Source organism: Onychostruthus taczanowskii, unplaced genomic scaffold, assembly GCF_017590055.1.
Source record: "Onychostruthus taczanowskii isolate IOZ18803 unplaced genomic scaffold, ASM1759005v1 scaffold33, whole genome shotgun sequence".
Lineage (NCBI taxonomy): Eukaryota > Metazoa > Chordata > Aves > Passeriformes > Passeridae > Onychostruthus > Onychostruthus taczanowskii.
Window position 1 is genome coordinate 1,028,277 of NW_024500683.1, and position 138,038 is coordinate 1,166,314.

Here is a 138,038-nt window from a genome sequence, read left to right on the forward strand (position 1 = left end):
ATTTTTCCTCAAGTGAAGTGCATACCTTTCAAATTATAAACTTCCTACTTGTCCTAGGAAAATTCTCACTGTATAAATAATTGAACTCATCTGCAGTGAACACAAGTATTCTTTCTCTAGCAGTCTAAAAAATATGCCTAAATACACATCTTGTACTTAGTGCTTTAAATAGTAATTACTCCTGTGAAGTCACTGGAAGCCCTTAAAAGGATTTGACAGTTTCCCCACAATCTTTCAGTGAATGTAGTAGCTGGGCTGTGCAGTGCAACATCCACTGATAATTCAGCAGCTGAGGAACTCAGCAAAGCCTGCTCCAAACTTCTCAGCTGTTGACAGGCTTGACTTGCTGAGAACACTGGTTAAATATAGCACAAGCAAGCTGAGCTCAACAAAGTCATTGCTGTAACACTGTGTGAAGAGACCAGAAGAGGGGAAATACAATCTGAGAACTAAACTGCCAAAGCCTAACACCACCTAGCAACAGTTGAAAAAACTTTTAAACAAAAGTCTGGGTGAGACACAGACAGAGTATACCTCCTACTTCTCCTGCCTGGGATTTCTGCGAGAAGCAGCTCCGGTCTTCTGCTCTCTACCTTGTTTCCTTCATTACTTCAACTGCTGGTAGACCCAGAAAAGTGGGGAAAGTTTCTGTCTTTGTGTTCTCCTGAGCTGGATCGTTTTACTCCTGTGGTAGTGCTGTGGGACAGGCTACTGTGATCTTGCAGTGTAAAGGATATATTCCTAGGTCCGTGTTGCTGACAGGTAAGACTGATTTAACCACTCCATCTTTTCTTTTTTTTTTTTTTTACAATAACCTTTATTTTCTAGTGTCTTTTTTTACAAAAATTTTCTTTTCTAATGTCTATTGTCTCTTTCCTTCTTTGAACAATCTTTTGAATGGTTTGCAAATGTCAATAGATGAAAGCTGGGATAAAACTTTTAGAGGTTTTTTTAATGTTTTCATGATAGAAAATCATTGCTTAGATAATTTTTGCAATTCTGAGAACAAGCATAATGAACTAGCCAGTAGTAATATGAAAAAATGTGCATAGATTTTGACGTGTATCTTGTTTATATCTGCTTACACGCAGACAGAAGACAAATCAACATTTAATAAAAGAATACATATCATCTCTGAGCAGTGATAGTCCAGCAGCTATTAAAAACAGTGACAACCTGTGTGATAAATAAAAGGATACAGCCATTCAGGAACAGAATTAACCAAACAGTTCGTGGTCCAGTGCATTTGTACTTTTTGTTTCCCTGCTAACTTTTAGGACACACCTGGTGCCTTTCACACTACCTTTGTGACAGCTGCTCTTGTGCTTATTTACATTGAATGAATATTAATTTCTGCTGCTTTGATTAGCAGCATAATGCAACTGTCCTAAGGACTGACCTTATGTGCATTGTACCTAAGTGTGCTTGAGCTGGGTCATTGTTGTTAAAGTGCTTGTTTCTATCAGCAAAATAAATGAGAAGCCAGTTCTCAGATGTTTTACCCTGGCAGCAGGATGGAAGCCTGTTTGTTGTTGGAAATGCATATCCCATGGCCCCACAGTGGCCGTGTAATTTAGGGAAGGAATTGCTTAGTGTCATTTACTTTGTCTTAACTGACAAAAGCTGTTTGATCTATTGGAGAATGAATTCCACTCCTCCCTGCCACCTCTTTTAAAGCTGTTTTCTGCAAGCAAAAAAAATCCAGTGCGCATGAATTCTTAAGAGACATACTGATTGTAAGTTCATATGCAATATTAATTCAGTTATGAAGGCAGAGATTTAAAGAATGCACTTACCCTGTGGTAAAACCCTGTTCACAGATTTATGTAGAATTGTCTCAGACAAAAAATATTTGTCCTAAAGAAGGAATGAACTAACTGAGTCTGTGCTGACTGTCTGTGGTGTTTGACACTTAGTCTGTGGACTCTGGGACTGCCTCAGGGAGAGGAGAATGTCTTTCTTGCTTTAGCTAAATAATTCTAGTTGCATCCCTGCATACTACATAAATGACATCAATACCACATCTTAGCAGTGGATGGATTGGATGGAATTAAAATACTCTGAAGCAACTTGTACTTGGTGACTGAGAATGCAACTGCCTGTGAAATGATAAAACAAGTTAAGTATTAGGATGGAAGGAAATGCTTAAAAGTAAAATGTTACACAGCGTCCATTTTATTTCATAGCAAGGGGCACACTAAAGCACTAAACAGAAACACTTTTTGGCAACTATCATTTAATGTGATAATCATTATTGTGGAATTACTAAAGCACTATGGTATCCCAAATCTAAGTCTCAAAAGGAAAATTTGGAATTACTTTTTAATAAGGACGTATCCTGAGAATGTTATTTTTTCATAAGAAGGCTACACAGTGAGAAATAAATCTGAGACAATGTGATTTGTACAGTCTTTGTCATCTTGACATTAGAGTGAAAATTACTGCCTCTTCTCTTTAATGAAATATCTGGCAAATTAAACTGTGGAGAAATGACAAATTTGACCTTCTGAAAATGTAGGGATGACAAAATCTGGGAAAATGCTATGGCAATATTGACTCCTTTTTTGGTTTAGTTGTTGCTCAGTGTAATGTGTGGTTATACAACTTCCTTTTTTTTGCACTATTTACTTTTAGCCATGTTTTTTAAATCAAAAGGCAAATTATTAGCCTGATAACTGTCAAATGAAGTGACACTTGAACAGTCTAATAGCAACTTCAAACTCTAACACATGGAGTTGTGGTTTTACATACATCTATTTCCACTTCAAAATGGAGGAGGAGGCTAAAATTACTCTTTTCAACAGGTGTCCACAAAGAGGCTCTGGGATTTTCCAATCAAATCTGTGGAATATGTAATGTGGCTATTCAACAGATGGTTTCATATTTGAAAGATAGCCAATTCTTCTAATGACTACAGTGAAACCAAGGTCGATTTTATATCACATCAAAGAGTAATTTACGTTTTGGTGATACATATAGTGATTTTTGTGGGAGACAAGTAGACATAGGATACACATTTATTTTGTCCCTCATGCACAATTTTGATTTTGTTTATATTTACATAAGTGTGGAATGGATGGTGCCTTTCTTGGTGCTAAACACTCCTTCCAGTGTGAACCCACTTCCAGACCATGTTCATGGCTTTTTTGGTGTTGTGATAATATTTTCATAGTAATAGTTATTATGTATTATTGTTTCATTATTATTTCATTATTATATTAATTTTGTTATAATTTTAGCTGATCTAGCCCCAGCTAAAGTCACCATCTTAACTGAGTGTTTTCATCACCTCAGTCTTTCAGTCTCTCTGTAGAGGATCTGATTGTTTATAACATCAAATTCAAAGACTTGAAATTCATCTTCAAAGCTCAGCACTGTTCTGTCCCTGCTTACATATGCCTTATTTTCCTGAGCTCCTCCTGCTCATATGTGATGATGATTGACCTTTGGCTCTGGTGTTTACTGGTACATCCTTTATGCTGCTGATTTCAGTGAGCTTGATGACACCTCATGACATCTGAGTTTTCTGCAGTGCCACTCACTGTCACACCTGACACAAATGGAAAGACTAAACATTCATATTAATAGAACTGTGTCGGCCAAAGTAGGATTCCTGAAAAAATGGATGTGCTTCCTGGAAGCAGCAGCCTGAGGACTAAGCATTAGAATATTAGGAAATCTCTGTTTTGCTGGCATGCCCTGTTTTGCTCCTCTGGGTTTCAATTTCACCACTGTAGCCATTTCCATAATAAAATCTTCCTACTGATAGAGGTGTATCAGTGAAACTCCTCCTGATACAGGATCTTTCTGCTGGCAGACATTCCACACATACTTAATTCAAGGCTTTTGGTAATCTTATCTAACTCAGTTCAGGTATCCGCAGGCAAAAATTAAGAATGTGCCTCAGAGCTGTGCCAGTCAAAGGTCAGGTTTATGCCACTGAATTCAGAGTGAAATTTCCTTTGAATTTAATAAGATCAGGTTTTAGTATTGAGGAATTTTAGCAGATAAATTTCCAGTCCCCTCAAGAGCATTTAACAAAACAGATCATCTCTATTTCTGTCCAGATATTTTTTTTTCTAAGAGACATTTTACTTTTCTTCCAGTTTCCTCTTTCTTTCCTCAAGGTCTGTCATTCCAGGTTGCCCTGTTATTTAAATGTATAAACTGAACTTTGGGCAGGGCTTTTGTCCTTCTACATATCTAAAATGACAATTGGAGAAATAAAGTGAATTTTTGTGAAGAAGCACGATTACAAAGTAGAAGCCAACGTTACAAATGAGAAGGAACTCCATCTATTCATACTTCCTATTTCACCAAAATGTTTAGTATATAAAACCTAGGATAAGAATTGAAGGCTAAAAAGATAAAATAAGAATATTCTATTGTATAGAAATGTTTGCATACTTCTTTACAAGAAGCCTAAATGTCTAAACTTTGCAGCTTGTGGTAGTTTTCATTTTTAGTATTTTCTGTTTTCTTTTCTCTTATTGTTTTCTACTGAAAGTCACTTCCTAATTTTATACAGAATATTGGTAATTATTTGGAGACGACAGGCTTGGCTTGATTTTGGAGCATAATGGATAACTGAGAAAAAAATAAATTCATAAAATATCAAGACTTTTTTTTTAACCTCTCTTTTCTACTTAGTAGCCAGTATTTGTACCAAGCTGTGACACTAGAACTTGTAACATGGCCCTGCAGTTATGCTTTGAGGTGAAGGCAGAAACAATTGTGCTGGCGTTCTGTTCACAAGAGACAGTGGGAAGCTGTGATCATGTTGAAAATGTGTGATGCCTCATAAAATTGTGAAAATCCTGCATTTTAGGACACTTGATTAGATTTTCCCTTTTATTTTGGGTCTTTGCACCTACTCCTCCTGCTTCTGCAGATAATCTGTACTTTTTATATTACTTTTTATTCTCAGCATCATAGTAAAATAAGACTAATATAAGTGCACACAGAAAATCTTCCTAGGTTGGGACAGCTGTGCTTTTTTTTTTTTTATTCAAGATGGCTTGGCCCTGTGATTCTCATTCTGCTTTGTCTGGACTGTCTCTCTAAACCTTTTCTACAAGTAAAGCACGCAAACTGTAGCTGTAAAGGCGATCTGTAAGATTACACAGATTGTGGCATCCTTCACAATGTTTCACACACTCAGAAATACAGAGAAAATACAATTAAAAGCTTAATTAAACCTTCATCAGAAATGAGAGTATATGTGGTCATGTGAGCATGACTTTTGCAAGGAAGGAAGTGCTTTTTGGCACAACAGAGTGCTTTGCTGAAGGAGTGGGACAAACACATCCAGAGCACAGGGAAATAGGCTGGAGCTTGTACTTTTTCCCTTAAATGGACAACCCGTCTGGTTGCTGTGTGCTGACAGAGGCAAAGGGGGGTGTGAATCCAAAAGATTGCTGCACTTTGTCCAAGTGAGTTTCATTTCAAAGCTGATAAAATGACAATTAAAATCCTAATTATCTAAGACGTGGCCAAAGTCGTTCAGGTATAAAGTGGTGGGGTTTCAAAACAAGAGCAGAAACCTCGATGAATTTGCACTAAACTTGTCCAGTTTGATTTACACACTCTTAGAGCTTTGTAATACAGTAATGGTTACTTTCTTCACTTTTCTTTTTTGGGGAATGGTGACAAAGAGTGTAATGTTTTGTGATTTATGCTGTTCAAAAATCTGTTCCAGCGCATATGTAAAAGTGATATTTTGGAATCTAAATCCATTTTCTATCAGAAGTCCACAGTATTTAGAGGCTTGTGTGTTTCTGGGAGGGAGGTATCTAACTGACTAGTGTGTTATGGTTGTCAACAGCAAGAGCTACAGCTTCGCTAACAAACTTTAAAAAAACCCAACTGATAAAAAATGGCTTTTGTTGCAGTAACAGAATAGAAACTGGGTTTAAGGCTGTTCCTATTATTAAAAAAAGTAATTGAAAATGAAAGCCCATGTGTCCTTGGTAGAAGAATTCTCGCTAGAGCTTATCAGCCTGCTTGTGTTTTTCAGAAAATATAAAGCAAATGAATGCAACAGAAAGCAGAGACTGCTTGCATCAGTGTAATCGAATTGCTGCCAACTTGCCTTGTTTATCTAAGAGATCTCTGTGAAAATAAGGTCTTTCCCACACAGGCATGAGTCATAGGATGTAATGCAGCTAAGCAGACTTGCTTCAGCTTTCTAATGCACACAAATCTAAACTAACCTGTTTTAGTGCCTGCTCCTGCAACTAAATGAGATCTAACTTGACAACAGGAAGGGAGAAGTAATGGTGAGTTCATGGTGCTATTTCAGTGCAATAACCTGAATGCTAAGGAAACGATGCAATTTCCATTTATTGGGAAAACTGCAGTTACTGTGACAACAAATATACACTGAAAAAAAACATACACAATTTATCCTCAAGTTCAAACTGGTGAACACAGTAGCAAGGGCATACATAAAATCTCACACTATCTAGTTATGTGTCCCAAAGAACATTCTCACTTTTAAAATATATAATCCAGATTGTTCAAAAAATAACCCTTTAAAAGTCATAAGCCAGGACATAAACAAAAGGGTAGGAAAGAGTATGTGGTTAATGATGACTGGTTTAGTGTTGGGCTGGCTAAAAATTAATGAAGCATATATTTCTCGTGCTGAAGTTACTTTATTCCTGTGTCTGCCATTCATACTTATCCTGAAAATCTCACTTGTCTCACCATCTCTAATTGCAAAGCCTCTTGGATCTAACTTCTAAGGTAAAGGCTACAGTAGTTCTTCTATAGTATGTTATTTCTCCTTTTATTTTTCAACAAGGACTTCTGTAATGAAAAGAAACATACATTTTTTTTCCAATAGATAAGGATTTCTGTTCCTCAGTCTGATAAAATTCTTTAGAGAAAACGATACATCCCAGTCCTGACTCTGGGCAGGAGATGGCAGGAGGGGAGTGATGCCATGCTGGATGTCCTCAGGCATGTCAAACACAGCACAGAACAAGATGTCCCTGTGAGCAGAGGGACACACATGGCAGCTGGGCTCCTGAGTGCCTGGGGAGCCTCGTGTTCTGAGGCAGCTCCTGTGGGAACCACTGCTGCTTCAGTGGCACGAGACAGAGGCTGGAATCCCAGGCACAAAAGGCATCAGAGTGCAAAGAGTAAAAGGCAGGCTCACAGTAGCATATCCTCTGCCACTTATTTCCAGAACCATAATTTGGGTGGGAGGAACTGGCAGAAGTCATCCAGTCTCCCTCAAAATGGAACCATCTCCAGACTCTGAGCAGATTGCTCAGGGCTTTGATTATTTTCATATATCTTGAGTATTTTTAATTTAAAAACACTCTAAGGTCTCTCATCTTTGTGATCTTTGGATCAGAAAGTTTTGGACATGTCTGGCTATAGAATATTTTTCAATAAAAAATAATTAGTATATCAAAATACATAATACACTGAATAAAAGATGGCTTGATAGTAACAAATCACAGGTTTTGGCACTTTCAAAATTGCAAAAAAACCCACATGTAGTGAGGTTTTTTTTATTTGTTTGTTTGGGTTTTTTTGTTTGATTTTGTTGTGTTTGATGTGTTATGTTCTAAAATAGGAATAATAAGGACAAAAAATCTTGTATGTAATATTTTATCTTAGCTTCCTCCAGCTTTCAGAGGGCACACCCTCTTCCTCCTGCCTGGTACATTCTGTTTGAATGCCAAATATTTAGATTTAGGCACAGCTGAGGTGCCATCTTTCTGCAAAAACAATTCTTAAAAATGTTAAGTGTATTCTATCCAGGTAGTCCAATAAACTGCAAGGCTAGCATTGAGAATGTAAGCAATAAGAAAGTAATTATATAAGAAAGGATAACAGAGATGCTGCTTTTGAGGAAGGAAAGCCTGGACACTGTTTCCACTGCTGAGTTTCCTTTTCTCACTGAACATCTCTTTCCAATTGTATCCTAATCAGGAGCAGAGCATGATGCACATATGGCAAACAGGATTCCTAGATGGAGTTCTGGTTAACTGAGACTAGCTTAGGCTACTTTAAAAAAGCCCAACTTGTGGAAGTATCTAAAATTACCTGTTAGTGACTATTATAGCATGAAACAAGGACAAAGCACGCTTGTGATGCTCAAAGGGATGTGGCAGTCAGTCTTTCCAAATAGGATTTCTTATACCTAATAAGAATAACCACTGAAGACATGTAGTCTTCTCTGTAGATAAATAATATTTCTAAAACTGGAACTTTAACTAGAATATTGTCATCATCTGTACATATGGAGGGAAAAAGGAGAGGGAATTCTCGTAGCTGGTGGCGTACAGAGGTCTCAGATCCCATTGCTTTTCTGGAGCAAACTCAGAGGAACTGGAGGAGCTGGTACACACACACTCATTATACACATTTAATAAAAAAAGCTGCCATAAGCTTCAGTGGGGTTACGTTGATGAGAAAGGTAGTGAGATTTAGGAAGAAGAGTTCATGCTTTGAAAGACACCAGAACAGGCTAGGACAGACAAGAAGTGCTTTAGCAGGAGGCCAGGAAGTTGAGTGTTTTAAAGCTAAACTCTAAACCTCTTAACCATGAATTACCAGGTTAACATCTTCTACTACCCTGCCTTGTATCCATATGGGCAGAGGTTTCAAAAGTAGCTAGTGGGTTGGAGAAAAAATACCTAAACTGACTTTCCTTTGCTTTCAGAGAACATGTTCTAAAACCCCAAATTATTTTGGAACAGCTTTTTATTAGAACCATCGAGGGAGTGCAGTGTAAGTATCTTTGGTACAGAATTCCAACCATTTGCAAATGAAAATTTACAGAACTTCCACAACAGGATTGTACTGCTCTGGCACTTGGGGGCCCAGGAGGAGCTGTTCAGAGGCCTCTCTGTGATAGTGGCACAGCTGCCTCATTCCAAGAAAACAAACTCCCTGCAGTGATACAAGTTTCTAGCCCCTGTTCTGTATCACTCTCAGCCACACAACCTTTATCACTACAGGACCATGAGAACTAATGGAGTGCTAGGGAAGCATGTGAGAGCTGTAGACAGTGTAATGAGTTTCTCATCTTAGCACAGAAGAAGCATAGGAAAATAAACAGAAATAAACTGAATAATCTACAGAAGTGTTCAGTGAATATGCTCATCGTAACACAACAGTTTGGAGCAGTTTGTTAAGGAATTGGTAGAATGGCAACAATTCTACAGGCTCTTGGCGTCAGCTCCAAAAATCCCTCCAGGACAGCAGTGAGTGTCTAGAAATAAGGCAAGCATAATTGCACACAAGGAGGGTTAGTTTACTAACCACCAGCACTAGTTGTGTAAACAAAGCCTAAATCACACTGCAAGAGTGTGACTGAACTGCAAGGCTGTAAGAGTGGCAGCACATCTCATAGATTCCTTATTCACCAGAAATACTTTGCTAAATTCAGGTTCTCTCTCCAAACTATTCACGTCATGTTTGAATTTTGTTGTTTAAAACAATGTTACCTTAAAATGTGAAGTGACAGTTGTCATACCAGGGAGGAAAATTGCTGGTTAAATTGCTGGCTTTCACATCAGTGACTCCCTGCGTGACTCTCAGCAAGTTATTTTTCCACTTTTAATAACCTGGAATGTTACAAGAATAAACACAGTAGTGACTTTGACACTCTGAGATGTTGCAGTGTTGAACATCATGTCAACAGCTTTGAATAAGAAGACTTAAATAGCCCTCCTTAGAAACCAGATTCTGCAGGAGGAATAGAAGTTGAATTAGTCTGCGTGACAAGAATATGTATTTTTAGAGGAGCTCCCCGGAGGGAAGCTTAGCTGTGCCCTTAGTTGTAGGTCACAATAAACCAGCCATACTGGTAAAGCACAGCAAAGAAGGGAAGGAGGAGGACCAGGGATGTGACCAGAACAGGAACAAAACCATACCAGAATAGAAACCAAACTAATGTCAATACTAAGGTGTTTCAGGAAAATGAAAACCATTCCCTCAGGTTGTACCAGAAGTAACTCACAGGGCAGAGAGGGTGCTGTCAGCTTGTGAGCTTGTTATTTTGGGAATGCTCAGGACAAGCTCTCTAGTACAAGGAGGAGACCACTGGGAAAAAAATAATCCTGAAGGAAAAAGAACCTTTGAGAGAAGGTGTGAGCTGAATGTGACTGCCCAAATTAGCTGGCGTTTGGCAGCTCTGGAGCCACTATGGGGCTGTGGGGAGGGAGGAAGAGGGAGCACCTGGAAAACAGAAATGTCCTGTGGGGCTGCCTGCAACCAGGTAACCAGTGTCTCCAGCTGTGCCTGCTTTGTTAAAGCAATGGTGGCAGCTCAAGTGACTCTTGCTGACTGGGATTTTTGATAAGGATTTACCAAGGAATTAAGCTGCCATAATATGGTACACAGCTTTAATTAAAACCAGAGAAAATTAGAAGAAAATACAGTTCTGATGTCTTCAAGGAAGCTGAAGTCTCTGATCTCTAGATGATCTGGTGCCATGATGCTTTAAAATGTCCCAAGAAACAACTATGGAAGATTTTCTCGAGATTTTGAATCCGTGTGCCACTGGACAGAGGGGACAGTGAGCCTGGGAGCAGGGCAGAGTCCCACCCTTACGGATGTGCCGCTGCTCAGGAGAGGCCACGGCTGCTGGGACACGGCTGCGGGCAGCATGGGCCTGCGACACTGTGCCCTGCCATGGTGGAACAGCAATGACAACTGCACAGCTGGCCTCAAAACTAGCCCAGACCAAAGCAGCAGGTCTGGAAATAATTTCTTAGTTTAGTTGTGAGCCTCTCAGATTGAGGAGAGAATGGGGTAATAAATGACCCTTCCTTGGATTTCATGGAAGGGAGCTCAGGTCTTTATTGTGAGGGTTCCCCTGATAAAAAAGGTTGAAATGTGCAAGTCCAAGCAACCACCACACCCCGGGTTTACCAGCACAGAAAAATAGTCTGCATGTCCTGCTCTGCTGGGAGAGGAGTGAAAGCTGACATTCCCTTTTGGAAATGACACAGGGAGGGGTTGCAGGAAGATAAGGAGAAGTCACCTACCAAAAGAATGAAAAAATCAGTCTTCTGGGACAGTTATATTCAAGAAAGAGGTGTGGAAAGGAAAAAAAGTTTATTTTAAATGATCCTAGTTAATTTCACTTAAAAAATAGTGACCCACAGTGAGGACTTTTAGAATGCTCAGAAAAGGAAAGGGAGTTGCATTTGTACCATGCACTGAAATGTAGCAGCATTTCAGCAAATGCTTTATCATTGTGGAAAGTGGAGCTTCTCCCCATGTGTTCAGTGGTAACACCCATTCTCTTACAAAAAACTCACACCATACTATGGCAGAATATGAGTTCAAAAGGTTTGTTTAAAGTCTCACAACAGATTGTAGCACATGAGAGGGCTTTTTTTGGTTCGTTGGTTGGTGTTTTCTTGCTGTTTCTGTTGTTGGGTTCTTTGGTTTTTTGTTTTTTAATTTAGGAGTATGGGGTTGGTGGGGGTTTTTGTGGGTTTGTTTTTTCTTGTGTTCATGGTGAAAGAACAAAGCTAAGCCCTCAGGGTTTTGAGCCTACTGTCTCATGGCTGAACCGAATATCTGATCTCTAAGCTCCCCTGGACAGCCTACTTCTTTGTTGTTTTCCTGATATAAAAACCAGGGTCCCTGAGAAATGGAGAGGTAATAACCTCTTTTCTGGGTGGTCATTTGGTTGCTTCTTGCATCAGGCAGCTTGAGATGCTTAAAACAACCTAGTGTATATCCTCCAAAGGATGCATATACATCTCATCTCTGTGTGTCTAAGTCCCCCTGGCCTCTGTCCAGGAACATCCACATTTCCTGACTCATAACAACTGTACCCTGTCTGGTTGTACTTCATTAGCAGCAGCTCAAAAATCAGAGCAATATTCTGCTGTTGCGTAAGTTTTTCCAAGCAGTAAACAATAACACACTGCCATAAACTTTATTGCATTTATCTTGGAATTCAAGATCCTGAGGAGACCACTGCTTATTATTTTCTTTAATGACTATCCAAAAAAATGGTAAGATGTTATTCTTTAATAAATACCTTCAGGATAACTTAGTATCTTATTAAATATATTATCTGAAAAGGAAGGATAAATGCTACAGAAGCTATATTAAGCAAATATTTTTTCTTCCAGCTGAGAAACTGGATTATGATTTTTTTAATTGTCATATCAGTTTTATTGCTGTATCAGAACTTACAGAATAAAATGGTAAGGGGCAAATTTAAAGCTACAGAAGCAGAAAACAATTAGTAGGAAAAAATACAAATTAAAGGTTTAGTAACATAACTTTCAATACATCCTATTCTAAATAGCTCTTCTTTACTTGCATCTCAAACATTTAAAACATTTTAAAAGCAGTAGCATTATCAACTGGCTCAAAGCAGCTTAGAAAATAAATGGTCCTTGACTGTTACTGGAGTTCACGAAAAGAAAACCCTTGTCTGATTCTAAAATCTATTTTGGAGCTACGGCTGCTCCACTCCCCTGCTTGTGGCATGATGCAGCTGCTCTTCCTTTAATATTTTTGCTGACAGCTACAGCTGACAGATAACATTTCAGTTCACCCCAACATCAGCTGTGTCTCAAGGCTCCCTGAGGCTGAAAACGCTGCCTGCCTTGTGGCTTTACCTGCATCACAGTGCAACTCTGCAAGTGTGCAGTCATCCAGTGGTCACTTGCAATGGAGCAGCAGCCTCAGGGCTGCAGGCAGCTCATGTGCTGGGGGAGCACATCACCCATCTCTCATCTGGCAATGGTGTAGCAGCAGCTCCTCTTCTTTCCCTTCATTCCTTCTCCCACGTCCTAAGAAAATAGGCACCTGAGCCTGGGAATAAAAATAATTTTGCATATGTAGCGCTGCAGTATGTCAACTGATATTTTACATTTTACATTTGTTGTCACCTTATATTTTTGTTTTAATTATATTTGTTACCATAGCCAACATAAAATTTATTTTATCCATCTTAATGTATAATTCCCTAGCAAACTGGCCTTGATTTTTGGTCCATAGGAGTTTTCATATCATAATCAAGCACTCAGTAATGCTATGGTGATCCACCCACAAAAGGAACCATTCACAAATGCTGGACTGTTTTCCTCCCTGAGAGAAAACAAGAACATTTACAGTGCTCCCAGTTCTGTCCTTGAACATCCATATCTGTTAGAAAGAAGAAGCTGGAGGACAGGTAAGCAGTCAAAATGTAAGAAAGAGAGACAAAGAAAAGTGAGAAAGAGGCATTGCTCAGTTAGTCCTCCAGATAAATTCTCAGGAAAATTAATTATGATATATCTGCACCTTTTTGATTGATGTCAGGGTTAAAAAAAGAAATACAAATGAATGCTTTGCTATGTTTTCTGTTCATTTTTTTAATTTTTATTTTTTTAGGATTTGCAGTGAGATCCATTAGCTTTTGTTTGGATTTAATATTTTACTAGACTTAAAAATACTGCTTTTATTGTGGGGCTCATCTATCAAAATTTAAAGAACAGGAAGACAAGTGGGAGTTTGGAACCATGAAAAAAACCCACCAAAACAACCTAGAAAGGAAAAGGTTACAGTACCTTTTTACTGTAGTATAGACATTAAAACATCTCCCAGGAAAATACTTTGACTGTTTCACTTCACAGAAAAAAAGTCAACTTTGTGTGAAATCTTTATATATTCATGGAGCAAGAGTTAGCCCTTGGGAAGACCCAAAGCTACATGCAAAGTGATAGAGTTGGTTGGCTCCCTGTGACGCAAAATTCACACATTTTTGTTCAAATACCCATTTTTGAATCCTACAGACAATTTGAAAAACAGTTCCTGTATTGTATGAATTTAAGACACTACTGGGCTTTGACAGAAAATTGGGACTTTTGGTAAAAGAAGGCAGAGAAATAAGTTTCTTAAAATTGTTCTACTTCCCTCCCATAGGACCTCTGACTTCTTGTGATCTTAGTGTGGGGAAAAAAATATCAGGAATGGGAAAAGGAACTGTTTCTGCAGTTCATATATTCCATTTTAATTTCTTGTTCCTTTTCAACTTTATGCTGAATTTGACCCAAATCTGCCTCAGAGTAGTCAAACCCATTCTTTTAGGCAGAATGGATTGTTTACTAGGAGAAACTGCCCAGCATAATTTCAGCTGCAGGCTCCAATCAGACTGCTGTGCTTCCAGTTCCCCTGTGGTGGGAATCCACAAGAGGCGAGCAGCAGGATGGTTGCACTGCTGTAACACTAGGGGCTGAGAAAAGCACACCCTTGAGCCTTTACAGGTGGTGTGAAGGTGTCCCAGCCCTTCTCTAGGGCCCACGGGACCTGGTTTATGGCTGGAGAATATTGGTATTAATGTCATATTCCCATTTCTCTGCAGAGAGAGAACCTAAGCAAGCACAAAGCCACCACTGAAAACCATACCTGCCAATACAAATAGATAATACAGTGTCACTATACTATGAAGGTAGCGAACCTCAGTTTTCTGTGTCAGGTGATGTTAGATTATGCAGTCTTTGACAGTTCAAGAAATACCTAATATAGGCACTGTTGTGTTATGCTGGATCCATTTTATCTTTGCTACAACTGCCTTTACACGGGTTTCTCAAGGAAGGCAAAACTTCTCAATTCGGTCCTGCAGTTCAGTGGAATAATCTGGTTTCTAACTCTGACAAGTGGCATTTCATCTGTGTGACCCCTCAAATCAAAACACTTTCTTTATGGAAACAAGCCTGCCTGAAGCAGCTTGCATTAAAAATCTGCTGTAGTTAATAGGTCAAAATTCCCAAGGACATTGCACAAAAGTCTGGCTAGGTCATCTTAAAAAAGCTGTCACAGAGCATTGCAGGCAGGAAAACACAAACTGCAGACGTTATATTATTTTTTCATATTTTTTGAGTGCTGCCAAAATAGGCATCATTTGCAGATCAAGTACAGAAAAAAACTTAGCAAGTTTGGCTGAAACAGTAAAAAGGAATATTTAGAAATTTCTTAGAGCATGTCTGAGAATGTGCTGTGTATATCAGCTCACAGATTGTGATCTTGTCCTTTTTTCACATATTCTCTAAGAAACCACAAAATCAACCAAGAATAAGATAGTGAAAGTCAGAACAGACACCCCTTCTGATGTTTTGACTACAAACAAAAATATATTAATTTTTTAATAAAACCTCTGGTTTTATTTTTAGCATCTTTAAAAATACTTCTTTTCAAACACAGAAGGGAAGGAATGGATCTGTTGATAAACAGTCTTATCAACATTAGGTACATTTTGAGTCTCTTCAGTGGCTTTCTCTTAAATTTTCTTTTCAAGTCCTTCCTTAAAATCAAGAAAAAGCTGGTAAAAATCAAGGTGTTCCATGTGATTATACTTTTATGCATCTGACAGATTTCTCTTATCTAGACAATAACCTGAAACTGTCTTAATGATGGCATTTGATGGATTTCTTTTAGTTTGAAGGTTTGCTTTGCTATTGGTAAAATAGATATAATCAACTAGTAATTCACAATATATGAAAATTTTAAGTATAAATGTGAACAGATATGAAATGCTATATCAAAACACTATAATATAACAGACATGATAATGGATTTACAAATGAAATGTTAGGCTGGGATATAAGAAGAAAACACATACTGCAGAGCAAGCTGATAACAAAGCCCTATCTAAGTTTGCTTGACACTTTTCATTAAAAATCTAATCTTATGTGAAGCCCAGTTGTTTACAGCTTTGTCAAACTTCAGTTGTACAGGCTGGATGTCTGGCTGAGTCTGAATTGTTTTTGGAAGTTTCAGCTAGAATGCTTTGAGCATTTCCAAGAATTAGTTGAGAGAAAATTCTTGTTTGTCCATGTGAAAACAATCCCATAATGATTTTGCTGAAGAGGTTTTAATGTCTCTGTGTTCCAGAGTGATCTACTGAAATTCAGCCAGAAATCTGCTCTGTGGCAGCAAATTGACTTTTGCCATTCTTGTGAAAGTTATGCCAGGCAAAGAGCCACTGAACAAAGCATTTCACCAAGGATACCTTGTGAAAAGATACCTGGTAGAGATTGGTAACTAACTTCTCAGAACAGCCTACACTTGCTGAAAGCTGTCCCAGCTCCTGCCATCTCACCGATTGCAGGTGACTTCGGCATGTGCCATTTCCAGAGAGCACCTCTGCACCACTGGGTTGAGTAATCCTCTTCCCCTGGTGCTTCAGCTTACAACTCAGAACAAAATGAGATGAAAGTCCTTGCTTTTTCTGTTTCAACAATACATCCTCAGCAGAGCCTATGCCATGGTGGCAAAAGATGTGTGGTTAGTGTGATTGCTCTAGCTCCTAGGGAGGGTCACTGGTGAGGAACAGCACAGTGATAAGTCCTTTTGTGATACTATTGTACCTTGTCCATCAGGATTTCTTTGTCAGCAATAAATATTGGTCATCACCTTTGCTGTGGGATGGAATTCTTGCCATTGGGAAGGCAGAGAATAATCAACAATCATACTGACACTTTGCCAGTGTAAATATACTTTTATTAAGAATTATCTCAATCTTCAGCTGATTCACATTTGGAATCAGGATTATCTCAGTTTGTGTCTTTCTGTGGTGTAAGATTTGTGCCATTGCACTGTCTGGCATTTATCATTGCCTGACAAGCAAGCTGGACTTCTCTCTGGGTCCCAGCATCCACTTCAGCTCATCTTCCAGCTGTGAGCTTTGGAAGTGTTCAGTCTCCAATCCCTCTCTAATAGCTGCAACTCTCCAACTTCACCCATCTGCAAGGTACCCCACTTCCCTGCAAAGCTGTCTTCTTAGTTCTTCCCTTTGGATTTGGGCACACGACAGGCTCCTAAGGCAATTTGCTCTACCTGCTTTACTCTTGTAGAAACAGCTATGCCAGCTGCTGTTCCCATATTTTTATCATGCTCACTGTTCCTCTTCTCTCTGCTGCCCTCCCCCCAAGGAATTCATTCCATCTGACTGTGCCATCTGTCTCAGTGTTCCTCACTCGCTTGGCCTCCTCTCCAAAGCCGGGGCTTTGCAGTTTTGCTGCAGTTCTGTAAAGCAAAAATCTGTGTTTCCACTTCTCACAGTTTGAAAGCCACACAGAAACAGTTCAAAATATGTGGGTGACACAAAACAATGCCAGTGCTGGTTCTCTGACCCTCAGCCATTGGCTGGTCATACCTACACTACTAAACGAGGACTTCAGAACAGGTTCACTATGTTCAGGCTGCCAAACTCTGGCTAGGCTAATCCCCAGGCAGAGCTAAATCCTGAACCATTCTAGGAAGACCCCTGGTTAGTCCATGCCAAAATTTTGACCAAGCCCTGGCACTGCTTAATCTCCTAGTTTAGATGTAATCCTCATGTCACACTCAGCTGAGCACACCAAGTGCCCGGGATCATCTGAACCATCACATAAAACATTTCTGCATTATAAAGCTATACTTTATTATTATTGAATCAGACTTTTCTAAGATTACAGCTAGAGAGACTGTTTTCCAAGCATATTTTGAACTTCTAACACTGGAAAATTCTAGCATTGGAAAAAATTGTGTGACACATGTTTAAACTGATTTTTTTGAGTTAGTTCCTTAGGTATTATTTTAGTATATATCCTCTGTATGCATCTTTTTTAGCTATCTACTTTCCTTTTTCTCTTTTCATTAGATGAGTAAAAACAACACAGACAATTTTAATAAAGCTCAGGGATCAGTGTTTCCACCTGAACTACCTTCATTAATGAGCACAGCAGATGATACTCCAGTCAGATGAGTCAAAGCTAATAACACCTCATTGGGTCTTCTTAGTTCCTTATGGACAAACAGTGCTTAGAGCTACAAGCACAACTGGGCACATGATGTCACAGGACTATCTCCTTTTCAAAAGGCAACGTGTAAGAAAGAAAAAAAAAAAGCCAACAAATGAAGTTAATTTTAACCATATGTGGTTTTGGAGGACTGTTTTTTATTGAACAGCAGTTCAATGAGTAACACAAAAAACTCGAAAAAAAACTCATACAGGCAATTCTAAGCTCCATCAGAAAAAAAAAACCCATCAAAACTTCTTGATACATCAATAATTAAACTGTAAACAGCAATAAACCAACCAGATACTCAAAGAACCACTTTGAGCCCTCATCTTCAGCAGAATAGAGCACACAACTCATATTTGTGGGGTTATCAGGCCTTGCATGACCTTCTACACTGTTCCATGCAGAAGTAGAGCATTGGAATTTGCAGCTTGTGAGGACTGACTAGATGAATTCCTTGACCTTCCTCTCCTGTGAAAGGACTGTGGTGGTGCCTTAGAGCCCGAGGAGTTGCTCACTCCTGTAAGTGAAGCAGAACCTCAGAGACAACTCAATCCTGAAATGATAGCATGAAGTAAAAATGACCACCCATTTTCTTCCATAAGTTTTCAATGCCCTCTATTCAATGCATGTTTTGTTAAAGTTTGAAAATCATAGTTTTAGAGGAACCAAGAGACTTTAATCTGCCAACATGCCTTTCAAATCCTTCTCCAAGAGCTGATGAAATGATCTGACATAAAGCAGAGCAGAGGCTGCATTCTTTACAGAACTTTGAGTGATGCATATTTTACCAACCCATCCATGAGAAAGGGATTCTTGAACAAAATGGCTAAGTGAAAGAAGAGATAATTTAAAAAATATGCTTAAATGGAATTTTAGTTGTGACATGCACCGTGAACATTGCTAATGATTTCAGATATAAGATTGTTCTGCAATTAAGAAGCAGCTCAATACACTTTTAAATTGTAGCTCTGGAAACATAATTTATATTTCCAGTACTTTTATCTTAAATAGTCTTTTTGGCTTTACAAAAATTTGAATACACATTGTTTAAAAACTTGCAGCTCCAGCACTAATTCAACAGAACAGTTGTTTTCTGAGAAACAACTGTTACATCAATAAATATAAATATCTAAATATACGTAAGATTAAGATCCTTCCTATCCAAGATATTTCACCTTTCATATTAGGTGCTTGAGGCATTAGCGAAAGCTTAAAAGTGTTATTGAAAAAGTGCTGTGACATCTGAGCTATGGTATGCAATTTGTTCACATGCTCAGCAACGAGCAACGTGCTCTGCCCTTCTTTTCTGTCCATGGGAAGAGTTGCTTTTGGATTTCATTTAAGGGTGAGGCAAGTACTTTTGAGATAACGTTTTGCAGTTCCCTGCTGCTCTGTTCTTATTTGCAGGCTCATTAGTAACTGTTTTACAAGAATAGCTTTCACATTTGAACCGCTTAGTAATGGCAATAAATTTTTGTGGTATAAGACTAACATAAGTCAGCTCCAGGTACCTGCCGGGAGGTATTATAATTTTTTGTGTACCTCAGCTCAAGATACAGTTGGGGTTTGTTGTTGTAGGGTATGAATTACAGTTTTGCTTCTAAAAATAGAAGTCCTTTGTATTTGAACAAAACAGTTCAATAAACCATCCTTGTCGAGATAACAGTATGTTTTTCATGTCAGAACTACAGTGGGACAAAGAAGCCTGCTTTCAAGGGTACCAGCCAAGCCACAGTAATTTAAAATAGCTGAGCATCAAGTCCTTCAGTTTTACTTCATGTCTTCTCATGAGCTGTCAGATGAAGAGAGGGAAGTCTACTGAATTAGTAGTAAGCCACCACTGGTTTTCCCAAAGTGTGGTTCAAGGCTTCTCTGTGTGAGCCCCTGAAATTCAATCAGCTGCAAGGAACTCTGCAGCATAATTAGTGGCAGCTGGGGACTGCATTTGTGCTCCATTCTGGGCAAGCAAACAAACCAACCAACACACAAACCAGCAGCTGAAAACTGCCAGCAGGGGAAAGCAAGTGCATGGCAAGGATTTGAAACTTCCCCAAAGCGCTCTTTCTGTCTCCAGCTATTTTCAGTTTAAGAGACTGCCCTAACCTGATGTGGTTTATCTGGGTAGCAACCACAAGTGAATATTTCTGCCAAGGATGTCTCCTCCCAAGTCACGTTAACTTCTGCATTCATGGAGAAGGCATTCTGTAGTTCTGCTCTTCAGTGTGTGAAGAACCATCCCGTTCTGTTTTTTGGTGGAGACTGCTTCAAAGCCCATGTAAAGCAACAATAATCAGCAAAAGAGAGCAGGTGCCAGAATATGATAGACTAGTTTTCTACTAGAACTCTGTGGGTTTGAAAGATGTCAGCATCACTCACCTTTCTGGCTCTCTTCCTAGACACAGCCAGGATGGAAGACAGTCAATGCCAGAGCCCTGCATAGCTCAGATCCTGAGCTGTGGATGACCAAGGAAAGCCAAAGCAAATGCCCTCTGGCTGCTGCCATGCACAGAAATCATCTGATAACTGAGAGAACCTTGAGAACACATTTGTCTTCCACAGGAAATGAAAACAAACAAACAGAAAAGGAAGAACATAAGCACATGAAATTGTTGTCCAGGGCTCTAAACCTAGAGTTAGTATCATGCACCTTCTGACCATCTTTACACTGTTTCTCAGTAATATTTCAGAGGAGTACAGGAACTAGCAGCCCTTACAGAGGCTCTACTGTACTTTGACCAGTCAAATTAGGGACTTAAAACCTACAGTGCTGGAGATTCCTTGGTGAAGCTATGTCTTGTTTCTGACATACAAACATGAGCAAAATAATGTGGCCTATGAGGATTGTATCAGAATTTCTCAGACTAATGTGTAAATCCGGACTCTAGTGTCAGACTGTATATGACTTTTTCTTTTGAATATGGATCAAGTTTTTTTCTTAAAATTAGCATGGGCATTTTTCTCCTGTAAGAGAAAATATTTCAGAATATCAGTCTTCTGAAAATTGATCAATCTTCATTTACTCATGACCAATTTGCTTCTGAAAGAGTTCAAAGTATATGGACAGTTTCTGTTCAAATCAAGAACTAATTTTCCTTGAAACAAAAGTAGCAGTTTAAGGAGGAAGCATGGCTGTTTTGATGTATATGTGTCATGTGGACTGCTGAGGCAAATCAGGAACTTGAAAAATGCCTATCTCTTCTGATTTAATCGTTAATCATATATAACAGTGTCATGGTATAATCCCAACTGGCAACTCGGCCCCACACAGCCACTCAATTCCTCCCCACAGTGGAATGGGGAGACAATCAGAAGACTGAAAGTGACAAAATTTGTGGATTGAAATAGAGACAATTTAAGAGGCAAAGCGAGAGCCACACATGCAAGCAAAGCAAAACCAGGAATTCATCCACCACTTCCCAAGGGCAGGCAGGTGTTCAGCCACCCTCAGGAGAGCAGGGCCCCATCGTGGGTATCAGTCACTTGAGAAGACGAACGCCATCACTCCAAATGTCCCCCCTTTCCCTTCTTCCTCCCCCAGATTTATATACTGGAGGTGATTCCATATGGTATGGGATGCCCCTTTAGTCAGTTGGGGTCACCTGTCCTGGCTGTGTCCCCTCCCAAGTCCTTGTGCACCCCCAGCCTCCTCACTGGTGGGGTGGGGTGAGGAGCAGAAAAGGCCTGGATTCTGTGAAAATTCTGCTCAGCAGTCAGAAAAACCTCCCTGAGTTATCAGCCCTGTTTCAGCACAAATCTAAAATACAGCCCCATAGCAGCTACTGTGATTACCTCTATCCCAGCCAAAACCAGCACAAATGGGAATAGGAACAGAGGTTATGATGAAAATCACCAGCAATGTCAGAGTCAAAAGTGAAACTTTTGATTTATCTACTTGAGAGAAAAAGGTGTGAAGAGGCATGGAAGAAGGATGTTGAATAACAAGAGGCTAGAGAAGTTGGAAGGGTGGATGTTCCTTCACAATATAAGTGAATATGCATATGATTAAAAAAAATTAAAATTAAGAAATGCGTGCAAAGTTATGTAGACATATGTAAATTGATTTTCATTGTCTTCAATTAAAGTCAGAAACTTAGAGTGCTTTCAGAAAAAATTTTATATAAGTTAGGAAAGATGTTAAAAGTCAATAATTCAGTTCCTAAGCCATCCATTAACTGATGACAATGGAGACATATTTTCCATTCTTCTGGATCCTTTCTTCCTGAGTATCTAATGCTGAATCTCAAGAGCTGAATTCAGCATTGCTCTCAAGAGAATGGTGGGAGATTTTTAACTAATTTTTAATGCTGGCTAACAAAGTGAAATGCTAATAAAACCAGGAAATGTCAAGCTAGGTTTAAGAAACCATCTTAGTTGAGAGTAGAGTGAATCAGAATTTGTTATTATTAATTACTATAAGATACGGTATTACAAGAATTTTGGGGCATCTTCGGAGTAAAGTTTGCCTTCACTGAGCTAGTACACTTTATATGAAGATAGCATGCTGGTATTTTCATCAAAGTTTCAAGAAGGAGCTACAGGGAAGTGGAAATATGTGTAGTACTGTCATGGCTATAGTTTGGTCCCATTCACAGAGACTCTGTGTGTGTGTGTGTGTATTTGCATTTAGAAAGAAGAACTTTTCGTAAATGACTAATTTTTATGTAACCATTTTATTTCTTTTGGTGGAAGTAGATTTTTACAAACTTCATTTTTACCCAAGAAATTTTCTGCTTCATAGAGTTCATGGGTTTTTACTTCAAGCTGAGCATAAGAAACCTTTTAAGCATGAAAAAAATGAGGTATCTCCAAAACCAGACGACTCTGTTTTTAAAAAATCTTCCCTCTCATGTGTTCAACCCATGCTATGACCAACATAAATTAGAAACAATCATAATTCTGTTCATTTGGCTATATCTTTTGGATACCCTCCAACACAAAATGCATTAGCACAAAAATGTTCTTGTCCTTAATTAATTTATAGCTTAGAGCAGAATACCATAAATAACAGTTGAACTTCAGCTGCAAAGGCTTTAAATCCATGGATAAAATATTTTATAAAAATTGTAATAAAGCTTAAACAGTTCTAGATGACAAGTATAACTAATTATCAATAATCTTAGGAATTTTGGTGCTGGACAACTGAATGTAAAATATTTTATTTTGTAACATATTTGGGTTCTATTGAATTTATTGTCCTTGTGGGAGAGAAAATGATTTTAAGTTTTATCCCTACCCTGAACAAATACACTTACTAAACTGAACTATTTGATTTGGTTTGGTTTGGTTTTAAATAACTTGAAACATATAAAGTATGCTGGCATATCTTGTTTTGAAGCATACATGACTGAAGTGTACAGAATCTGCATGAGATGTTATAGCTTTGTATGGCAACACAAGTCTGGAATGGATCTAATGGGTCATCAAATATATTGTTATAATATTGCAGGAATCATGTTTTATAATCCCCTTCATGCACTTACCAAGTTCCACTGTGAGTGCATTTAGGAGTTTTGCTGCTGTTTCTCCAGCTGGAATATTGTTCCCAAATCTCATTGGGACACGTGAGAGCCAGTTTTTGGTTTCTCACATAGGTTGAACTCTGGCCAATCTATGCCATTGGGTTCCTCTGCCAACACTGTCATTTAGTTGAAATGGCTCTCCCATCTATCTCCCTGATGTTTGCCTCTGTGATATATTTATACACAGCAACTGGATCCCTTAACAGCCTTCATTTTGCCAAGTTAAACAAGCCAAGCTCTTCATTCTGACTTCTCATATGATAGGCTCTCCATTACCCTGATCATCGCAGAAGTCCATCTTTGTACCTGGACAAGTCTGAGGTAATGTGCTACAAATGACAAAGTACAACAGTCTTGCATAATAGCACAATAAAAGAAACCATAGCAAACAGAGTAATAATTTCAGGCTTGCAAGGATGTGCTGTGCCAAATATTTAGGAGGTTAAGTAAAGGTTTTGGATCTTCTGAGGGGATCTTCATTAGAAATAATGTGGGTCCCCCCCCAAGTTGTTGATTGAAATTGCAGTATGAAAGGTTGTAGGGTTCCAATCAAAAGCTGGGAAATCAATGAAAATTTTTATTTGGTTGAGACCTTCGGCCACCTTTGTATGCAGTTCATTACACATTACATATTATGCATTCATTTCTGACAGTGATAATTGAAGAAATGGGTCTGGCATCTTGAAAGTTTGTTTGGCAAAGTTTTACAGTTATTGGCTGGGAAAATTCCTATGAACACTATATAATATGTGATGAACCTTTCCTGGAGAAGGCACAATTGCATTCACATGTTTCCCTTTAGAAATCTCAGCTACAGAGTTCAGAGGGTTGGAATTACCCTGGAATTACCTCTGCAGAGTGCTCCTGTTGGTGTGAGCCAATGGAAAGCAGAAGAGAATGTGGGTACAACTGATCCCACCACTTCCCGGGACCACAGAGAAAAGGATGTTTGGTCAAATCCAGTATCCCCTAGGCTCTTGTGTCACAGCTTCTTGCAGAACTCCATGAGACTCCTGTCTGCCAGCTATTAAGACTGTGACAGCAATCTTTTTTTGGCTGTTTTACTTGTAATCCTTACTGTTTAATCAAGTTTCAAGGGGAGCTTCAGAGAGAAACTTTTCCCAGTCATTCTGACCCTGACATCCCAGTGCTTGGCATCAGAATCGCTGCAGAACAGGTTGTCTCTGTAAGTGTAAAGGAGAGATACTGGGGGAGCATTTGTTTCTACAGTCCTTCTTTACTCAGGAATAAACAGGCTGATTTCCATTTTTCTGTCCTGTTGCAGAAGGCAAAAAGAGCTTTTGTAATATTCTGTAGGAAAAGGGAAGCACAAATTTAACTACTACATGCACATATGACAATCAATGAAAATGAAAAACTTTGAAAATACTTGAACAAGAGCAAAGGAGAATCCCAACTGTGAATACAAGCAGTTAAGTAGACAATTAAAGAAATACATGTCAGGGCACTGCTTTCTGAGGACTGGGGATGGCAATCCCCTGGGGAACAGAGACCTGAGGGAGAGAGCTGAGGACAATCCCAGGCCTTGGCATCAGGCACATTCCTGGAGACAGGAGGAGCCCAGGATGGGCTGTGGGCCCAGCATTGTGGTCTCCATGGATGGGCAGGGTGGGGTTGGGCTGTGTGGGGCTGTGTTACAATCCTGGGAGTGGGGCTGGTGGCCCCAGGGGGATTGATATGGGGTCCTGGGAACTTGGGGAACTGATAAGAAATTAAATGGAACTGTAATTCTAACAAACACTTTTGATGGTAACAGTGATAGTCAAAGGGTTGATTTGATAGTGGAAGCCATCACACACCTCCTGCCCCTGTGGTGGCCTGTGGGTTGTGGGAAGGAGGTGCCCCTTCCTGTGTTCCAAAGCCTTGTCCAGTGGTGCTGGTGGGGTGTAGGGTGCTTGACAAAATCAGCTTAATTTTGTGTCCTTTCTGCCTAAGTGTGCGCAGCCAGACCTTCTCAGTAGCCCCCCAGACTGTCTGCCCAGGACTTGCCCTTTGTTGTACGATCCCCAGTGTAGCTGCTGGGGCTTGGAGCTTGGAGTGAAAAGCAGCTTTGAGAGCTCTTTGCTTTCTCTGGCTTTTCCTTTGAAAGTCCTGGGAATGGTGGCTTGTAGGGCAATGGGAATATGGGGACTTTCACTGACCCCTTTCATTAGGGCTTCTTGGCAAACTTGCCAAAGAAAACTTCAGCTTTCTGCTGCATTTGGTTTCCTGATCCATGCTTAACTGGGGGAAAGGGAGCATGAGTATGTGAATGAGGAAAGATAAGAGGCTTTCTGCAAAACTAATCTACAGAGAATCAATAGCTTCTTACTACTCTGCTGAGAGTAACAAACAAAAATTATTCTATTTAGTGCACATGATAAAACTCAACAGCTGGGATGGAAAAGGCAGCCCAAAAAGCTGTGATGTTATCGTAGCCCTGCTAGGTTTAAGTTGCTTGTGAGGGAAAGTCTGCAACCAAAGCTTTGTCTTTCATTAGCCTAACAGGGGTTTAGGAGCATTTTGATGCACCTGTGTGATGTCTGTGAGTGAAGTATCAGCTGTATTCAGCTCAGCAGCAAAATCTCATGGGCTTTTTAATACAGCACAATGTTGTATAATGGGGAATATTTTAACTAGTACAGTGATATTCACCTTGACTCTTTCTTTTGCTCACTATATTTACTGTGTTATCACTTAATTAAAATGAAGAAGACATGTATAGGCATAAATATGATCTTGAGATATTTTAATGATTAATGATGAAAAAGCTTTTCCAAAGAGTATACCATGTCTACCTTATCCTGCTGCTAGGTCAAGTATTAGAGGATGGAAATTAAGTTCTGTGTTCCAGGATGTCTCTTCTTGGGAAGATATAGGTGTCATTACTACACTTGTAAAATGACTTTAAAACAATAAATAAAGGAAAGAAAGTACCCTTAAAGGCCTATTTTTAAACAATGTCTTCTGTGAACGAGGTTTCTGCAAATCATGAATAATGCCACTTTTGTTGGCTTACAGAACATCAGACTTCAATCTCATTTAGGCTGATGAAAATCCAGAGTAACATCTTTAAACTCAGAAGAGTAAAGGCAAATGAGGTCAGAATTTGACCCTCTAAGCCTTGGTCCACCTTTTTTGTATCTTAATAACTAATGTGTTCTTGTTTACAGCAAAGTCTTCTTTGTTTCTTACATTGCGTGAATTGCATTGCAAATTCAGCTCTTCATTACAAAAACATGACTCATTTTCTTTTTTAGGTCTAGATACTTTTAAAGACAGTAGTCTTGATCCTTCCTCCAAATTAATGAAAAAAACTCTCACTGAATTTTTTTTGAAGGACATACTTCTCACAGGCCAAAGAATTAATTGCTGTAAATCCCATGTGCCTCATACAAGTTATCTCTATTCTGCTTCTTGTGGATTGTCATGAGAGATGTGATTCAGGGCTTGTGGGTATAGCAGTGTGATAATCTGAATTCTTGCATGTGTAGGAAATGTTTTCTGCTATTCATAAATAAATAAATAGATAGGTAATTGCTCAATCTTTTCCAAGAAGTAGCTGCTGCTCAAGACTGAAGTTCTCTAAGCAAATATTCTAGAAAATGAAAATACTTATCAGTAAAATAACCTTCCTGTAAAGCTAAGTTTTCCTTAATATGTGTGCACCAATTACAACTGGTTAAGATTTCATTACTGTACCTCTCTCTATATTGCCCATAATCCAATAGATCTTGTTCTTTCCACTCAGAGCAAGGAAAAAAGATACAAATTCCAAGTTGATACTTACTATTTTGCAAGAATTCACATACAGTTTGTTAAAAAATAATAATCAAATGGGTCATACGCTGCTCTGACTGCTACTGACTTAATGCAGTAGTTCTGCTTTGTTCCTTGAATGGTAATGTTCCTTGTATGACTATACTGTTATTAGAATGATATAAATTTTTTTAAATAACAGTCATTTTGTAGAGTTGAACAAAATTGCTACTGTTTTATTTAAAAAGATTGCAGCTTCCCAGAACCCCATGATTTCCTTGCCCAGGAAAGACCTCCATGGTCTCACAGCCCTCAGAATCTCTGTGAGCCCTCCACTGAGCCTGCCTGGACGCAGCATTGCTCACACCCACTGGCTCTGGTGTTGCCGTGCCACCTGTGTCTGGAGTGTATTTGACCTGCAGAACTTTATGTTTATGCCATGACCACGCTGCTCAGTCAGGAGGGTCAGGGCAGAATTCAGGGAGTCCATGATTCTGTTTGTTTAAGCAACCCAATCAAATGCATGAGTGAACTTTTGTCAGCATGAGTCCCTGCCCTTTGTCCAGTGTGATGGCTCTGATCCCCATATGTCCAGCAACATCCCCAGCTCTCCTGGAGCACAGCTCCTGGTTCCCTGCACATCTTCTGTACCTCCACAGCATTTGGAGTTGTCACCACGTCCCCAACTTTCGTTTGTTTTGTGGGCTGTGAGAGAAACTGGTCTGCATGTCTTGCTGTGCTGCAGGTTGGCAGCTGAGCCAGCACGGGAGCAGGCAGGACTCTGCAGCCTGCCTGCAGTGTCACCGATACTCCTGTCACCACGTTGTGGCATTGCCCTGCACATACTCTGCAGAACTGCTCTACTCAGTGAGGAATCCAGCACACCACCTACCAGCTTTTTCCTTCCCTCGTTACGGATGCTTTTTTTGGGATGGAGGGCTTTCTTGGTGTGGATTGCCAAATTACAGCAGAAAGCTGTGACTTGTGGTACAGCTCTTTGCAGGCAAAGGGAGTGTGAGGTTTCACCGCCTGGTTGCTGTACTGTATCGTACCTGCAAATCCTCCTGGATCCTTCAGACCACTGTGCACTGTCATGGCTTTGGAAACAGAAGGAAAAAGCCAACAGGAGTCTCTAAATAAAAAATATAAGTATTTCCAAGCCACTTTAATTCTGGAAGCCTGTGTTTTCTAGCTGGCCTGCTGGCTGGCTGGCAGACAAGCAGAACGTGCTGCTTCTCTCTTGGTGCTGGCGTGCGGCCCCTGAGCCTTATCTCTTCTCTAGGGAGCAGCAGGGACCCCAGTCAGCCTCAGGTGGGAGCAGCAGAGCGATGGCACAGGGACACCTCTACCCTCGACTCCCTCCTCCCTGCTCCAGACCTAGATTCTAGTGAAGCCCCTGCCCTGGGACATCCCTCGACACAGGTATTCCTGCACACCGCCACGGGCTGCTCTGCTGACACAGCTCCCAGGTGGAGCCACGCTCCTAAATAAATAACATTCAGGACGTGCTGTTGCAATAGCATGGCTGGAAAGCAATACCTGAGCTTTCTGCAGATGTCAGCTCCAGGAGGTAACCAAAATGACTTATTTCAAACCAAGAACATGTTTGTTCAAACCATGAATGCAAAAACCAAGAGTTTTTCAAAGGCTCATCTGAACTGCAGAGCTGTTAAAGCCCTTGGGGACTGTTGACAATTCCCAAGGACATCCTCAATGCACATTATCTTCTCTGACATTTTTTAGCATAATGAGTTAAAAACATGCATCCTGAGTTAAGGACTTAGTGTAACAAGGAACTCTGCAGCAGGCACCATGGAATCCTGTGACCATATTGCATGTCTTACAATATTCATCTTGGATTTTTTCTGTCTTTTAAAAGCCCCATTGCTAGTATCACATTGGTTATACAGCATTCTTTATTTCCAGTTTTAAAGTTCCTCAAGGTGCTAGAACATTGGAACTGTGAACCCAGCTCAGAAACTGTAAGGCAAACACTAAATTATTTTATAAAAATTTCACTGCTTTAAGCCCGATATCATATTTTTAAATGTCTGAGTCATTTGGAAAGCTTGGGACTGTCTGTATTAATTATGGCCCCAGAAGATCTATCCCAACATTCAGAAAGCAACTCCATTTGTAGTCAAGGATTGCAAACACAATCTTCCTGGAACTGAAAGTTGCACATTGTGCAACTTTTATGGCTTGTATAGCTTTTCTATTTTTAGTTGTTTCAAACCTGCAATACATCATATAATCCTCCTTAAACTGTCATCCATACTGCTAATTGACACTAACTTGGCATAAGTGATGTGCTTTCTTAAATTTAAATAGTTACTGTTTTATCTAACAATGTTACACAAACAAAACTTTATTTTTCTCTGATATAAAATTGATGTGAGTATAAACTGGTAACAATGTGTTTCTAGTTATGGACTTCAAAACAATTAACAAAAAATAATTACTCCCTCTCCCAGTATTTTCTTTCTTTCTTTTAAAAATATGCATATGTTATAAAGTCCAACAACTGTTCCATTATTTCAACAAGACATTTATTTAATATTTGCCTCTATAGACATTTGGAAAAGTTTCTCTGAGGTTTGAGAAAGACTAATATAATGGCACTTCTCTGCTTTTTTGAATACACAGTGAGGAAAACAATTTTCAGGGGTTTTTTTTCCTTTCTAGAAATGCATCTTCAAGGTATAAGAGATCAGTCAGTGGCAAGAATTTACACAGAGCTCCCCAGCCTTGTTCTTGCTTACTTAAATTGTTGTTTGGCTACCTGCAGAAATCCTTGCATGAGCTTTTGTCACACCCTGGCTGAGTAGAGGACAGGGGACTTGCCACACCAGTTCATGACTTTTGTACCATAGTCCTAAGTGTTGGGTTCTACCAATATTTTTATTTTCTAGCCTTTCCATCCCTTTGATTGTAATCCTTTGTCTTTGACATGTATGCTTATTCAACAAGTCCAAGGTTAGTCGAATCCTTGGTGTTTGCTGCTTCCACAGGGTGAATTCTAATGCCTGGAAATCTAATGCCAAGTCATCCCACAACACTGGGATGTGCTGCTGAGCACTTTTCCTTGCAGGTTTTTAGTTTTTCTTGATGGCAAAAAGAAATAACAGTACCAGTAAGTACAGTCAGAATAAAGATAATTTTTTGCAAGCATGACGGCCACCTCAGGTTGAGCTCATGGCCATCTGCCAGCTGCACAGAGTATTTCTAAATTCTCTGGACATTTCATAGCAGAGTGGTTTTGCAAGCCTAGAATTCACTGACAAACTGCTGATTGATTTTTTAATTTTTTGTTTTTAAATTTATGTTGAGGATTTTTTTGCAATCAATGGTGTTGTGCAGGATGAATTGAAAAGATGGATAACATGTTTCTGAATTTACCATGTTTCTGAATTTACTTTGATTAAATGAGCTGTACAGTTTAATATAGGAGCAGAAGGTGTATGTATTCCTCAAATTCCATTTCATTTAGCAGAATCTTTCAGGTTTAAAGGTATAAAATATTCCTAATTAGTAAAAGTAAGGAAATATTTATTCAACCTGGGGACTTCATTCTAACTTTTCTGAAAGCCTTGGGAAATATTTTCAGTATATATACAGTGGAGGCTCAGCTGTTTAGTTTGAGCTTGCTTTTTTGGCACAGCTGTGCTTAGCAGTTGGCTATTGGATGCTCTGGAGAGCTGCCTTTTAACTTTCATCCAGGCAGGTCTGAAAAAACCCTCTTACCTCTGAAATTCATGCAGTCTGCATGTGGACAAAGGCAGATAAGGAAAAGCTCTTATCTGTGGTCTCTGTAGTGAATAGTACCACAGCAAGCAGTGGTACTGAGAGCTCACTTAGACACTTTCACTAGGCATATAAACCTGGGAGAAAAACAGCAAATGAAATATGAAATGTAAAACAGTAAATGAAATCTTGTTTCTCAAGATAAGTAAGTATAGCACCATGAATGTGACAAGAGGTGGATTTGCTTCCTCAGAGGAGGAAAACTGGCTAATCTTCCCTTTTCCAGTCACAGCTTGGTCACAGCAGAGCCAAGACATGACAGAGCTGCCAGCACCAACAGCTCCTGGTCCTTGCCAAGGGCCTGGCTCCACCACACAGGAGAAGCAGCTCAAAGTAATTCCTCAGCCACCTAAACTTCCTTGAAGGCAGATGAAAAATATTTAAAGAAACAAATAAGGAATGCTGAGACACTACATAACTGCAGGGTCAGGCAGCTTTTCACTAAATAAAGAAAATCAGTAATGTACTTATACGCTGCTTTCTTACCTGATCTACCAATGATATGCCATCTGTATTTGCACTTCTCGCTCTCTTTTTTTTTGGATGGTGACCAAAATTTTCTGAAATTTCAAATCACTCTTGAAAATTTGTATTCCAAGATCCAGTGATGCCTTAATATTTAGAGACATCCCACCAACTCCCTTCAGCAACTGCTTTTCTGTCATTCAGCTCCTCATATGAAATAGGAACTTGAAAATTTAATGATCTTTTTTTTTTTCAGATTTTTCATTAATAAAAATTAGTTTTTGGTTTCACCTTCCCTAACTGAAAAAAAGGTAATGTGCCATTCACATTCTCTGGAAAAATCCCTTTGCCCAGGATTTTTCTCCTGTGAAGCTGAGAAGCCTCAGAGAAAAGGAACAATTATTATATCATTTGCTTCTCCTGTGTTTTGCTCCTTTGGAATGTGTTTGGAGATTCTTTACCCACAGGTGATTGTTTCATTGGGTTCTGGTGTGAGTTGTTTTGTCTCATTGGCCAATCAGTGCCAAGCTGTGTCGAGACTCTGGAGAGAGTCACGAGTTTTCATTATTATCTTTTTAGCATTCGATAAGTATCCTTTCTGTATTCTTTAGTATAGTTTAGTATAGTATTCTATAATACAATATAGTATTATAAAGAAATAAATTAGCCTTCTGAGAACACGGAGTCAGATTCATCATTCCTCCCTGCCACAGGGGTACCTGCAAATACAATAAGCTAACCTAGATCCATTTTCATTGCTCTTTCTTAAATTAGTTGTTTTGTACAATTACAGCCAAATTCTCCCCACTCTTCCTCCTAAGAAAAGAGTTTAGCATGAGAGGTTGTAGCTGGAGTACCAAATGAGCTAATTTCCAAGTTAGGGATCTCAGTAGGGGTCACCTATTGACCCTTTTCAGTGCTTGTTAGAAATACTGTGTCCTCTGCCCCTCTCAGGCAGAAGCGTGCCTGCAGCAGAGGTCTGATGCCTTGTAGAAAACCCATCCCAACAGCACAAGCCACTTCACTTTGTGACTTCATTAATACAAAGCTGGCAGGTTGGTTATAGCAGGGACTGTGAGGGGCACACACAGTCCCACAGCCTCTGCCATGTCCTAACACTTGCCAGCAAGTGTGGCACTGTGTCAGATGCTGATAACGAGGTGCCAAATACCTGCTGTTGCCTCCCCACCCATCAGCAAAATCGGGCTTTGTGATGATGCATTTCTGGATCCAGCCCCAGTTTATCAGTCAGTTCACTGATGTGCCCAAATTCAGGGTGCAGCCTCTTTAGAGAGATTAGGGTTGACTCAGAGGGGTAAAACTGAGACCTCGAGCCATGTCCTCTCTCAGGGAACAACACCACCCTCTACCCAGCACCTTTTACCATGGGGAGATAGTCAGGGGATGCTTTCCCTGATAAATAGGAGCCATGGTGGTCTTTAGCAGTGGTCACTGGAGCTGCCTGAGTGAGGAGGACAGACCTGCAGTCCTAGCATAGCCTCAGAGAGCTCAGACTCCTTTTCAAAGACACTGCAGATTATGGATGAAACCTAAACTCCTACCTAAGTCACACAAGTGAAATGCTTAAAGCTGAGCATTATGAATTTATACCAGTGCAGACAACTTTAACATCACATAGGCTTGTAAAACACCCAGTCCATTTCTTGGATATCTTTTTAATATCTTTCCATGGCTCTGAACTGAAATTACTTTCTAAGAAAAGCAGCTGAGAAAGTTTTTCTCTATCCTTCCTAGTGGAAAAAAAAGAAAAATTAAACCCTCTTAATGAAGTTAAGAAAGGTTAAGAAACGTTTGGCTAGTTGCAACAAGACAAACACAATTAACTTGTATTTTATCCCTGATGAAACTGGATTTTAAAGATGTCACAGACATTAAAGAATCTCGCAACAGGTAATCCTAGTAATGCTAATGCAAGATCAAGCCCATGCAGAAATATTTATTTGATTCTTCCTTTTCCTTTCCTTCCTTACTCAAAGTATTTTCAGCTTAGCCTGAATTTTTGCTCTGAATTAAAAGGCCAGGTGAAGATTTAAGCAGATTAACATTAAAAGGTTGTTAAAAAAACCCGTCAAAACCAGCTCAACCTGTATATGCAGGATAACTCTTTACCTTCGTTCTTTTCAAATGAAGAAATTGTTGCCTAGGGATTTTGAAATCATAGAATTAGAAGAGGCATACAAATATGGTTTCTAAAAATGAAAACCATTAAAGTGGTTGAGGTCATTCTCAATGCCCAGGTGAGGCATCTGCAGATTTTTGTGCTGCTCCCTGTCAGCATGAGACATTGGTATTATTTAAATCATTTAGGCTGACATTTACTTCTTTACTTTCTTTGCCACAAGCTCTGAAGTCAGTGGAAAGCCTGCAGGATTGCAGGGAAATGATGACAGTCACTGGGCTGGCAGTGCCAGCAATGAAGTAAGACTCTCCCTTCCTTTTACCTCTTTGCAAACAGTAATGACAAGTGAAGGCCAGGGTTTTGCATAATGCAAGGGCCACTCTGGAGCCTCATAGTGCTAGTCCCTTATCAGTGACACAAGCAGAAGAACTCAACATTTGTGCCACCAAACCCAGCAAAAGCCGGGATAAGCCTGGTGTGAAGTGGGGATCTTGTACAACCTCTCTCTGTGTTTCTGCTTCCCTGTCTCTTCCTGCTCCTGCTGAACCTCTCTATCACCAAAATATCCCTCAGTAGCAACTTAAAAATATGCCTCTAGAATAAGTACTAGATCATATGCTACTACTGCATGCTTTGACCTAACTTGAAAAATTTGGATTTTTTTTTTCTCTGTTTTCCCACAACCCACTGCTTATTTTCTCTCTCCAGACTGTGTATTTATGGTGAGTTGCACTTTCCCTTAGCACGGCTGATTAGTTTTCCATTTCCTTTGTTTGTAAAGGCTGTGGAAAGGAAAGGTTGTAAATTAAACAGTGAAGGGGCACGAGCACAGATACTGGAAGGTGAATGTGTGTACTCTTGCTAAACTCTTGCGGTGGTCCTTCGCACACTTCTGGCCAGGCCATTTAACACCCTCCCAACCCATCTGAGAGCACGTTTCAGGAGTCAGCACGGGCTAGGAGCAATTCCCAGTGGGCAGTGTGGATGCAGCCAACATGTTATGGATGCTAAGAGCGTTTAAGAGCCTGAAGTATTTTCCAGGACAGCTGGCCTCACAGAGAGAAGTCCTGGGCATGGTTAATCTCCAGTACACATGTAGCCAGAGAATTTTATTTTTTTTTTCCCAATGGGAAAAATATTATTGTGAAACCACCAAAATTGATAGCGAAACCCAAGGGGAGGTTTAGTATCAGAGACTATTTTTAACTCCTTGTTTTGAAACCAATTAAACTTCACAGAGGAGGAACCTTTTGGGAGGTGGAAGGCAGCCCAGTCTAATGGAGAGGGTTAAATTCATGTCTCACCAGATGACAAGGCATTCATGTGCAAGCTGGTACTCTGCGTCTATCAACAACTGAAACTTCCTACAAAGGAGTCACTGACAGAGATTTGGAACTTGCTCCCTGCTTGGGTTGACAGTTGAAATTTGAGATGCTGCAGATGGCTTTTTTTTGCACTGTTGTCTCTTGGAGACTATATTTGTAGAAGATACAGGTCCTCTATCTAATTTTTTTTCCTTTTGCCGTAAAATCTGTAAGGGTATTTGCATTGTGATTATTTTTTGTATTTTTTTTTTTTAAAAAGAAAGATAAATTAGTCTCATGTAAAATGTAGCTATAGTTTACTGTTTCAGTAAAATCAGAGCCGTGCAAATTATGGCTACTGAAAAGAAGACAGATTCAAGATCCACATCAGGTCAGAAAGAGACAGCAAAATGTTTACCTCTACCCAAAGCTTAGAGTTTGCTTTTGGGACATTAATCTTTTTGTATCATCTCATACTTGTTAAAAATAAAATAAAAAGTCAATTTTGAAATAAAAAGTAATTTCAAAGTGAAAAGTTGAAACTTATTTTGTAGAAAGCTAAGGGCTTCATAATTTCCTAACTGTATTTGCTATTTGCCCCATGGTTCATTCCTAGGTTAAAGCAGGCTTGCAAGGCTCAGGGAATAACTTTACTTTCTGTGCTGTATTCCCTCAGTGATACATCATTTTTAGGTATTTTGGTTGGTCACAGTGAGGATACAAACAAGGCAAGACCTGTGATGATTTTCAGCCTGCTCCAGTGTATTGCTGCTTTCAGCAGTTTTCTGCCACGCTGGCAGGAGACTGTGCATTGTTACAGGAGCAGTGGTCTTTAGAAACTACTTACTAGAGATGCTAGAGTGTTGTTCCTATGCCCACAGTGTATTTCACCTTGTGGCTTATCAGCCTGGTTCTATGCTGCCAACAAAAAGAAATGACCAGTGCTTACCTAACACCAGAGATTTCCCAACTGCAGGAGTGAAAAATCTTTGGTAGGCCAGCTAATCTGCATCACCTCTCTTACCATTCTCCAGGCACGTTCTGGCTGTCAGGTGATAAAACAAATGTTTAGGAGGTTTGGACTGGAACTAATGGTGACACTGCTAGTGTTGTCTTCATGTGAAGTTCACAGTTTGATTTGAAATGGGTTGACTCAAAAGAGCAGAAAGCTGTAAAACAATATGTGAGGAATCACGACAGGGCACAGTGCTCAATCCAGAGCTCTGAGAGTGGCTGTGTCTCCACAGGCTCCATCAGCTGGCTGCAAGGCCCCAGAAAGCAGCAGCATTACTTTCCTCCAAAGATTCATTTTCCTTCAAATCAGAGGTATTCCTGGGCATGGGACACCCCAGAGGGCTGGGAAGAGGGATGACTTGTCCACCTCTCCCAGCTCAGCTGAAATGGGCTAGAAAGGCTGCACTGCAGACACTTGGCCCTGCTGCCCCCCTCCTTGCTCCTGGCTAGTCCCTTTCAGCCACATGGCCACTGCAGAGAATAAATGTCTCAGCCCTCATCAGCCCTTGTGGCATGTTTGTCTAGTGGTGTCAGCTACTCGAACTGTCTCCTCTCTGACTCCTGTTTGTGCTTTCTGGCAGCTGGGAAGAACAGTAATCAAAACATGGGCAGGGTGATACATAAAAGTTTATTTTTTTGACTCAGTTATGATCTAATAGCTTATCATTCCTCATGCCTCATGCATCCAAGATGTTTTTCCAGATGAAGCCTGGGAAACATGAATCTTTGTGAAACAAGTCTATGTTACTCCTTAGTTGGTCAGCATGCATTACTCATGTAAAAGTATTCCAGATGAGACCACAAGGTTTCCTGAAAATGACAAAATTAATGGAATTATACCAGCATAAACTCTGTTCTTTGTAAATCTGTGCCATAATTTAGCTAGAGAAGAGTTTACCTTGGAATTAGGAAAATGGAGTTAAAGTGGTATAAATCTGCCTTGGTGATGACTGTGTTTCCTCTTTTAATTTTGTGAAATCCTTTTCTGCTTTCATGCTGATTATACTTATTTAGATAGACACCTGGATATGGAATTTTCAGAAATCCATTTTCTTCCTGAGAGTACATTTATGCTTATTCCTCTTTTTTCTTTTCTTTTTTTTTTTTTTTTCAAACAAAGGAACTATTGTTGATATAGTCCTTGTTGAACACAGTCCATGTGTTACTATGAGCCACTGTCACAAGAATCAATTTTAAAATAAAAAAATAAGTCTTTGATAAAGCAAAAAGGCTTTGCTGATTCTCATGCTGCACCTCAGCAAGTGTGTCTGCTTTAACTTTGCTACTTTTCTACACTACTTGCAAACAGCAAACCCCACTATGGCAGCAGCGTCAACAGGATGAAACAAATATTTATTCTTCGGTGCATGAGGCCCAGCACTGGGGTGCTGTTCCTCCTGACACCTGTATGATAAATACTTTTCCAGGGAGGCAAGCAGACCAGGTAAAAGGATGAGAGCAGCAATGGTTTACATAGCTAGGCTATCCACAGGTCCACTCCTAGCCTGTACAGGAATTACAGCCCTGTGGTTCGGTTATTCAAGCTGTCCACTAAATAGAGAATTGTCCTGATTCAAAGAGTATCCGTAGCTCCGTGCCAAGAGTCCAACAAGAAGGGCAAGCAGCAAACATGTGCTCTCACATTGGCAAAGTATAACACTGTCAAAAGGAACAAAGACCTTTTCTTGTTTGCTCAAATCATGATGCATATGAGGACAAGAGACTGGGGTTAGACAGCACAAGAGATTAGTACTTTAGGATTGAAAATTTAGAAATTCAGGAAACCCCAGGATTGCTAAGGTCAGATATTTTTTCTGTTCTTCATTGTATTAGTCATTAGATTTATTGCCCTCCTCTGACCGTCATGACTGAAAAAAACACAGGAGTCATCTGCAAAAGCAAAAGCAAGAATGAGGTCTGCATTGCCTTGTCCTAGTTCATTCACATCCAGAGTCTGTCACATGCAGAGTCTGCTTCACACAGTGTTAGAGTCCAGCTGCACAGCATTGCTCATTCAGTGCAGCCACAGCTCCCACTGTTCCTATCACAACCTCTTGGGAATGTGATTCCTTTTAATCTCTTCAAGCCAGACAAAATAATGAACATCTTCAGAGCCCAGGAAAATGACCTGGAATAACCAATATGAAAACTAATAATTTTAATCAGTCTCTGAGGTGGTATGAGGAGTTGTATCTCTACATGATTGTCCTGTGAAAGTCACATTACTGAAGCTGGGTAAACTTAGTTGTGGCTATCCAGATCCCTTGGGCTAAAGCCATCCATTCCTGTCTGGGGTGGTCCTTGCTGAGGACTTCTAAGCCAACAAGGTCAGTTTGATGCCCCCATCCTCCTCTCCTCCTGACATTTGAGAAAATGTCTCCTTCCCTTCCCTTCCCAGTTTTTTTCAATTGGTACCTACTACTTTCAGATACAGACTGACACTATTTAAAAATTTTTCTAGCTCTCATCATTATTTGTGAAGTGTTTCAGATCTGATGGAGATTATATATCATTTGGCCTCCCATTTGAGTATATTTAAATATTTTTTCATTCCTAGTCCTATATATTGATCCATAATCACTGGGCAGAAACTTGTCTTGCTCAGTGCTTGAGTTCTCCTCAATCAACCCTGTGTACCCAGGCCCTTCTGCACATCACTGTGCTCCACTCCAAATTCCTGCACAGCAGAGCCCCTGAAAGATACAGTTCCCAAAGCCACAGCAGAGAAACAAATCCCAGTTTTGGTTCACTAACCCAGCTGCACTGTCCTTGCAATACTTTGTTAGCCTGTCAGAAACCCAGCACTTTCATGTCATACTCTAATCAGTTAGATCTGCAACTGAGATCCAGACTACAAACTTATTGCCAACGGCAACAACCATATCATAGCTTTAAATCAACTTTTGTGTGTGTGTGTGTATTATAACATTATTATTATTATTGTAAGGGAAAGTACTGTGGAGCCAAAATCATCATGTCCAATTAGCAAGAGGGGCTACACATTAAGTTCAAAGAACCCCTTTGCGTTATCTGATTCCAACAGAACTAGTAACAGAGCCTAATCTAACTTTCCATTTCAAGAGCTTTAGGGAGAACAAATTGCCATCAGCGGGGGAAAGACTTGGAATAGCATGCAGCCTGTCCTCTCCTGACATCCTACTCAGCAAATTCCTCACAGATTTCCTCCTGATGTCAGTAAAACTAACATAAAGGTTATTTCATAAAATCTTGTGTGGATTCTAACTTGTGAAAACTGAAGGATCCATGCCCAGAACAACAATACAGGCTCATGTAAATAACCATAGCATTTGTCCTTTGTGCATAAAGCTTAACAAATGACTGAATCAGAGGAGGGGCTGAAGAGTTCCCATGCCGAGTACCAAAGCTGTGAGCACATATTGAAATGAATAGCCAATAAATGTCAAAATCAAGGTGACTGATCACATAAAGTCTTCTTGTTTGACTGGAAATTGTTAGGAAAGGTTTCCAGCTTAATATGCAATATGATAAGGAATGGAAAAAAGAGAAGTCGAGTTAAATGCTAAAGTTGCTATAAATCATATGAGTTATTTCTTCAGGGAACACAATCCCTTCAGCAGATCAGGAATGCCTTAAGATATGGAGATGTGGTCAGGAATGACAGCAGGAGGTCATTTGTTACCAGTGTTGGACTGGCAGTGTCCCCAGAATCAGTTTTGGAACCCTGGTGAAAAAACAGATAAGCAAAGTTTTGGGATTTGGATATTTGCATACTGAAATAATGTCATGCAAATAGTCAGAAACTTTTCTTTATCGTGATGCCATCAGAAATGCGGACGGATATCCAAAATGATAATGCTGAGCACTCCTTTCCAGCACACAGTATTTCAGCCAACATCACTGGTATGTTCTGGCTGCTTCACGCTGCTCTAATTAAAACTCAGTCATCCTTACAGCTGGTTTGTGTTCCTAGAGCACTGCACAACAGCTGGATCATGCCGTTGATTTTGGCCCTTAAACTCCTTGGAAATTACTGTGTGAATATCGAAAACCTTGGCCTTTTCTGTCACCATTTAAGCTTCTGTCACCTGCACCTCTGGCTTCAGCACATGACACCTTTGCATTTGGGTAATGTGTTGAAAAAGTATCAACATCATAAGGGAAGAGAGAGTAAGTGTTAGCATTGCTCTGATTTTGGCAGGCTTTCACACTAAGAAAGGCTGTTAGGGGCAGTGTCCCTGAGCGTGGCAGACTGACTGCCACGCTTACTCTCAGGTAAGCCTTGCTGCAAAATAAATCTACAAGTTTAAAAGAAATTCTGACAGAGGCCAAGTTCGATCTCCTCTAACAGCAATCATATGCTAATTAGCCAGATGATATGAAACACCAGGTCAATTGGTTAAGCCTCTCCGTTGCCATTTTAATGAACATAACTTTGCATTTGTCCTTGGTGGGCCTCTACTGATTTACACTGAGCATAAGCACACTTGAAATATGCATTCCTAATTTCTCTGTTAACAGGTTGATAAGCCTATAGTCAACTGCTCAGTCTTTACTTGGCCTCATGAATTATTATCTCAGCTCCCACAAGGACAGATGAATCAAAGTGTCTATCTTGAGTTATGATGTGACTGGGTGACACACCACCTTTCATGAAGTCTAACATACTCAGCTAAGTGCATCTGTTATGCAATTATGCAATATTTCAGGTTGATGATATGTTTCAACTAGACATAAGTTAAATTTAACATTAATTGTGCACTTTCAGGTCAATAAGTTGAGTCACCTTACTACAGAGAAATCCCTAAAATGGCATATTACTAAGCAGAATATACTGTAATACAATAATCTGTTTTCTACTGCAAAACATATACAAGACAGTCTTCAAATATTTGCTCTTAAAACATGTGGGATGTCCTGGATCCATGAAGCTATTCACTGTAAGCCATAAAAAATAGGTTTGGTTTAGAGATGAAAGTAGCTGGAGGCTGTGACCCACAGGGACTCAGAAGGAAACACTTAGAAAATAGAGACAGATTGAATCCCAACTGCTCTCTCCTGAGAGGAAGCATGGTTGGAAAGTTTCAAACCCATTAAAGTTAAACAAATTGAAAAGCCCTATCTGAGAGGAAACATAGTACTATGTTTATTTTTCCATTATAAATCTGAAACCTAAAAGATTTCCTGAGGTTCTCAGGTATTGTTCATGCTTATAATGGAGATCTGTTTTTAGAAAGTGTAATTCATGTATTTAATCCAAACTGTTTGATGAAAAACACCCTGCATAAGCATTCAGGAAGCTAAAGGCCATTGTATACCTGTATCACATATTGTTTGGATAAGAGCAGGCCTACAATGCGAGGAATCTCTTTGTGCAACTCTCTCACTCCAAAATATAGGGTCTAATTCTCTCCCTATTTATGCTGCTGGATGAATTCCACTGAATTAGTGAGGACATGAGTAACCAGTTGTAATAAAAAGACAATCTTCATGCTGAGTGTGAAACTACAAAAGTGCAAGGATAGTTGCAGCAAGAGATTTATAATGCTGGCCTGAGTCAAGTACGTGGGCAAGCCACTGCAGACCCAGTGTAATTTAGCAAAGCTAAATTTGTCAATGTATTTTAGGTTTTGCTCCCTCACTAGTGAACTGCTGCTCTGAACTCTTTATCAGCAGGGTGTGTGATGTTATTGATGTTGAAAAGCATCCCTTTGACTAATGAACAAACTGCAAACTAATACCAGAGATTAATTTAAATGAGAGGAAATACTTGGAAGCAGTGGAATATTTTTCATTAGATTTATTGCTATAAAAGTTTAGCAGTACATTTGGTCAAGTGACAGAGCTGAGGAATGTTTGCTGTCGTAGTCTAAGGCTCAATGTAGGTGCTTAAGAAGACAGAAATGTGAGCATTGAATAACCATGAGACCTTTGGAGAAACCCTGAATCTTTTGGAGAGAGTGTGTTGATATTGTCCATTTACCTGTTAGTGATTTCATACCATTTTTGCTCATTTTTCAAACTTCTTTTCAACTTTCCTTTATGGAACTTATTGTCTAATAACCCTGCGCAGTATTTGCCACCTGATTTACTCTGCATTCTCCATTTTTCTCTGTTACCTGCAATAAAATCATTGTTTATTTCAGAGAAACAGCAGACTGACATTGGTCATGCTTTGGCACTCCACTCTCATACAGAATTTCTACTCCAGCAATATGCTTTTCAAAAATTTAATTGCATTTCTGTTTCTCAAGTAAGCCACTTGTTAAATAAGATCTATTTGACAACCTGCTTTGTTTTGTAGTGTTGAATTGTGAATTATCAACATGGCAGCTGAAGAAAAGGAAACATTGGAACGTGTTGTCCCACATCAATTTTAGGTTCCATACATTTAAACTCATATCAGCATTTGGCTTGCTGGAAAAGATGGCTAACCTTACCTCAGGACTTTTTTTCTGCCACACACAGAGTTGTTAAAATGGTTGAGCTTTCTACCACAGTCTCTTGAGCGTGACAGTATTCTTCAGTTTTTAGAAGACTGTTGTTCTTACCACAGGCAGTATTTCCACTGTGGCTTTCTTATTTGTAAGTAATTTTGTTTACAAATGCATCTTTTATGTTTGTTTCTTTCTAGGCAGGGATGAGGTCCCGAAACCAAGGTGGAGAAAGCTCGTCTAACGGGCACTTCTCCAGTTCCAAGCCTGTCATCAGCCATGCAGAGAATGAAAAACTTCAGGAGGATGCCAAGAAAAAGAACAAACCTCATCGGAAGGAAGATGAGGTCATGGTTTCAGCAACTGTCAAACGGCACTCAAAATCACCCGGTCCTAGTGAGCGAAAGAACAAGAAGTCCATAGAGCTTTCTAAAGAAGACTTGATAAAACTACTCAGTATAATGGAAGGAGAATTGCAGGTAAATTAAACATCTTCTAAACCATATTTTCTATCTACCTATCTATTTTTAGGCTGTCCAAAGCACAGGACTCAACTAACAGGAACATCCATATTAAAGGCAAAGACCACAAGGAGAGAGCAGTGGTAGTTGGTATTTAACAGTCATAGTTTTAAGTGATGCTTTATTTACCACTGCAGCTACCCAAGCAAGATAAATTATAAACACCTGTCAAAGAAACACCTGACAAACAAATATGGATCTGCAGGTGAGGCTGAAAACAACCACAGGGGAATCAGTGGTGGGTGGGAAGAAGGGAGCGGGGGAAGGGAAGTAAATATAGGGAATGTAAATACAATCATTATTGAAAATATTCAAGAGGCAAATATACAAGTCAGCAATACTGAAAATGAACTTAGGATGTCTCCTGGAATTTCTGCATATTTAGATGTTACTGAGGCATCAGCCAAAGCTCTGCCTGTCCTGTCTGCTTTCAGGAGTCCGGTGCTTTGCACATTCCTTGCCTTTCAAAGATCCATTAGTTTTATTTCTTGGAGGAGTGCTTGCTTGAAAGCTTTCTCAGTTGTCCTAGTTTGCAGGTTAATTCAGCTCAGTAGTAAGTCCTTGATGGCAGTCAGCCTAATTTTACACTTGCCTTGTCCCCAAATGTCTGTCCAGTTTTGAGATTCTCTTTAATGCTAATACATCATTGAACTCTGTAGTGTGAGCCTCCAGAGAATTTCAAAATAAGAAGCTGAAAAGTGGTATTTCAAAAAGTCAATATGAAGACTTGTGGCTTTTCCAAACTTATCCCCTTTTGTAGTAGGACTGCTTTTCAAATCATACATTCTTTTGGTTGTACTTTAGTGACCTTTTTCACTGAACCAATGGACGAGCAGAAAAAAGCCACCTGACCTGTGTGAAATATTTTGTCTTAATCCCTTTATTCCAATTAACCATTACTATTTAGCTTTTCATAGAAGGCTTTACTTTTCCCCTGAAACCCATATTCATAACATTATTACTTTAATGCTAAACTTGTTACCATCTTATCTGATTACAAGAAGCAATTGTTCTGTTAATTTCTTTGGTACGAGTTACCATTAGCACAACTCTGAGATTCCATCTCACTAAGTATCATTAACTATCACTTTTTCTGCACATAATTCACCTCTAGTTTGTCAGAAACTACTGTCAAGTTACAAGAAGTATGCATTCAAAATAAATAATTTTGCCAGAGATGGAGAATGGTCATTTTACAATGAAAACCTGCAGGGGAAAAAGAGGAAGAAAATATGTTGAATGCAATTTTGCAGAGGAAAAGAGAAATTACCATTACAGAAAAGTAACCATTTTTATTGTGCTCCATTTGACTTTATTAAAAATCTTGTGTATGTAATTTCCTTAGAGATGGAGCTAGCGTGCAGCTTCTGTGGTGAACAGAGCCAAACCTCAACAGAAATGTATCATGCTCATGTTGTTCACAAAGATTTACCCTGAAGTCACCTTTGTGGTCTGGAAAGGAGAGGTGAAGAAAGTCACTAATGTTTCCTGTGTGGCAATAAATGTGGTCTTTATTGCTTGAGTAATTCTCCTGTTCTTCACCATAGTCTTTTACTTTGTGGGGTAGTTACACAACCTTTGAAGGACTGCCCATGTTCTCATTTTCCCTATGGGGATGATGGGAAGAGATCCTGGGGTTTTAATGCATACAGACCCCAAAGAGATGTCAGGCACTTCTGAAGCTTCCTGGCATGACAGGAGGGTATGGGGACACCCACACTGGTAGCTGTGGAGTGTGTCTGTTCTTCTGTTCCTTGCAGCCAGGCAGAGAAGAGAGTAATTATTTTTAATCCACACAAGTTTTTAATTTCATGTCCAATCCCCCATTTTAGTTTTTTTCCCTGGTACCTGTGTTGACCCATTTCTGAAGTGGGCAAGCTACAGCACTTTGGCTTGAGATGAGAGCCTGGCTTTAACACTACAAAGGAAGATGAGCCAAGGAAAGCTCCAGCCAAAGTAAATACTCTGGTATTACCTCCTGGCTGTCACAGTGACCTAATGCACTGAGTCATTTCATGGCTTTTTATTTTCAGATCTTTTCAGACATCTCTGGTGGCTGGCTGGCATTTTGTTGGACTGACAAATCATATTACGGTTTACTTTGAAGCCATTTCAATACTGACAAAGCAAACATTATCTCGGCATATGTAAGAAGAATTTGTTTTGAGAATAACATCAGGCTGTACCTGTAGGGAGATGCATTATTTTCTAAATTTAAAAAAATGGGATAAAATACCATAATTGTTTACTCAGCCATGAGCAGGGGGCATTTTGTGCCCATGCCACCAGGGTGACACTGGCTTGGAACCCTCAAACAGTGAGCTAACATCTGACAACAGAGACCCATCCCACACTGATCTTGGTATCAATATTGAGCACATACTTCACAACTTGATGACCCAGCTCTTCATTTTGAAGTCAAACGTGCCAGAAAACCATGGACAGATGCCCTGGAAATTATGTTTATGTCCTCATTTTTACCTTGATTGGTTTTTAAAATTATAATACCCTTAGGTAGCTTGCTTGTGCTTTAGCTTCTAGAACCAAGTTGGACTCAGCTGTGCCTGTCTTTGTGTTTCCAGGCTGGACCCTGTACACTTACTGAATATAGAGAAGGAAAGCTTTTCACGAACATCTGAGGTCACCATAGTCTATGCCTTATTTTGTAAGAAAACAAAAGGGAAGAAAAAGTTTACAGAAGCTGTGGTGATGAGAATGTGTCCCAATATACATGGCAGGAGAGCTCTTAAGTACAGCCTCTCTGAAGGAGAGTAGGAAGCAAATGAACTGATGACAGGGATTTATTTTAATGTCCCTACAGCTCAGTGGAGTGTATTTTCTCTTGTGAGATCTAACTGCTCATATAAAAAAAGTAGTGATTACATGGTCTTTAAACCCATATTGAACATATAGTGGCAAAAAACCCATGAAGGATTGCTTCTTATACCTGGGAAAAAAAAATCTAATTTTTAAATACTGCAAAGCTGATTTGAAAAGAAAACTTCAAATGCTGTTAGATTAAATTGGACCATGAAGTCCTGGTATTAATTTGCCTGGTTGTTACAGTGATTTCAGTCAAACCCACATGTGAATATTATTAATTACAGAGCAAGACAGGCAGTGTGGATCTTTACAATGATGATATAATACTATCTGTGGTTCACAGATTTTTGTCCAGTGGCCTATGTATTTGTCCTGGCAGGAATATATTCCCTTTCTGTATGGTTTCTGAGCAGCAGCCATTAATCTTCAGCAATACCAACACTGATTTTCAACATTTCCTGATTGGGGGCCCAAAAGGAAATGAGGAGCAGTATTCCTACATGTTTACGACTCACTCCTTTATTGCGTGTTTGGGGAAAAAAGCCACAATAATAAAAGAATATTTATGAAGACAGAATCCCACTACAAATCATTTGGGTTTTCAAGAAAAATAATTTCTTATCCAGATTCTGTGCCAATTGCTGGAGAACAATTTAAGCTTGGGAGACAGTTTCCAGTATTTCACACCAATTCAAAAAGGAGCAACTTTTCCACTCAAGGTCTTTCTTATAGCCCATGTTTTACTGCCTTTCTCCAGTGCCAACGTGGCATTGATCCCCGGCAGCTCAGCCCCTCATTGCTGTCGAGTCCCTTGCATGCTTTAGGGCTGAGGGAAAGGTTTCCTGCGAGCCTGACACTGTTGGGGAGCAGAGCTCCTCGAAGCCATGCAGCCATGGGGTGTAAAGGAAATGCAAGTTAAGTTGTCAGCTGCACATCTCCTCTGTTGCAGACCTGAGGGTGCAGATGGGCAATATGTGAAATGTGATGTCCCGAGGAACAGTGTGTGTAATATACAAGGGATGTATAAATTAATCACAAGACAGTTTCTGACAAGTCCTCAGACTTCCAACTGTCTAATGTAACACTGGGTTGGGTTTTGTTTGATATTTGAAGGGAAACATTGTGTAGCGGATATTCAGAGGTAAACCTATTTATATAGCATCCCTGGTTCAAAGGGAGAGACCAAATCACACTGTTATTTAAGAAATCCCTTCCTTACAAGTATTTAATCAAGACTGCATTTAATGGTTCATTTGAGTGCTTACAGGAGGTGCCAGAGCAATAGCTTGTTGAAGGGCAGGTGTGGGAGGCTGGTTGCTGGTGGCTGAAACAAGACAGGGAAGGAGATCTCTCCTCCAACAGAGACAGAGGAGCTCACCTTCAGGTGGACTGCAAGACTTTCAATCTGGGAGGATCAGGGACAGGGTAGCAGAGGACTTTGTGTTTTGTTCTCTCTGGTAAGGTCCTTATGAAACACTTTGGTGTCAGTGGCTGCACATCCTGCCACCAGGAAAATCCTCTCTCTCAACAAAGTCAATTAACTCAATGTGTATAGGTGATAAACTACTCATTGCATTTTAACGTTTTAAAAATATTTTAGTATTTTTTGTCTGTCTTTCTAGCAGAAAACTATGCTTTGTAAATGAAAAGGAAAGGAAAATCCTTTACTGTTGCCATCTTTCTGCTTTCTACTTTCTTTCCCTTTTGCAGAGTTACATATTATATAATACTTTTTATTCTATAATTGCTCTGTTCAGCTCTTTTTCCTAAGATCTAAATTTCCCTATTCATTTTACTTCCCTTCTTTATTTTTCTGGTTGTGACCTTTTATCTTACTCTACTTTTTTGTCACTTCCCAGCTCAGGCTTCCCTCATCCTAATACTGCAGATGTATTGACTGACCTGAGAATTCTGGAGATAAAATTGTAGAAGATCTATTGTATATCAAATCCCATAATGTAATTTTTTAGGCAAATGCTTCCTTTAACCTTAGTTTTTAACTTAGTTAGCCGTGTTTTAAGATGAAGTAGGTTGTTTACTTTGCCTACTCCTATTGGAAAATAGTCCCAGAACAGAAAATCTTTAATGTTTATCTGATTTCTCCCAATTTTAATTATGTCTAGTGAAGCCTTTATGAAACTCTGCTGTACAGTGATCCTGCTTTGAAACACACCTCTGTCCCTCCTGCCTTTAATGCCTGATGTGTTTGTAGGCAGCATCCTTGCATCCTCTGAGCCTTTGCTTTTGCTGTGCTGCCATGCCACATCCTTTCCATTTCCTCTGGCAAAACAGGCTTTCCATGTCCTCACCATCCCTGGACCAGCAGCACTTCCACCCCGGGTTCACCTTCCCGGGGTCTGGAGCTGGAGCTGCACATGGTGTTTGCTGTAGGAGAGAGCTCCCAGTGCCTCGTGCCTTTGGTTTCATACTTGCCTTTCTCTTAAGGCATGGCATTACTTGGCCTTCCCATCACCTGTCAGTCTGACTAGTATAAGCAAGAAAATTTTACTCTGTAGCTGTGGTTGTGGTGTTTTTCTCTCCTTTTCCTCTTGCTGCAATGTGTAAACTTGTGTGTAATGCCTCAAACTGCTTTTGTATTGACTTTTCCAAGATATTGTAACCACACTGGGAGAGCCACCTAGTTGTTCAGTTAAAAACACTGTACAAACGTCTATATTTTATTTTGGTCCCTTTTTTTAATACTCTTGATGGATCTGCCTGAAAGCTGAAGTGAGGAATGTGGGATAGATAGGTGGGTAGAAAACAGATGTGTTTATTGTGCAGGAACAGAAATCAGAAGAGAAATCTGGGGCAAGTTGCCTTGGCACCAGAGAAAGCAGTGAAGAGAAGGAGTTTTCAAAGGGTCATTAGCAAAATAACACAGATTAACAAGCAGCAGATGAGCCAAGGCAGAAAGAATAGGTAAAGCTAGAGAAAAGTGCATGCAAGGGATCTGTGAAGTCTTGTTGGTTGAATTGAAATAATTTAGGATTTATGAGCATTGATTATCATTGATGAAATACAAATTCCCCATGGGAAAAACCTTGGCAAGTACAGAGCTACAGGGAAAAAGAGAAGATAGGGTTAATGTGAGGAGGCAGAGGTGACTTAAGCAGAATGGAATGAGGGGAAAGAGGCTGGGCAATAGAAGAAAAAGAGTGTAAGCAAAAGGGGAATACAACAGAGATAAATGGAGCCAAGCTAGACACACAGGGCAAGTGGGCACACAAAAGACAAGAAAATGAAGGGATAGATGGTATCCACAGCGTGGCAAAATAAGAGCCTAAAAACCAACCCTAAAAATGTCTGGCATATCAGTACAATGAGTAAAAAACTTCTCTCCCTTCTTACTGACCCCTGATTTGTTTGTGTTTTCCTGGTAAAGAATGTGTTTGGAGCACAAAGAAAAAAAAAAATCAGACCACAGATGCTCTCTTCTATTTTTATTGAATAATTTATAACCAGAGATTAATTTTGCCCAGAATAGTATGGTTTCTTTTCTGTAGCTTGCATTTGCTGCTGTGCAAAGTGCAGAACATACCATAGGAGGTAAGAAGAACTTGTCTAGCAAGTCCCAAAATCATCAATTTTAAAATAGAACCTGTCTGTTTTGTGAAAAAAAAAAACAAAACCAAACCCAAAAAACCAACAAACAAACAAACAAAAACCCAAAAAAAAAAAAACCAAAAAAAGCCCCCAAAAAAACCCAAAGGTAAGACAGTATACTGAAATATAGTTAAATTGTGCTATTTAGGTAATTTCCTGCTCCATCTGAAATAAAGGGCAGAGGTACTATCAACTCTAGGGATGATAGCCATCCATCTCTTCGGTACTAAAATTGCTTTAGAATTACACATATGCTTTTCAAAGTAATGATCCTCAGTAAAATGTCACTGTCATTGGACAGCTGTAGGCTGAAGACCTCTTTCACAAAGATATTTTAACATCCTTCTCTAGTAATGCCTGAGCTGTACTTAACAGAGCTGTACCTGTTGTGTTAGTTAGGCTTGAAGGATCAGAAGAGAGAGGAATAATTGGCAAGTGTCTCTGATCCATTGAACATCTCATATAGAGTGGAAGGAAGAGTATGAACAGCTTGGGGTTTTTTCCCCAAAATTCTTGGTCTTCTGTACAAAACAAAACAGAATTGCCCACAACCAGCTTTTTAAGTTTTGATCTTTTTCCAAACTGATCCTCTCTTGCAAACTTCTAAAAATTAGTTTTAAATAATGATATAATTTGACTATATATTTTTCTTTTTCTTTTTCTTTATATTTACTTACTAGAAATTGTATATTCAGTGGAACAGTAATGAAGAAGTTTGTATCTTTTCTCATTTTTCTTGAAAGTTCACTCTGTGGGAGAGCACATGGCTGGTCATTTTGCAATCAATGTTAAATGCATGAGCTTTCTGGCTTTAAAATATCTGGGATTCTTTGGAGAGCTTGCAATGAGCATATGTCTTATGTGTCATAATGCTGTCCAGTACTCTGAGTCACCACTTGTTAATTTAACATTGCAGTGGTAGATGAACCTGTTTTTATTAACTTTGCTGCCCCGGTTCTGTGTTTATTAAGTTTTTGTCCGATATCCTCTAGCTGAGGATCAGATAAGCTCTTGAGAGCAAAACAGATTATTTCTCATCCAAAACAAGCTTTAATAAATGCAAATATAAATCTTTACATAATAATTGTGATAACAGGGCTGAGAAAATGTCTTGTTTCTAGGGTTAAAGGCTCCACCTATTGGCTGGCTAAAGTGAGAGAAATGTAACATTTTCACATGGAAAACTGCAGGTCCTACTGAACATCCTGTGTCTTGCCACATCTTACAAAACTGCTGCCTTGAGTGTTTGTGTCATGTCCAAAATGAAGTAAACTCTGACTTATTTCAGAGGGCTGGGCAGATGTGGCACCCAAAATGATGCACTGCCGAGGGAGGCACTATGAAGGGAAATCCTTTCCTGAGGCAGGAAGGGTTTGGATTTTGCAAGTGATGTCTTTCTTATCCTGGAAATTATTGGTTTTCTTTGCAAAAAATTAGCGTCAACTCTTCCATGCCAGGAAAATGAGTGGAACTGAACTAACTGAAATACAGTTGCATGGTAACTTCCAGACATTTGTCACCTTCAAGATTAAACAAATCAAAACCAGAAATATTGATGTGACTATGAAACCCCAATTCCCTATTTTTGTCTCAGGCAATCTTAGCAGTTCATGTAAAACAGCATTTTGAAGGGCTTCAGAGTCATTCTTGGAAATGTAGTGGGAGAATAGAGAGGGGAAAGGATGTCCCCAAGTGGGGCTTGGGGAAGGCAAAGAGAAGGATAGACATTGTGGGGGAATCAGGGGATTTTGGAGACAACTGAGGGCATCATGGTCATGGCTGGGAGCTCTCACCCTGCGCCTTTCACTGCCCACCCACCCTAGTTGGTTCACACTCAGAGTTTGGCCACTTCCCTCATTTCCTCTGACAGCTCCTCCGTTCAAATAATTGGTTGTGCTGGAGAGTGCTTGCTGTAATGCATCCTACTGCTCTTGCCCATTCATCAGCCACCAGTAACTTGGATGCACATTTAGCAGCACAGAGTACTCAAAACCATCTTGTTGAAGCCAACAAAATGCTTGGACAAGAGAAAGTTGTGTATACAGTTTATCAGACATGTACACAGACTTAGGTCTGTTAGTGTCCCACATGCTCCTGTCTCCACAGAGGAGGCAGAAGGAATGCCTCTGACTTCATCATCCTGGTGGTTACAGCCCTGCTGGCTCCGACTTGTCTTGCTCCATCCTGCTCCTTGTGTGCTTGTTCCTGCCAGAAGGCAGTAAGATCACTGTGGGAAAAAAAAAAAAAAAGCCTGGGCTGATTTGTTCCTCTTGGAGACAGGGTACTCCCAGCAGCAGCTTGAAGTGCATCCCTGAAATTCAAGTCAGAGCACCTAATTTCAGATGCTTCTGTTCTTATACTGCCAATGTAGCACTTGCAAAGAGCAATTTAGACAAGATGAGTTACACATCTAATGAAGGTACTTTTTAGTTTCTAATGGATTTCAACAAATTGGATGACAGTACAGAAGAACCTGTACCTGGAGAAAATAAAATTTAACAAATGGGGAGAAGTTAATAGGAGAACACTGATATTGATGCCAGAGTGCCACATTTTTTGTAGCATTCACAGCATATCTAGATCTGCTATATACTTTGAAATTAAATCTCATTCATTAGAAATATTATTTCTTTTATGGAATGAAAATTGGAGCATGGTGAGGTTAATTTTATGTGTGAAGCATAAGAAAGAGGTTCACGATCCATGGGTCTCTTGTATCTTAGTCCAGACTTACTAATAGGGCCAGATGATAAGAGAAGAAAGAGGAAAATAAATGCTTTTCCTTTTATTGCCCTTTCATTAGTCACTTTTCTTTTCCTCTCCTAAAGTGCTTTTAATGGATCACAAAATAAGTTCTGGTTACAAAAGGAACACGGCAACTTGATGGCTACTTGGATCAGTCTGTGGCTCCTGCTTGCTGCTGGGCTTCAGGCCATGTGAAAAATACTATACAGTTAATGTTGGCTGAGACAAAAACTCTATGACTGGATACAGCAAACCCAAAACAGTGGGTTTAGCCATTGTGAGGCATTGCTGGAGCATGTAGAACACATCCCAACATGCAGAGTCACGCACATAACTTGACAGTGACCCCTTGCCTTGGTGTCTCTGTGCTGACTGGATCATGACACTGTAATTCTATATGCTGCAGTAACTGCCCCACGGCTTGATAACATAAAGCAAAGCACTCTTTCAGTGTGAAAAGACAAGACAGGGTATCCCAGACCATAATAATTCTGAAAACATCAAGCAGTGTGGAGTTAATACTTCTCAGGGTCTTGCCATGGGAATTTTGCTGGCTGTGGCCCAGACTACAGATAATTAATTATGTCAGTGAAAGGCTCTGGTGGCCTGTTTTCTTCAGAAAAAAGTGACATCATCCATGGAGCGCTCTGGCAATAAAGCAGAACAAAGCTGTGTGGGCAGGAAATAACAGACAGATGTCTTCTAGTGCTCATTTGATCTGTTTCATAGCTTGCTGGAAGAAGCAATACATTGCTCAGTGCTGCTTCTCCTCAGCTCTGCAATCTTTAGCAGGGACTTTTTCAAACATAAGAGGCCAAATTAATTTCTGATGTAATTCTTCTGGAGCCACTTCAGAAGATTTATGCAGTGGCTGAGCTAGTCTATCATGTGCCTCTTCTCCAGTATTGATTTTAGAAGAGCTTTCTGAGCTATCACAAGATAAAACACAATAAAATTAAATACAGTGTAGAGCTCAAAAGGCATCATACAAGGCCAGAAAGTTCTGCATCGTGTGGAGAAGACAGGGCAGTTCTGTTCAACATCCTCAGGGTCATGAGGGATTATTTGTATTTCTGGATATATATTTCACTTACCCTTTGTACAAAATCAACGATGGTCACTTTTCATCACTGAAGTAATATCTACCTCCAGAGTAAATCATGTACCTAGACTTGAATACAGAAAAGTTAAAAGAAATTCATGCAAGTGAAATCCACAGTTTCAAGTATTAGGAAATTAAGCTAAGATGAAAGGTGTAAAAAAACTTTGCTGTACATAAAGTCTTCCTTACAAAAAACCCCGATAGCCTTACTTTGACTCGAGTGTGTAGTTTTGGTGCCACAATATAAGAAAGATATAAAGCTATTAGAGCATGTCCAAAAGACAGCTGTGAAGATGGTGAAGGGTTTAGAGGGGAAACCATAGAGCAGCAGCTGGAGTCCCTTGGTTTGTTCCATCCGGAGGAGACTGAGGGGAGACCTCGCTGCAGTTACAGCTTCCTCGTGAGGGGAAGAGGAGGGGCAGGCTCTGATCTCTGCTCTGTGGTGACCAGAGACAGGACCTGAGGTAATGGCCTGAAGTTGTGTCAGGGGAGGTTTAGGTTGGATATCAGGAAAAGGTTTTTTCACTCAAAGGGTGTTTGGGGACTGGAACAGGCCCCCCAGGGGAGTGGTCACAGCACCAGCCTAACAGCGTTCAAGTGTTTGGACAATACTCTCAAGACACACGTGATTCTCAGGGCTGCCCTGTGCAGGGCCAGGATTTGGATTTAATTTTCTGTGTCAGTGCCTTGCAACTCAGGACTTCTATGATTCTATGATTTTATGTAAATTAGTTGGCATTTTGCATGGCTAGCATCACTGAGTGAGTGATACAAACAAGGCTACTTCAGATATCTGGTATATAAGAAAAAAAAATTTACTGAGTTTTTGGCAAAAAGATCTTTGTGTGATGCAGTAAAAAAAAAAAATTACTGAGTTTTTGGCAAAAAGATCTTTGTGTGATGCAGTATGCTACAGAGCATCTAACTTCCCTGATTTGAAACATGCTTTGTACAATAAGTACAACTGTTCTGGAAGGCAAATTGCTACCGAGTCATTGTAGCAGGATGAAGGGTAGAGTGAGCAATCAGGACTTTAACAAAGGTGTCATTCCAGCTGTCAGGAGTAGTTTTTATGTTGATCTGAATACATATTTATAGTATTATGAGACAAAATTAAGAAAGTACACTTCCCTTTTAATGATTTTTGTTTCCTCCTAAGATAAGAACAAAGGGAAGTTACTGGTCTTAAACAGGGACTAGTGGATTAGAGTTAGGAAAGATTTTCAGATACAGGTGTTTGAGTACCCCTGCTTGAAGGTGCTTTCTTTCATTAAAATCAGCTAGCTAAGCTAGTGATATCCAGTTTCTGAGGTCTGTAATGGAACTTTTCAGAAATAAGGCTATTCCTGCCTTGATGGCAACACATCATGTTCTGGATAGTGTGGAAAGCAGTGTGAGAACATTCTCCTGATCTCCCTCTGGATGCCTTGAGTGTGATGTTTATTAACTCTAGGTGAAATATTTGTAAAGCCCACTGGCATTTAGAAAATCAGTCACTGGTAAGACCCCAACATTACATGGATAACCTGTGACCTTATCTAGTTTCGGATGCTGAACAGAGCAGCTGTTGTGCTATAAATAACCTGAACTGTGTGCAATGCAAGGAACAACAACACAAGTAGAAGTAAAAGTTCCTGTCTGTGGTTTCATAGCTATTTTTTGTCATTAATCACTGGCAAGAAAAATACAGCTTCATAAGTATTAAACATCTGCTACTTAGTGCACTTCCTTGTGTAGGTATAATAAAGTGTCTTCATAACCGGAAAAGAAATATTCAAAAACTGGAAATACCAGGTAGCTAAAATATTACATAATTGCATTTCTTGTAAACGCTACTCCTGATCCTGAATTTTCACAACTTCTTTCATCTAATTAAGAGGATTGTCATCATGTTACTGAAATATTGAGATTTCTCTAAAGTAGTTAGGTGTAAAATAGTTAGATGCCTCCAAACGTGGAGCTATGAAATTACCAGTAACTGATTTTGAGAGAGACAAACTATGAATTTACAGGAAGGCTACTTAGGAAAAAAAATCAGGACAAGAGTTTAGGACGTACTGGCAAATGATCCTGAGTTGGGTTTTACTCCTAACTGGCAGTGATCACTTCGGCTCCATTCAACCCATCTTGAATACAACTGATTTTTTCCCCCCGATTTACTAGATGCCTTATATGAAACGAGTTTGATCAGTTCAGTCCCATTTCCCAGGTGACAAACGGCCTGTGGCAAAAATTCCCTGTTTAGTGGGTGCTGAGTTTTGTCAGCAGGCTCATGGGAGAGGCCAAAGACTGTGGGAATGGGGAGAGAGGGCTGTAGTAAATTGGCAGGGCAGGGCATGAGGAAGAAGCGCGTCTGAACGCCCAGCTCGTGTAACAGTCTTTCCATTGACCGAGAATCTGGTTGCTAGGCTGCCGGACCCCTTTTACAAGCAGCAGAGTCATGCTATTGTTTCCTAGATGGTTTCAATTTTATGCAGGAACCTCTTTACATCCTTTCTATATCTTTTAAATATTTTACTAGGCGTGTAGTAAAGCGAGGTTTGGAGCATGGCCCCCTGCTCCACTCAAGTCGGTGAGCAAAACAAAGTCCTTCTACTTTATTCTGCCAAAAATTGAGTGTTTCAGGGTAGCCCTGTGAGGAGTGGGCTCACGTCAGCCTTCCATCTGGGCAAGCAATGTGCACTATGAGAGAAGGGGAGCATTGTCTTGGATTTCCCAGGTAGTAATGCAGACCCCACCTCGTTGGTAAATGCACTCATGAGTGAGGAATAGAGGGGAGGGAAAAGAGAGCAGGCAAATTTTTGTGGGACAGCAGTCCTCCACAGCACCTCAGGCCCTCCATGGGCGTACTCAAGAACTGAGGTCATCAGCCTTTATATTTTGACACCTCCAGTAAGCATAAAACAAGCTTAGACATAGCTCAACTTTGCAGTTCTTCTATAAGCAGGAGCAACCGAAGGAGTTAAATGAGCACATCTTTAATCTATCTTTATTGCTCCTACTGCTTAGAGAATCTGGTACTTGGGACACTTTATTAATGGAAAGGTATCTTTATTTTCAAGAACTCACAATCTTAACAGTATAGACAGAAGGTAGCTCAGTGTTTTCTGTAGGAAAATTGAAGTAACGAAAAACTAATAAAAGTCAATTTTTAAAATTCTGTATTTTGACTTTAAAGAGCTTCTCTGACTAATTGCAGTCTTCTGGACTTTTGCAAATAAGTTTCATTGTGTTATAAGCTGTTGCAATACGCAGTCTTCTCAAGCCTGGATGCTCTTTCTCCTCACAGCACCAACAAAACAAACAAAAAAAAAAAGCAGGACTTGAGAGATTATTTGCCTGTGCCAAACATCTACCAAATCAGCTAAAAACTGTTCTCTGGGATTTATACGCAAGTTTACTTGCAGTTTGAAATAGCTTCCTTGTGTTTGTCTCCTAGCTTACCATTTATGCAAAACAGCTTTGTGCTTTGGGGCAAGAGAGGCACCAGCAGTATATGTCCATCAGTAGAAACAGCTTGCCAGCAAAGTCCCCTCTTCTTAGCTAGGGACCCCCACTTTGAGCCTCTCATGCCTCTTCACAGGTATTAATATTGAAGGAGCCTCAGTGCTCCTCTGCAGGATTATTCTGACTTGTTTTCTGAAAATGGTCTGTTTCCTGCAGATCACTATACATTGGAAGAAAACATCTCTCTCTGACCTCTCTTCTAGTTGTTTCAGGGGAAAATTGGTCATCTGGAGAAATATGAAATCACAAGATACACCGGCATGCTCTTTCAGCTCCTTCCCTCTATATTACCCTGAGGAGTTTCAGAGAGACTAACTGGAATTCACAAATCCTGAGGCTGATGGATGTTGCCTGGATTTCTCTCTGACCTAGGTTAGCTGCCCTTCAGAATCTCCCTGTGATGGAGCTTGTTTCTGACCAAATAAAAGCAAATTTGTCTCCAGTTTATTATTAGCATTAGGTTCCCTTTTTGGTCCAGTGCTTCCTAGCAACCTGTGTGTCTGTTTGTCATCTGTTTTTCACAAGCTGTTATCACAACTGAAACAAAGTACTTGGTGAATTAACCAATACCCTGGAAAAGATAAGGACAGGAAAAATGGCTGAACCCAGAAAAGGCAAAAGGCAGCCTGCCACATTAATGCCATCCAAATCCCAAGGGCCAGCAGTGTGGGGTACCCAAGAAGGGTACAGGACAGGGCAGCTGACTGTGCTACTGGGCATGGTGCCACCCAGCCTGATTCTGGGCTAGGTACCCTCCCCATGGGCTGCAGCAAGGGGTGTTCAGTGCTGACTGTCCTACCCTGTTCCCTTGGGTATGTCACTGCTTCCCCTCATAGAGGAAGCAATGAATGGGTTTTTTTCTTCAAAGTTCTGAACTGAGCTTGGGCATCTATTTTCCTTCTTGGAGTGTCAGTTTCTCCACTCAGCATCATCCATTCCCCTGGCTTGGCTCCCGCTGGCTTGATTCCCTCTGGCTTTTGGGGGTCCCAAACCTGCAGCATCCGGAAGCCTTTCTCAGTTAGCAGGGACATTATTAGCTGTTTCAGGGGCTCTTATTCCTACCCCCTTGTGCTAAAGTTGCTCAATTTTAACAGTGAGTGATGACAGACTAATGAGGCCTGAAGGAAAGTCAGGCAGTGCACAACTGAACAGGGGCTGGGGCACTTGCTGGGCAGAGCAGCTGCCTCCACAGCTATTTCTGTATCAAATAACCATTGCAGGGACTGGAGTCCAGCCTTTTGCTCTGCCTATTCACAGTGTTAAATCCTGAGCTGTCTCTGCTCTGCCCAGCCCTGCCAGTGTTTAATTATGCTGTCTGGGGCCCAACAGATCCAACGTGAGAGAATGAACTCATCCTCCTCCCAAACAGGGACTGAGGTGTGCCTGTCCCTGAGGAAAGGGCTGTGTGGGGCATGAAGTTTTGTGTGCACAGAATCAAAACAATAAGATGTTTCAACATGGTTGGTTGTGTCCCTTGGTGCAGAGGGTAGAAGGGAGCTGGTCCCTCATCGCCATCCCTCTGTGTTGGTGCTCCCTTTGCACAGTGCTCTCCCTGAGCATGCCTATGGCACAGGGCTCCTGCTGGGAAGCACACAGCAGGATACCAAATTAGTTCATTGGGACAGGATGAACCTCATGGCCTCAGAACTGCCTCTTCCTAAAAGGGCTTAAGACAACACATCATAAAATCTGGATATTTGGGAATCCCTCCATACTCCCATGCTATCCTAGTAGTCCTTTTACAGGTTTTTTCTTCAATATAGAAGTATTGGCCTCATGGTGATGAAGACACTAGGACATCTGTTATTTCTACAGGGATAGAGAAAAGTAATACATTCACAAACCTGTCAAGAACCTGCCTAAAATAACATTTTTCCTGTATTGAGAATGGCACAGTCTTAGGATGTGATGTAGTGAGGTGTACATGCTCTTCTGCCTCTCTTTGGGACTAGCTCACATAATTCACTTAGTTGTAACATCCATGAGTGATGAACCTTTCCCACTCTCATTTTGATATAAGATTAATACCATTCCAATTTGCATTTTGTATCTTGCAGACAAGTGCAAAGATTTTATTTCAGGTGACAAAACGTTATGCATAATGTTATGTATATTGGGCTAGTTCTTAATTAGATGGCATGATCTTTGCCTGAAGTTCATGATTTATTTTCATGTTAAACTGTTTTAAATAAAAAAATTAAAATAAACTAAAGGGTCTTTGCCATTTCCCAAAATTATTTTCTTGCTTATTTTAAAATCAAGTAGTTTTGTTGAGCTATGGTGCCTCTGTGGTTCTGGGTAAAGATTTAAGAATTGCTACAGGGATGAACTGAATGCTGTTATGAACGGCATGGAAAAGCATGAAGAGTTGATCAGTTCAGAAATCTCAAACCAGTCATTGCTTACATAGGGGCAGAATTTATAAAGGATTTTTTCTTACATGTCTGAACCTTTCCTTAACACTTAATTTACTTCCCAAGCTCACATGGGTTGTCAGGAAGGCAGGCAAGAGAAAACTGCCCATACTCTTCTGCTCCCCCATCCATTTGCACTTGTCGGAAAGATGTTCTCTAGGGAAATCCAGGAGCTCCCCTTTGTCCACCAAAAACCTGTAGGTTTTACAGTCCCTCCCTGGACTATGGCCTCATAAACATGCCTTGAAAGACAAGCAGGTGCCCTGCCCCCATTTTACAGATGGCTTAACAGGTGTTGGCAAGTGCCATTAGAAACAGAGCCCTGGCTTAAGTGTTTGTTCACAGCATAGCCCTAAAATGCTCCTTATTCATAGCCAGGTGGCCCCACAGATCTGTCTAGTCATGCCCAGATGTTTGCTCATGCTGGGGGCTTCCACGCTGGGCAGGGAGCTCCAGGCTGCCCTTGGCCACAGGTGCACCCCTGCTCCCAGCCCTGGCTCCAGCAGCACAGCCATCCTCCATGGCTGGGAGGATCTGCTCACACTTTCCATGTCTCATTAGCTGGGATCTGCAACACGTCTAGGGTTTTGTTTAAAGAAAAAAACTAAGAAAAAATTATTTTAAAAGTTACTTGAAAAGAGTATTTAGTTGCAAATTCAGTTAGGGAGTGACTAGGGAGTAGCTGTCTGAGAAATATTAGTTCAGCTCATTTGTGCTGCTTGTTCTCCTCATTTCCTTATCCCTTCAGGGAACGGCATGGGCAACAACCAAGATCCAGTATATGAAGAGTAACGATGTTCCCTGGCTATAGTTGCAACTCAGATAAAAATTCATAACATTCAAATGTAATGCCATGCAGGAACAGAATAATTCATGCCTTAAAGTGCAATATTTGTATTGGACAGATCATGTTTAATATGAGATCTCCCAAAACGTTTATATTTGCATTGACAGCCTGTCATTTTTCTAACGTATTTTATTTTTGTATGCAGTCTGTACATATGAAATGCCCCTCTTTTCCCCATGTTCCCTTTTGGTTAACAGGCTGACTCACGATAGTGATTTGCAATATTACAGGCAAGAGAGGATGTGATCCACATGCTGAAGACAGAGAAAACCAAACCTGAAGTTTTAGAAGCTCATTATGGTTCTGCAACTCCAGAGAATGTGCTTCGAGTGCTACACAGGGATGCCATCCTTGCCCAAGAGAAGTCTGTAGGGGAAGACGTCTACGAGAAACCGATTTCAGAGGTAACAACTTCTTCATTGACAACATTATGTCTGTGCAGGGGGAAGCCTAACCAGAAGTGAGACTCCATATATTTTGGATGTATGCAAAGCATGCAAGAGGATAGCACAGAATTTGTCCACTGAAAATAACATCTTGTTCACTCATATTCAGAATAATTTGTAAGCGAAGTCACTGGATTTGAACACAAACCATAAAGATGTTGTATGCTTCTTAGGGTTGTTACTGTTAAGCAAGACCAAAATCTTTGAGTGTTAAATTTCTAGTTTTTAAATTCCTTTCAATTACAGACTTCAACCCCTACTGCTCACAGCACTGGTAACTACTCCTTGATTTTCTTGGCATACTGGAACACTGTCATGAGGGTAGTTAAGAAAATAAGACCTTTGGAGATTGACTTTGACCATATTTATGGGATATATTTATGGGATAATAAATCTGTATTCATTTTACATCACTTAAACTCTAGGATTGCTAAGTCAGTTCAGCCCCTAAAGGAGACTTACAGGACTCCTTACTTTAAAATTTAAGCAATAAATGAATGTCAAGAAGACCTGAGAATTAGAGTAGACCTGAGAATGTCTGAGGCCAGAGTGAATGCCAAAATAAACAGCCATTGCTCCTGTTCATTGTTTCATAACACTCCAGGTCATGGGGAAGGAGCATGCAACAACAGAGTTCATCCAATTAGAATATTTAATTTGTTCACCAGCAGTTCTGTCTGCCATGGGATATCTTTGTACTGTGTATTCTCATTGAAGCACCTCCTGGAATTTTTGGGATGTTAGTAAATAAGGAAACCAAAACGTAGTATGTGGGAGCATACATAAAATACTCTCAAACAAGATTAAAAGAGCTTAGCAAGGCTTTTTTCACAAGAAGCTGGTAATTTGACAGGATTTCAATGTAAAACTTTTGTCATGTGCAGATTCACAAGGCTTACATTGAAATAAAATAGAAAAAATAATTGCAAAAATGTGCTCTGCAAAAAGCTGAACCCAACCTGGCTCTTCTATAAAATGCAATGACTTTTTCACTTTGACTACTATGGTCAGCTTCTGGAGAGCAAACTGCTATGGTGCTCCTGCTCCCTTATTTCTCTCAGTTTACTGAGACATGCTGTGAAACAACAGCAGCCCAGGGCAGCTGGGGCTGAGGAAGATGAGATTCTCACAGGGTAAGGGCTGGGAGTGGGCAGAGCAACCAGACAAGTACCTAGGCTGAGGGCTGCTTTGGCAGGGAGGAGGCTGGAGTTGGTCATCTGCACCCAAGGAACAGCAAAAGGAGCAACATGAATAGCCATGGTGAATTTAGAGTGCCCTGGCAATTTTTTAGACACACCTTGCTGGTTTTAATGTTTGTTTGAATAAAAGTTGGCATATTAAATTAAGAAAAAAGTGCAGAAGACAAAATGGGTAAAAGATTGTAAATAAATAAAGAGAATTTTTGTCAAAAAACAGGCTGACAGAAAACTCCAGAGGCTTATATTTAACTGCATTTGGTTATGTAAAACTGAATCTGGACAGAATCTAAATAATTTGGATCTTTTATCTCAGCAGACTTAAAGGTGTGTTAAAGATGTGTAACTCAAGTTTCAGCCTTCAGATTACACTTTATGCTCCACATGCAAGTGTCCAGTCCCCATAGAGGTGTGTGAATTCAGGCTCCCAGGCTCTGAGTTCTGAGCTACAGCTTTTTCCCGGTGAAATGAAGAAAGCGTGCACAGCACCTTACCACAGGGGAAATACAGCACTGCAACAATATTATTTGTTACCCTAAAACTAAGTGAAATTCTGTCCTTTGTGTATCTGAAAACTGTGCAAATGTTTATTGCTAATATGTCATCCAAATAAATCGTTACTTTCACGGGGCAGTTATTCTTACTTCTAGTCACTGCTTTATGTAAAACCCAAGACCTAAAATTATGGGACTTGCATTTACCAAACACAACATTGTTGGTCAATAAATCAGATGAAGTAAGCAAGGAGACCTTTAAAACAGTCTGTTCTCCTTTCCTACAATCCAGCTGGACAGACTTGAAGAAAAGCAGAAGGAGACGTACCGGCGCATGCTGGAACAGCTCCTGTTGGCAGAGAAGTGCCATCGCCGCACCGTTTACGAGCTAGAGAATGAGAAACATAAACATACTGATTACATGAACAAGAGCGATGACTTTACCAACCTCTTGGAACAGGAGCGGGAGAGGTGAGTAAAAGACCAATCCCAGTGTCCCAGTGCTCATCCCTTCACCAGTGACACAGCCAGGTATTTTCTGTGTTTAAATGACACTAAACTTACGTGTAAAACAACTGTAAATGTCGGTCCACTTATGTCATTTGTAAGTACGTTATTGTGCAAGTCTGGAGCTGGATGAATACCACTGAATGTTCCTGTAGTGTGAGCTTGACTTAAGAAACAAATTTGTTTTGAATTAGTCATGCCCATTTTGGGTTCACCTCCAGGTAGCTTTTGATCAGATGTTACTTATGTTGGCTAAGTTTGGGACTGGCTTGCTTGTGAAGGACAGAGTACTGTTGTCACAGCAGGAGGGCAAGGCAGGGAAAACCACAACACGCATCAGGATACTGGCACACAAGTGGTGGGACTTGGCCATGCCCTTTGCGTTTAGGCTTGCAAAGTCACAAACCATTTGCATTCTTTTTCATATTTTGAAGACGCATGCCTCAGGCAAGTTATCTGGAAGAAAATATTATCATGCATTACAAAATGTGCCCAGCCTGTGATGGACTATCTACGGTGTTTATCTCACAGTTTCATACACCCCACATTTATTTTTTTTTTTTTTTGAGTGTTTATCCTGTTTGTTGGACAACTAATCTGTTCTGTTTCTAAGAAAAGAAAGATCACCTCCCTTAGCTGAAGACTGAGCACTCAGTAACACCCTCAGTTTTTCAATAAGAAATGCTTTTTCTTATAACAAACTGCTTGAAATTAATCCATGTTGTGTTTCTTTTTTTTTTTTTTAAAAAAAAAAAAAAAAAAAAAGGCTCTAAGAAAAATACTTAAGGCAAGTTCAAAGAAGAAATGCTTTTGAGGAAACCACAGGCTTGTGGCAGACATTTGCAAAAAGCCAGGAGCAAAACTGTTTAGTGTATTTCCTGAACTCAGTTCAGCGCCAACTTTGAGTAGGTGGCACGTGAGCTACAGTGACCGTATTTCCTGGTTTAATAGGTTTTGGTTTTGTTCTGTCTTTACTTTCCTGGGTTGATTGGCAAACTTTAAAGAAAAAAAATGCTTCTGCATCTTAGCAAATTGATTCTCACAGTAGAAAAGAAAAAAATGTAAAACCACATTTAAAAAAAATATGTTTTAAGAAATAAAAGATGTTGTATTTTCAAGTAAGGAGCAACTTCACATCTGATTCTCATAGAAGACATTTTGTCTCTATGTTGAATATCCATGTATATGTGGACATGCAGCCACTAAAATGCTACAAAAATGGTATTAAAATACCATTTACATTTGTTCTTACATTTTAATATTCACATTAATTTGACAATTGTTGCCTTCTTATTATTCCCTCTAAATGTGTGAAAGTCACTAAATAGTCTACTATTATGACCTGGGTTGAATTGACTTCCTTTAATGAGGTGATTAAAGAGCTTTCTGTCTTACCACTAAGATATCATGTCCTGTATCTGTGGGCATTTCCTCTTACCCTTCCTGCTCTCTCAAACTTCAAGTTAACACCAGAAATCTGATGTCTGCTATTTAATCCACTTTGTCTATGACACTAATTTGTTTCAAGATAGTAGTGACCAAGCAGAGAGAACATGATGTGCAGCTAAACATAGAAAACCAAGATGCATGTACCTCCCTCTTCAGGTTCCTCCTCTCAGATCACTTGCACAGCAGATTGGCAAAACCAGGATGGGCTAGAAACCACATGCTAAGCATCAAGCCTTAAACTATCTCAATTTCTTACCTTTGTTTTCAGAGTGCACATGAAACTGAGGCTGCACCCATGTCTTTGTAGATATTAAAAACTAAAAGTAGTATTGTTTGACAGCTATATTCACAAAGAAAGAGAGGGTGACAGGATGACTTCTTAGGAAAGCCCCAAAGTGGCAATAGATTTTTTCAAAAAGAAAGAGTTTGAAGTGGAAAAATTAAGTTGCAACAGATTAAAGCATACAAGAAACTCATACTCAGTCTACATATTGGGACAGAGAACTGACCTGCCCAAAGGCATTTTTCAAGGTCCTGCACAGGCATTCTTGTTTTATAAGTATCACTATACATATAATTCATTTTACTGTGGTACTTTGAGGGTTATTTTATTAAGAGCTGAACAGACTTGTAGTCTCCATGAAAACGAAAAGGGACACAGAGTTGAACTTTGCCCGTCAGCCACTCTGCTTCACTCGCAGTTATAATGTTAATGAGACAGGGTGAGCCAGAGGAAGAACAGTGCTGCAGGATGGCCATCTCACAGCAGTCTGCTACAATGAGAGAAGTAATAATTTCTATACTGGCTCTAAATAATTTCAGCAGTTTCTTTCCTCACAGTATTTTATCAATCTTCCCTAACCATTTTTGTCTACATCAACTTTTGCAGGCCACGTCTGCTTTTATTCACGTCTTGTGAAAGTTTGAACAAAGCAAAAAGGGGACTCTTTAAGAAAGAAATATGCCTCAGTTCTAACATATGTCTAACGCTCTCTTAATGTATTTACTTTGGAATATTTTTTACATGCGCTTTCATACATTATCTCTAATCCATCTGCAATAACATGATATGAAAGCAAACAGTTCCAATGAGTGGCTAATTATTAGGCCAGCCTCATACAGGAAGGAAGTAACAGGAAAACATGATTTCTCAAAAATAATGACACATGAAAAGTATGAAAAAGAGAAAATTGTGCACTGGGATATTCAAAATGCAGACAGCTGGGAACGTGGGGGTAAATGGAGAAGGCTGAAGGGCCTCACTGTTGCTGTTGGCTCTGCCAGACCAAGCACAACTGTCCTGAAGCAAGATTGTGAAAAAGGTTTGCGTGTTACAGGAAAAGAATAGTGATGACCATTTTCAAGGTGGAGATGAAAGAAATCTGGTACTTTTAGTGGACAGTGCTTCTACGGCATGGTGGCTGAAGCATTTTGCAAATTTCCCTATAGTATGCTATAATAGTATCTAATGAGGTTTGAAAGTTATGGACTTACATACATACATACATACAATAGTATTTTCTATTTTTCTATGCAATCAAATTTCCCTTTTCAATGCTTGCCCACTTCTGCTGCAGTTCCTCTAACATCAAGTTGTGCTTGGGTATCTCTGACTCTGGGGAATGCAGAAGCAGATATCTTCTTGGAGCCTCCTGAGGAGGCTGAGGAATATGGAGAGGAGCTGAAGGCCCCCAGGCCACCTCAAAGACTTGGATGATAGATAGTTGTGTGAGGAGTCTCTGGTCTGAGAGGTGGAGAATGAAGGGTCTGATCAGAACTGCATTGATGCCGTGGCTCTTGGAGAGCAGCAGAGCAGGCGTCAGCAACCTCAGGGATAAAATTAGTCTTCCCAGCACAGGCACCCTCGTGAACTTCAGCTGTGCTTTGGGGAGGGAGCTGGTGGCGTGACTTTGGGCTGAGCTGGGCACAGTTAAACCAGCTATTAGTACTTCATGACCCCAAAAATTCTTGTATAAAGCAGGCTTAACATGAAATGGTACTTGGCTGTTCTCTGTGCTGCCTAGTCCCAGCCCTGCTGCCTTCCCTTTTAGGGAACTGGGGGCAGGGTTGGGGGGAAATCTTTAGTTTATCAAATATAAACTTTTTCATTTGATCAGCAGGGCTTTTTTCCTGGTGGAAAAGGGTGGAGATCTTTGTAATCTCAGCATTTCTTTGACGTTTTGATTTACCTAGGAGATGAGGTTTAAAATGCTGACATTTTTAGAGGTGCTAATCTCTGAAAATTTTTTCTTGTACCCTTCTTTTAATCCTGTTGGTTGACAGCACATTTTGTTCCTATTAAAAGCACTGGAATGCTCCCATTGATTTTAAAAGTTCAGAAAGAAGCTTGAGGTGAAGACCACTGAGCCAGTCCTGCCATCCAGAATGGATAGAAGAAATAGCCTGAAAGCCTGCAAAAATGGGAGGAGGAGGGAATTTCTTTTATATGGATGAGATGAGGGTTGCCAAACAGAGGGTGTGATGTGGCAGAAAGGCTCTGTTGGAGCTGTTATGGGGGATCCATCTGTGTACTGCTTTGTGAGCCATTTGATCATTTCCAGCATGATCCCTGAGACTGCTGACACTCTGTCACGCCCCCCCCCACAGTGATCAGGAAATATACACCCAGTATCTCAGCGTCGTCTGTGCTAAAGGAGAGATATGTTTTATTTTAAGACTTCACTGAAGTGATGAGGATTTAATATTGGTTCTTGCTTTCCTCAGTGCTTCAAATTATTCTTTTTAACTACTGCAAGTGTTCTCATTGCACTGAAGCATTTCACGTTTTCCTCAAAGGCAAGGCTGAGGATTCAGTCTGTACTTCCTAAGCATTGCCCTGCTAAATCTGGTTTTAGTTAAACCCTCTTTTTGAAGTACATGGCCATAATTAGATCTGCCTAGAGGAGACAGCAAGACTGTGACCCCAGCTCTTTCCTCCACAAAGTTCCCTTTCAGTCTTCACGTAAAATTGTCTCCTCTTTGCCTTCCCCATTGCAGCACCCCCAGCAAGGAATGCACTGGCAAGGCCCTCGGAGGTCTGTGATAATACATTCCTCTGGACTTCAGTCATGCTGGCACCGAGATGCTCTTGGCTGCTCTGCTGGTGATGTAATTCTGGGCCCACATCACCTGCAAAGGAAACTGATCTGTGAGCAATAAAGCACACAGCCCTCTTGAAACAAAAATGGGAGTGTTGATGTTAACAAGTTTTCAAACTCCCTTTTCTCCACTTCTTGCATTTCTGCTTTTATTACCAAAGCTTCCCTTCTCCCTTTTCCCACGAGACGGCAGCACCAAGCCTTCCACTTGGGAAGTGCTTGCCTTTTTGTTTCCCTGTATTTCATGGATCCAAGCAAGTGTAAAGGCTGGAGTGTGATATAAATTGGAGATTTTGTGTGTGTTGCCTTTCCAGTTTGTGTTTTCCCTCGATTTTTATGAAGACTGTAAAAGAAAGGAGCTGGCAGGAAGACAGCAGGGCAGAGTATCCATCAGTCAATTACTTGTTTAGAGAACAATCCAGCCAAAAATATTAAGTGTTCAGGACTAATAAATTTCTGTGATTTACCACCATAAAGGCAAATTCTGCGGAAAGAATAGGCCCATACAGAAGTATTGGGGTGAGGTATAAGTTCCAAACATATAACACAGATTTTGGCCTGTAACTGCAATCTGTTGGTGATTCCTCTAAAGTCTGGAAATTAAGTTACTTTACAGAAACATTTTTGTTGTCTTCTTTTTTTTCCCCCCCAAGAAAATTAGCCACATTTGTACTCTGGCTTTTTTTTCTCATATGGAGATTGTTTCTGTGCCCTGGTTTCCAAATTGTGACCAAAAAAAGGGAAAAGCCATCCCAAACCAATTTCACCATTGCCTACAGCAGTTACTCATTTTACCACACATTACTGGCCTTACTAGAGCACTGAGTCACTCTGTCTACTTTTCAGTAAGTGCATCTCTAAGCTTTTAATATTATAATGTAGAAGACAAGGGCAGCAGTGCATTTTTGTTCTTTTCAGGCTGACATGCCATCAGTATGGTTTGGAAAAGCTGGTTATTTTCTGTCAATATAATATATTCACAGGGTCACAGATCAGAAATTCTGGGGTATTCTATTAAAAGAAATGAATTAACAAACCTGGCAATGACAAATACAATTTCTGCACAGTTAAGTAAATCTGAAGACCATCCATTTTGCAGGTCCTGTTTTACAGCTCTAGCTGACTGCAAGGTAGAGACAACTCAAAAGTTTATATTTTAACTCATGAATCTGGTCCCAGCTTCCAACAAAATGGTTCCAAAGGTAATTTGAAAAGGAGAGAACAAACAGTTACATCTGACTGTGGAGAAACAATATGAAAGTATTGCAAGTCTTACACAATGTGAGCTGGGACTAATCCAAATCCATCTCTTTACACTTGGATAGCCCTCAAAACTGTCCAGTCTTTCAGTCACTTCTGGGATTATATAAAATGGCATCATGTGTTGTTTCAGCTACTTTTCCAAATTTTTTTCTAAGTAGGCATCAGCTTCACAGCCCTTGAGAGAGAATTATTATACAAAACTATATGTACTTCATTATTCCTAGCAAGTTTGCTTGCTAAAATCATCAATTCAAATGCTCCCAGGGTCAGAGAGGGGGAAAAAATTACTTCATTCAAAATCAACTCACGAACTCAATCTCTGTCCAGGGTGCAATAGGTAACAATTTGAACATTTAGGAGGTCTTTGGCATGTTTCAGAGTTATTATACTACTGAAATAAATATCAGTTCGCAGCTCTACTGAGGCCATCTTTTTAACTTGTCGTTTTTTAGGCAAAGAAAACAAGAATTGAATCAGGGTCATGTAGGGAAAATTGCTTCCTCATTCAGTAAGATTAGAAACAGGTTTCAGTTGAAATGCCAGGTTTCAGTGGATTTCTAAAAAAATTAAATAGATACCACTTATTTACAAGTATAAATATACAATAGGCTCTCGAGCTTGAACATGTTGGATATTTGCTTTACATTTAAATGAAAGTTTACCTGTGCAGAGATGCACAGTCTAATTAGTCAAGTATATGACCTACTGCCCTAACGCCCTACTAATATCCAAGACCTGTTCTGTATGGTCTGATAACTTCCATAAGTTGTATCAAGAACCTCAAGACATCATCTGACTAGGGGGGTTTGAATCAGTGAACTCTGAATCAGTGAGCCTATATGGAAGCTTTCCTAACCCTAAACAGATGTAATGCTTTTTCCATCTTCTTTCCCCAAAAGGGTGCTAAGTCGTACATTGCTTCCCCTTCCTGCAGCAATTCCAGCAGCAGTGGAGATTAGAAATACTGAGTTTTATATTTGCATCATTTCAGTTTTCATTTCTTTTTAAGGATTGTATGTGAAGAAATCTTAAGGCAGAAACAAAAAATCCAGGGGGTGCAAATATCCAGACGACTGTTCCTGTGAAATTTGCCAAGGCCTGTGGAAATGTGAGGGCAGAGAAATGCAAAATGTATAATTCACCAGCTATTTGTAAGGTACTTGAGTAGGTGCCTGACTATTGTATTGCCACAGGGAGTATTTCAACTTTTAAAAAACTCCTTAAGACATACCATTTTGTAAGTAAGACTATTATTAATGTCAGCAAAGAAAATCTGGTGACCTAATTCACAAGACCAGTTACTCAAAAAAGCATATAAAATAACCCTGTGATTATGCCACTCACCTGGACCACGACAGACTTTTAATCCTTCTGTCAACTTGTTGGGACCTGAATCTGCCTTTCAGAGGAGGCCTTCCTGGTCACATCACTTGGTTCCTTGGGTTGTCTGTTCCCATTCTTCCTGGGAAAAATTGTTCTATTTTACAAGTCACTTGTGTAATTTTGGGTTCTTTTCACCAAAGAGATGAAAATATTCTTGAAGGTCAGGGCCTGAGTATTCAAATTTCTCAGACAGAGGAATTCACTGGTCCCAGAAGATCACCTGATCTTCTGAAAAAGGATTTTTCGCTTGTTGGTTTGGTGAATTGGGCCAAGCTACAGTCCATTCTATCCCCTGCTTTTCTTAAGATGACAAAAATGGAAATGAAATTACTGATCTGAAACAAACAAGTGTTTCACTGAAATCCACATGAAACACTTTTTTCACTTGAATGAGAGAAAAAGAAAAAGCTTTTTAAAATATATTTTTTAATTTTTCGTTTAGCTCTGCAACTGAAAAATCAATTACTCACACAGCTTTGTTATGAAGTTGCTTATGTTAGGGAATAATTAATAGTAACGTAGCTGAACATGTAATGCCTTAATGAGGAAAGATAAAGAAATGAGCAGTAAATGAGGCTAAATTATAGCAGAATGACAGCAATGTTTTTCTGATGATAGCAATTATGTCACAGCTGAAAAAGTATCTCTTGGTGACAAGTACATATATCATGGAATGAAAGTTCCTGTACAATTCCATTTAAAAAGTTCATTTTCAGAGAAAGCAGAAAGGGATAGATGTATTCTCTTTCATCATTTAAATGTCAGGCTTTTCCTAGATGACTTAACTTGTTTTAAAATGATGCATAGCTTTCAACATTTTTTCATTTTGAAAATTATTGCCTGGGATACAGCCCTGGTTTCCAAAACCAGCGGGGGCAGAGCACTGTCTGTCGCAGCCAAAGGCAGTGTGGAGAACAGCTCATGTGACATGGGCACAACTCATCCTGCAGCAGAGGAGAGTGAGGAGAGTCTGTCCTGCTTCCTCTGCCTCGTGTCCTCACCTGACAGAACAAGTGCTGTTGCTCCAACTCGCTTTCAGTGACAAGCACCATTGCCTTGTGCCCACCATTAGCACACCCAAGCTTTCTACATCCATCTTCTTCGGGTCTTAGGAAATAATCCTGATGCTGGATTTTATGAGCACAAAGTTGGCATTGTTGCAATTCCTTTGAAGTCGGTAGAGCTCTTCTTAATTAATGGGATTAATAGAATCAGAGTAGGAATTCTGAAATGCGTGTATGCTTGTACCTGTAGAAGTCTATACATGCATATATAAATGTACTATGTACAGCAGTTTCTTGGGTGGAATTATAGCTTCTGCAAGGGAGTCTGCTATCCAGAAAATTAACTTGTCAGCAGTACATATTTCCTGTAAAATAATATTTTATATAACTTATATGCATTTTGGTTCATCATAGCAGTTGTAATAACAATAGTTACAACAACAACAACAACAACAATAATAATGAACCATAATAGTAATAATAACAACAATAACAATAATAAATATAAAAACAGCAATAATAATAGCAATCATTTTAATGACTATAATTTTTTGCATTTTTCCACAGTCAAATTATCCCTTTGTGTTTTGCATTCTTTTTGGTCAGTATTGCCTGTTGATTCCACCAAGGAGGCTGTAAGCTTTCCCTCCTTGGACATGAGGCATCATTTGCACTTATGTCACTAGAAGATTTTAAAAACCAATAGTGATTTGTAAGTGAGGATGCTCAGTGGAAGTCAACAGCTAACAACTGAATAACTGATTAGAGAGAAATAGAGCCAGACTGCATAAGCCCTGCAGTTATTTAGAGGGCAATACAGATATGTATTGAAAGAAATTTGAAGACAAATTTGAAGACAAAAGCAAGCACAGCACCTTCTAATTCCCACTTACTGTATGAAACTGGCCCAGTTTCTCCTTGCTTGCTCTCCATCTTGGAACCTGAGTTTTCCCTGTCCTTTTTATTTTTGCTGTTCATATACTCAGCAAGCTACATTCAGGACATGATCTCAGAAAGGTGTAGTGCAAGGTGGAAGTATTTCAGACTGAGGAGAGAACTAAAACCACACATGCTGTTTTTGTGGCAAGGCATGCACAGGGGCTGGTGCAATAAGTGTTTCTTTGAATGGAAGCACTGACAGCTCCTGTTCTTGTGCAAGGTCTGTGTCTCTCTTGTCCTCAAAATAAAGCCCTGGCTTTTAAAGACATGTACTTCATAAGGCCCAAATAACTTCAGGTGAAGAATGATGCTCAGTTCAGGCAAGATGATGGGACTACCAAGGATGCGCAACAGCAAATCTGGGCAACAAAAATACAGATCTACTCAAAAATCAGATGCCTGTGACCATTCACATTTATATGTGTACTGGCTGTGTATTTTTGGTTTGGGTTTGGGTGGGTTTTTTTGAGGATTTTACCTTTGTTTTCTGTATCTTTTCCTTTTAAAATACTTCATTGATTGCATTCCAGATATTTATGGGAGTATTTTTCGGATACTGCTCTAAGCAACTAGAAGTAAAAGGTTAAAATTGCAGGCTCAAACCTTGGGTCAGTCTAGGCTGTGTGTGTTGGCTGGGGAGGGGAGCTGTGGGCACAGACTCTTCTCTAATTGCCTCTCAACAGATACAAATCTAATGCAATCAGCAAACCTTAGAATTGCATGAGCTGTAGTAAATAGCTATGTGGTAATCAAAAAACTTTGTTTAGGTGCAGGGGGCTTATTTGGTGGTTTTTCACAGTTGTGACGGGTTTGGGGTTTTTTTTTCCTTCTTTTTTTTTTTTTTTTTTTTTTTTTCAGGGAGAGGTGCCCATTTATGCTGCACCTCCAGGACACAGGCAAAAAGCAGTAGCAAAGGTGGGGCTGTGGGATGGATGTGATGGGCAAGCATATGCTCTTTTGTGTTTGGGACAAGAGCTGAGGGTCCTGGCACCAAAAATAATGGAAATACCTTCACAGCCTTTCAGACTGAGAGTTGGGACATGGCATATTAGGATGTGATGTGACAGCCAGGATTACTCAATGCTGATGTAGTTAAAATCTATCAGTCCCTCTCTAGATCATAAAAGCAGCTGCTGGCTGCTCTTTTATAGCATTTGAAAATTTTTCTGAGGATTCATTATTTGCTAAATCATTGATAATATGATTATTATTCACAAGGAAGTAATTTAAAAATCAAGAAGGAATCTTCATTAGATTATTTTTCTCTGCTTTTATAGGTGTGTATTATTCTTATGTCACTGTGACCAAGGTGGCTGAATATGATATGAACAAGTACACACAAAGGCTGTATTTCTAAAAAAGTCTGAGATGCATTGACAGAGATGAGTTTCTACATTGACTCCACTTGAACAGTTACTTGCTCTCAAGCTGCATTGCTGCATTGCTCACACATCAGCTGTGTGAGATCCTCCATGCTTGACTAGCCCAGTGCATGCAATTGCATGCAAAAGCTATGACAGTATTAATGATGCTATTTCCTAAATCCAGACTTTACATTTTGTCACTCTTTTATTTTCTTTTTTGTACACTTTCCAGTGTTTACAACCCTCTCATGGTGACTCCAGACACACCATCACTTGTATGGTTTGATGTTAAAATGAAGCAGGAATTCTTTGAATCCTGTTTTCTTTCATTTTTCCTGCCCACTAGTTTTACTCACTCTATCAAATACTATATTCCAGTGGTGTATCAAATGCGGAGCAGTGAGGTATAGGACCCAGGTGCCTTTCAATCTCAGTGAGTTACTGGGTTACCTTGCTTGAAGGAAGAGTCAGTGGGAAGAAGCACCAAAGAAAATAATGTCCAGGAAAGGTTAGCAGGAGTGACAGCAATGGGGCAAGAACTGAACTGATGGACCTGGATTGTAAAAAATGAGGAATAGAAAAGAGACAGGTTTAGGCCAACAGAACAAAAGCAACAGAAAGGAGAAAATAATTCAGGATTAATTTCACATCCTAAATCAAGTTGGAGCAAAAGAGGCCAAGACACTCCCAAAAGACTAATTCTCTCTGGGTAAACTGAGAATAGGCATGCTTCTCCCTGCTTTTAAAGCTTGAGCTCACTCTTCCATCTAATTTTTCCCCATGAACACTTAGCACCTCAAATGCAAGTAACTTAGAAGAACAAGGGTGGAGCGCAGGGCAGGCAGGCAGTGTTGGTGAGGTGCTCTGACAGAGCACAGCCAGGTGAAGCAGCCAGCACTAACAGTGGGGGTGCACAGAGAGCAGCAAGTGGCATCCTGCCAAGCGTCCTTGTCTGAGCTCTAGGACACCTTTTCCCTTGGCTCCCAAGACGCTCTTGTTGAAGGGCCACAACAGGCTTCTATGAGACTCCTGGTGCTTATTCCCAAAATATGACCAAATCATACTATGAAGCAATAATCATGACACGAGCAGGTCCTGCTTCAGCTGTAATCACTTTTACTTAAAATAATCCCAGCAGTATTGGAGATGCTGAGCTTTCCAGCTATCAAAAGGATACACACAAGTGCTAAGAAAGCAGAAAACCAAAAGGAAGGGGGTAGAGTGCAACAGGGAAAAAAAAAAGAGCCAGAAATGCTTTTGTTAAACTTTTGAATCATGCTTTGACAAAAAGCAGCAGATCCCAATGTAGGGTGATTTTCATGCTGTAATAAACAGAAAAATAATTTAAAACCTAGGCAGCAGGACTTATTCTGAAAGATCTGAGGGGTAATAAAAAAGCCTGTGTGCAAACGTGTGTGTGTGCACACATTTTCTTTAACAGCTGCATGGAACAACCTGTTTTAAATAAGAACAAAGGTGAGCAAAGCCAGTTGTCAGGGCAGCTCACCAAATGAAGTTTTTTAATGTGCATGACGTATGCCATATAAAGTGCATTGCCTGAGATACAACAGCTCAGAGTCCAACTTGAAGTATTTTTCTCAGGCTTTTCCGACAAAGTCATGTTTCAAGAATTTACTGCATTTATCTTCATTATTTATTTCTCTTCTCCAAAAGGCCCAATGGATCACTTTGCTCACTATATCTTCAGCAGCAAATTAAAATCAGCCTCCTCCCTCCCTAAATATTCAAAATTTTCACATTCTATCAAGATGTCACTCAATCAATTTGTATCTGTTGCACTCAGAGCAGACAACTGTAAGCAGAAAGTGGAGGTCAGGTCTGACTTACCAAAGAAGTTTGACTTAAACAAGAGAAGGGAAAAAAAGAAAAACAAAATCGTGATGGAAGATTTTCACTGCTTTGAAGTTTTTGTGAACAAAAAGCAAAAAAGTCTGGCAAGCACACAGTGTACCTTTTCATGTATGTAAGTAAACACAAATTTAGGAAAAGCTTTGCTTTGCACAAACAGAAATTTTTGGGCTTTTTGTAACATGTTTGAGAACTTGGAGAGAGTTGCAAGCTCTCTGCCTTCACTATAAATGTTACATGTGTTTCTGCACTGAAGGTAAAGAGGCAACCGAGAGCAGGGGCAGTCTGCTGGGAAGGTTACAAAACTCTGTTTACAGAGAATTTTATAATCAGGCAATAATTTGTTACAAGTCTCTAAGATCTACAAGAGGAATCTATTGCTGTGCATATTTAGGAAATTTTTAAAAAGAGCAGCTTATCAAAGAAATGTGTAGTCTATTAGCACATCACTAAATTTTTATTTATTTCCAATTCCATCTTTTGCTTCCCAGTTACTCTCCTCTGTAGTAGGCAATCATGCCAGATGCAAAGTATCATTTCTGACTTTCAGAGATGAGTTGAAATTTGGGATTCCTATCTATTCCCTCTGCTGCTTTTATTTCTTGTTCCTTTTCTTATCTGCTCTCACAATGTTGCAAGTGCTCATTTACTCAGGAATGCATTACTTGAACTACTTCATCCCAATGAAAATATGAACAAAAAAATTCATGAGCAAGTTAAATTTTCCCAGACTTTGAAGTGACTTAAAGTTGAGGTACTCTTGAGAAATAACAACATATGAAGTACATTTCTATTTTTATATAGATACATAATGTGATTTCTAAGCAGTAAAAGAAAAGCTGTAAATACTAAAGGCCTGCTTGACCTTTGCTGTGACATCCTACCTGACATCCCCTGTAGGTCTGGTATCAGCATAGTGCTGGGCACCCAGAGTAGTTGAAATAGTGACGGGACAATATTTTAATTATGAAATCTCATGGTGGTACAGACTTAACCAGTGCAGGTGTGTAGGCTCACCACTACTACACTGCACTTTCTCTAACATCTTCTTGCCATCCCTGACCTTTCTGCTCAGAGCTGAGACCATGAAAACACAGAGGAGGGAAGATGTGTCGCTTGCAGCGCCAAGCCCAAGCGTGGCAACACAGACAAAGGGACAGGCAGAGCAGACACGAGAGGACATCTAGAAGGGTTGTTGACCTGGGAGAGGTGGGAGTTAGAAATGGAGTGCAGAGGTGAGGAAAACCTGGGACTCAGCAGCGGGTGCAGTGGGACTGGGACGAGCTGTGCAATGGGCTCAAGGCTCAGAGCCAGCTGGGATGGGCTGTGTGACCAGAGATCCTCCTGCCGAGCCAGCAGCGTCGGTGGAACAGAGCCTTGCTCCTGGCTGCTGATCACAGCCAAACCCATCTGTCAGCAGATAGTTTTGAAACTTGCTTGCAAAGTGCTCTGTGCCTTTCTAGTATCAAACTGCCTCGAGGCTGACACCCTGCTATTGCTATAAATTATTTTGTTAACTTAGAGTGCAGACTTCTATGCAGGCCATACAAAGGATCTAAGCTCTTCTGACAATCTGTTAAAGTGCCTGTAAAATACCACATCATTACATTTCAATAATCAATATCTTAGTGTTTGCCATTGTGTATGCAATTTCCTCTTTTTAAAGAATATTTAGGTCTACCAAACAATTGTTGGGATTGCAAAGGACACAGTAAGTAGAGTAAGCAGAACACTGGTCTGCTCAACGCATGTGATTATTTGTAATTGCACAGTCAAACACATTTCATACAGAAACCTTTCCTCTGACACTGGAAAAATAGAAACATACCAAGATGCATCAGCTTTGCACACAAGAAGCAACAATCTCTCTGTAGGACCCCAGCTTCATCTTTTGGAAAGTATTTAGTAAATGAGGTAAAGGAATATGAAATGGGAGAGAATGATTAAGACTTGTTTAGATTTCCCTGGAAAATGTGACTTTACTGTAGCGTTGGTGCGACGGATTTCCTACACAATGCTAGTTAAGTCATGTGAAGCTAATTGACAGGGATTGTGAATGTTTTTCACTCTAAGAATGGTTCTCATTTTGGGGAGCATATTGGATCCGGGCTCAGATGTGCAGGAGTCTGGAGCGTCCATTCCTGGGCACAGGCAGAATCACAGGGATTGTGATCTGCATGCACTACCACTCTGCTGTGCTCTGAAACCCACACCCGATGTACCCCAGAGCAGGTGTCCCAAGCAAAACCTTGGTCCCTTTGTACTTATACCTCCCACCCAGAAATTAATAATTCTGTTCTCAGCAGAGTCTGAAAAGAGTGAGGTAAATAACATATTGAATAAAAAGCTTAAATTCAGTCTCTAAACAGCTGCTTTTCAAATGAGCTCTGTCCAGGCTATGTGCTGAATGAGGGTCCTAAGGAAAAAGAATTAGACCATTAAATTAGACAGTTTCTCAAAAATGTAAACTCACATACATTTTTAGTGGATAATAATATTTGAAATTCTATGCTTTCAGTGCTTTTGGCTATTGAAAGCTTTCTAAGAAAAGTGGAAAGTGAATGGGAAGGGAAAGAGGAAAGCAAAGGCAAAAGGGAAAGGGAAGGGAAGCCTTCTTCCTAGGTCCCCTCACAAAGTCCGAAAAAGTGACTGTGAGCAATACGGGGAATCATTAGGGAAATAGAAGGAATCCTCAAATTCTTTTATGCTGTTTTGGGAACAAAAGGGCTGGTTTAGGACTTCTTTAAAGCAGGGAGCTAGCAGAATGGTGCTTTTCAGACCTCACCAGACTTGGTTAGGCTTGCTACTATGCATGGATTTTCAAAAACAAACACGCCCGTATACTAAATCCCCAGGGGATTTTCTTCATGTATTCATGCCTTTATCAGCCGATCTTAAGATCAGCCAGCGCGTACCAGCAGTACTACTGCCACTTCAAACACCGGGAAGACAAGAGGAAAGCAACAGGAGCTTTTGTTGAGCCAGCGGAATGAATCGGCAGCTGGGACTGGGAAGCAGCAGCGCTTCGTGCATCCCAGTCCAGTCAGGCAAAAGCAACTCCCAGCGGTTCTCTGCGATCAAATTATTATTTCTTAATCGTTCACCTATGAACCGTGCCTATAAAGAGCCCGGAGGGGCTGTCAGTAACAAAGCCCGGGAGAGCGGCCCCGGCCCCGCCCGCCCGGGCGAGCGCAGAGCGCGGGGCGCAGCCTCACCTGGCAGCGGCGCCGCGGAGCCGGGCCCGCCACCGCCCCCCTTGGATGCCGTTCTGGTTGCTTAAAAAAAAGAAAAGAAAGAAAAAAATAGGTCTAGTTATAAGGTATGATAATTATTTTTTTCCTTATTTTTAATTTTTTTAAATTGTGTTTTAATTTGAGCGCCGCTAATTGCTGTGTGCATGCGCAATTCGCTGGTTCACTGAGCGCACCGGGCAGTGGCGTAGGCGCGGGCGGGACGGAGCGGGGCTGGAGCGGAGCGGGCGCTCCGGGATGCTCGACAGCCCCGGCTTCAGGCGGGCAGGACAGCGCTGAGGGGCCGGACCGGCTCCGGGCTGGTGTAGCGGTGGGCTGGAGCCTTGGAAGGTGCACCTGGTGGGGCTGTGCTGTGCGGCTTCCCCTCCCGAAGCGCGCACCGAGGGGTCAGGGAAGGATAACCGCAGCCCGGAGACAGGTTTGGCAATTCTCATCTCTCGGCTGAACGCTGCTTCGCCTTCGCTCTCAGATACTGTGTGCCTGCTTTCTGTGCATCCCCCTTCCCCTCCTCTAACCTCTGGAATTAATGTGGATGATACTCTTGTGCAGTCTGAAAGGATGTCTGTCGGGTTTTGTTCTTGAAGATCTTTAGTGTTTTTCTTACGTGACCAGTGTGCTGGAAAGGTGGGGGGACGCTGAATTTAATAAGTGTTTGTATTCCAAAATAGCACTTCAGTCACTGCTCAGTTGGAATAAGACACTTTCAATACAAATGAACTATTTCAGCAAACTGGATTTTAATTTTTACAAAATCAGCGTAAGAAACAGAAGACAAACTGTTGTGGATTACAAGCAGTGTGGTCTCCTAAGGAAGAAAACATTTCCTTTACTTTCAGTATGTTTTGGAAACTATCGTGCAGTTTAGAAGCAGCAAGAATATGAATTTGCTTGTTATATAGTTTGATACAATCACTTTCCAAAAGTTAATTCAGCAATGAAGGACATGCACTTTTTTACACTTTGTATATTAGGTAGCCACAAAAAATTGTCTTTAAGTTTACTAGAACTTTTTTAAACAAGCTTTTGTTTGTTTTCAGAGTTGACCCTGTGATAAACTGAACAAGAAGTTGGAAAGTTCTGTAGTAAGGTCATTCAGACATTTTTCTCATTCCTTACCTTTAAAATGTAATGGATAGTAAGGAGAAAGTAACACAGATGTGCTTTATTCTTTTTCTTGCCATGGGATCTGATCTCGTTTTCACTATTTCTTCTCCAATTGAGATGGCTATATGGGAAGTACTGAAGCTGATGATTCGAAAGTGTGACCTAATCGCCTAATTTAAGTCTTAGGCCCGATTGTTTTGTTTCCTAGAGAGCCTGACAATCTTTTGTTTCTCTTTGACTTCAGCTCAAGTTGTAAGTACTCAGAACTAGCAAAATTCAGCCTTTTGGGTATCTCAGCCTGGCCCCAAATATGAAAGCACTGGGAAATAGTCCTGACATGTGGAGGATTTCCCAGTGGCTGTAGAAATAATCTTCAAAATCAGCTGTTGTACATTAAACAGAGGAAAAAAACAAAGGGAACTCCTTTATTGAGTTAAACTACCTCTTGCTGGTTTTCATTGTCCTGGGATTACAGACTCTTGCATCACTTAATGGGCAGCAGCTTTTTAGCTACCACTAGGAAGTTTTCGAGTCTCTCTAACTCTGCATGTACAGTAGCAGACTTTGGGTTTGAAGTGGGAAGATGAGTTTGCAAGGACATTTGCTTTCCAACTGGAAATTCTCTTGGGATTGTTTTGTGAGTGGCACAGAAATGCTGTTGGCCCCTCAGGAGGAAGCAGCCTTCATCAGCTCTCAGTCAGCTGATCCTTAGAGTGACCGAGTCCTCATTAATGTATTTGCCTTAACCCCCACTTACTGGCCATCCGTGAAATGGGATAGAAGTCATTACACCCCATAGCAACAGACTTCTTGGAATGTAAATGGCAAAGTAAGGTACTACAGGAATGGGAAGTCACATAGCTTTGTGCTAGAGCAGCAGTGAGAAACTCTGTGGGTCTCCAGCCTGGATATGAACTCAGTAAGGTCCCCTAGAGACCTTAACCTGCTTGCCTCCTTTCCATCCTTTTTCTTCTGACTGCTGTTCCTCCTGCTGCCAGTTTTGATAACAAGAGAAATCCCTCTCCTCCAGATTGCCCTCTTCATTAGCTCCACCTTTGAGTGCTTAATTAAACACTGGGAGACACCTTGGGAAGCTTGACTTTGTTTGCAGAGCAGGGGGCTAAAACAGGCCAACACAGCTGAACTGCGGTGCTGAAATGCTGATGTGTATGCAAACCATGGGAGCAGCCTATGGCCTTTCAGGGCATCATCTGGCTTGCCCTGCTTTCCCAGGATTTCCTTGTGTGGGTGAGTGCCCATTTGTATGCTAGAAGTGGAAAAGGTTGTACGAGTACCTGTGATGTTTTCTCACCTTGCTGGAAGTACAAATAGAAAGGCAGATACACACTGATATGATTATCAATAAATGTTTGGGGGGATATTTGCTTTTGCATGCTCTGTTTTAAACACTTGGAAGTGGATTTTTTTTGAGAGGAGCCATGACTAAAGAAATGAAGCCACATCACTGGAGGAATAGAGTTGTAGCTATCAGAATCCCACTGCACTTCTGTTGATCGATTCATAGCTTGGAGGAGGGAAGGGGAAGCAGAAAGACTGTGCAGTGAAACACTTCAGCGCCAAACCTAAAGGCAGGAGGAGAGGGACAGCCTGGTTATTGCCCATCCTCTCCTACATTCTTCCTTGCTAGCTACTTCCAGCACACCATTCATGAGAGTTGTTAAAACTAATTCCATAGTTGCTCTTCCTCCAGTCCGATGTCTTTCTCTGCAACTGAGATTGGTTGCTGAAAGTTTTCAGGCTCCTCCCTCCCCAGCACTGCTGCCAGCAGAGCTCTCCTGCTGCCCCAGCACTGCCTGGTGTGGCTGTGACAGCTAAGGCTGCTGGGGATGCAGGAGAGGCAGCTCCCTGTGCAGCAGGGACCATGTCAGCATGCAGCAGTAGCTTCCTTACTCCAGCATCCTGCATCATGCCAGTCAGGCTTCTTTCTTTATAGAACAAAGTCTGAGCAGCAGCATCCTGGGGTGCTTGTTTTTAACTGAGGCAGTTAACAGCTGCACACAGTCATCACACCTGAGAGTTTGCTTCTTGTTTATACAGTACTGCAAGGGGTAATGTGCCTGTCTTGAGTACTGGACCTGTTCCTCAAATACTGTGGGGAGGACAGATAGTAAGGAGAAGGAGAGAGCACCAGGACCCCCACAGCAGCATGTATTCAGGAACTGACTCTGCTGCAGGCTTTGACATGGTACTCCTGGGGAAAAGAGATGCCACACAGGCTGCAGCAGTGCTGTCCACAGGAGGGCAGGGAGTACGGTCCCTCTCTGGGCAGAGAACTGGATCACATCTGCTTGCTTCATTCTGGGGACATTCAGCCAAACCCCTGAGACTCTTACTGATGAATGCAGGTTATCCAGTTGTATCCAAACATTTCTCATTTCTTTTTCTAAAAAAACACAAACCAAGACACCACAGGGACTGGGCTGGGGGGTATCAAATTGTTGGGTTGTCAGTGTTTTGGTTGTATCTAATGTTTCAGTATTAAAGGTTTTGTTTGTTTTGATTTTAATCCTGAATGCAGGTGCTTTCAGCCTCTTGACAATCCAGCATGCAGTTGGTCTGGCTAACACATTGAAGACCAGGTGCTGGGAGTCTGAAGGGCTTTTAGTGTTGCATAGGAGCCCATGTAGATCGGTGTTACTTAGCAAACATGAGCAGCAGCAGTCAGATGAGAAGCCTGATAGCAGCAAATGTGCTGTGAGGGTCAAGAGGGGACAACCTCACCTTGCAGTCCTGCTGAAATTCCAGTTTAACCACTGAGGTATGAAAGCTGTACAAAGATGGAAAAGCGGGAGCAAGTTTAAACTCAGCTTTATTTTAGTCTCTAGAAGTAACACTGAAAAGGTATAGATTTTTTTTTATTTTTAAATTACTTTGACAATTAACACATATATTTGTGTGCTACCTTCCAATTCCTCCCCACAGACCCGGATATTAGAAGCAGTTCCCATATACATGAAAAACAGAAGTATTGTTAAGTATCTTCTCTGAAAGTTGGCTTGTCTTATCTGAGACATGTAGTTTCTCTGTGCTAAAGCTGAGGCAGAATGAAGTGCTGAATGTTGCTTTATTTTCCCAGAGGGGCCAAGCTGGTTATTCCCCACTGCTAGCACTCCTGCAAGGCAGTGACAGGGCTAACATGCTTTCTTCCCTTGCTCAGCCTCATGACTGGCATTTTCTTGTCTTAGTTTAACAGGTATTTGCAATTTTTTTTTCAGTGGCTTTCTTGGCAGATTTTCCCAGTAGACTCTCAGGTAATCACGTGGAACCATGTGTGGTCAGTGCATTATTTTGCACTGGCGTGTACTCCCTGGAGCAATTGCTGGGTGAAAATGACATGTGCAGGCCTAGGAATTACAAATCAAAGACAGTTTTCTAAGCATCTCTAGGCATTTGGGTGTCAAGATTTTTTTTAAGCGTTTTTTCTGGGGTTTTTTAATTTGTAGGGGTTGCCTTAAAATTTTCTTGTGGGACAAGGGAGGCTGGAAACATTCTCCTATGTTTGTGACTTTGGAAGATGTGTCATTTAGAGCACTACCAGGTTCAACTACACTGTTCTGTCATGGCAAACAGTATTTTTGTGGAAGGGTACATACTATTTCGTTAAAAACATAGTCTGGGGGAGATGAGGAAGAGTTCTTGGCTGAAACATTTGCATGAAGCACTGAGACAGAGTAGCCAGGGAATATATTGCATGCTAATAAAGTTTCTTCTTCAGTGTGAAAAGTGCATGCTTTGTGAGTGACAGTGAGTCTTTTTTTACCTTTTGACATTTTAACTTGACCAATAATGAGGCATCCACCAGCATGCCTTTTCAGTCCTTTCCAAAGAGCTGCCACAATTAAAGAGACTTTTCTTTTGAGAATAATCTGTGACCCAGCAAGGTTGGCTGCAGTGTTTGTTTGTTTTTCTCTCTACCGCTGGTTCCTTCTATTCTCTTACTCCCACATCCTATCCGAGTCTTGCTTTCAAATGCATTCTTCAGCCTTCTCCTTCCCTACCTACTGCATCCTGTGTTCTGCTTTCTGACTTCCTTCTCTTTTCTTGTGGCTTTTCTTTCCAGTTCCTTTTGATTCTGGTCCCTCGGGAGCAAGGAGTGAAACATTAACAGTTGCTGAGTTCAGAGTTAATCTGGCTCTTGCTCGGAGTGTAGAGTTCAGGTGAGGGCTCTGGGAGACACCCTTTGTGTATGACATTGTGCCCCAGGGCCCTTGGCACCACTTCATTGCTGGAGTGGCAGAGAGGAATGTATATGTGTGCTCCACCTGCTGTCATCTACAATCCAACATGTAAGATAAGAAGAAAATTGATTAAAGTTGATCTTTACTAAGATATGGATGTTCCAGTTACTGCAAGTTAATTACCAGGCGTTAATTGCTCTGCTATTACCACCTGGATGTGCGTCTCAGTTATAAAAAGGAAGCTGAGAAGCTTCAGACTTAGGGTAAGCAAAGCAAGTGGATTTGAATAATCTCGTGTCTTTTTAGAGGAAGTGGGAACTGCAGGTACTATGACAGTGGTTTGAAAAAAAAAATATTTCACAGTAAATTCAGTGTGCCTACCTGTGTCTTTCTAAGTCAGACTGTTGCTTTTGCAATAAGGCTCTTAGATTGGTTGGGATACATCCCTGTGTTGTCTGTATTCTTTCAGTTGAGGATCACCAGCCTCATAAATCTGTGCTTAGAACATGTGCAAGAACTTCCTATGTTGGTGTCAACAGATCCTGAATATAAATCACAGGTATAAAATAGTTATATTACTCCATGTTGCATGGTGAAGGCTGGGTAATTTATGCCTTTATTATCTTTCTGAGGAGACACCTAATTTGGATATATGGTGAGCTTTTATATTGTCTGAAAACGCATATTTAGAGGCCATATAGAGAAGAGCGTTTTCCAGATGAGGGCAGCTATAGCCAAAGGTTTGACTAGTCTGATCCTTGTGGTTCACAACATCTACTAAGTGAAATGTAGAAGAAGAAACCTTTTAACCTAAATTTTCCAGCACAGTGACTATTATCTTCCTGCTAAGTTCATATGCCTGTGATGCCCAGATGGTTATCAGTTGTGTGCTACTGTAATCTTCTGTCCTGCTGGTTTATTTGTAACCAGGATTGGTCTGTATATGTGTGGCTGCATATGACAATTAGTTTAAATCTTTTACCTTATTTTACAGATTTTTCTGTATGCAAGACATAAAGAGGAATCCACTTGGTAAAACAAATTTGGTATAAATGTATTAGTCCTGTAGTTAGTCCTGTTGGGATATTATATACTTTTAACAACATCATCCTAACAGAGAAATAAATGTAAGGAATTAAAACCTGATGTATTTGTTACCTGTACATGTAGAAAATTTTACTGTGTTTCAAATTTCTAGATGATTTTATGTATTTTTTTTTAAATTTCTGTAATTCAAAATACTTGATTTGGGAACACAACTGTAGTAGGTAGTTATTTCTTGAAGACTAAATAAAATTAATAAATTATTAATTAATAAAAAAGAAGCTAAAATAAAGGTGATTTTAAAAATACAGAGATAACACACAGACATATATATACATTTTAGTCTAACGCATCTCTTCTAACTTGTTTCAGGTTGAAGAAACTTCTTGAGCAGGAGAAGATCTATCAAGCCCGGAAGGAGAAGGAGCATACAAAGAGAATCAGTAAACTAAGAGAAGAACTAGTCAAGCTCAAATCATTTGCACTCATGCTGGTGGATGAAAGACAAATGCATATTGAACAACTTGGTCAACAAAGCCAGAAAATACAGGACTTAACCCAAAAACTAAAGGAAGAAGAAGAAAAGCTTAAAATTATTAGTGCAAAAACAAAAGAAGATGGACAAAAACTGATGAAATTAGAGGCAGAACTTGAACACAAAACATCATCATTTTGTCAAGAACATGAGGAGATGACTGCTAAACTGGCTAATCAAGAGTCACATAATAGACAACTAAGGCTCAAGCTAGTGGGGTTGACTCGCAGAATAGAGGAGCTAGAAGAAACTAACAAAAATCTTCAGAAAACTGAGGAGGAACTTCAAGAATTAAGAGATAAAATAGCAAAAGGGGAATGTGGGAACTCTAGCTTAATGGCAGAAGTGGAAAACCTCCGCAAGCGCGTGCTTGAAATGGAGGGGAAAGATGAAGAGATCACAAAAACCGAATCCCAGTGCAAAGAGCTGAAAAATAAACTGCAAGAGGAAGAGCATCATAGCAAAGAGTTGAAACTTGAAGTGGAAAAACTGCAGAAAAGAATGTCAGAATTAGAGAAGCTGGAAGAGGCTTTCAGTAAAAGCAAGTCGGAATGCACTCAGCTACACTTAAACTTGGAGAAAGAAAAAAATTTGACTAAGGATTTGATAAATGAGTTGGAAGTGGTGAAGACTCGAGTGAAGGACCTTGAGACATCTGAAAGCAAGTTGGAAAAGGCTGAAATAAGCTTAAAAGATGACCTTACGAAGCTGAAGTCATTTACTGTAATGTTGGTTGATGAGCGAAAAAATATGATGGAAAAAATAAAGCAGGAGGAAAAAAAGGTTGAGGGCCTAAACAAGAATTTTAAAGTTGAACAAGGGAAAGTTATGGATGTAACAGAGAAATTAATAGAAGAAAGTAAGAAATTTTTGAAACTGAAATCTGAAATGGAAGAAAAAGTATCTAGTTTGACAAAGGAAAGGGATGAGTTAATTGGCAAACTGAGAAGTGAAGAAGAAAAATCATCTGAATTAAGCTGTAGAGTTGACCTGTTAAAGAAAAGAATTGATGGTATGGAGGAAGTAGAAAGAGAAATTACAAGAGGTCGAACTAGGAAAGGAGCAGAGCATGGTTGTCATGAGGACAACAAGATTAAGGAACTTACCATTGAAATCGAACGATTGAAAAAACGTCTCAAACAACTGGAAGTGGTTGAAGGAGATTTGATGAAGACTGAAGATGAGTATGATCAGCTAGAGCAGAAATTTAGGACTGAGCAGGATAAAGCTAATTTTCTTTCTCAACAGTTGGAGGAGATGAAACTCCAGATTGCCAAAACGAAAGCAATAGAAAAAGGAGAAGTGGTGAGCCAGGAAGCAGAGCTGAGGCACAGGTTTCGTCTGGAAGAGGCCAAAAGCAGAGATTTGAAAGCAGAAGTTCAAGCACTTAAGGAAAAAATCCATGAGCTCATGAACAAAGAAGACCAGCTTTCTCAGCTCCAAGTCGATTATTCAGTTCTACAGCAAAGGTTTATGGAAGAGGAAAACAAAAACAAGAGCATGGGGCAGGAAGTTTTGAATCTGACAAGAGAGCTGGAGCTTTCTAAGCGTTACAGCCGTGCTCTGAGGCCCAGCATGAACGGGAGAAGAATGGTTGATGTTCCTGTGACGTCCACTGGCGTGCAGACAGATGCTCTAAGCAATGAAGCAGCAGAAGAAGAAACTCCAGCAGTGTTTATAAGGAAATCCTTCCAGGAGGAGAATCATATAATGAGCAATCTGCGACAGGTAGGTCTGAAAAAACCCATGGAGCGTTCTTCAGTTCTTGAGAGATATCCTCCGGCAGCAAATGAGCTTGCTATGAGGAAATCCTGGATACCATGGATGAAAAAGAGGGAAACTGGAGCTCAGACAACGCCTGATAAAGGAGCCCGAAGCCACAGTAGTCCAGCACATCCCGGGGAGGTTGTCCTTTCACCAAAGCAGGGTCAACCTCTTCATATTCGGGTGACACCAGACCATGAGAACAGTACAGCAACTTTGGAGATAACCAGTCCATCTGCAGAGGAATTTTTTTCAAGTACCACTGTCATTCCTACTTTGGGAAATCAGAAGCCACGAATAACCATCATTCCTTCCCCAAATGTTATGCCACAAAAAGGAAAAGGCAGTGAAAGTCCCATGGGCCCAGATCGTTCCATGTCTCCAGTCACTATAACAACATTCTCCAGGGAAAAGTCCCCAGAGGGAGGGAGAGCACCCTTCGCTGACAGACCTGCATCGCCAATTCAGATCATGACAGTATCGACATCTGCAGCGCCGGCAGAAATCTCTGTCTCTCCACAGTCACAAGACATGACCATGGGCAGGGCTGTCTTCAAAGTCACGCCAGAAAAGCAAACCGTCCCAACTCCAATCCGCAAGTACAATGCCAATGCCAACATTATTACAACAGAAGACAACAAAATCCACATCCACTTGGGCTCCCAGTTCAAACGTTCTCCCAGTGCCGCGCCCGACGGCGCGAGCCCTGTGATAACAGTCCGACCGGTGAACATCGCGGCAGAGAAAGAGGTGGTCACCGGTACTGTTCTTCGATCACCTCGCAGCAACCTGTCCCCACGACCTGCAGCCAGCAAGGTGACAAGTACTATCACCATCACACCTGTTACAACATCTTCCACACGAGGAACACAATCAGTGGTAAGCAGTGTGATCTCATGGTGTGGTCTTCATGGTAGGGAGATGGACAAACCATAGCTTGGGTTTGAGACACCAGCAGGGAAAATGGGAGGGGTGAGGAGAAACTCTTGTCTTCCCTACATTTCTTCCAGGCTCAAGCTTAATTACATAATCAGAATTTGCCCGATTCATGTATTTTTGTACCAGTGTTGGATGCTGGTACGCTTTTGGTATTATCTCCCAAAGCAGTTAACTGCTATATTACTGAGCTCCAAAATAAATAAGCAGACATGTTATCATTGCTTACAGCTCCAAGCCTCTTTAGCCAGTGAATAGTAGAGCTTTTTCTGTTCCTCTGAACTTCTGTAAGTGCTGTATTACAATAGAGCTTTGTGTAGCATTTTTTTTGCTTTCTCTTTGGGCTTCTATGGTGGTACTCCAGCTTCTTTTTCATAGTGAAAGACCTCTCACCTCTGTCTTTAACCATAGTGGGCAGTATTTATTGATAGTCCTCCCCCAGTTTATTACTGGACATATGTTTTTATTACTTGAGTTGGAAATAGCCTGGGAAAGAAGAATTTGACCAAAACAGAAAACCAAATGTACTGTATTAGTCCAAAAACTTACTTAGCTAGACAGAGTCTGCAACAGATGCTTAGGGGAATATTATTTTGAGTGGGTAAACACACAGTAACGTTTCCCTCAGTGTCTGTTCCCAGTTTTTGGCAATAGGTGGGTTTTCTCTCTGAACCAGAGCCTGTAGCCACATCTTTGTCTTTAATAGACCATGGCAAAGTTTTCTTCTATTTATTCTTTTAATTGCTTTTTGAACTCATTTACACTGTTGTTTCTACAACATCAGGGGGCAGTGAATTCAGTTGTGGGCTTTGGGTAAAGCTCTTTTGTTTGATACCTTTTATGCAATACCTTCATTGGTTACAGCCTTTTTCTTGTATCTTGACAAACACTGAATAGTCATCCCCTACTCAATTGTCCGTGCTGCTCGGGAGTCAGCAGAGCCCTACAACACGCCTCGTCAGCCATCTCTTCCCAAGCTGAAATGTCGAAGTGTATTTAAGATACACTTTCACACTTCTGGAGAGAAGCTGCCACTCCCATTTAAGACTTTGGAATTAAGAAAGCTTGCATTCATCACACAGATCTGTCTGGAATTGCACATGCACTCGCTCTCTCTTCCACTTCTATAAAGTATTGTAGATACTTTATTATACAGTGTTTCCTTACATATTAGAGGCAATTGTTCATTTTTTAAAGTCTTGAATTAATTTACAAATTCCTTTGTCTCTCAGAAGCCTGGAAAACTTTTTTTTTAAACTTTTTTCTTTTAACTAGATGTCTGTCTCTACTGTGATGATGCAGTGAACCATGGCAGACAAAACTTTTTTGTTTTGTTTTTTTTTTTTTTTTTTCTGGCTAAAAACTGGCTTCTTTCTTCACTTTATCCTCCCTGATTTGGAATGTAAGGAAAATAGTTCAGCCATAAGATTTACTTTATCTTATGCTTCCCTTGGGTTTTTAATGTCCCTAGTCAGCTGAACAGGCAACTTCGAACAAGCTCAAATATGTCTTTTTCCTCCCCGACCTCTTGGAAAGAAAAAAAAGTGTATTCACCATGTGTTTTGCAAATGACAACTTTACAAACACACTTCACTGCCCCTAGTCAGAAAACCCAAGCAGTGATCATTTACTCAGTAACCCTAGACGAAACCGACAGATACAATTGTGAGGGTTTAAGTTAATAAAATTGAACAGGACGAACTGATACACAGCTTCTTTCTTAGCTCAGTGGTTTTAATTTTTGTCTTAACTCTCCTCACACAAGATGCTTTGTACAATGTATTAATGCCTTTTTTATGGCAGCCTATGGATTTGGATAGTTCCCACAGAAACAGAAAAAATGGTGTTTAGTCCTCCTTAGCTTGATTAGAGTCAAACTCGCTCCCAGGAAAATACTTGGACTGTCCTAGCAGACCTAGGAAATTATTTTTTTTTAATTGCAAACGGACCACAGAGACCAGAGGATATGGAGACCAAAATGAGCCTGCTTGTCAGTCTTCCCTTAGCACATTGGCCCAAATTTCTGTTCCCAGGACAGTTCATATAGTTTACAGAAAAAATCTCACAGAATAAAGCCAAGTATTCTTTGGAAAAAAACCCGAAACGGTGGTGCCTACACCCTGTTTGATTTAGGCCTTAAATTTGGTTTTATGACTGCTGGTGAATGTGGATCTTCTTTGGCTACCATGACGGGTGTCAGTCCTATAATCACTTAATCCCTGTGCTCCCCACCTCCTACAAGCCTGGCATTGAGTGCCAGCTGTTTATGCTGCCAGGGTACACAGTGACTCCAGTGCCATGCAAATCTGCGGGGAGCAGAGGGAATCCCAGCTGCAGCAGAGCCAGCACGGTGGCACTGCACCAACCATGCAGGGCATGCTGTGACCACGGCAGGAGGGCCCAGCTGAGAAGCTGCTGGGTGCCAGAGCGAAGGGGACAAGTGTTTATGCAGCTGTAAGGCCACTTGCAATTGGACAGCGCTTAGTTTGAGATTGGCATCTGAATGTAGCTCTGTGTAGGTGTCCCATGTCTGCTCTAAGCTGCTGCTGGAGCTCCTGGAGGTGCAGGGAGCAGCTCACCTGCCCGTGCAGAGGTGTTGTGCTGCTGGCTGTCTGTGGCAGCTGAGACGTGTGTGAGGCTGGGAGGGATAAATGACCGGTACCTTTCTGCAGTGGCAGCTGATGGGACGCCTCAGATGGCACAAGATGCCTCAGCGTGGGCAACCGAGTCAGTGTGTAGTCTGTGTGCTCCCCATGGCAGCACTGAGGCCTGTGTGCTGGCCTGTGGTGATGCAGCTGAGACAGGGCTAGCTTCTGGGTGAGCTGAATTGCCCACTGGCTCTGCTGACTATCTCGAATCTGCCTAGATCTCAAATCCCAGCCTTTCAGGATAAAGTTACCTAAACATGCTTTATTTTAGTGCCATTTTCAGTGCTGTCAAGTAGTCTACCTACCTTCCAGCTGCCTTATCAGAAGTTTTAGGTCTCCTTGGGTCATCTGTGTTGTCTACCAGCCCGGTGTACATTGCTTGAGTAGCCCAGGGCATTTCAAGTTGTACAAGGTGTCTGTTGGTCACTGAACTCAACCATTTCTGTCCAGGGTAAGCTGGGGCCTGATCAGGTTGAGAACAAATGCTGAAAAAGCACTTTTTTACTTAAAATATTCCAAAAGCCAGTGTATGCATGAAAGCAGTCTCTTTGTGTGTCAATAAAATGCACCAAGCAGGATCTGTTACAAACTACTCAAACATGCTACGTGTTCTGTATGTTCAGATTGCTTTTTTCCTTTAATGGGAACCTAACCTTACTGCAACTTCACAGGTTAATACACCTGTGTCTGCAGTGAGAGCTGATTATGACTGCACCATAGCAGATGCATGTGTTCATCTTGCTCTCAGTAATGTCTTGTGTAACCTCACTGGGTCCCTGTTCCAGCACCATGTCTTGCCTTGCCAGCTCAGATCCAGCTTGCATCACCCAGCGTCTCACAGGGTTGCATCTTGGGCACTCCATTCCAGCTGTGTAAGGGTTAGTTTCTGGTTGGAGCCACATTCCTGGACCCACCAGAAGACAGCAGCCTACAGACAAACAGCTGGAAGGAATGATGGAGAGACAGGCAGTCGTATGGACTCTCTGCACAGATGCTACAGACGTGGGCTGGATGTGTTCTCTGCTTGCTGCCCCTTCCCGCGCCCAAGGGGACAAGCCGGCTGGGGAGGCACCTTTGTGCCATCTCACTTGGCAAACACAAAATGCTTTTGCAGCTGCCTGGGAAGTAGGCGCTAGCTTCCATCAACGCCTTAGTATGCTGGAATGAAGGCAACTAAGAAATTTAAAGCGAGTTAGAGTTCTTTTCAAAGTGCTTTTGAGTGATTTAGGCTTGAAATGAGTAACTTGAAAGCACCCAAATCCTTAGTTAATAATTTACATGTGAATAAAGCTGAAGAAATGCCTGAGATTCCAGCTACTCCATTTGATTGCCTCATGTTTACTCACTGTGGGACTCTTTCAGGGAGTACAAGATGTTTGTCATTTGGGTTCCCTGGGATGTTGACATATTTTCCAAGGCTGATGGAATGCATTTGCATGTTTTGCCCTACGGAATTGTATGGGCCTAACTTGTTTTGACATCTACATGTGAGTTCCATATTAGCCTTTAGACTGCTATTGTAAATGTTGCTTTTATTTATTGAAAATGGCTTCCTTCCTGTCAGGCAGACAGCATTCAAGTTTTCCAATTGTGATTTTTTTTGAGTGTACACATGGGGTTTTGAGCTGTTCTTAGAAGATTAAGGAATGGTTTTCCTTTGCATGCTCAGGATGCAGACAGAAAACTCTGATGCCACTGGCTGAAAAACATTTGGAGAGCATTTTAAAGTAAATGTTCAAATGCATGTTGCAGCTGACATGAGCTCCCAGTCCAGTCTATTTTAGCAGTTTAGTTTTACTTTGCTTATATGTCATAAGTTGCAGAGTTTAGTCATTTAGCAGGTGGGTGTAGCTAGGATTCCAGGATTTCTGGAGAATTGTTCTTTTTTTGTCAGATCAAAGTCTTAATCCATAATGCGAACAGAAATGTCAGTCACATAGGAAATTCAGGCGAGACACTGAAGTTGTCACCGTTATCATTTGGGTCTGTATTGCACACTGCAGGAGATAAAGCCGATTTCCTTCCAGAATCGTCATGTTTATAAGTATTTTCTTTAAGTCGTGGTTTATATGGGGTAGCTCCAGATTTGACCTTTACACAGATCATTATGTGGCCAAAGCTATGGGATAGCTTTGGATACTCATTGGATACTGATTTGGATACTCGTTCCATTGGGATATATGGGATAGCTTTGGCCTGGTCTCCAGCTGGGGCTTCAGAAGGACACAGCAGCTGTGTTGGGTCTGCCACCCCCAAGCGAGCCACTTAGGCTGTTCTTTTTTTAAAAAATATCTGAATTACTCAAACTTGAGGATAAGTGTGCTTGCTAGGCTGTTGTCCAGGGCAGAAGACTGGCAGAGATAGTAAAATGGCTGTGTCCACACTGCCTTGAGGTATCCTTGGAAATTTGGGTTAGCAGCTTCACCCTCACCAGAGTTTCTCAAGCTGTGATTTGTGCTTGGATGGGGAAAGCCCTTTCCCACATTCCTCCTGCCATAGCCATAGGAAAAGGAAATCCAGATCTGTTCTCTGTCTCTTTCTCTCCCAACCCCCTGCTCTTCCCAGTGCAGAAATAAGTGGCCCCAGCCATTTTACTTCCCAGCATACTTTGGGAAGTAAAATTCAGTTTTATTTACAATGCTGAGTGATCATGCCCCAGCTCCTAAAATTTGGCAGTTATCCTGGGTTCATCATTAGCCTCAGCTGACTCTATGCTGTTCTGAACACCCGTGCTAGTGTTTATACAGGATGCTAATATTTTACCTGTCCTGACAGCCAAACCAATGTTGTAGTAGCCTCTAAGGGCATCCTGAACTGTGTTATGCTGTAGAATGGGAGATTTGCACAAATTCCATTCCTTATGATATCTTGATTCAAAACCCTGCACCTCACCTCTGGGATAATCTTTGATTGCAACTGTGCCTTTGGCCCTGCTCTAGCAGTATGTGCCATGACCAGATTCCAAGTGTGAATATTACTTTGTTAATAGGCATGATTTGGGATATTGTTGTTTGAGAGGTAAATGAAGAACCAAAGAAAAGTATAAGATGAGCATGTATGAGAAAAAGTCCTTAATTCACTGCATTTTGCTCTGTCTCTTTGTTTTGCAGACAGGACAGGATGGGTCATCCCCGAGACCTACACCCACCCGCATTCCTGTCTCAAAAGGTATGAAAGCAGGAAAGCCAGTAGTGGCAGCCCCAGGAGCAGGAAATGTGACAAAATTCGAGCCTCGTGCTGAGACTCAGTCTATGAAAATAGAACTGAAGAAATCTTCAGCCAGCAGCTCTGCCTCCCTGGGCGGGGGTCAGGGCTGATGGCAGTGGCTCAGGGGGTACGTTCTGCAGGTTTTACTGCTGCCATGGAAGTCAGCTCCCTTGTCTGTGTAGTTGTTCACGTTTGCCTGTACTAACAAAATCCTGCAGCTGTCACTTAACAACAAACTAATAAGTGTGTGCACTGACTACTTAAATAACAAAATCCTTTTGTTTTCTTACTCAAGTTAAAAAAAAAAAAAAAAAACCTGTCAAAAAGGCAATTTTATGCCAGGCTAGTTTTCAGTCTAGGAAGTGAGAATGGGTAACTGAAATAGGTTATTAATCTGTATTGGGAATTCTTAGTGATAGACTGGGTCACTTCTTAGTAGATCAAAGGAGGTTTGGTCACTTTAACTAGATTGTTTTCCACCTTTGCTGCTGCACGGTCTACTTTCCTTCCTGCCTTAATGACATTACTGAAATGCCACATGGCCTAGGGAAGCAATGCCAAAAGTCTTGCCATGCACACTTGAGGTCCTGTTTAATGAAAGCCAGTACCTCATGTGTGGAAGAGGAAGAGAGGAAGGATGGGCACCATGTGACCATGTGGCCTCTCTAGGAGCCTCCCATGAAAATCACCATTTCTCAGTGGTGAGCTGCTTTCTCAAGATAGTTACTAAATTCAGGGGCATAGGGATGTTGCACAATGTTTGGCAGCAATTTAATTCTTCCAGAGACAGTCAATACTTGTAGACAACACCTAGAACCAGGTCCCTGACTTACACACACTGGAATACTGCTAGCTCAGGGCTCAGATGAAGGCTTGTGAGCCAGAAGGTGTTTAGTCTTCAGCAAAAGCTTGAGAAACATTGTCTGGCAAAAATCAATACAATTCATTTGTGCCTGCTCCAAAGACCACTAATGGCTATGAAGCAACTCATTCCATTGACCTGACTAGGTTTTCAGTTTTCCTGCTTGGGTCTTACATTGAAACCTTACTTCCCAAGCCTCCTTACATCTTAGAGGGTAAGTCAGCACAGCCTGCTGGTGGCAGGAATTGCTATCTAAAGGCATGGCTCAGGTACACACAATGAAAGAGAGAGGCTTTGGTAAGGAAATTACCCTCACTTTTCAGTTGTTTAAAATATTTTGTCATAAAATTAAGACTGCCTTACAATACCATGGTGATTCATAATTTTTCCTTCCCTCTTTGTGATTTCCTCAGCTGTGTGTTTGCATTTTTTAAGCATGTTTTAATGAATTTTTCTGGCATGGAAAAAGTGTGGATGCTGATGATTGTTAATGATTGTTTATTTAATAACAGTAGAGTTCTTAAAGCACATTAAGCGATCAATTTTCACAGAAGAAAGTCACAACCAAAAGAAATGAAGCTGAGCAAACCAATAAATGACGGGTTTAAAGTTATATAATGCTTCAGCCACCTCAGCAAGCTGTGAAGGGCCCAGTGGTTAAAACAGAGAGCAAAGTGGGAAGACCACCAATAAATTATAAATAAAATTCACAGAAAGGAAAATGCACTGGTTGGTGAAATATGAAATTTGGTCTGGGAGAAGATATCTGATGGAAGAACTCTGTCACCAAAGGTCAACAAAATTATATTCAATCCAAGCAATGTTTAGTTTTCCATCTGCTTTCCATTGCTTCTCTAATTTCACATACAGATATGATAATTATCCCATTGTAAAGCTGGCATTTTATTATTCACATGAAGGGCATTTTTTCTTTGCCACATTAAAAAAAAAAAAAAGTAGGTTTTAGTTTTTTACATGTGTAGCACCTGAAATGCTTGTTAATTTTAAGGTTCTAGTTCCTATAACATCCAAAAATCAGATTAGTATTAGTAGCATTTTTTCATAACTCCTATTCCCAGTACTTCAGATAAAACTTGGAAACTGGCATTAGCAAGCAATGTGAGTTAATATGTCAGAAATACATCAGATCCTCTCAAGGAATTCTTATCACTTAAAAGCCTCAGTATGTCAATAAATTGTTGCTGAGATCTTACTGTTCTTTTTGTAACACAGACTTTTTAACAGATATTTAAAGAAAAAAAAAGCTGTTTTTTTCTGGATATTCACTCTAAATACTGTCATTGAAGAAAGTTGTAAGGTCAAAACAGTCAAATAATATTGCAAACATTATCCCCAAGCTAATGTAGCTTGATACAGCTGCCTTAAGCCTTCCTTGTGTCAAAGAAACTTAGGTCCTTAGTTAACTGTTGCCATAATTCAGTGTTCTATGTGTGCCTGTGATTGAAAATTTTGGTTTTGTTTTAGGTATAAGAAACTAATTCTCCTGAAGAAACAAGCCAGCCTCACAGTACCTGAAATCTAGGGCACACAAACTGGCACAGCTAGAGCCAGAATTGCAGGCACAGGCTGGGAGTTCCTCCTGTAGGGTCAGTAGGATTTGATGAGCCAGACTTCAGAAATTCCAGAGAGGTCAGACTTAGGATCCTGTTATTTTTCCCCAGGGGCTGCACAACAAAAATGTGTCTAAAGAAAAATGAAGTCTAAAGAGCTGGAATCAGGCAGCTGGTTAAACTGTTAGCTAAAACCAGGTATTTTGTTATACTCAAAACTTTTGACATCTGTTTTAATTGATCTAATATTCTTGTTTCCTGAAGGTAGAAGAAGGGTAAGATGGGAAGAAAGCCTATAGTTCAGAAGCCTTAAAAGTTCAAGCCTAACTATTTGTATTACACTGAAATTACCTCTGAAGACAGTTATGTTTAATGAATACAGTAAGACACTCCATTCAGTAGGTCAGCTCCAAAAGGCAATTTAAACAACCAAATCTAAAAACAATGCCGAAGCCCAAGAGGAATCCTGAAGATCTTCCTGCTGTTCTTCCACAGACCTTATCTAGTCAGTGTTTCTATTATGACTTAAATGTAGCATTGCATCTGCTGTACCTCATTGAGATCCATAATGCAGGTATTCTTGTATTTCCCCCGAGGCTTTTAAGTCAAACCAGGATTTCATGGTCACTTAAAGTCAGGATATAACTCCACACTCGACTGAAAAGCTCTAGTCCTGTCTTTGTCACCTCCAGGCAAGAAAGTACTCACTGACTATATGGTTGTCCTTTGAGCTGGCAAAAGTATTTGAATTTAACTGGGAAACTGATCTGAATGAAAAGGAATCTGGCAAAAAAGCGTAAAGGCTGGCTTTAACATAACTTAGTGCCAGGCTCACAGGCCAGAAAAAGAAAGAAGGAGGGCACAGGAAACCAGTTGGTGTTTTAAAATGACTCTAGGATCATGAATGCCTTCTAGTAGATCAAATACCACACAAATGCAGGGGTAGTGCTGCTTATTTTCAAAAGCTTTTGATTGAAACCTTTTTTCAAAGGTAGGAGACAGTATCTGAGGAGACTCAAATCCACATCAGCTGCAGGCAGGTTCACTAGTAGCACTGACAGCTGAGGAGGAAGAAGGTGGCATTCTCATTCCCTCCTGGAAAGGCTGTGCCGTTCTGCATGGAATGCTTCAGTATTTGCTGAGCAGAAACAAGGGAATGGTTGAGGGGTCAGGATATTGAACTAGGAGGGAGCCCCCCCCCAGATCTGTGTCCCTGTTCCAAAGGCTGCCTTTGAGCCTGACCCTGTTGAAAAGGAGGCTTATAAGATGAAGTGTCTGTGCTCATCCATCCTTCCATCTCTCCTTCCCTAATGAATAACACTGAATAACCAACCAATTTCATGCAAACCTGGCAGAGCGATAGGGATGTCCAGAATAAGAAGTTTTTCCAGCTTAATGAAAAGGACGACAGAGAAGAGGAGCAAGACCTTAGCAGTGCCTCACTGTGTGGAAGAGTAGGGCATGAGCTCACCTTCATACAGCATCAAAGAATGAACACAAGATGATGTCACAAATGCCACAAGGACAAGCATTGTTCAGACCTCAGATTTTACTAGGCACCAAAGAATCAATCTCTGACACATCCAAAGGATAATATTAGGGCTTTATTTACAGGGCTTTTGTGTATTCTACATTACTGGATTACAACGCGTAATAAACTAAGCCTTCCTAAATGATCATTTGGAATCACTCATCCTTATGCTTTCTCTCTCTTAACTTTTTTGTCATTTTGTTTGGGTTTTTTGTAATGAAGTGGAACAATTTCAGCAGCAAAATAATGCACTCAGAATCATGATAGTTACAATGCTGTGTCAGGAACTAAGATGACTGAGTAATCTTTGTACTTCTAGTCATATTCAGTGTCAGCTGGAGAGAAGCCCTGTTTTGGCTGATGACATGGCCGTGTTTGCAGTTGTGATAACTCAAGCCCAGCAGCAGTAATATATGGCTTAGCATCAGTAGTAAGGTGGAGAGGGGGAAGAGCAGGCAAAATGCCAGCCTGTTCATGAGCAGCACACATGGATTGAGAAGGTGCACCCTGTCAATCAAGATCATCTCTCTAATTTTAAGTCTAGTTACCAGCAAGTTTTCTACTGTGTTCCTGAGTTACATCCCATCACCAGACTTAGTGCTACATAGGGGTATTGCTAATGTAGTCATTAGTAGATCAATACATTTGAGTAAGTGTGACTGAAAAAGGAGCACGGAGCTTCAACTGTAATGCCTAGAGGGATTTCTCTCAGAACAGTAAACATCCTAAGCAAATGGTAGAAGAAAAACAGAGATTTTTATTTACTTTACTCACCTTTTTTCCTTTTGTGACACGTGTTAGTGTGATTTTTCAAAAACCAAACACTGTGACTCTTTGTAATATGCCCATGGAGAACAGGTCACTGTATTTAAACCTCAAACCACTTGTAGCACATATTAATTATCACTATGGGAGTAATCACTAAAGCCACATTAATATGTTGATCCATGCTAACAGGATACCAAGTCATATGTCACGGCTTGAAATATGCCATATAGATTCTAAAATATTCTCAATATTTACATGAATATTCAGTAATTTTGATCAAATGAGGAACAGCAGGTCTTTAAATAGAGTAAGCTACTGTCCAGCTGGGTTTCAGGTACTTGGCATAAGCTGCAACAGTCAGGACAATATTCAGACCAATTATATGTTCCCATCACACATCAGTGGCCAATTTCATTGACTTGCTTTGAAACACAGTTTGCTGGCAGGAGTTTTTGTGAGCTCATCTTTTGAACTTGCTTTCATTTAGGGGAATAGTTTTCTCCCCTGAGTCAGTGTGAGTTATGCTCTTGTTATTTTGCTTGAGCTCTTTCGGGCAAAATTATATGCAATATTTCTCATTATAGATATTAACTTCACTTTGAATCTTACTCCCTACACATGCTCTTACCATGGCTTTTTTTCCTGAAAACATAACCAGGGTTAACTACTGTCAGGTGCAGAGCTATCAGCTCTGAGGGTATGAAAGACTCAGGTGTGAATGGTTCTCTAAACAAAAAAAACCTCTCCTTGGGATTTTAAAAACAGAAATACTGATGTATGATTCTCTTCTGTTGCTTGGGTGTGCATTGTCTGTGGTAGATTCATTTTTGTATTATCTGGTGATACTTGTATATATTGTAAGGAGAAATTAAACTTTATATCTTAAAATGTCACTTGATGTGCTTCATTATGTGAACTGGTATCCTGATATGTTTCCTCAAGAAGTTCTGCTTTACATCAGTAGGACTGAAAGCACAACTAGCTGTTTTACATTAACTTAATTTTCTTTTTCTGTCATTAAAATAAATTGTTTTATTTAAGTGAATACTTAGCTCCTTGAAATATTCCAATCTAGAACCCTAGAAAAAATTTATTTAATAATATCCTTCAAATATAATCATATTCCTACAGAGGGTGGCCCAAAAGAACTCTGACAAAATTGGCCCTACTATAATTTTAGCTCAGTAACTGTTCAGACACCTCTTTTAGTAACTACACGTGTGTGTGTGTGTACATAATATATATATTCATACATACAAATCAATATGTAAGGATGTCAAGTAGAAACAACTGAGACAAACTTAGAGTGTGTGTTCTCTAGGTGTGTGAGAAATGAATGAAAGATAAATATCAGTGGAAATTATTTGATTTTTTAAAAAATTATTTTTTCTCCTACTTTTTTCTGCACAACTACTCTTTGGGTTTGTAGGAGAAAGGTGTCTGGTTCAGACATTGACTGTAGTTTTGCTGTTTATTCAGTGACTGAGCCTTAACAAGGAGCATGATATTTTTCTGCTGCCAATTTTTTTAGAATTTTGTGTCCTTATTAAATGTGCACAGTGAATATTAATTTTTTTCTTAAAAAATACTTTTAATATTAAGAAAATAATTTGTAAATGTACATCATATTCCACAAGAGCTTCAAGTTAGAACAGCACAGTTAGAACAGTAAGGTAAAATCGTGTAATAGTTTGTGGTTCTTTCACATTCACTGCTCAGATATGGTGGAACTGGTGTACATTTCTTGTTGAAAATATTTTGTTATTGATAAATTTTATGAAAAAGAAATACTTTCAATTTGGGAAATTCTATTATTTCATTTGCCTTAACGTATTTTATTGGACGTTGCCTCAGCCCTGCTCTTACTTCACCACAACTGAAAAGCAGCACTGGGATCTGCCATCTAGTGGCAAACTTCTGGCAGTAAGAGTACATGGAAAACATTTTCATTTTTCTTTCTTAGAATACAACTTCATGAAACACCTTGCAAATATTAATTAGGAAGCAGATAAAGGAATACAAATGTAGAAGGCAAAAATTATATCAATACTGTCATTTCTTGGGTCCTGTAAATTTTGAAAAATCTTCAGGCTATTGAGAAAGGAAGGTAACAAAAGTAATTTCAATTAAGATGAATATTTCTGAAAATGTATAACTGTTGCTTGAATTAGTATTGGTACAGTCACATTATTTGAAATGCATAAAATACACCTCTTTGGAGAAAAATGTTAATTGACAGTTAAATTGTTATATTTAAAAAGTTGCCTGTAAGAGCTGTATATATAGAAGAACAGAAGACCAGGCCATTAGTACTTCAGTAGATTAATCAGGGTCAAGGACCTCTGATACTACACACAGGACAAAATTAAATCCAGCCTTTTAAAGAAAATGCCGAGACAGTTTTGCATGCCGTGGCTGAAATTTATCCCCATTAAGGTCAGTAGCAAAATTCAAGACAACTTGCTGAATAAATACAGCATAGGTTTATAAACCAAGTTTAAATTAAAAATTGAGAAATGACCCCCTAGCTCTTCCTCATCCCTATTTATGAATTGCCACCAGATTTGTGAAGAAGTTGCTTAGACAATGTATTAGACGCCCAACTCTAAGTCTTTCTCTATCGAGTTTGGATGTGGAACTGGAACTTTGGTGTCCCTCTGCTTTAGTCCATTCAACTGTATTACTCCTTTTTCCCTATGGACAACCAAATGATTCTGTTGACATTGAAGTGGAAACCAAGGCCCTCTGAGCCCTCGACAGGTACTAATTTAGTTTCCCCTTGTAGCATTAGCCAGGACACTTTTATCAAGCAGTGATGTGAGAGTGAGTTTGTGAGACTTTTTTAGAAAAATGCCTTGCACTGCCTTTGTAGTTGTTCTTTAAAGTAAGCTGCACTGCGTTTGTAGTTTCATAAACCCAAATGTTTTGCTCTCTTTTCTTTTAGAGAGTGTCATCATTCACCAGTTACGCGTGAACTCTAGATGAGTTACCGCCCGCTAGAGCTCTCTGTGTGCACTACCCTCCATGCCTGTGGATGGATCATTGTAGAAGCTCTCTGCCATCAACACCAGGGTCACTTTGTGCTACTGATTACTTGAGGAAGTATTAGTGCTTCCATTAGGTTTTATATATATATATTTTCTTTAAAAACCAATGGCCTTGCTGGTATTTTAAAAGTATCTAATCAGAGGGAGAGCAGCAGTCTTTCTGCCAGCTGAATTTCACTCTTAATTGCAAAGCCTGAGGCACATGCTTGATTTTGTTTGATATTTGCCATATAATTTATTTTTATAATACACTTTGTAAAGTAGCTGTGCCAAAGTTGCAATTCCTGTTGCTTATGATGCATTTATTTGTAGAATACACTGTCAAATTTGCAATTTGATATTTTTGTAATAGAGAGTATGTGAAGAAAGAAAAATGTAACTTCAGCAATGTTTTCTGTTTAAATGGAAAAGTATTCAGTATATTTTTTGCCACCATGAGATTCTGTGAGACTAAATACTCTGAAGACTGCTGTATGGAATTTGTTGCAGAATATTTCTTGCACTGTGTGATGGTTTGGCATAAAATTAAGTATTAAAGTCCAATGCCTTGAAATACAACCAAATTTACTCATTTTAAACTATGTAAGTCAGTTTTTAAAGCTGTGATTTTTTTCTATATAAAATATGTTTTTACTTCTGCCTGTACCAAAAAAGTTGATTTTCATTACACTGTAACTAATAAATTTTCACAACTATGCAAATGTAATCAGGTGTTTGCATTTAAACTCCAGTTTCTTCAGGTTGGCAGTGCTCATCTATGTATTTGTTTATGGGGACAGAATATGGGTTTGGAAGTTCCTTTTTTTGACTGGTGTCTCATACAGTGTCACAGTGATGTACAGGATGAAACTGATTCATAGAATCATAGAATGGTTTGGGTTGGAAGGCCCTTAAAGATGATATAGTTCCAATCCCCCCGCCATGGGCAGGGATGCCTTCCACTAGATCAGGTTTCTCAAAGCCCCATCCAACCTGGCCTTGAACATTTCCAGGAAAGCTGTTCAACAGCTTCTCTGGGCATTTTGTTCCAGTGTCTCACCACCCTCAAAGTGCAAAACTTCTTCCCAGTATCTAATCTAAACCTACTGTCTTTCAGTTTGAAACCATTCCTCCTTGTCCTGTCACTACATGCCCCATGCAAATCTCCATCTTTCTTGTAGGTTCAGAAGATACAGAGATGGATCAATCACCAAGCCCTTAATGACTTAACTGTTTCTAACCTTGTGCTTTCACAGCACAGGCAGAGATGTTTGACTGGTACTGTCAGAATCTTTAGTCCTAGACTAGCACCTGGACTAGACACCAGGCACTCTCCATACGCTTAAGAACCCCTCTTACACTGGTGGCTGTAGCTTCTCAAATAGCATCCAGAGAGTTCTGTGGCAGCTATACTTAGGATGATGTTTGTATGAATGATAAATAAAGGTACATGCAATCCAGGAAGGGTCTTTTTTTCTTTTACATTTCATAACCAATGATTTTTAATCTAAGTCATTGGCACATATCCAAAATACTGCAGATTTTTAACTGCAGAAGCTACTGGGAGAAATTACTTTTTTGGAAAGGAAGTCAGTGTTGCTTGCAGGAGATGTGCTGTGAGATGCCAGAAAGACTGCATTAATGCAGCATCCCACTGCGATGGTTAGGTTGGTCCATCATTGGAGCTGGAATATCACACTGCTGCGTAGTCAGTCTGGTCTTCATGGGAGCCACAGGAGCTGTTTTTCCTTTTACATATGAGTTCTGCAGCAAATGCTGACACTCTAGAGAAGCAGGATATTCTGGCACCTGTATGAACTTTTGTGGAGCTGATCTCCATTGTGAAGAGTTTACTAATACAGCCATACTGAGGAATCAAAAATTAAGTGCTGCTAATCCTGCCAGAAGAGTAATTTCATTGGTATAGCTTATACTTAGCTGGTAGACCATGTTTTAAAAGGAGTGGGGTTTTTTTTGTATAACAGACAATATATGCCAATAACATAGCTGTGTCTGTAGGTCATATTTTAGTGCAAGCTGAGAAAAATTCCAGCTTTTAGAGAGCAATACAGCTGAGGTGAATAAAGTTTAGTGTGTGCCACATTTCAGTTTACTGTGCAGCAGAATGAACATTGTAGTGACAAAGATCTTCTATTTTCAAAACGTTACTTGGGAATTGAAACCTATCCATGTTAAGATCTACAGTAAGCTCAGCTGGACTGAAATTCCTGGCTATTTGAAAGTGATAGTGGCATGCCTGAAATAAACTTCAGCTTTTAAATATGAGTAGGACACAAGTAAAATGGTATTCCAAAACTGAGCCTAGATTTAAAAGGTCCCAGTTGAAGTAGAAAATATTTTTCCTTGTCTAAATTTTAATATAAAGCAAATTCATTATAAGTTTATGATTCATAAACAAATACATAAACATTTATGATTTTGCACTTACATTAAGTTTTTAAGCTTCCCAAAATAAAGCTTTGTTTAAAGCATACATACAATCATGGTGTATTGAAATAATTTGGATTTTAAAATATTTTTAATGAACTGCAACACTTTGGAGTAGGAGACCGGTGATTTCATCTTGCCTTTATGTTCCTAGTCACTTTTTTACATTAGCTAACTTGGAGATGAATCTAACATAAATATGTAAAAAAGTGCATTAGCCACATAATTAGCCTGTATTTTGGGGACACTCAGGAAGAAATCTATTAATATAGACTAACTATGTGATTAATTTCTGCAAGTGCTGTAGTTTTAAAGGAGGTAATTGGGAAGAGCTTTCACACTAAGATAATGTGAAATATAGATTATATATATATATATATATATATATATGCTATAGATATCAGAAGCTTTTAAGCAACAGAAAACCAGTGAAAGATCTACTTTTCTCTCAGAGATCTCTTACTGTCCAAAGAGGACTTAAAGACCTGTGTAGTATAATTATAGTGATAAAATATAAAGTTTCAATCCATGAAAAAATCTCAAATACTTAAGATTTCTAGAGATAAACTCTACAGCTTGTGAGTTTTCTTTTTGTCTTGTTGTGAAACATAATTAGACAAATTTAACATGCTATTTCTTGCCAGTCCTCTCACACCTGAGAGCATCAGGTCCTAGCTTCCCAATATTGCCCGTTGATTATCCTGCTGCCAGGGAAATTTCTTGGCATCTCTCTCTACAGGTTTACAAGCAGTCTTGTTCCCTTGGGATTCCAGGCTGCATCTCTCTGGATTCTCTGTGATGCTGTGGGAATAAAAGTTACTATAGCTGAAGGTAATAGTTGCAAACAGAAGATAATAAAGGAAAGGGTGGTACTAGAGACAATGGGCTTATTTATGGGGAAGGGCAACAAAAGTTGGGGTCCACAAGATAGTGGAAATGATAAATTAGGAATGAAATATAGTTTTAGCACAGATGCCAAAAGGAATATGATTAATTTCTGTACACTATATAATTATTTAGGCATCAAATTAATACTTATATTTTAGATATTTTTATACATATCCGAATTTCCTATGCTATGTCAAGGAGGCCTTTTGTGCCTCCAGAGCAAAATACATTTGCACAAGTCGGGTGCTCCGCCCAGTGGTCTTGGCTGATGCTCTCGGTGCTCCAGAGAACTAAAAGGCATTTATTTTACATAAACTGTTCCATTGCCAGCTAAAAAGTCTTCAGATTGGACTACATTATAAAGTTATTTAATGAAATAATTCTACTTTCTTTTTTCCTTGAAATCAAGTAAATACATGAATATGTGCTGAATGTGGATTTGGCAGCACCCTTGGGGTCCTGCATAGGAAGGACCAGAGAGTCCTCACAAAACCCTTTAATGCAGAAGTGCCAATGAAGTGAAAAACGTGGATTTCCAAGGTTGTATTAGCTTGAGCAATGCCTGCAAAAGCAGGTATTCTGGGATACAGGTGCATACTCCCACACTGCATACCACAAGGTGACTGCATCTCCACAGAAAGGGTTTTAACCACTGGAACAGGCGGCCCTGGAGGGGTGGTAGAGTCCCTGTTCCGAGAGGTGTTTAAGAACAGACTGTAAATGGTAGCAAGTGCCATGGTAGTTGGAATGGTGTAGTTGGTGGTGTTCAGTCAAAGGTTGGACTCAATGAGACTTTCCCAGCCTGATTCTGTGATTCTATTTAGTGCAGTCAGATTAGCTCCTAAGGGGAAACAACAACATCCATATGTGTAAGTACCTAAAGGGTGGGTGTGGAGTTAGAGGGAGCCAGACTCTTATCAGTGGTGCCAACCAACAGAACAAGAGGCACCAGGCAGAAACTGATGCACAGGAAGTTCCACCTGAATACGAGGAAGAACTTCTTCAGTGTGTGGGTGACTGAGCACTAGAACAGATTTCTCAGAGAGACTGCAGAGTCTCCCTGTCTGGAGATATTAAAAAACTGTCTGGATGCAGGGTCATCTGGGATGACCCTGAGCAGGGGGGTTGTACCAGATCACCCTCTGTGGTCCTTTCCTACCCACTCCGTGATTCTGTATTCACTGCACTGATTCACTCACACCTCCTGACAGCAGAGCAGGAATACAGAGCAGAACAGCTCCCAAAAGTGGTGGCTAGCACACATGGCTTCATCAAGAGAAGCTCTCAAAACTCTCGTGCATTGTTATATCTCTACAGTAGCACTAATCCTATTTATGAGGGTAGGAAGCCAAAGCTGACTTCTCCCTTTTTGACCCAATGGACGCTGCCTTGGGTCAGCACATGCCAAGGGAGGATGAAGGACAGTGCTCCTGGAGCACTGAGCGGGGATGACAAGGCTGCGGGCCTGGGTCTTGCCTCAACCCTGGGCACGAGGTGGCAGGACCCCTGCCCGAAGTCTGGAATCCTAATCCTCACCAGAGCAGAGCCTGCCTGGCCAGCACATAGAACATGTCCCATGAGGAGCACTGAGAAGCTGGGGGTGTTCGGCCTGAAGAAAAGGAGGCTTTGTGGGGGGACATCATTCCCTCTACAACTCCCTGAAAAAAGGCTGGGGTGAGGTGGGGACTGGTCTGTTCTGCCGTGCCTGCAGTGAGGACAACAGCAAGTAGCCTTAACTGAGACAGGGGAGATTCAAATTAGATATTAGGAAAAAAAAAAATCACTATTAGGGTGGTCAGGCATTGGAACAGGTTGCCCAGGAAGGTGGTAAGAGTCACCATCCCTGGACGTGTTCAAGAGGTGACTGGATCTGGCACTGGGTGACGTGGTTTAGGGGTCACAATGGCAGTGCAGTGTGGATGACCGGACCGGATGATCTTGCGGGTCTCCTGCAATCTCGACCCCGTAACTCCATGATTCCCCCACTCCATGTCAAAAAGCTCCATGGCCTGGGCAGGCGCGTGGCTGTGGCGCGTCACCGCCCGCGCGCCCGCCATGCCCCCTCCCGCAGCCGCCGCGGCCGAGTGCGCAGGCGCGGTGCCCCCGGTCACGTGTCGCGCGGTGGCGGCGGCGGCGCCATGGCGGTGAACTACAGCGCCAAGGAGGAGGCGGACGGGCATCCTTCGGGCGGCGTTGGCGTGCCGGGCGGCGGCGCGGTGGGCAGCGGCGGCGGGGGCGCCGTGAAGACCCGCAAGCCCGACAACACCGCGTTCAAGCAGCAGCGGCTGCCGGCTTGGCAGCCCATTCTGACGGCGGGCACGGTGCTGCCGGCCTTCTTCATCATCGGCCTCATCTTCATCCCTATCGGCATCGGCATCTTCGTCACCTCCAACAACATCCGCGAGTACGAGGTGCGCGGCGCGGGTGTGCCCGGCCGGGGCTTTGGGAGCGCCCGGGGCCCGCTCGGGGAGGCCGGGCCGGGCAGGGCGAGCGGAGGCCGCCTGCGACTCCGGGGAAAGCCGGTCCCATCCCGGACTGCCGGGACGCGGCCGCGACCCTGGCGGCTCCTGTGCGGAGCGGACTCGGACCCGGGTAGTTCCGATCCGGCCTAACGTCTGTGCTCGTCAGCAAAGCGTCCATTAATTACCCTGGGCTGACAGCGGGCTGACAGTCATCTCCGCATAGGCTGTAGCACTTCCGTGAGTTCTGTCAGTGCTCCCGAGGGAGCTTCCAGGGAAGTTACTGCCTGCCTTTAATCGACACTGCCCAGTGCTCGTTTCTTTCCTCAGCAGTACAGACAGTAAGCACATCATCCGTGGGGTAGCCTGTGGCAGTTCATTATTTATCTCCAAGTGTTCCAAACTAACTGTATTTTCAGGACAAAGCTCTGTGGTGAACGCATTGCTGTTATTCTTACCTGCACTGATGCTTTAATATTGCAGGTGCTGTATGGGAGACCAGGGTGTCCAGAGTAAGCTTGGACACAAGGATCAAAGAGTATGGCTTTTTCTAATTAACACTTACAAAACTTGAGTCTGAGTTTATCAGATTTACAGTTTTAACAGATTTACATCTCATAATCAGCCATGCTACTGCTGTGAAAAGTTGCTGAGCATTAGCTGAAAATTGAACTGTATATCACAGATAGATCCATTTGATAACAGAACCAGTTTGTGTTGAAAGGAAATAACACACAGGGCTTAGGGATGGACAGCCTTGAGAAGCAATTGACAGCTATTACTAGTTTTGGTGAGCTTATATGACTGAGATTGATTGTAGGGAAGAAGGTGTGTAGTTGTTCGTTGTGTTTTTTTATTGGAGAGTATAAATTTTTGTGGATCAAATCACTCCAGTTACTGGACTAAGCTGTCACTTTCAAATAAGTAGCATTCGTAGCAATAGCTTGGCTGGTGGCACTGTTGTCACTGAAGCCAAATTAACTAAAGATATCATGAGGTAGGGAATTAATGGTGTTTCTGTATTTCTCTTAAAATGCAAATAAGGTTATAATGAAACCAATTTTACCCCCTTTTATATTAAGATCTACGCTTACAGTTAAGGAGAGAAGAAGAAGGGAAAAATCCAAAAGCTGAAGTGTATCTTACAGCATTCTAATTTGTATGCAAGCATATTTTTTAGGAAACAGTTACTTCTTATAACAAGTGTTGGGGTTATGCTGAACACCTGAAAATTGGCACAGGCTCTTCAGAGAACATGGCCTACTTGTCATGGGCACAAAGATTTTTAAATTGTCACATTGTAGCATATTTAAGGTAAATACAATTGCACATTTTCAAGACTCTGTGGAGAGAAGTATAAAAATACCCTTGCTAACTCTGATTTTGTTGACAACTGCATTTAAAATTGCCATTTCTATAGTAAAGCAGTACAAAGTTTTCGATCATTATAATTGGACAAATACATTCTTTTTCCATTATGACTGAATCTGCATTGATCTATGGGAACAAGAAATGCATCAGTTTCATGAGTCCAAAAATGTATGTGACTTCTTGTGCCTGTATTGCTGCTGTATGCATACACAGGATTTTTATATACTGTTGTTGCTTGAGCAGCTCTGTCAGGTACTCCTGTTAAGCTCCAGTAGAACCCAAAAACCAGCTGTTCCCACCTAACATTTGGCACAAATGTTGTATGTCAGCTGGAAGCATAACCAATGCTCCCCTGCACAGTCAGGCTGTGTATATACTGCAGCAGTAACCATTTGTATGGAGACCAGTTGGCAGGCACAACCCTCATTCCTCTCCAATTTCAAGATACTCAAGACTGAAAAGAGTTTCATTTATTTGTTTTACTGTGTGGATTTACTCTTTCACCTTTTGAAATTCTCAAAAATCCGATTGTTAGGCTTTTGTGAGGACAGGAGGGGCTTTGGAGTCTGTGCTAAGTCAAAAGGGGGAAACTTGTGTTCTGTTGTCTGATCCTCATACTTATTTTATGAAGTGACTCTGCAAATAAGATTATCATCCTAAAGGCAGCTGAGTTTCAAAAAGAATGCAAGCTTAAATCAAAAAAGGCTTTATAGTTGCAGCTGCAAAACACAGATAAAGCATTTTACCAATTAGGACCAACATCTGGGCTCTAAACACCACTGAGGGGTGCAGTTTAAGACACTGCTATCACATACAAGTTTAGATTACATACCTCCCTGCTTAGAATGCTGGCTTTTCTTATAACCTCCAAAAGTTATTCACAAGCAGCTGTAAGTTTAGCTGTGGGAGACAAGATGTCCAGAAGCTACATACAGTGACTAAGCTTTTTTTAGAAATGTAATCGGGGGGTATCACAGGTGGTGATTTACACCTACCTCCTAGGCAATAGCATGCCTCTCAAATCTGTGTGTGCCTGTAAACTTAGTGTATTGGAACTGAATAGGATGTATAATTTGGGACCTTGAATACATATTTAGGTTCAGGTCACTCTTTCCTGAAACAAGGTATGGTAGCCATTAGTATCTCTGTGGACTGCGCTGTTCTTCTGCAGGTGCAAGGACTGAGCAGCAAAATGTACCTCTTCCATTGATTTCCTTTATAAGATGTCTTGAATTCAAATGTGGAAGATTTCCAGCAGTTTAAGTGTACTAGAACTGTCGGGTTTTCGTTGTGTTTTCTCTAGCATTTTTTTCATGGTTTCAAAAGGGTATAATCAGTCATTTATCTTGAGTTGTTGTTAAAATAGTTCATTTGGGTGGAAAAATTAATCCGTTATGTAAATGTCTTTTTGCCTGTTACTAAAGGATGAGAGAGTGTTACGTATTTCTTGGAGGTGGATTTTTTTTTTTTTTGTAATATATATGGAGTGAATAAGAAGCTTTGACAGAGCATATTAATATATAATAAAATGTGAGGAATATACAAAGTATTAAATGTGTAGGAAAGAGTTCCTGTAGCCCCATGTCAGGAATGATACAAAAATTGATAAAACCTTCAAAGAGGAACAGCAAAGAGGACCATATTTATGGATTGCCTTTTACACAAGAAATGGTTATGCAGAGTAGGACAAAGTGTGAAGTCTGCAAAATCACAGGTAGTTTGGAGAATGTATGCAGTAATTGTGTTATTTCTGTAGGTGTATGTCAGCTGACAGACATCAACAATCCTGAAAGGCCATTGGTGTGGAATAACTTGGATATACGCAATGTCCGTAAATCTGGAGTTTTTCGGAAGGGCTCGTTGTGTCTGGTTGTCAGACGTTGGCTGATCCCACGGGACCGAACAGTGGGGTCAGGCAGGTTCTTGCCGTGGACTCCATAGTCAGTCCTTAGCTCTCACAGTCAGAAGTGTTACTTTGTCAAGAGGTGAAGATGGATGCCTTAATCCTTTTAAATAAGCTCTCTTGAATGTAATCTGTAAACGTGGATGCAGAAAAATACACTTGTGTTGGCAGTTTCTCTACAGGAAAGCCCCTTGATACCTTGCAAGCTGATAACAGTGCATCAAAGCATGGTACTGCTTCAATATACATCAGTTTCATGCTCCATAGAATTCAGTCCATTACATTTTTAAAAGTGAAGTCTTTAGGTGTTTTGCAATCTTAGTCTTTAGTGTGCGCTCTTGACCTGAAACAACTTCTCACACTGGCTAGTTCTTCCTAAAGGAAATGCTTGCTTCAGCTTACTTCAGCAGAACACACCCACCCCTGAGTTAGCCTTCAACAAACGAGATGCATTGTTCATTGAGAGCAGCAGTGGGGTCTGTCTGCTGAAGCTAAACAAAGCTGGTCATGGCTGCTGCAGCAGTGCTATTTCTAGATCAGCATAAACTCAATATCGTGTTCAGCTGAGCAGTAAAGATTGTGATCCTCTCTCAATCTCCCTCTCTCTGCCAGATAATAGCTTCTGAAGCTGTCTAGTTTCAGCTAGGCTCATTAGCGTGTAGGTTTTGTCTGTCAGAAATCTGGCAGCAGAGCAAATGCCAATCTATAAAAGGGCTTGCTGATGGAGCTGGTTGCAGCTTAATAGATACTGAAGAAATCACAGGAAGAGAGACCCTGAAGAAGATGCCGAGGAAAATAGGCTTCAGTTCTTTCCTGAGCACACCTTGTGTGTTTATTTTAGCTAACCTTAATGCGGGTATTAGGACCAGTCGTAAATCACTAGTTCTTGTTACGCCTTTCACTACAAACATAAATCAGGACAAACCACTTGCAGCAGCCTTTCATACAACTGTACAGATGTTCTAGTTTAAATGCTACTGCTGCTGCAGTTTTTTTGCAGTGAGGTATATATTTCACCAATCTGAGTCTAAATTCTAAGTAGGTAATTAATGTTAAGTGTAGAAGTACATCTTTTATAGGCAGACGTAAGCTTTCTCCTGCCACACTTACTGGAGCTACACGTGAGAGAGAGCTGATGTGGTCAAGCTACTTGAGTTGGCTTGGACTGTAGGGTGAGCTTGTGGCTGCTAAGGCTGAATGTACAGATTTGTAAAAAATGCTTTTTATGGTCTACAGTATTCAAGACAGAGCATACTGTATAAACCAGATTAATACTGATCATCTTTCTTGTCCATATACTGATTATTTTACCATTCCTGACAAAACAATATTGGTGTAATAATCTTTCCTGTTTTAGGACAATTTTTGGGCATTAAGTGATTTTTAATTTTTTTCTTCTAATTAGGTGGCTAAAAATGTTCAACAAAGCAAGTTTTCTAATGCAAATCTTTTTTTATTAAATATCTAGACTTTTAAAAGCGTAATCTCTCCAGAAAGCATGTAAAAACTGATCTGTTTTTCATAGTGTGTGTGTTTGGAAACATCACATAGTGATGTGTCTGCTGGTTTTGTTTTGGTGTGGTTTTTTTGGTTGCTTGGTTTGGGGTGGAGTTGGAGCTGTGTGGGGGGCTTGTTGGTTTTGTTTGGTTTTGCTCCAGGAGTAACTTCACCTCTGTGTTAAATTTGTTTGCATCTGAAATCAAGCATATAGTCAGAATCAAAAACTCATTTACAGAATGGTTGAGGTTGGAAAAGACTTCTTGAGATTGTCAGATAGGCCTGAATGTGCTCTTGGTGTTGAGATATATGATTGCAAAATAAATGCCACAGCAACTCTCTTTCTTAATAATTTTTCTTTACTCTCCCATTGTAAATTAACGACTGCTTTTCCTGTTACAGATTGACTATACAGGAACAGAACCTTCTAGTCCCTGCAACAAATGCTTAAATGTGTCCTGGGACAGCACACCCCCTTGTACATGCACCATCAATTTCACACTGGAACATTCATTTGAGGTATGCTGCCCTGTATGCAGGATGAAGTCAGAATAGTTTATATGATCTATTTCATATTGAAAATGAAAGTTTTGTCACTTAAGTATTTTTTTTCTGTTTTAGAGGATTAGTTTTAGTTTTCCTTTGAACTTGGATCTGATTTTTGTGTTCCCTTTTGCATCAGGAGGGATGAGGTGTTTCTTAATGCCTCAATTTATCTGGAAATGTAAAACATTAAGTGGAATCCTTGTGTTTTACACATTCAGAGTTACCATATGTGTCACACAGCTGGGGAGTAGATGAGCTATTCCAGTATAATACAAAAAAATCTCAGTTTAACAGGAATTGGAAATGCCAGATAAGTGTTTTCTGGCAGATTGGAGGCAAGTGAAGCCTATGGGTTCTACATTGGACAAGACAGGTATTGGGACTGGTGCTGGCCAAATATCATTCTGGTAGTTGGTAGCATGTTTATATTGTTTGACTTCAGCCTTGTTAGGATAGTACTTCTATGTACTCAGTATGAAGTTTGAGGATTGAGGTTTTTACTTTATGAATGTTGCTATGAACCTAAGAGTTTAAGAACTTAAAATTGCAGGTTTGTGTGAATGAAATCCCTCTTTCCTCATCTTCCTTTTTTGTAGAGCAATGTGTTCATGTATTATGGACTTTCCAACTTTTATCAAAACCACCGTCGTTACGTGAAATCTCGAGATGACAGCCAGCTAAATGGAGACAACAGTTCACTACTTGTAGGTATTCATGTTTGGGTGTGAATGAGCAACTAATTTCTGTCTGTTGCATAAAGCACCACATAAATTATGTAGTTCCATGATAATGAGGTACTGGAATTTTTGCATAACAGTAGGCAACCATAAGGAAGTGATATTTTGTTTATTGAAAATAACTGTAAAGTATTATAATTCATCTTGATAATGTAGTAAAAAGCAAGTTAGTTGTGTAAACTAGCACAGACTCATCTGCCTTTTTTCTTTCTAACTATCAGAATCCAAGTAAGGAATGTGAGCCTTACCGCACAAACGAGGACAAACCCATTGCTCCTTGTGGAGCTATTGCCAACAGTATGTTTAATGGTATGGTTGCAATTTTAAGTTCTCATTTATATGGGTGTGTGATCTAGTGTGTGTTTTCTGTTGTGTTGCACATTATTCTGAATAAGGATACTATGGGCTTTTTTGGTTTTGAATTAACACATTTTCATTGTTCAGAATAAAGTAAATATCTTGTACTGGTTGTATTTGTTTAAAAATTGCTAGGAGAGTTAATTCAATCTCATAGCACACAAAGGATGGAAATAGCTGTTGTGAGAATCTACTACTGCTGTGATGTAGAAACATAGATATCATATATGGATAATAAACTGCTGTCTCATATACACTGATTCTTACACAACAGGTTGTTATTGTGTCAGGCAGATACTAAATGCCTTGTCTGGTTATTTTTGTTTTGTTTTCTCCTGGAGGTAATTGTTTCAGTGCTTATCAAGATCATCTGTGTAATGAATGTTTCTGCAGCTGGTCTTCTAATTTGATTTTGTCTTTAGATACACTGGAGTTATACCGCATTGATAATGACACAAGGACTCCGATCACTTTGATCAAAAAAGGCATTGCATGGTGGACAGATAAAAATGTAAAGTTCAGGAATCCTACAGGAGATGGAAACAACTTAACTGCTCTTTTCCAAGGTAAAAAAAGAAAAAAGTGAAATTCTAAGAACAGCAAAATGCTTCAAACACCTTTTGATTTCAGTTTTGATTTCAAACACATTTTGATTTCAGAGTTTTGCCTCACTGACATTTTACTGAATGTGCTAAATAAATGTTCTCTGAAGAAATCCAAGCTAAGGACAACTCTGCTATTTGAAAGGTTGTCTTTAAATAATAAAAGCTGCAAGTTTCTGATAATGTTTGGTTTTTACCTTCACTGTAATCATTAATTTGGTATTTTTTAATTTCTGGGGGTTTTTTTGTACCCTGAATAATAAAAAATGTGTAATGTATGCTACTGAGGTTTAACCCCACTTGGCAACTAAACATCACACATTGTCTAACTAAACATGCCCTTGCTCAGTGGAAGGAAGCATTGGAAGGCTGAAAGTGAGAATGCACATAGGTTGAGATAATGACTGTTCAGTAATTAAAAACAAACAACTAGACCAAAAACACAGCAAGGAGAGAGAAAAGTAAAACCCAAGAAAAACAAGTAATGCAAAAGAAAATAATTGCTCACCACCATCTGAGTCCCTGAGCTAAATTAGGCCCTGCCTATCTCTGCCTGCCCTTTTCTGTGGTATGGGATGCCTCTTTGGTCAGCTGGGATCAGCTATCCCATCTGTGTCCCCTCCCAGTCTCTCCTGGACACCTTTCCTGTCTCCTCACAGGTGGGGTGAGGTGAGGAGCAGAAGAGGCCTTGATGCTGGCAAATACTGCTTAGCAATAACAGAAACATGACTCTGTATCAACACTTTGTCTAGCACAGACCCAAAATACTGTCTCATACCAGCCACTGTAAAGAAATTTAATTTTATTCCAGTCAAGACCAGTACATGTTGTGTTTGGATTTAACTTACAAAGAAATCCTGCCGTTGTTAAATGAAACTCTTCATATCGAGTTTTTGTTTAAATGTTTCTATGGCTATGCTGTTCTCTAAAAAAACTGATTAATTTTTTTTTGTTATTAGAAGGGACTGATGTGTCTCATTTTTTTAGATTATGCACAGTTTGGCAAATAAAAGTTAACTTTGGCTACTGTGTCTGAAAAAGCCCCTCCTTAGGCCTCTAAGAGCATGTGTGTTTATGCAAGGTATATAATAACTTCAGGTGTAACCTGATGTGGGTTTCTTGCTTAGTCATAGCCAAATTACATGTTGTCAGTGTGATGGCTACCCTTGGAAAAGCAGATACCTTACCTTAATAAAACGTGGAATTGTATTTCCAATAACAGTAGCAAAAGCATTTGGATGTAATCTGAAATGATGTTTACAATATTACATGCTTGTGGTTCTCAATTTCTTCCAAGTGAGCAGAGGGCCTGTCATCATAATGGAGAATTACCCACCAAGCAGTGCTTTGAAACACGACTTCCCACCTGCGTGAATTGTTTAAACAAATGGACAGTGCTGTTATGAATTGTGTTATTTATTTATAGAATTCAAACTATTTAAACTGCAAAATAAACAGCCCAGTGTGTTGCAATAGTAGTGAGTCAGCCTGTCTGTTCATACTGTTTAGAAGTTAATGTGAGTTTTTTTGACATCAGAATGGATTTTGATGAGGCAGTGTGTTACTCAGTCCTGTATTTGAAATACTTTCTTGTTTTTGTTTAATCCTAGGCACAACAAAACCTGTGAACTGGCCCAAGCCAGTGTATATGCTGGACTCAGAGCCTGACAACAACGGCTTTATCAATGAGGACTTCATCGTGTGGATGCGCACAGCTGCTCTGCCAACGTTTCGCAAGCTCTATCGTCTCATTGAAAGGAAGAACAGCTTTCAGCCTACCTTACAGGCTGGAAAATACTCTTTGGATATTGCATACAGTATCCTTTGAAAGCAGGCCTTAGCTGGATTATGCAAATATATATCTGCAAGTTATCGGATGGAACTAGCCTTCCTTCTTACCATCTCTAAAAGGAGATGGTGTTGAGCTGTGGTTGAAAACTGGCACTGAGACCCAGATAAACTGTTACATCTTTTACTTCTGTGCTAGTTTTATAGCATTAATAGCTTCATAGAGTCAGGGAAATCAGATTGGGAAGGAATTGAGAAAAGCATAGGAAAAGAGGAAAGAACAGAGGCAGCTGTTAGCCAAGAAATTTAAGAACTGTAACTTTAAGATGAAATGACATCATTTAATGAAAGGCAAACTGACCCTGAAGGTCACAAAAATGACAGAGCTGTGGATCAGGTGAAGGTCTGTCATTCTTTTTTGGGGAGATTAAATATTAGGTAGAAATGCAGGAGACTATAAAAGGAGGGTTGTCATAGTTACTGAATTCTTAAAATTCAAAAGCAATTAATGATACTTTTTATATAGTTACTGCAGTATTTTCCTTTGCTATAAAACTGGGGAGTGCATGTAAAACTGAGAGAATGTAAAGAAAAATTTTGTAGTAAAATAGACACAAGGACTGAAATTTATATTTCCCTCACTTTATTGAAGCTACTTTCATAAACACACAAAATCATGCGTTTTACTCTTCTTCAGGGTTAGTGTCTCCTAACATGGCTGTTGTTTTGAAGTAGCTGACAATGCCCAGATTAGTTTTATCCAAAGAAACAGTTCCAGAGGCAGGAGTTAGTATTTGGAACCTGATTGAAATGACCCAAAATTTTAATGTGCTCACTTCAAATTGGGTACAGAAACTTGCTTTTTGTTTTCCTAAATGTTTTTTCAGATTATCCTGTACACAGTTTTGATGGACGAAAAAGGATGATCCTAAGCACCATCTCGTGGATGGGAGGCAAAAATCCCTTCCTGGGAATTGCTTACATCACTGTTGGGTCCATATGCTTCTTCTTAGGAGTGGTATTGCTGTTCATTCATCATAAATACGGCAATCGAAACACCAGTGCAGACATTCCCAATTAATCTTGCATTCTGAAAATAAATGTACTGCATGTGCATCAAGGCCAGTCCAGAATGGACCCAGTTTTTGAAAGACAAATCTCTGCTTCTGTCATTTGTGAGACTGGGTGCATAATTTTTATCTAAAGCTCCCCTTTCCCATACTGTGGATTAACTCTTGAAAATGACGGGTATACAATTAGCTCTATTGATTGTATCTCTGCCTATGTCAGAAACAGTTTTACTGATGTTTGCCTCTAACTGGGCAGGCCACATGATGCATATAGCTCCTGTTCCCTTGATGCATCTGCTGCTTGTTCACGTGCTATGTAATGTTGGTATGATTCAGTACATTTAGATTGTGTGGAGAAAGATGGTTATAAGATACTGTAAATTGTTGACTTTCCAGAATTCAGGTGTCAGTGCTGTTGGAAGAAGTCAAGTCTTAAATGTTTTCTTCGATTTACTGTCTTGTGTGCATGGGCTCCTACATTTCTTGCTGAGATTTTAATATATTTATACAAGTTGTTAAATATTTTTCCTGTGTCCTACCCACCTCTATTATATTAAATCCTTTAAGTGCTCTATAAACTTCAGCACTCTGGATTCTTTGTATATTTACAATATATGTGCCTGGCCAGTAAACGAGCATCCTAGGAAAATACCAGAAAACCTATTTGTTAATTAATCTCTGAGTGAGACCCTTTAAAAGATTGTTCTAAATTGGGACATGCTTGTTGCAGATATAACCTTCTTCTAATTTTCTTCACTTTAAGTCATATCCAATCCTAGTTCACTTTTTGCTGGTTTTGCTTTTTATGAGCAGCACCTAGCATTAATCAAGAAGAACTTAAAAGTTTTTTTTCCTTTCATACATCGGGGTGAATTCCTTTTACTCCAGGAGTTTCCTAATTTTTTTAAAGCATATGTATTCTGAGCAGGCTTTGTTTTAAGGGAATTGTATGTTTTAAGGGAATTGTATACTTTTTCCTTATTTGGAGTGAACACCACATTAATTTTTTGTGGTATTTGGGAAGTAAACTGTAGAAGTTCAGAAATTGAGAGGGCAGTGACATTTTTCCCTGAAATGCAGGTTTAGCTTGCTGTGAAACGTAATTTAAATATTGCATTAGACGCAATGTGGAGGTAGTGTCTTAAATTACAGAAGGATTCACCTTTAGGTTAATTAAAAGTTAACTGCAAAATACTACTTTTTGGTGACTTTTTTTTAGATGATGCACAGAAACTGTAATGTATATGGTGGAGATCACTTTATATGCAACTAGCTTGATAAAGTATGGAGTATATTAAAAGAGACCTAATAAATTCTGCAAACCATTTAATAAGAGATTTGGGTTTTGTTCTTGAACAGGTCATTTATTTTTATCTGGATGAAAAGATGTCATTAACTGTTAATGCAGTTTTAAATGAATTGTATTTCTGGGATTGCATATTTATTACAAAAATGCATGGTCCAATAGCTTAATCTACAGGCAACTTTAAACAAAACTATTTATTTATCACATAATCACATAACTGGTTACTTGTGTAGCCTAAGAGTTTAAATGTGTAAGTCTGGATAGACTGTGGAATGAGGCAGCATTTCCAGTGTGCTAGCTTTCTGTAACTACATATAATAATTTATTTGCATAGTACAGCCTGGCAGAACAGGGCTTTCAAATAGCACCTTTTAAGATTTTATTTACAGTGTTGTATTCATGTTGCTGGAGTTTCAGAATAAGGGTAATGTACCCTTGAAAACTTGCAGAACGTGTTAAAATGGCTTTCAGCTGTGGAGTAGCTGCTAGTCCAAGACAGAGTAAATGAGCAAGGGGATGTCTCAAAATTACTGGTTATTAAAATATTTTGATTTCTAAAGTTTGTGTTTGTTATTGGAATGCAAATATATTCTGCTTCATTCATAATTCCTATTTTTTCCAAGTGGGAAAGGCTGCTTTTTAGGCTGTGCTTAAAATTAAAAAAGAAGTATTTTTCTCTCTTCACCTTGTAATATTTTTAAATGCCTTACTTTTTTTTTTTTTTTTACTGACTATAGCTGCCATTGTATCTTCAATCTCAATGAAGTGCACCAGGGTGAGAATTGCTGTCTGATTTTTATTGCAATTAAGTGGGTTCTCTGAGAGCCTTTTAGCAGTAAATACATCGGACAGTGTGCCTATGGAGCTTAAAATGCTTATAAGAGTTCAAAATACTGGCCAAATTTGTAAACTCTTCCTTCACTCATGCTCATTTGTCTGAATGTCATGTTGATAACAATGGAGATCCTTGAAGGATCCTTGGAGTCTTTCAAGGATTAATTATGAACATCAAATTTTGAAGTATGCAAGTCTTGTCTTTTTTAATAGAAATGTCTGAGGGAGGAAAGACCATGAGAATGTAGGTCAAGTAACATCTGCAAATAGAGCAATGAGCATGGCTGGTTGGAAATGTTACTGACTGCACCCTTCTCCCACATGTCTTACTTGCAGTGGGAAAAGAACAGTTAGACTGAGTTGAAGAGAGTGCTTAGTGGGAAAAGGTGACTTTAAGTCTAAATCAGGTATCTACAGTAAATTAAAAGTTATTGGAATGCAACTGCTGAAGAAGACGAAGAACATTGCATAAACACAGAGTAATCCAATCTTCAGAGTTCCTGTGACAAGACAAGGGTTTCTGATCTTTCCTGAAAATGTAATCTACCCTTGGTATTACATAAGTTGTTTTTTGGATTTTTTAAATTGAATTACTCAACATGAAACCTCTCAATACCCTCAAAATGTTCCACGTATAAAAGGCTTGTCTGTGTTGAACAACCTGCCCAAAATGCTCTCTTTCCAAGGAGAAGAAAAAATTATGAAAATCTAAGTAAATTTTATTCTTGCTTGCTTCTTAGCAATGTGGCCAGTTTATAGAAGAGACTGCTTTTGGCACTGTAAAAATAGACTGAGGTTTATTTTCAGAAAGCTCAGTTGTGAAAAGTTTTGAGATTTTACTTGTTTGATTAGTAGTATTAAATTTTCCTCAGAGCACCAGTAGTATTTTCATGTTAAAATTCCCTGCCTTCTAGCTCACAGAATGTTTGATCACCATATTGCATTCTGTGCCTACACATGAGGTCTAATCTTACTTGACAGTGTCAATTAAGACTGAAGACTATTACGAAATGGCCTGATAAGAATTAGCAGGTCCTTACATGACCTGAGTCTCAAGTAAGAAACTACCTCCCCATAAGCCTCCCAGTCTGAGCATCTTTAGCTTGTGCTTGAAAGTGAAGTGATACTGTCCACCTGAGTTAAATCAACTACAACTGCTGCTACAAAGTCTGAAGTTGGAAGATTATCTCTCATTTTGTCATAGGGATGCAATAAAGAGGAATAAAAGTGTAAGTCAATTATTAAGGAAGCACGAGAAGTTTTTTAAAAAGTATAAATTGAAGTATGTGGAGATCTTGCTCACTAGACCCTGGATAAAGGTCATGTGAAATAAACAATCTGAGCAAATGGAATACCAGTTGCTTGCAAATTTAATTGAATTTTTACCTGAGGACTGTGCCCAAATTTTGTAAAATAAAGTGGAGAGATGCTTAGTGTTAGAGGAGCAAGAATGTAATTAATCACCTCATTAGTTCTGTTATGAAAATGGGAAGGAGTGGGCCATGATATTTTTGGAAGAAAGGAAAATACTGTTCCTAGGGTCACCTACTGAGGCCTAATTATATGTGTTATCTCTTTAGCAGGATTTATGTACCCTTGTATTACTGGTTGAAGAGGTAGAACACTTTTGTGACTAATGCTTTTAAACAGCTAGGTTAACAGGCCTGCTTTCTTTCTGGCTTAAACAGAGCTGTTCAATAATGAAATTTGAAAAAAAAAATTTTGTTATATAGTGCAATACATGCAAGAGTTGCTCTATTCAGTTATGAAGAAGCAGTGTGTTTGTTTCTAATGAAACATCTTCATCCTAAAGCAGGAAGTTGCATTTCTCATTCCCTCAAGTTTTCATTTCTTCATGAATTAGTCAACACTGAAGAGACCAGCTGTGCTTGCTCTGAGCAGTTATTATGTAGCTTTCATCAGTAGGTAACTCACATGCCAATCCTTAAGTGTGGCCTTACAGAAAATATCCCTGAAATTTAGATTCAGACAAGAAAGCAGCCCATGCAGCAGAAATCAGGATTAATAATTTCTCTGTGAATGATGATCCTTTTACCAGTATCTCAATTGAGATACTGGTATTCAACTGAGTGTATGAAAATCAGAATAAAATATTTTATGCACTCATAAGATTGCAAGAGGAATGAATGGAAATCTGTCTTACAGTGGTAGTGATGCGTTTTTAAGTGTTATTCTGTGATAGCACTGCTTGAATGTTTGAAAACCATTTTTTAAATAATGCATCCAATTTCCTCCTCTGTTAAAGCACCTATTTGCCCACAACTGTGCTTTCTAAATGCTATTTTTAATATTTTGCATAGCTGAGGCTATACCTGTAAATGCTTCTTCATCATTGCATTTTTAGTTTCTTTCTGGGACGCATCGTAAGATTAAGAAGTGTAGTGGTTTGAGATATGATCCTTGTTATTTTCATACTGAATTGAGCACTGATTTGTCATGTTTGACACACATTGTTCATCATGAGGTTTGGCACTAGTGCAAAAGTATAATAACGGCAAAAACTAAATGCACTTCAACTGCAGCAAAGCCAGGAAAGAACATTCCCAACAGCATTGTATTTCAGCATAAGGTTGAAGCATGAGAAGATGCAATTACGGGGCTAGATCTGCAATGCAGAAAAAACACAACCTTCTCAGAGTAGTTTCTTGAAGGGCAAATCATTCTTTCCTGAGACTCGAGTAGGTTTGCATTTCATACAGTTCTGGCATTTCTTCGCTCTATGTAATTATACATCGTGAAACACGAAGCTGAAGTTGGATGGTTTCTGGTTTCTGGTTTTTTGTTTTTTTTTTTTTTTTTTTTTTTTCCCCCCCCTCACATGCACAGTACTCCTTGTCCCAGCAACTAACGGAGCGTGAGGCAGTGGGCAGGCACTACATGGGGTCGTTTGGGGTTTTCTGAGTGCAGTGGCTCAACCAAGTATGCCACATTCACCCAGGGGTGCCAGAACCCCTCCCCTGAGTAGGACCCAGGCTCTGCCTCGCTCGCCGTCCTTGCCTGAAGTGCGGCACCTGGGGATTTCCAGCGATTCCACACGAACAGACGCAGCCCAGGCTGCTGCTCTTCCAGGACGCGCATCACGCCCTCTGCAGGTATTAAACTTTTCAACGAAAGGAGATTTAAAATTCTGTATGTAGGAGCTCGGGGGGACGTTTCATGGATTTCCCAAAGCGCCCTCTGAAGGCGCAGGGAGGTGGCGGCAACCACAGAATCCCGTAGCAGCAGGTTCCCCGCCGGGGCTGTGTGGCCTGGGCAGTCGAACACTCCCGGTGTGCCTCAGCCGCTGCCGGCCTGGCGTGTTCCGAGAGGTCACCGCTCCTCCTTCCCGGCGCTGGGGTCTCAGCCCGGGCCCCGGCCCCGGCCCCACCGCGCTGTCCCAGCCAGGCCGGGCGGACTGGCGGGGGGCGCTGTGGGCTCTGCGGCGGCGCTCCGGGCCGCTCCCTCTGTGGTGTGTCCGCCGTGGGCGGGGGAGCCGCTTCCCCTTCCGCTGCCCTTGTTGCCGGCGGGAGGTGACAGGACCAACAGCCGCGATGTGGCGGAACGTGCAGGTGAGGCCCGGGGAGGGCGGCCCGCTGCCGCCGGCGCTGTGTGGGGCTTGCTCAGCGTGCCCGCTCGGCTGCGGGGCTCGGCCGCGGTGGCCGCTCTCCCTGCCGGGCGCTGCGGAGCGACCTGCGGGGGTCGGGGCAAGGTCCATGTAGTGCTGAGCTTCAGGGACTTGAGAGGATAAGGCTGAGTCGCGGGGCTCGGGTACGCTTAGCTCGTCTCTTAGGAGATATATTTTATAGCGTGTTTGTTTGGGCTGGGTAAGGAGAGGAGATGACTGGTCCCGTTCCTTGCAACCTGCATCACCTGTATGTTTGCTCGCCCCGTGGCTGCGTTTTCAGCGGCGGTAATTGTGTGGGAACGATGTGTTGTCAGTGTTGCTTGAAGGAGGCCGAGGCCGCTCGCAGCTTAGAGCTACCGCGCTTTGAGCCTTGACATTTTAGCAAAGTCAGATTAAAGAATTGTATATAGGCCATTGATTTTGGTCATATAATCAGTCTGTGGAAACAGATTCCAGCTCAGGACACAGCAAGGTGATTCAAGCTGTGTGTCTTGTGTGACGAAGGTGCCTCCTTATCACTTTCAAGGTTGTCTCCTGTGCTGGTGGCTCGTAAGTGAACTGCAGCACTGACAGGAATTCGTTGTCCTCACAAACACGTTTGTCAAAAATATTATTGTCCCTTTCACTAGTCAGACACAGAAAATGGTGGCTAAAACTGAGGTCTGAGTGGTACAGGCTGAGATTTCCCCTGAAAGGGAACCTGAAGGTTATGCTGCAGATCCATAAATCCATTGTATCTTACTGAAAGTAATTTTCCCGAGTTTCTCCTTTTCAGGTAGCTAGTTAAGCTGTCCTTTATATATTTTGGTGAAAAAATTACTGAATTCAAAACTAGCGTGTTTTGGTGAAGTTTTGTGTATTTGTTTTTAAAAGCCTTTCTTTTTTTCTTTCTTTCTTTTTTTTTTTTTTTTTGGTGAAGTTTTGTATGTTTGTTTGTTTGTTTTTAACAGCCTTTCTGTCCCACTTCTATCTTGCTTTTCAAAGAATCAATTTCTGCCCAGTGTGAACTGAGCTGTAAAATGTCACTGTTATTAAAACACTGTTTATCTTTTATTTCAGGCTCTTCGCCAGATTTCCCAGAGAACCATAAGCACTGCTTCACGCAGGCAGCTTGAAAATAAAATTTCTGAGAATCAGAAGCTATTTCAGGTAATGAATGAGTTGAATAATGTTAGTATGTTAACAAGGTTTTAGCAGATCATAACTGCATGGTTTTTTCTAAAGAAGTCTGGTCAGGCTCCCCTTTACATCTGACGAGAGCTCTCAAAATCAGTTGTATGACTAGAGCATTTGCAATTAGCAGTTATTTTCTGCAGAGGTTGAGTATTTTTACATGTAAAATGACTTTTCATGGGGTAAAAAAAAAACCCGAAAGAGACTTGTTGACTCTTTCGGGTTTTTTTTTTTACCCCATGAAATTTGTACCGGAGTTTCTCATAAGTATTAGCCATGGTACAAAGATAAAGTACTCTGAAATTAGTTGGTATGGGGGAGTATGTCCAGTGAACAAATAGAGAAGAGTGAGAAGACAGAAACACAGTGAAACAGTAAACCTGAAATTTTACATCTCTTTCATAGATGAGCCCCATAGTTTTTAGGATGAGGATGTGGCATTACCTTATTTCTCAGTTGTGAAAACTGTAAGGGTCTTAAATTATTAGATTAATTCCTTGGAAATTATTGAATCTTTAAAAATAATTTCTGAATTACTCTGTTCCTGATTGATAGGGTACTAAGTGAAGTAGTAAAAGCAGAGAACACTCGAGAGAGTAATCCCAGCTCTGAGCCACACCCTGGAGCTGTAACTTCATGCTGAGGATAAACTGGGCTTCAGCTCAGTGAAAGGGACCAAGTATATTAGAAGCCCCACTGAAATAGTTTTACTTTTTTATTGCTTTCCTTTCCCCTGAAAGAGAAAGCCAGTCCTGTTGAGACACTTGACCAAGGAGCAGGTGTTCGTTGTGAGCCAAGGGGAAGGAAATGGGAGGGTGATGTTGGTCATGGGAGGGGGTCAGAGGTTCAGTTTCTGCTGGTAGAGATCTATAGGCATATCTCTTCCTCCTTTCATTCCTTTCTTGTGGGACAGCAAGTTAAGCTGGGGTAAGGTGCAGTCACCAGCACTGGAGGCTGTCATCTTGCTGACAGGGCTAAAGATCACATGGTGCTTAGGAGTTTTACTTTGGGTGGAGCAAAACAATTTCCTGCATGCCGCCAAGTGACAATACAGACTCCTCCCCCTGTTGCTCCCTGTAGCAGGGATTGGCTATGCTGGGATGGATGGATGGATGGATGGATGGATGGATGGATGGATGGATGGATGGATGGATGGATGGATGGATGGATGGGAGGTTTCTAGGGGTGGTAATCACATCCCGTGCACCTGAGGCGTCTGGCTGGTGTCAGAGGTGTTCAGGCATCTGCCAGTCACTGCTTTAGATACAAACTGTGATTTATTATATTCCCCTAGTGAGTCATTACCTTATGGCAGAGTGGAAGCTTTCAGGACAGAGCAGGATCTAAATAAGGTTCAATGTCTTTTGGGAGTCAGAAAGATGATGTGGGGTAGTAATTCTTCTGCTGGGTAATTGTAGTTCTGTTAACACAATATTGCAAGAACTGCATATAAATAGTTAATTTCTGTCACTTGTTTCCATTAGGAAGATAATGGCCTCCCAGTGCATCTTAAAGGTGGGGCAAAAGATTCTATGTTGTATAGAACCACTGCGGGTCTGACGCTGTTTGGTAAGGCTGATACTAATATTAAAATATTTTTTCTTTGGTACAATCTCCAACATGGATGGTGTTTTTTCTGATAAATAATTACACAATGTCTTCAGTCTCTTCTTTATAACATGAAAAGTTTATGTAGAGAAGCAAACATCACATTTGGACATACTGTGTATTCATTTGTGCTTTTTCCAGGTTTAGATTTTCATATGGCTTTTTCTCAGACTAAGCACCATGGTCTGAATGCTTCAGGTTTTATGTATGATGTTAGAGAAAAACAGAACTACTTAATTTATTCTGTAAAGGAGTAAAATGTAATTATAGCATGTTTTCACACTAGCCTGACTCTTCTTAGTGATAGGTGATACTCAGTGTACTGAGTTTTCATGTGCTGTAAAAACTAGCAGAATTGTAACCAAGGTTCATAATACTGTATATATAATCTTTATGTTGCTTATTACCTAATTTTGCAATAAGCTTTGAAATTAAATGTGTTGGTCGAATGGATTTTCAGTTCAGCTGCTTCAAGAATGAGTAACTTACTTCATGGTTGTGTAGGTTCCACAGGCATGCCTCTCCCCACTTTTTTTTCCCATCTCTTTATTTTTGTGCAGCCACTGGAGACGTATTTAAGTTTTTTTTTTTTTTTCTCTAAAATATGAATCACCAAAAAAAATTGAGACGTGGCTGTGGAAATGTATTTTGTCTGAATTGCAGCTGCTTATTGTCAGTATTTCTTCCAGAACAAACTGGAAGGCTGACTTCAAAGGAATTCTGTGTGCTAATGTGAAAATATCTTTTCTGTCTCTTAATTCAGGAACAATGTATACTGTTTATTATCTGCTTGTCTCTTCAATGCCCAAGAAGCCAAACTGATTCCATTTGAGGATGCCTCAGCAACTAACATCTCTTTGTCCAGTTCCCATGTGACTGTGGTGGCAGCTTAGCAGCTGGCTAAATGATTGGAATCATATGTTAATTGTAACATGTAAACTGCAATCAATAAAGCAGTTTTTATGTGGTGTAGTGGGTGTCTGGACTGTATCATGTGTTTGTGTGTGTGAGCATTTTTGCTCATAGGGCTGCCAGGCTGGTGAAGAGGGCTTTAAACTAGGGTTGCTGGCAGAGGAGAGCCTCAGTCCGTCCCACTCCTCATCTCAGTTTAATGCCAGTGTCAGCCCAGAGCCAGGAAGGAGATTACAGGTCAGCAGGAGCACCTGCAGAGCAGCACGGAGGACTCACAGACACTCCAGCCAGGAAGTCTGTCTCATCAGGAGCACAAGAGTGCCTCTGTGGGAATGCACGCATCATAGGGAATGAACAGGAGGAGTTAGAGACGTGCTCGTGCGTGCAAGGCTGCGGTCTCAGCGGCATCACGGAGAAGTGATGGGATGGAAGGACCGGCAGGGACGACGAGGTGCTACCCTCCATGTCAGTGACCAGCCAGGGTGTGTGGAACTCTGCCTGGGATGGATGAGGAGTTGATGGGGAGCTTATGGGTCAGGATTAAAGGGAGGACAGGGACAGGTGACATTGTGGTGGGGATCTGTTGCTGGCCACCCAACCAAGAGGACTGAGTGTATGTCTATAGACAGACAGAAGCAGCCTCATATTCACCAGCCCTGGGCCTCATGGGAGACTTCACGCCAGTCCCTGTTGGAGGGACAGCACAGCAGGGCATAAGCGTCACTTGTAAGGTACTGTGATGGCTCTTACTAGCTTGGTTATTGCAATCATTGCGGAAGGTCATAATGGAAACACATTGTAGCTGTGCATCTCTAGTTCAGTATTTTGTTCCTAACAGAATTTGTGCCTTTTTTACTTTCCAGTTGCTACTTGTGCATTATTATGCCCCAAGTCTGGTATTGACTCTGTAACAAATATGGGGCTTCTAAAAAAAGCCCAAACAATTTCATCAAAGTAATCCTTTTGTTTCTCTTCTCAAGGAAACAGTGGAATTTCAAAATGTGAAAACAAGCTCAAACATCTAGCCTCCCACTACAGTCTATTTTAAGCCTCTTGTGGATTAAGTTTGTTTCCAATTTTTTGTTGCTATCCTGGAGAACCAGAGCATACTTGTTAAACTTGAGGCAAACTGGAAGAGAAGGACAAGTGTACTCAGGACTCTCTCTAGTAGAACCAAAAGTCTTAAAAGGTGAATGGAGGAATACCCCTCAATGGTAGCTTCTCTGCATGGGTGGCTTTGGCCAACTGCATAAGTAAAAGAATAAGAAATACCTGGATGGATTTGTAGGAAAAAGATTTGAGAAGTGGGGATGAGCATTTGATTCCTACAAAGAAGAGAAGCCCCATGGCACAGTAAACTATACTGCACAGAATGTGAAGCAATCAGTCTGCTCTGTGCAATGCTGGTAAGGCTTCTGCTGCCATCGCATGCCCGTGTTACCCTCAAGATGTGGACCAAGTGATGGGCATCGGGAAGGCAGCGTAAGGAAAGATCAACGTGTTCAAAAAGCCCACGTCTTTTCCTGCCTACAGGGATTATCAAGAATTTTGAAAGGAGTAATTGTCCAAACTATAAAAATCCTGTGATGAGCTAGGCAGTAAATCTGTGTGTACGTTTGTGTGTGCAACCAAAGCAGAATGTGCAGCTGTTCTTGATTTTGCACTGAGCTGTGTCTCAGAGTCAATGTCCCCGGGATCTACAGCAGGCTGTGAGTTGTGGGGCCGGCAGCAGCCCTGGTGGAAGAGCATGGTGGGGTAAAAGGCAAGCTAGGAAAAAGTTTCATCCTACAGAGCAATCACCATTTATAGTCAAAGCCTTGAAATGTTATTTAAATCAATATCAAATGGCAAAAACTTGTTCTGGCAGCGCTGGGTGCAGTGTCGCCGGGGTACGTCCCTGGAGCTGGAGCAGGCGGGAGAGCGGGCGGCATTGCCCGGGCGCTCGCAGGGAGGCGCCCGCGATCCGCGACCCGCGGGGCGGCCAGCGCTCCGGGAGCTCTGCGGCTGCAGGAGCAGGAGGAAACGAAACAAAACCCACGGTCAGCTGCTCAACACCATTTTATGGGACTGCAATACAGCACTAGCAGGGAAATTCCCATCTGCTGTGCAGTCTATATATGTATTTCATTGCAGGCTCAATCACAAATTGTGAGAAGTAAACTGTATACTATCTCTCTATATACTATATACTATATATTATATACTATATATAAAAATAAAAAATATATTTTGTATATATTATATATATATTATGTACTATATACTGTCTCTAGGAAAATATAAAAAGAGAGCTATGTATCTTCTCTGTTGCTAAAATATCTGAAGATCTTAACTTCAGTCTCCTTATGGTACTATACAAGTAGGAGATAATAAAATAAGCAACATCCATTACTCCTTGCTAATGTGAAAAAGCCGTAACTATAAAGGAATGAAATGGTCACTGGTATGAATTCATGGGCTTCTAGCAGTTAACATCCTCAGCTTAGAAGTGTGCCAGCTCTGTCAAATGAAAACAAAAATCTTCATGCCACTGTAAGTGAAATTAATATTCAAATAATAATCAGATGAAACAGAAAATTAAATCCTCAGTACTGCAATTCCAAGTTCCACAATCCTTTCTGAGACTCCAGATGTACAGACCATGTTTTACTTTCTCCATTTGGAAGGTAGCTCAGAATATCAACTCTTAGCATGGTGCCCTGGGCTACATTTTCTTGGCTGCTGAATACATGTATACATCCAATTAGCCTGACACACAAAAAAATTTCCCCAGTAAAAGTCTGAGTACTAGTAATACTGCAGTAACATAGCATTGACTTCCTAAAAGGCACTGTGAAAAAGTTCAGAAATTCTCTGAAATAAAAAGAAAACCCCAGGGAGATCTCTAAGTGTATGATCTTCATTCTACTTCCTTTTTTTTTTCTTTTTCCAGATCCCAGAGTAAAAATATCACTTTTCTAATGTTGCTCACCTTAGTTATCACTGCTCTGAACTATGAGAAACCATGATGAATTTTTTTTTTCTTTTTTCATACTATGCTGTCACTCCTTACTCTCCCATTCTTTCTCAGTTCTTTTCAGTATCAGAGCTGGAGATTAATCTTCACAGTTGCTAGGGTGAATCAGACTCTCTAGAGGCAAAATCAATCTGATCAACCTGACTTGACCCTAAATAAGGTATTTAGGGGATGAGTAAGTCAGAACTAATGTATCTTTTCATGTGCATGCTTGTGCGATTATTTTTTTAAAGAAGTTCCTTTTAGCAATAACACCACCTTCTCTAATCTAACTTGCCTGAGCCTTTCCATTTATTTTTTCAGTACTCAGTCAATTCTGCTGTAAAAATAATGGCTTGTCCAGAAACACCATCTGAGGAGAATCTCTTGGCTGGACTGTAGTTTTTCTGCATGTAAATATTTGGAGAATCACAGAATTAACTAAGTTGGAAAAGACTTTTGAGATCATCAAGTCCAGCCTATATCCAAGTCTTCAAACTCAGAGAGCAACACATACAGTCTGTGATACATGTTTTGGTCTTGTCAGTATTTTTGAAGAGTTGTTATTATTCACAGGTTTTCCATTAGACTAACTGATCACAGCCTCCCCAAAACACATCTAGAGCTAAAAGCACACTTGTACCTATTTCCTCAAAAATATGTATCCTGGTCAAAAATGGTCATTGACTGGGATTCCTGTTTTTAAATGTTGTGACAAGCCAAATTCCTTCTCAGGGTGCTGGGGAGGTACTTGAAAGAAGGGATTATCCCACTGAGTCCCTAGTCAGGCAGTTCTGAGCTTAGATCCTCAGAGAAAACCAGTGTCTGTATGCAGATCACTAAGTTCTCAAAACATTCTCTCCCATTGCATATAGTCTGCTGGGCCCTAGAGAAAACTGCCAAAGAGATGAATTTGTCCTTTGCTTGTGTTACTTTGAGTTCCCAGTCCACAAGTGTGAATTTTCTGAAACACAGGGATATTTTGCCTCTTTAGTCTGGTTTATCAGATGGAATCTTATCATCTTCCTTCCGCCTCCACAGTATTTCATGATTTTATTATTATATTAACCCGCTTTAGTATTTTCATTCATGAAAATGTCTGTCCCTTGCCTTGTTGGGTCTCAGATCTCTGCAAGAAAAGGCCAGATGCTGTCTGGTGGACATGGAAATAAATTGGAAAGTGATCATGAGGTAAGATTCAGTGATATTTAAGCTTTATGTACACAAGAACATAGAAAGAGTTACAATAAAAAAGACCACAGGAGGTTTGGAGTTTTAAAGTTACCTAAGTTAAGGTTTCCTAAAAAGAATTGTTGCAAACTATTCTTTTGTATGAAAGTATAAAATGAACAAGGTGACAGTATTGCTTTAAAAGCATATTTCAGCATAAGCATCCTCCTCTGTGAACTACGTTCGACTGCTAACAGAGTTGTAAAATAAGAGAGAAGTAAAGTGTCTTGTGATATGGCAATCTAATAAAATTGTATTCTTTACCTTAGAGATACATTGTGGAATAGCTCTCTTGAGGCTGCCTGTGAAGCTCACCTAGAGATACAGTTCTTTGTGATTCCACCAGGAGCAGCAGAAGAGTGTTTTCCTCAAAAGGAACAGTGAGATGTTCAACGGAGATACTTAAAATGTACTAATTGAGTTAAACATTTTGTAGAGGACTTCTCAGGCCCAAAGAGACATAGTCCAGTTTTAACAATATCTGAAACAGAAGAAAAAAAAAATTAAATACTTTTAGATAGCTGTCTTATTTTTCCATGGAAGTCTTCCCTTTTAGCCAAGAAATCTGGGCTGTGCAGGATCCGAAGTACATGATCTGTCCAAAATGTTCCTTCTTACAGATTTGGATTTTTCTAAGAGTTTCCATGTACATCTTATGGTATCATCCTCATCAATGTGACTGTAACACAACTCATAGATATTTGGAAATTCTTTTGGGAATAAAAGAGAGAGGGAGATTCAGTGCTGTTACACTTTATTGCAGGTATTGAGACAGTTTGCTTTGAAAAACTGTGAGCAGCTTCTGTTCCTACAGGGTTCCAAAGAGAAGCTTGTGATTCCGTCAGAACCTTTAGGTTGCTAATGTGTTCTTAATAATAATTGGGCTATATATGTTTATGTAATATAAAAATGGTTCTACATTGTTTCATCTCAGCATGAGCACTTACTCTGGATGACTAATGCTCTGGGTCCTGAAGTTTATAATGGAAAGGCTGACACACACTCAATCTTATCTATCATAGCACTATGCAAAAGGGAATTATATAATTAAAACATTATAATGATCTCTATTGCTCAGTGGGCAGTTACAAGTCCCACAGGAGTCAGGCCAACTGTGTTATCAAGGTTTATTCAGTCATCTCTTAGGAGCAGTGGGCACATTTTGCTAAATATAGTGTGGTGTGCTAATAAGTGCTCCATGTGGAGCATTGCACTGGGATCACTGTGCCACAGAGCTGGAGTGCAGTACATGGGATGTTAGCCGACCTCCTTTTGGCTGAGATTTTCAGAAAGAAGTGCTTAAACTTAGACTACTAAATCCACACTCTGACATTTGCATAAATAGCCTGATTTTTCAGAAAATAAATACCAAGAAATTCTCTTATATTAAAATAATAAAATAGAAAAATGTCTTATAACAACAAGGAAAGATGTTATTATTTCTGGAAATAGTGCTCAAATGTATGAGCTCTGTTTGGGCCTGAGATCCAAAAGCAGAAAAACAGATGAGTAGGACCTGAAAATCACACCTTTTGATCAGCTCCAGGCCCATTTACTGATCTTATTCTGGTTCCTGGTAAATAGATATTTTCATGATTAGAAGCTAGGGTGCCCAACACCATTTCCATTTATACCTGAGGCATTTGCTTGGAGCTGGCAAATACAACAGAGGACCTGCAGGAGGGTCATGCACTTGCATTACAGCAAAGGGGAACTATCAGGGGGTCTGTAACACCCAAAACAGCACTGGCCTTCTGCCTTCTGGGTGGTCCAGAACAGTTTGAGATGTGTCAGCATAAGTGGGTCCTTGTCTGCAGCTGGCAGCTCCACAAGAGATCTCTGATGCTGCAGAACACTGCAGATGGCTCTGGAGCCCACTGTGATGGCAACTGATCCAAACCCCATGGATGGTGTGTGGCCAAACTGCTCAGGCACCGCTGAGTTCAGTAACTCAGGGCTTCATCACCCACTGCAGAAGTTTAGATGCTGGGCTCACGTGTAGTCAAGAAATGTACCATAACCTAGAGCCAAATGCCACCTGAGCTGGCCATGCAGGACAGAGCAGTGGGCACAGCCAATGTTCCTAAAGGGCAAAGCTGCAATGATGGGGCCAATGTTAAGGAGTACAGGTCCTCTGCCTGCCTCCTCAACCACTCTGGAGGTCAGAGAAGCAGACTCCAGAGTTTTTATTAGAAAATAAAGTCCTGACAGCTACTCCTGGCATAAAGGGATCTCATCTTGCAGCAGCTGTTCTTAACTGGGGAAGAAGATAATGATGTGGTAAAGCCCCATATTGTGATGTGCCTTAAACAGGAAATCCCCTAAATGCATTTCAAAGGGCACTGGGCCGAGGGTAAAGGAGCAACAGGTCAGATTTGCCAAAGGCCTATTTGTTTAAAAATCCTAAGCAGATTTATTTATTTATTTATTTGTTTGTTTATTTATTATTTTTTAACAAATAAGAGTGCTAGTAGCAAACACTTTTCTCTGGATAAAAAAATATACATGCAGAAATCAAAACAATGCCAAACCCAAGACATGTTCACTAAATTGGGCTGACTAAAAGCTAACAGAGTAACGAGGCCAGCTGGAGAGCATCCAAAAGATCGGAGGAAAGGGCATATGAGAGGAGACATTTTAACAGCTTCAAGTGCAGCCTCTCAGCAGGCTGTAGAGGTGTTGATACCCAAGTGAAAGATTCAACTCCAACAGGTGAAAAAGGCTGTCAGCAAAGAGTACATGGAAGCTTTCAAGTAACCTTTAAAAGTAGAAACAAAAGCCAATAGTTTTCTGTTTACACAATAGAGTGCTTCTGATACTGAAGCACAGGGCAACATCTATTTATAATCCAAATAAATCTTGTGTTCTGGTATTTGGAACTGTCCATATTCAACATATTGGGAAGCAGCAGCCACAAGGCTGCATTAAGAAATACTGATGTAGATCTGCATTGTTTTGGTCCGTGTATTTTCCTTCTTAGTCACTTGCCAGTTATGACTTTTGCAAAAGAAACCGGCTTCTTTTTCAAAGCTGGCTTATGTGGAACTCATAAATGTTATGACAGGTGATATCTAGGCTGTGTTTTTAATGCCTTTGAGCTAAACTCTTGCCTGACTCTTTTTTCCAGAAACCCTCGAAGTGTCCAAGTGTCCATCAATATCTGTGATAGGTGACATGCAGATGAGATCCCCAGATGGTATGTCCCAGGAAAGTATATATAATTTAGGTTATCCAGCTCCTTGGGCCTGGTGCACTCCCTAGCTGTGTCCTAGCCCAAGTTTTGCCTCTGGTGCACTTTCTTTTGCAGAGGAAAAAACTGTGATGAATGTCACAGAGTGCCAGTTTGAATACGAAGGCACTCAGATTGAGAAGCTGAGGGGAGTGAGGAGCAGGGATGGTGGTAACTATGAAGTCCACTTCCCACAAAGTTTAGAAATGGTCAAAAAAATTATGTGACTATCATATGCAGACATACAGTAACAGTAAAAGGGGTTTTAGCAAGACTGGTAGGATCTGTACCTTTGGCAGTCACATACAAGAAGGATTCTCCTGGTCTGTCTTCTTTACTCTCTGAGAGTTTGCAGACATGCTAGTTAAGCAAGCAATTTTTCACAATAAACCAAAGCTATTTTTGTGGAATCCAGAGGGTTGGAATTTGATGATCCTTTCCAACCCATACCATTTTATGATTCTCTGATCCAAAGATAGAGGCTTCTCTGGTGTAGTTGTTTTTATTTCTGATGGCTGTGCTCATAGTCATATTCTGGACAACTTGTAACTCACCTAAAACAAGTTATTATCTATTGTCAGCTGCTACAAAACAGCTCCCCAAGGTATGCTGTTAGTACTAAGTACGGTATGGAGAATTTCTCTTTGAAGTCCTGGGGTACTTGAAATAACAGCTCATTAAATAAATGGCCTCTAGGGATCTTTTCCAGCCTCATTTACTGTGGTTCTGTGCATTCACATCAGATTCACTTGTCAGAATGCTTAAAGTTGTGAATGTTTGTCCTGGTGAACTGAGGATTTGCGTTTGACCTTTACATCCTCTAAACTTTCTTGGAAAGATACGTATTGGGATAGAGTGAAGCAGCAGCTCATTATTCCCCCTGGACAGCTTTCCTCCAACCTGCTCTTCAGTCAGAGGAATCACCACATCCTCAGTGCCATTTGTGTCTGTGGGGAAGAGAAGGCCAGCATCAGCAGTCAGCCTAATGACAAGATATTGATTCTTAAAATTGCCTCCATCATTAATTATTCCACTGTCTGCAACGAAAGGATCAGGTCACTCATTAGCTAATGCAATCTGAACTTTCAGCAGCTTTGAATACTTTACATTCAGACACAAGCTTATCTTCTCTGTAAGACTACCTACTACCTACACAGACCCTGCTGTCCCAATAGATTCTGATTTTTTTAATATATAGAGGTACTAAGAAGAATTAGCAAAATGTTCCTATTCAGAGCTTGGCACTGTGCCATTTCAGCATTTGTTGCTGATTAATATCGAGAGCTTCTTCATAGGAAGAAATTACTTCGCAATAGTTGAAGTCCTGCCAAATATAGGGAAACCCGTGGCTATTAACCCTTCAGCAGATGTTGAATCCATTAGGTACTCAGTGAGCACTGTACTATAATGTTCTGCAAGTAGCAGCTAGTGATTTCTAAAAATATTTTAATTTTTCAAAGTTATGGATTTTCTCAGTGAATCATCATTGTTTCATCAAGAAACCCTCAGCTACATGAAGACAAATGTTTAGATCTGCACTCACAATTCTTTGTGGCCAGTCCATTGCTGTGACGGGAACAATTACATTAAAACATATAGTGATACCTAAAAAAAATACAGTCACTGTTCTCAATTTATTTTCTTGTCCTCTTTAATCAAGCAAGATTTTGTACTGGTTTTATAGAGGAATGCTTCCTGAATAGATCAGGACTCTGTCATGAACTAATGAACCAGCTTCTTTGAAAGAAAGCAACTTTATTTAGAAATGTTACAATATAAAGTGTGTTTGTGTATATATGTGGGACTATAAGATCATTGCATCTATTTTTTTCCAATTTTAGTATTAAAGACCTATCTTTTAAAAAAAATTACTGCCTACAAATTATCTGGACTTTCTCAGACTCCCAAACTCCACTAAATTCCAGTTTCTTTCTATTTATAACTCTGCTTTTGAAAGATTTATTTGCTTTTCCAGTTCTACTTATCTGGAGCCACAATAATTAACTTTCAGAACATTACATGATGGGAAAAAACAATTACACAAATTATAGAAATAAATAGTTGCTATGGAAAACGTACCTGGTAAGGCAGACAATTATTTCATGGCTGTCACACTTTCCAGGGATGCTGCTTCTGTAGTTGTTCCATTGAATGAGCAGATTTCAGATAGAACAAATCCTCTCTGAACACTGCTAATATAAGAAGCCAATCCTCATTATGAAAGGTCAGACTAGTTCTGCTCTCTGAATTCCAGCTCTGAAATGAACTTATCCAAACAAACACCAGACTGAGTTTTTCTCCTGCCATTGACTGGAAATCTCTCATATAAGGAAGAGCCTGGTGGAAGCAGTTTGATATGTTTTGTCCTTCTGCATTTTATGAGTGCAGATATAATCCTGTGCAATATTGGTCCTATGACTGATTTAACAGGGAATACAAAATATACTGGAAAGGCTGTCCATTGTGCAGTGAGGAATAAATGGGCCTCTTAAATGACTGTACTAAGACAGTGTTTAATTTAGATGCACTGTAGTGATAGATGCAGTGATAGACTGACCAGCAAAGTACTTCCTGGGCAGATGTACTGTACTGACTGCAAGTCATGGGCAGCAGCACAATTCTGCTTGTATAAAAACACTTAATGCTTAATCTTTATATTGTTTGATGTTCAAAGAGCTGAACATCACTTTTTTTTTTATTCTTCCTCTGTGCAAAACATATACTCAAATGCATATATACATATGAATAACACATTTACCATATTCATATGTAAAGCAGATGCAACTAACTGTCAGGACAATACAGAGGCCAAATCTAGTGTGATAGCCACATGGAAATGATATTCAAGGTTTACAGTGCTGAAATGTAGAATATATGGTTTTATTCTGCTTTGGCAATGCAGTTTAAGGTAAAAAAAAAAAAAAAAAGAGGGGTCAGAAAGACAAAGATTCCTGAATTACTCTACATGTGAAACCATTTCAAAATTTCTAAGAATTCCTGGTTACCTGCAATATTACTATTACACACCTACACCAGAAATGGACAATATTATTAAAAGTATACATATGAATTTAAATTTTGATTTTTGTATTTAAATCTGCCACTGTTTCAGTGTGTTCAGATTAGACAGCAAAGAAAATTGTGGAGTTGGAGCGCAATGGTCTTAATGTGTTTAACACTTGTCTAAGAAACAAGCAGACAGGAGAGTGTTAGTAAATGTTTATGCATTTCAGAAATGCCTTCTGCATCACATACTATGTACTGAGACTATGAATGTACATAGCAACAGTGCTGATTGAAAACAACCCATTTAATTACTGTGATATATGGAAGCACACACTCTAAATGCAATTTGTTGGTGTAATTTGCACATAAATGATCTTAGGAGAATCATGGTTAGAAGAGTTCGAATAAGGAGTTAAGGATAAGAACAAAATCCTGCTGCCCTTGGAGTTAATTAATTGTTTGCTCTTGCCAGCTCTGAATCTTATTTCACACAAAGAAATTAAGCAACACTGGTCAGCTGAGAGGAAGGGGAGATACTCCCCTCAGCAGCATCTAGGTCTGTGAGGGAGAGCGTATGATATTCTTGCAGTCCTGAGAGACCCCTTGCTTTCAAAGTCTCCACTAATGTAAATCCAAATGTAGCAACACACCAAATTATTTAAACAATATTTCTGAGTGATTTAACTTTAAAACAGAACAATGCATATTTTATTCCATCTTCATTTTTGCACTAATTACTTTTTACTATTAACATAAAATTTTTGTTATCCTGTGATGAAAAAATATCCACAGTATATTGTAAAAAAAATACCGTTGTAGTGCACAAGTGATAAAAATACCTCATTTTCATTAATTCACTTTCTGTGGAAGGATATTTCATTGTAATCCCTGATGTCCATTCTCAAGAAATTATTTTCCATGCCACATTTATACTCATATTCTCGGTGTGTTCATTCAGGGGACTAAAATTTTTAAAATGTATTATTTCTTAGAAATATTGCTTTTCCATATTAGAGCTAGATAGGAAGAAATCCAGCTCCCCATGCCAAAATGATGCCAAAAGAGAAAATCCAACTCAACACCTGGGCAAGGGGGTTTAATAGGTCAAGAGTTTTATCAGTGGAGGAGATGTTGCTTTTGGAAAGTGCATTCTATCAATACCAGACAGCTGAAACTGTGCCGTGTCCTAAAGAGGAGCTGACTCACTTCCAAAGGGTCTGGAAATGTCAGGACATATCTTCTGGTTATCAC

At 40.3% G+C, this 138,038-nt stretch overlaps 3 protein-coding genes across 8 annotated transcripts; all 3 read left to right on the forward strand.

The window, feature by feature from the left end:
• Positions 1 to 392: 392 nt before the first annotated feature.
• On the forward strand, positions 393 to 101,921 carry FILIP1 (filamin A interacting protein 1). Of its 6 annotated transcripts, XM_041410565.1 has the most exons (8): positions 393 to 762; positions 28,323 to 28,462; positions 42,381 to 42,659; positions 59,976 to 60,149; positions 62,174 to 62,352; positions 84,728 to 87,533; positions 93,349 to 93,572; positions 101,122 to 101,921. In XM_041410565.1, exons 3-7 carry the CDS (start codon positions 42,387 to 42,389, stop codon positions 93,553 to 93,555), a joined length of 3,639 nt encoding a protein of 1,212 aa, XP_041266499.1. In that variant the 5' UTR covers positions 393 to 762; positions 28,323 to 28,462; positions 42,381 to 42,386; the 3' UTR covers positions 93,556 to 93,572; positions 101,122 to 101,921. The 6 variants fall into 6 exon arrangements, with proteins under 6 accessions (XP_041266499.1, XP_041266498.1, XP_041266503.1 ...); XM_041410564.1 differs by lacking the exon at positions 28,323 to 28,462; XM_041410569.1 differs by lacking the exon at positions 28,323 to 28,462 and having other exon boundaries at positions 93,349 to 93,406.
• A 4,715-nt stretch (positions 101,922 to 106,636) lies between these two features.
• On the forward strand, positions 106,637 to 118,199 carry TMEM30A (transmembrane protein 30A). The gene is made up of 7 exons (XM_041410630.1): positions 106,637 to 106,950; positions 112,172 to 112,288; positions 112,912 to 113,019; positions 113,274 to 113,361; positions 113,832 to 113,975; positions 115,622 to 115,828; positions 116,687 to 118,199. The coding sequence occupies exons 1-7, from the start codon at positions 106,678 to 106,680 to the stop codon at positions 116,878 to 116,880; spliced, it is 1,131 nt and encodes a 376-aa protein (XP_041266564.1). The 5' UTR covers positions 106,637 to 106,677; the 3' UTR covers positions 116,881 to 118,199.
• Positions 118,200 to 122,430: 4,231 nt separating this feature from the next.
• Positions 122,431 to 126,387, forward strand: LOC121339146 (cytochrome c oxidase subunit 7A2, mitochondrial). Its single transcript, XM_041410731.1, has 4 exons — positions 122,431 to 122,578; positions 123,694 to 123,783; positions 125,292 to 125,376; positions 126,179 to 126,387. Exons 1-4 carry the CDS (start codon positions 122,561 to 122,563, stop codon positions 126,235 to 126,237), a joined length of 252 nt encoding a protein of 83 aa, XP_041266665.1. The 5' UTR covers positions 122,431 to 122,560; the 3' UTR covers positions 126,238 to 126,387.
• Positions 126,388 to 138,038: the final 11,651 nt, after the last annotated feature.

What these genes read in the sequence shown, in the direction of transcription:
- TMEM30A (XM_041410630.1), top strand. Translation starts at nt 106,678, where the DNA reads ATGGCGGTGAACTACAGCGCCAAGGAGGAGGCGGACGGGCATCCTTCG. An exon ending in GAGACAACAGTTCACTACTT is followed by an intron (nt 113,020 to 113,273) that starts GTAGGTATTCAT and finishes TCTAACTATCAG; the next exon opens with AATCCAAGTAAGGAATGTGA. An exon ending in TGCCAACAGTATGTTTAATG is followed by an intron (nt 113,362 to 113,831) that starts GTATGGTTGCAA and finishes TTTTGTCTTTAG; the next exon opens with ATACACTGGAGTTATACCGC.
- LOC121339146 (XM_041410731.1), top strand. An exon ending in AGAATCAGAAGCTATTTCAG is followed by an intron (nt 123,784 to 125,291) that starts GTAATGAATGAG and finishes TGTTTCCATTAG; the next exon opens with GAAGATAATGGCCTCCCAGT. An exon ending in TGCGGGTCTGACGCTGTTTG is followed by an intron (nt 125,377 to 126,178) that starts GTAAGGCTGATA and finishes CTCTTAATTCAG; the next exon opens with GAACAATGTATACTGTTTAT.
- FILIP1 (XM_041410565.1), top strand. Translation starts at nt 42,387, where the DNA reads ATGAGGTCCCGAAACCAAGGTGGAGAAAGCTCGTCTAACGGGCACTTC. An exon ending in TAATGGAAGGAGAATTGCAG is followed by an intron (nt 42,660 to 59,975) that starts GTAAATTAAACA and finishes GCAATATTACAG; the next exon opens with GCAAGAGAGGATGTGATCCA. An exon ending in ACGAGAAACCGATTTCAGAG is followed by an intron (nt 60,150 to 62,173) that starts GTAACAACTTCT and finishes CCTACAATCCAG; the next exon opens with CTGGACAGACTTGAAGAAAA.